A 121,896-nucleotide genomic window follows, 5' to 3' on the forward strand; every position below is an offset into this window, starting at 1 on the left:
TCTGGCAAGAATGGCCTTTCTCACCTCTGTTCTTAAAGTAAAACCTTAGGCTAGAGATAAAGTGGAGTAGAAAAATAATACTTTAAAACTTATACACTGGGCAAGTATGGAACTGTTTGTTGTCGCACTGTAGAATGTGTTTGAATTTTTCTGAATTAAAGGCTGCATCTCAACACCCAGAGATCTCCCATGATACTTTGTTAAGTCTTAAACAATGCTGTATGGACTGTGCTAAATCAAACCCGAATATTTATCATTCCTGGCAAATTGACACGGGCAGTGTTCAGAAGCTGTGACTTTTAACAACTTGCAGTTGTACTTGCAAGATCATTAAGCAAAATCTATCCAGCAAACCCATTTTAATAGGCAATAATTGCTCCCAGATGATGCTCACTCAGTGCCTGCAGTGACATGTTCCTAATCTTAGACTACTCCCTGCTTATTCTGGTATGTTCTTTTGATGCAGTTCCTTCCATCACAAAACAAACCAGTAACAGGATCCTAGATGAAAAGTAATTGTGTGCACTAATTTATAAATCTATTGCCATAAATCTACTAGACAGACAGAACGATTGCCTAGACTTATATATATGACCCAATCAGTCCTGAGAGGTTGTCTTTTGGGTTAGGGGAGGTACACAAATGGGAACGATATTTCTTGTGACCATGTTCCTGAATGAGAAATAACCTGTACAAATGGGAGGCAATCAATTAATTTTGTGTAACCTCCGTCAAGGCAACATTGAGCTCAATTTGTCAATGTGTGTGATTCAACTTGTGTCCCTTATACTGATTTTAAACACAGCACTTTTATTATTGGTGTAACGTCCAGTTGGGTGTGAACAGAATATCAAATAGCTTAACACAGATCAGCGCTTAGATGCCTAACCAGCAAGGAAGCCACAAAAAAGGTTGGATAGACATTGGTTGCAGTACAGAAAAAATCTCTGTGGCAAAAACACATGCTTTCAAAGTTAATCACTACACAAAGCCACAACTTGCACTTTTGAAAGAGCCTACTTTTAAAAAATTAAAGTCAGAACTTCATAAGCAAGCAATAAATATTGGGTCCCAAGCATGGATCACATGGACCCCATACAGAGCCTTGAAATGTGTCTTCAATGTATTCCTTACTCTTCTTTCTCTCTCTCTCTCTTTCTCTCTCTCCACAACCAATCTTTCTGTAAGATTTTTATTTTTGCTGCTTATTTTTTTTCCTAGAATTTTTTTCTGAGAAGAGAAAGGAGTTACAGACCATCCTAGTGCGAGTAAAAAATTCTATTAAAACTTCTGGTCCTATCATGAGGGTTAGATTAAGTAAACTCAATGCCATTTTGGTCTACTTGCCAAACTCATAAACTATATATTGGCTCTTAGTCCCAGAAATTCCTCTTGCCATTAAGTGTAGCATTTTAACTATGCATGCTTGTTATGGGAAAATTCTATTGTATTATAAATGACCGTCTCCAAAAATTGTTACACTTAGGGCAATAGAAATATTAACCTCCCTTAATTCCTTAGTGACTGTTCTAAAACTAGAAGCTAATTTCATTTATGGAGTTCTGTGAATCATGGGAGTGTAATTCTGCCATGGTATAATAATCCTGTACAATAATAATAATACACTTTGCATTTGGTATAGTGCCTTTCACAATGAGATGATGTCTCAAAGTGCTTCACAGGATTTGATGTTAAGTGCGGTGATTGTTTTTTTGTATGTATTTGTCTATCTCATCTTAATATAAATAAAATGTGCTTTTAAAGGTCAAGATGCTCTATCAAACGTAAGGATTATTATTTATTATTGCAATGTGCACTGCCCCAGAAGGCTGTAGATGTAGAAAGCAGCAGGCAATTTGCTCACAGCAATATTGCGAAAGCAGCCATGAAGTGAACGACCAATTTTATTTGGGGAATTGTTGGTCAGGTCCACCTGAACAGGGAGATAGGATGTTAACGATTTAACGTCTCATCCAGAGGTCGCACGTCCGATAATGCAGCAGCTCAGCAACACACTGTCTAGTCTGTGAGTCCCGATGTAAGGCTTTAAACCACAACCTTCTGATTTGCAGGTAAGAGTGCTACCAACTGAGCCAGGCTGATATATTAAACATTCAAAGGAACTCGTGGATCATAAATCTTCTTTGGTGACCCAAGAAAATGCTTTATGGAAACTACTTTTGTGTTTGTTGCGTAGAATTGAACATCCTATGCGTAATTTTTATATTTTCAAAAAAATTTGGAAGCTGGTGCGTATGCGAAACAGTAAATACGTTTCCTTCTTCATTTGAGTTCCATAAGTTTTCTATTGATATTCAACCATTAAAAGAAATGTGACCTTTGATTGAATAATGGATCAATGCCAATTAATTTCCTGTTTCCTTCCATTTCTGTTGGAGAAAATAATGATATGAATACCTGGCAATTAGCCACACGGCATGCATTGATCTCAGGGAACAAGCTTTTTAGCCTTTTGAATGGGCATGGATTTGTTGCCTATGTTGAGAGTAACCAAGCAGCAACAGTGACTTCACTCCATTTTACTAAATCCACTGTATCCTTCAAGATTAATTTTTCCCAAATTAGTTACCAATGTAATTACCGATTGTCACTTACCCTCAAGAATTTCGGGCTTTATCCTAATGTAGTTATTTTGTGTTTCTATTGTTATTGGCACTAAATAAATAATTTCAACGCAAGTTCATAAGAACATAAATGTGATGCTATGAAGACTTTTCTGCCTTAAATCTGTTCCTTCAGGAAAGCCTATTAGAGTCTCCATTCTCAAAATCTTGCTCTTGGTGGAGAAATTCTGTATAAAGGCTTATTATCCTTGAAGATGACATTTCTTCAGAGATCACATTCTTGTGCCTAACTCAGGAAGGGGAGGATGATGGGTCAATGATCAGGCCAGTCAAATTTTTAGTCCCTGAAAATTCTGTTCAGTCTTTCCTTTCTGAATATCATAATTTGTCCTTCAGACACATAGAGTGCTACTGGACTCTTCCATTCCACAATCTTTGGAATCCGGATAATACCCTGCTTTGCCCACAAATATACAATTCACTTTACAGCATATTCTGTGAAGGGCTTTGAGATGTCTAGAAGACGTGAAAAACGCTATATCAAATGCAAGGATTATTATTTTTATTATTATTATGTATATTACTGAATTTTGACTGTGTTATGTTAGGGTTTTGCACATCGGATATCTTAATAAGATATGTCTAATTCTTCCCCTCTACCCTCCTTTTAAGGTAATTGTTTAGGTAACCAAGAATCAGTCCAGGTTCCAATTTTTCTAACTATTGGTAATTAATGTACATGCTGGTAAAGGTATTTATATTATGCTTTCTTGAATTAGTAACTTCAGCCTAGGAGAGAATACCAGCTGTGTGTGCTTTCAGGACAAATTAAAACCATATGAGCTTGTTCAATGCTGATTGATCTTGCCATCATTATATGGATTGTAAAAGGCTGATATATGAGTTTACGGTGCGCTGTCATGTAAAACAAGTCCAATAGTTTATAAATGTCTTTACCTTTCATGAATTTCCTCAACCTTAGGCACAATCACAGTATCTTGCAATCTTGCTTATTTAAGTGTGGCTCAGTTGTCCACTTCCAGATTTGGCTTTTTTATTGAAATGCTAGGCTATCTGTAACCATTCCCTATGAACAAGACTAATTAACAAAGTACGCTGGCACACTCAAGAAGTACTAACTAATTCCTTACCTTGGGGAGCCATTTCAGAAACACACCAAAGACAGCTGTAACAAACAACAGTGTACTTGTGGATGCATTTTGAAATACAGTAGTTTCAATTCTCTAAATATTTCAGCACCAGGCAGCCTTCATTCTCAGGACATGAGACTCATTTAAGAAACAGTCTGTGGCCTGAGATTCCACCTCAGCTTTGTCGGTAAGACCCTTTTGCCTTAAAATTTAATATTGGACACAATTGTTGAAAATTCTTCAATTCACTCTGAATTTAGAAATCAATTCTTTTCAAGATCAGCAGAAACCTGGACACGAAATTGTAAGGGAATTTAGGAATTTTTCATCATTCTGTATATTCTGACTGTTCAGCGCTTTGGTACGTGAAAGGCGCTCTATAAATGCAATTTTGTTGTTGTTGTTGTTGTACTCCTAATTTTTTTACAGAGAAATAATGGTTTTCCTGGATAAGATTATGTGGAATTTCACATTGAAATGTTAACAGCAACTTGCATTTATATTGCGCCCCTCACACAAGGTAGTGACCCAAAGTGTTTGGCAGTGGTGGAACATGAAGCCGAACTGGGTTAAGGGGGGAGATGACCATAGGCACGGTCGAAGAGGAAGGTCTTCAAGTCCGACCTGAAGGTGAGGAAGGAGGGCGCAAGGCGGAGGGATAGAGGAAGAGTGTTCCCGAGTTTCGGGGTATATTGTCTGAAGTACAGCCACTGATGGTGGAGCAGAGCGCACAAGGATCAAGCAGGAGGCAGGAGCCAGTCCAGCGGAGGCAACTGATAGTGGGTTGAGGAGTAAGCAGGTCGGAGAGGTAGGGAGGTGCCAGGGTATGAAGAGATTTGAAGAAAATTGAAAAGACGGTTTTGAAATTGACCCGGGAACAATGCTGTAATGGGAGGAGAGCAGGACTGGTATTCTGGAAGGAAGAGATGACGTGGACTGAAGTGTCATTTCTGTGTCCAAACTGCTTTTGTCATTTTGTGCAATACAATTTTCTGCCATGTCTTTTCACCATTAACAAGGAGAAGGTCTTTAAAGGATTTCAAAAAACCCTACTATTTAAGGCAGATTGTGTCAGCAAATATCTTAGCTGTAATATTGGGAAATCTGTAGATACGCAGTCCAACAAAAAGATAAAAGCAAGCATTTCAGAAGCATTCGGAAGTGCTGAGAGCCATTGTTCCCTCAATGCTCTGGGGCCTAAGTTCAAAAACGATCTACCAAAGAATGAACTCCCTGATTTTTTTGGTGCCAGCAAGGGCATAGTTTCAACTTGGTTCCCAGTAGACATGAGGGCAGAGCACAAAGCTAGCCATAATTCAACACTGTAACTTGCACTAAGTTGTCAGTGTCTGTCACAGGGGTCATGAAAGCATAGCAAATAAAAATGTTCCACTGGCACAGTGTGTGTTCTTTCAATCAGTGTGATTATTTCACTGTATCTGTTTTCTTTGCTTGTGCCCAAACTGCAAACGAAGAGTTTAAAGACAATTGCTTTCATGTGCTGGTTGCTAAATAGTGAATACCATGCTGTAGTTTGCTGCTACAATCGACTTGTAAATCTGCTTCAGACGATTTGCTTTAAAACCATAAAAGGTACAGTACATTTTATTGAAAGATGTGCCACAACATTTAAAGTTAATGTAAAAATATTGTAAAATTGAATGCAAAAAACTTGAAAATGGATTCCCGTGTGTAATCACTATTTGTCTTCGCTGTGTTGCTTCAAGTGAGAACACATTATGATGGAGACTGCGAGCAGCAGAGTGAGTGCCAGGGTTTTTACAGTTTGACATATTGAGGATGGTTTTGCTACCCACGACTTAATTCGGTGGTTTAAGGAAGGGGGAGGGGAGGGGTGGGGGAAACAGCACACCCGGTTTTAAAAACGGCAAGTAAGCACGAGAACATTTTCAGGTGATTAATTTTAGTTTATTTAGTTATTTAAGTTCTTAACAGCTAACTTTACCCTCTTCATCACTTTCTACCGGCTTTCAACTTGAATAGCATTAATGCTCAGAGAAGAACTAAACTCAATGGCGAGTCATCTGATGTTGCAATCTCCTGACTCACTGTGTCCCTACACACGTTTACATTTTTGTTCACATAAGCCAAGAAAGGCATGTTTGCCCCTAAATAGATTTTGATCTTGAATGAAATAAATTGCTACCTTCTTGACGCTCACTTGAAGACTGTCTGGTATGTGAAATCCTACTGAAATAAGAGGGACAATGCCTTTGCTGCTTATGAATTCAGAATGGTATCTGGATTCAATCTTCAAACTGAGATCCATTTAGCTGCAAGCAGGGAATATCTTCTGCTTTTGTCTGGAACATGTCAAAACTATTTGTGAAGTGTGAATAGTCACTTTATGGGTGCTCCTGTAATAATGGAAAATGAATGTGAATCATTGAGAGCAGCTTCTGAGCAGGAATTGCACGTAAATACACCAACAAAACGGCACAGCACAAAAACAAATTGCACATGAAGGACATATATTTGTGCAAATACAAGTAGAGGCTGTGGTCAAATAGCCTGGCAACATTTGCGGTACGATTCTCAATTGAAGAACAGCCATTTGGTTGGATTACTAGTTCTCATGCAACTATACCCAGACAAGAGGTGTTGTGTTCAGGAGCGGGCAGTTAGATGAGGATATCAAAGTCTCTTTTAGAATTAATATACTGGATTCTCCTCTTGATAAATCCTTAGTCAACTGTTATCAGCAAATAAATTACTCACACCCATCAGTTAATTTATATGACATTTGCTAACTTTGCAAGCAGATTCAGAACATCCTAGCTATAAACAAATGTCTCTTTGCTTTTTGACACAAAGCGCTTTTCACTTTTTATTGGAGGACATTATCGGGTGTGACAGCACGAGTTTCTACTTGACTTCAACAGCCTTATTCGATGATGAAAATGTTTTTTTTACTGCTTTAACACATGGATCATTAACTCCACTAGCACCTGCTATTCACCGCAACATTAAAAGTAATTGATGGACCACAATCAAACTGACCTTTATTTTATTCTATTTTATGATTGAATTTATCTTCTTGACTTACTTACAAGTGAAAGAATTAATGGATGTACGATTAACAAGTATGTGTCAGTGGGCAGAGACCTACTATTCTATTGCCCAATACTGCAGTGATAGTGCCTTCTCCCTCAAGCCTTTTAAAACCATGACACCAGGTATGGTCTTTGCCTTGAAAATGACCAATCCTATCTCTTGAATATGTTACCTAATAAATAAAAACAGAAGCTGCTGGGAACATGCAGCAGGTCAGGCAGAATCTATAGAGAGAGAAAAATAAGTTAACGTTTCAGGTCGATGATCTTTCATCAAACCTTTCGTTGTGAGTTCTGAGGAAAGGTCATCTAACTGAAATGTTAATTAATTTTCCTCTCTCCATAGATACTGCCTGACCTGCTGCGTGTTCCCAGAACTTTTGTTTTTATTTCAGATTTCCAGCATCTGCAGTATTTTGCCTCTTGAATATGTTTCTGTGAGAAAAGGTACCTCTGTGCATTGTTGTGTCCCTCTGGGCATTTGCAGCTGTCAAAAGTGTTCTTTTCTGATTAGGAGCAGTGAGGTTTAGTTTTAGAATGTGAGTTAACGTGCGCAATGTGCACTGAAGATCTCTGAATAGATTAAAAATACTTTCAAATGAACAGTACCAACTGTTCTTCCTTGGAAAAGACAGATGGGAAGAGAGCTAGGCTTAGGTTTGTGCTCTGCTCTTAGTTAACATGCAGGTCTTGTTCTGTTCAATGATAAATATGATTGCCTACAAAATACACAGTTACTAAGCTTTACAGTAAATCCCTTGAAGCGCTTTGAGGCATCCTTGTGCCCCGAAAGGAACTATATCATACGCAAGGACTATTATTATTAAAATTCACTTGTCCCACTACCACTATATTTCACTTGAAAAGCAATTGAAGAAAATAATATAATAATCCTTGCATTTGATATACAGACTTATCACATAGGTGAGGCATTTCAAAATGTTTCAGTTGTTGGTCAGTGCACTGTGGAAAAAAAACATGAGTTTAACAGGACTTTGTGAACTTGTAGGTCTCCAAAGTATAAAAATGGGAATGGTGAAACAAGGCGTATAGATGGCAAGACTGGCATGGTAAATGTTACCTGTCATACTTTATTCTGGATGTGAAAATCCTCAGAACAAACATGTGCTGAGTGAAATGACTTACCGGAGAAACTGAGAGTAATGCACATCCACTGTGTATTGTGGCATAGAAAAAGGAAACAGCTGTACTATATGTTCTTACTGAAACACCAGGTGACTTAGCGTCCAGCTTGTTCTACAGGCTAATCCATGGAGAACTAATTCAAGGGATGGAAAAGTATTTGTGGTCTTGAAAATATGCCATGAAAACCAAAGGGTTTGGGGGCATCCGGCCAACTCAAACATGTCTGTAGTTAACCTCCCAACAAGCAGTTTTATTTCAGCTCTTGGGAAGCAAACAACAGTCTGCTAGATTTCTTGTTGCATTGAATCTGCCAAGGATTTTGTCATCTGAGATAATGGCCTGTTTTACGTTCAGTGCTGTTGTTCCATATACAATGGTGACTCATGTTTGAATCACTGATCGTTCCTGCAGAACAGTTTTGACATTTTGAAGAACTATCTAGACCCAGGTGGAATTCTAAAGATTTAATTACCTGTGAATATAACACACCCTCAAGTGGCTGAAAGTAACTGAATAGAAATCTGAAGGAAAATGGATGAGGCTCTGGTTAATCATTTTAGGGGCTCTGTAAAAGGGGCTTCTACCTCACTAGAGGATAACAAATGTATGGGTAAGAAATGGGTTTAGAATTGTAATGGGTCGATCAATGTAGTGTTTTAGAGTGATCAACGTTTGTCAAATTTTTAAATATAGTCTTTAATTTTGAAGCTACTTTTTCCTGTAAGTTATTTTATATAGCAACAGGAAAATGACTTCAAGGTAACAACTGCATACTCTGAAATGCAATTAAGAAGAATGAATCTAGACCCAGGTGGAATTCTACGTCTGTTATTCTATTATTCAAAAAAGGAGACAAGAGGTAGGAAACTTTAGACAAATTAGCTTCACATCTGTAGTGGAGACAATGCTTATGAGTATTATATGGGGTGTTATAAATAAACAACTGAAGAGAACACATACCATAAGGAGTAATCACCACTGAGTCAGAAGAAATGAGATCATGTCTGGAGAATCCACTGGAATTTGTTGAGGAAGTAACTAAGCTAATAGATAAGGGATATCATTAGATATCATTTACTGGGATTTTCAAAAGGCAGTCGATGCAACTTGCATTTATATAGTGCCCTTCATGTGGGCTAGCGTCTCAGAGCACCTAACAGTGGCGGATCCTGTCCCCGATCCGGGGGGAAGGAGGAAGTGACCATAAGCACAGTCAAAGAGGAAGGCCTTCAGTTGTGACCTACAAGAGGGGAAGGAGGTAGCAAGGCAGAGGGATTGAGGGAGTGAGATTGAAATCATGGAATTAAGATCATGGAATTAATGGCACATAACTATAGGGAAGCAATGAAGAGCAATGTTTTTTGGGGTCTATTCTAGGTCTCCTGCTGTTCAAATTATTCATAAATGGCTTGGGGTGAAGTGCAACATAAATATGCTGATGATACCAAGCTATGGAGGCAAGTTAATCCTGTGAGAATAAATCTGTGCCAGCTAAATAGATAGAGAAAGGAGTGACACTTTGATTGTATTGTTAATTCATATAGGAACGTGAAACAACAGGCAAGTACAAAATGAAAGGACATACATCCGCAAAGGTGAAGAAGAAAGATTTTGGAGCTTTAAATTATGAGCGTAATGACCTGAACATATTCAAAAAGACAGGGGGCTTGATCCAGCTATTTAAAATTATAAGATGAGGTTTAGTTGATGTTGATATAATCAGACTCAGCCTTATACATATCAGCATTTTAAAGCCTCAAACAGGACGAAAGGTGAGAAGATTTTTTTGCTCCACTTCCCCGAATAAGCTATTGAAAGAGAGACCCATGAAAAACAAGTTGATGTTGCATTGATTACCTCCTACAAAAATGACTGGATAACTAACTGCTTGAGAATAGCATCGAAGCATGCAGGATGTGTGGTAGACTGGAATGAACAAATATCCCAGAGCACACAATGATTTCTGTCCTGCTCGGCCTGAGCGGGGAGAGAAGTAAGGAGAAGAAGCCAAGGTTGAATGGTGGTTGAATGTGGGAGATGGATCAGGATTTTGTTTGATCATATTTGGGGCTTTTACAGTGTCCACACAATACTTGTAAAGGGGGTGGAACCTATGAAGGTTTAGTTTGGAAGGGCTGGGTTTGATGGGCTGTACACTACAAGGTTACATTCATATAGTGCCTTCCACGTCAGGAGGAAGACTCAAGATGCATAACAATACTGGCTTAAATATTTAAAACTATTATTAACAATAAGAAAAATAAATGACATCTTATTTCATCTTCTTAATCAACTTGAGTTGTGCCCATGTTGTCACTCTGAGCTCCATTTATATAGACAAGCTGGTTGCTGTGAAATGTATTTGGTATAGTTATTAATCTGCACACTAATATATTTTGGAAGCTGAGTTTGTTTCTTTTTGTCACGGTTTTTGATATATTAAAACCAAGTTTTTACTTGTAGGAACCTAAAATAGCCTTAGCCTTTCCAAAGGATATTAAAAACATCTGTGCCTGGGCCCGTACATTCTTGTGAAGCATATTGTCTTTTTCCTCAAAAATGGATTATTCTTTTTCAGAATGTTTGATGTCAGAATAACCATTCATCCTGTTTACGAGGACATTACTTTAAATGTTATTCCCAATGCCATATAATAGTAATGACACCACTCCTATCAAAACCTAGCATTCAGTCATAGGCTTCTTAATTTCTGGCTTTCCCAATATTTTTCCATCCATAATAGCAAAATCCATGTAGACTAAGCCCTGAAAAGTTCAGCTCTTCAAAGATTTCCATTAAAACATTAGTTCCATTTTATTCCAATCCTCCCACTAGTCTGGAAAATTGTTCAGATTCCTGTCCAGGACAGCTCGCTGAAGATTTATATACGATCTTATCAAATGAGGATACCTTGCTTAAATGTTGCATCAATTTAAAGCTCCCAAGACACCCATTTGTAGGATTCTTCATAAACTAGGAAAGGCTCAAATGTGTGTTAGTGTGCGCTTTTTAGCTGAGCAACCATCATTTGCTGCTGTCTTTGTGTTAAAATTGTTAGACTGCAATGGTACACTCAGGGATTTTATCAAACCTTATTCATCAGAGAAATACTTTCTGTGAATGGAAATCCAAGGCCATAACCATAACCAAAACATGCATTTCACAAAGAGTGATAATCTTGTTGAGTGAGTTACCAGACTGTAACACAATACAAATGTGTGCAAGAGGCAACGGGGGATTCATTTCTGCAGAGAGAAGACATTGAGGCGCTTTAATAATCCTTGCGTTTGGAATAGGGCTTCATCAAGCCATTGAGATGTCAGAGTGCTTCAAGGATTTTAATGTGAAGTGTAGTGACTGCGTAGGCAAACATGGGAACCAATTTGAACACCGCAATGTCCCAGAAAGTGAATTATCTTTCTTCAAAATCTGGGGATTGTTGGTCAGGAGTAACTCCCCTCTCTGTTTTGTATAGTGCCTTGGGATTTTTACGTGCACTTCAACAGGCAGATGGAATCTTGGTTTAAGGTCTCACCTGAAGAACGGCACTTCTGCCAATGTTGCACTCCTCCAGCACCGCTACTAAGTCCCAAAGTAGGGCTTGAACTGACAACCTTTTGAAACAGATGCAAGATTGTTACCAAGTGAGGCAGGCTCAGCCTGGTTGATCGCAAATTAGTGAGAAAAAGGTATATTGGCGTTAAGAATCAGAACGGGCTGGGCTTGCTGGGCAGAATAGCCAGTTCCTGCTCCTAAACATTCTACGCTATTATTATAAAGTAACCAAGCTGTTCTTTCCACATGACATGGAGAGTCTGAGATCCACACTCAAAAGCAACAAAAGTAGTATGATACCCAATGTGAATTATTGCCTTTTAATTTGGGATTTCATTTGCAACAGAGTATGCCAACTTAAAGTTACGTGGTGTAACTTTAAGTAAGTCAGACTGCCAAGTGGAATATTTTTTGTCTGCTGCAAATATCTCTGTCCACCAAGCAACAGATGACTCTCTTATAAGCACTAAGCGCTCTGAGACGCTACCTTGCTTGGAGGGTGCTGTATACATGCAAGTTGTTGTTGTTGTTACACTGTTTGATCATTGTCACCATTCAGGTAACAGAGCTTTCCTCCAAGTACCATTCTTTGCCATATAACACAGCAATCAGTTATTGTTATTATCCACAGATTTGACTTGTTTATCTTATTGGAGTTAGAAGAAAGATTGAGTTCACTTAGAACCATGAGCCTGACTGACTAAGTTTACAAGGGAAGAATTTAAGATAGATTTTTAATCATACTACGTAGAATTTGTTTGTCAGCTGTTGGATTGTGGATATGCTGTGTTTAGACTTGTGCAGGATTTGTTCCAGTAAAGAGAAATAATTCATACATTCCTCCAAGTATTCAATGTACCATTTTGTAAATCGGTATGTGGGTCTATTTATCATTTACTCTCTTACTAAGCGAGAAACCCTTTTGTTCAGAAAATATAATGGATTTTTGTACGCAAATTGGCTGCTTTGTTCATCAACAAATCCTGAAAAGTGCTTTGAGACTTTTCAACAATTTGATAAGTCATTATATCAAATGCAAGAAGACTTCAAGGCAGCATTAAATGCAATTAGCTGTAAAAAAAAATCTTTTGAAACATGCCTGCTCTATGGTGTGGTGAAGATCTAAATTTTAAGAAGAAACAAAATAGTTTGACAATCTCCAAATTATATTGCACAGTAAAATATTATCCTTTTACCTAAGAAGGCTTGGTAAGAATCCAGTCCAGACAGATGAGTTGATTCATGTTGAAGGAGTTCAGTGTGAGGGAAAGACATAAAAAGTGAAATGTGAAGCATTGATTCCCTTTACATCCATGGCTCTCTCCGGTGAATCCAGTGAGCAGAGACTGGCAAGACCATATTTCATTTAACAGGAAATGGAAAGATGACGTTACTCAGTGTATTGTGGTTAGTATGTAGGATGTCTGCCCGAAAACAGTGAATTATAATGCTTCTAGGACAATTGGGAGTTGGAAGGTTTCAACTGAAAACATGTGTTTCGCCCACAAAATATACAGTCAATTCACTTTACACTATATTCCGTGAAACGCTTTAAGAAGTATCAACAATGTGATAAGGCGCTATATCAAATGCAAGGATTATTATTATTATATTGTTCTAAAATGAAAAGAACAGCTACGCCTACTAGCAGTGAATTAACACAAGTCAATCTTTTCACGCGAAGAATTTCCCCATGATGTTGGTTCCTTTAAACAAATTCTTTCTACTGTATTTCCTAATAAATTATGGATGTGTTTAGGAGATTGATCGTATGCAAAGTACACAAATCATAGTGGGCAAATATTTTACGTTGTAATTTCTATCACATTGACATTTCTTTTTAAGGTTCATAAATAAAATGCATTCTGTGCAGCCTTAACCTAGTTCTTTGTGAAAGTAAGTGATTAACACAGTACTGCTCATATTTTGACAGTAAATGGAAACTTTCACTCAGATCTGGAATATTACTGAGAGTTTCCTTCAAGTCCTTTAACTATCTATTTGTCATGTATGTAACCAAACTTCTTTTGTCGTGATATTCATACTAACTTATTCCATTATCTCTTTGCATTGTTAAATTTTAAAGGGACTCTCAGTTGAATTTTGCTTTCAATCATTCTCTCTTACACTGATTCCCTTTGTAGTTCCCATCCACTCATTGTTGCTTTCCTTTGCAACTATTTGGCCTTAGATCACTAAATGTTTTCCTTCCTCAAAAATATTCTGTCTCTCAATATTTGTCTCTTTAGTTTCACATTATGTGCTTGGCCCCTTTAGAAATTAATCGTTGTAGTAGAAGGGATTTGCCCTCTAAAGATTTTGGAAATAATTTTGCCTATCCATCTGCAGCTGTTCTCCGCTCAGGTGTACAGAGCAAGGTGCCTTTTGAAAGAGAGCTTCAGTTACTTTCTTCTTGCAGCATGAAACAACAAGCTAGCTGACTCCCGCAGTGCTCCCTGTGGGTTCCTAGTAAGGCCCAGTGATAAACTCGTCAAGGGCAGCACCATTGGAACAGGTAGTGATTATGGAGCATCAATTTGGGTCTTTGTATAACGGAATTCTTCCCAACCTTCTCGGTCAACTTGGGACACTGGGGTTGTCCTTTCTGCCTAGAGATCTGTGTCCTCCTCCCAACTGGCTGCCGCGTTTCACCCATAAAATACACAATCACTACACTTTACAGTATATTCTGTCAAGCGCTTTGAGACGTCTCAACAACGTGAGAATGCGCTATATCAAATGCAAGGATTATTAATATTATTAACTGATCATCTTAGCTGCACTAACTTTGAATAGTTTTGCTGAACCTTCTCAGCTGCAGAATTTTGCACACAATCCCCTGCAATGACCTCTTACAAGAGCATAGCAAGGTGAATTGGCCGTTCTTCACAAAGGAGATTTATTCTGGATCGCAGGCATCATACCTCCTAAGGGGATCGATAGAAACCACACTAAACTTTCTTCTTTTTCTTGTGAGCAGCTGCCAGGCACAAAAATCCACTTACAGAGCTAGCAATGGGCTACATTCATTCTACACAGCTTTTCATTCATCAACCGAGGTCACCAATGACGATTTTAGTTGTTACAAACCATATAATCTGCTGATGATGATATGGTCATTTGTAAGTTTGGTTCATGATGATAGTTATTGGGAAAAAATAAACTTACCGTCATTCAGTAGAGCAAACACGATTTTGTTCCAGATTAAATTCTCTAAAACAGGAAATTAATTTGTAAAGAAATGTGCCTAAGAACATTTTAAAATAAAAACCTGATGTTCTTGTACAAAAGGAGATGACAATGCCTTTTTTTTAACAAACACAATGCATATTGTAAAGAGTGGATAAGGATGCAAAGGATACTATCACGTCTCAATGACATGATAAGGCGGTATATCAAATTGTAGGATTATTATTATTATGGCATTATACAAGCAGGTAGTCACTCTAAACTTGGTCTTGTGCAAATGGTCAGTTGTTTTTGTAATCTCTCATTACTTTGCATTTACTGCTGATGTGTTTACACTAGTCTTCCAAACTTGCTAAAACAATTGATTTAGAAATAGAGAGAAAATAAAGCTACTTAGTCCAGTCTGGTCTTTGTCTAACAGTAGGTCATTATTCTCTTTCATGGGAGTTGGCTTCACATCTTATCCAGACTGGAGATCTTCCACCTTCACACTGAAATAGTACTAGGGGTTGTATTCCCTGGTGGAATTTCACCCCTCTACTGTCCTTGAGGCACTAGGATAGAATACTGCCCACTTGACAGTATTGCTTTTCATCTAACAGCCTGCCTTACAATTGGTTAATATCAGTCTTATTTCAAGTATTTTCATCCTTTGTTATACTTTTATATACCGTTCTGTAAACAATATGAGGCTATTAGCTGCTACCTGCATGAGATTTTTTCTGAGAGCTTAGCTACCTTCTTGTTCAGTGCAGTTGGATTTTGATTCTTCCATGTATTTGGAAAGTTGGGAATCAAGTTACAAATAAACATCTCGGCACATGTTTCGAATTAATCACTGCAGCACAGCAGCATAACGAAAGAATGAAAAGCAGCCTCTATGAAATAAGACTTGGCAGAGCTATTTCTCAAAAGGAAAGATAAGATAACAACAACTGAGATGTATGTTGAAACCAAACTGGTAGTTATACTGCCCTCTGATCCAGGTATCCTTGCCAACATAAAATCCCATCACATTAGATGGCACCTTGTATTTAAATGATATTTGCAGTTTAGGGGTTAGAGCTTATGATTTGGGCTATTATCATTCCCATGAATGAAATTTGTGAGTCTATTGTAGCCCTGGGGATGAATTATCTACAGAGCTCCATCCATTGCCTGCTTAAAGTGATTTATTATAATACTGTTAATTCCCTTTCTACCGATTGACATGAATTCTTCTGTTGTCAGGTAATGTGGATGATGTGGGAATGATAGAGACAGTGTGATATGTTTAGACTGGCACTGCTCCAGATTTCTTTCATTCTGGCTGGCTGTTTAATGGCCTTTCACAGTCACCGGGCATACGGTATTTAACTTATAGGAAGCGGTTATACCAGGGGACCTCGCTCTGTTATGAAACGTGACAAAGACCTGAAAAATATAGATTGGATCTCTAGGGACTTGAAAAGTGACTCATCAGTACTTGAAGCGTAACTTAATTGCATCCTTACCAAACAGTGGCTGGATATCTTGCAACAAGTTGTGATGAAACCACTGGGCTTTGGTTTGCTAGGAGCAATTTAATTCTATTTTTGAATACATGAACACTGCAAATCACTCCAAAGGATTAACTGGTTTAAGAATCTCTGTGTAATGAAATGCTTAATGCTATCGGTCCTAAATCTACTTCGAAGGGATTATTATCTTCGGAAAGCGATTTGCTAATCATCTAATAACTCAGTTCCTATTTACAGATAGGTAAACAGAGATGTGTGGAATAAGGCAAGCTTCACCCACAAATACACACTCAATCCACTTTATTGCATATCCTGTGAAGTGCTTTGAGACATCTCAGTGACTTGATAAGGTGCTTTATCAAATGCAAGGATTATTATTATTTTAATCTAATCTGTGTTTAAACTCTGCCTTCCGAGATGCTCCCTCAATCTGTGCAACATGTACAGCCATTGATGAAAGAGTTAAATTCTTGCATTTTTATACGCACCTTATCACGTTGGAACATCTCAGCATGCTCTATAGGGAATTGCTTTCACTTGCAATGACTGTATTTGACCTCTGTGTTTGCATCAGCCAGGACCCAAGACAGACACCTCCTACTCCCCCAAGACACTCTTCGCAAATGTGTTCAAATGTTCTTAGAAGGGAAGCTTGGGCTTTGGACTTAAAACTGAACAGGCATCCGTTTCTTTGGTAGCAGACCTTGGCGGTGATTCACTGAAGGCTGGCAAATTTATAGCAAGAGTATTTTATCCTCCTCTGGGCAGTAGATTTACAGATCATGACAGTCTGAGTTTATAATGGCAAAATCCCACTGTAAACTCATGCAAAGTCTGTAACTCTGTGGATCAAAGGAGAATACTAGTTGGGAATAAAACGCTCTTGCCCTGGTATGAGCATAAATTTATTGTTCTTTGGAGAAGCACCACTGTTGTGTCTGATTGAACTTTCCTTTAAACAGGCTTTAATTCTTAACTTTCCCTGAATGTGGATTGCCAAGTTTTACATTTTCTTTGAAATGTTTCTTTTTCTCAAATTTTAGACGAAAGCCCTTGTATTTTACAAACAGAAAACAAGGCAACCCAGTTGTAACACCAGTGGCCGAGTCTAATGTCTCAGTGGTTGCCTTATAAACATGACAGAGAAAGAATATCTGACTTCCTGTTAGCCGGTTGAGGCTGATGTCATTTGTCATTTCCTGCAAGTTGGCAATCACGGACAGTGTGCACAGGAACTTCTGCTGATGTAATTTCCTGCACGCTGTGCAGGCACCCAATGTCCAATAAGCAGATCACACTTCCTTCGCAAAGTGATGCCAGTGGCTCTTCGTGCATATAGGATTGTCCAACACACGGAACTGATGTCAACAGATCTTCTCAATGTGCAGGAAGTTAACTGCAAACTGACAATCTGTGATTGGCCTTTCTTTTAAGATGGCTAATCCATACCAGAAGGCAGGTCTACTGTACACAAAAGCCTATTACTGTAAGTGTGTTAGCATTCTATTACAGGCCATAATGGGGCTCCCTGTAATATCGATTGATGTTGGCTAATTTGACTTGCCAAAGAATCACTATTTGCCTGGAGTGTGGGGAAGGGGGTGGGCAGGGAGTTTAACCATTTTACATGGACAGGCCTTTGGACGTCCCAATGAATAACAGTGCCCTTGGCGTAGAAAGTGGCCATACAGAGCAGAAGATTGCAAGTTTGAATCTCGATCTGTGCTTAGTGAGGTAAACTCAACCAAGACAGCAGTTGGGGAATTACAATGGCTTCGATGTCCCTTGATGATCAGGTGAACGTCAGCCAGGGCTTTCACTCCTGATCACTATCCAGAGATCCTGGCTGGAGGATTTGTGTTTGTGTGGGTGAGGACAGATTGACTGATTCCCCCACCAGTTGAATAGGCAGCCAAGTCTGATAAATGAATAGTTCCACTTTGACGAGTTACCAGACAGTGCCCTCCAGCAAAATAACTATGGCTGGTCCACTGTTGTATTTACCTTTACAGAAATCTTGTTTCATGAGAACAACAATGTGTGCGACTAGAAAAGGCAAAATGAGTCAAGTAGTTTGGGGAGGAGAGAGAAAATGAGGGAGGGAGTCAATTTGAATGGGTCAATTTTGTTCCTTAACCACAATATGTGAAAACAACTTTGATTCTTTTTCTCATCTCTTCTCTTCTTGGGAGTTCCAGGCAGCAAGCACACATATGCCTGGGTTTAAACTACAAAAGGAAACTAAAATCAGGAATTTGTGTATGAGAAACCTTTCTGAAAAATAAACAAGAAATCCAATAGCACTGGATTCTCACCCTAGCGCTTTGAAGAGGATTTATCTGATTCCTTTTCTAACAACGTGGGTGTGTTGTTCAGCAAAGTAGCATCAATCAAATCTGAGCCTGAACACTAGAGGGCCAATCTGAGGCTCTGATTTCAGGGAAGAGGCAGGAGAAGGAGAGTTGCCAAGAATTATCCCATTTAAAGCTTTTCCAGTAGAAGGAATTTTGCAGAGTCTAAGCTGGGCCTGGGACTGAAAGAAGGAAGACATTGACTTGATGTTCGTATACTGATACTCAACCACTCATTTGCACAGACTCTCATGTCTGATATTTAGACATGGGGACCCTGGTGCACATTGGGAATTTGCTGCTTTTTGCCATTACACTGGCACAATTAAGACTGGTAAAAAGTCAGGACAGTGGACTACACTATGAAGACTTTGGTAAGTTATTGTCCCTTGCAAGTCTTATCTGTTACACAAAAGCATGTTCTTTGACGTGTTCTACAAATGATCTGAAAGCTCCTTATGTTTTTTTTATTGAGAACTTTAGTAGGCTTGCAGCCAGAGAGTTAACTTTCTTTGTAATTTCAATGGAATTTGAAGTTATTGTACTGCAACATGCACTGTGATCAGAACATGTCTTTTATTCTCTACTCTCTGCGTTGGAACGAGTAGGCGGCAGTTAAACATGCAGCAGTGAAATGAATTGTTTCTGGCTTAATTGGAAGATTCTTGTCAGATTTCAGCTACATTGGGCTAAGTTTCTTCTGGACTATATCAAGTAATCAAGTAAAAGTCCATAAAGGAATAGTTGGTGATAATGAAACCTCAGAGGGTTCTGTAACAAAGCTTTTACATTCACAAGCACCAGTAGCTCTCTACTACCATTAGGCAGTGGTTGAATGGTATTCATTTTGTCTATCTGGGAAGACAGAGAGACAGGCCCTGAGTTGGCGTTGTTGCAATGGGACTAATTAGGAAACAGATAGCTTGTTTGCCACGTTGTATAAATTAACATGTGCAACAACTTTGCTTTGTGTTGCACTGACAGCAGTTGATCCAGTCCAGACTCTTGCCGTAGAACTTGCCAGTTCCTGCATTGTCACCCACTGCTGATCTGGGCTTGAATTTCTTACTGTTAATTGCTATTTATTCTCCTGGAAAGACGAGAATCCATGGCTTGTAACTGATTTGACGTTTATGCATTCAATTGACTCACTTCTCTTTTCATTATTTGATACTGTATTTCATCTTTGCCACTGTACCTGATCTGATTGAACAAACAACACAACTTGAAATGGATTTAATGACATCCCATGGACTTGCTGGAATCTAGCTTGAGCAGGAGGCTTGTTCTCAGACTTTAGGAGTGTATGGGTTTGTATATGATGTGGCCGCAATGTGCGTTCATGCAGCTGAGTAAGGGTTGGGACCTCTTCGTGCAGTTGTTGAATCCAGACAATTCCGCAAATCTTGTGGGAAATTGGGGTTGACTGTGTCTCATAGGCCTTCTGGACAGTGACCCATGACTCCTTGTGTCACCGCATGTATTACTCACTCGGGGAATAACCCACAGATCTTTCATCCTTTTGGGGGGGGAATGGGATGGGGGAGAAGAGGAAAAGGCGATGGGTATTTGGGGTTAGTTTCCTGCAGCTAAAAGGAGAATCACAGATTGTACAGAACCTTCATCCCCAGCAGTCTCATTCACATGTATGAGAATGTGTAAGATACCCATTATGTACATCTGTAAGTACTTTTTGAATTTGAGTCTGCCCCTCAACTCACAAAGGCACAAAGTGGTTCTTGTATCACTGTTTCATTTTTAGAAAAAAAATGTTTCACTGCTATTGCCTCTCTTCACTGTGAGAGAAAGAGAACATTGAACATTGTACTTAACACTGACATTAATGCCGAGGATCTGCGAAGCAAGATATAATGCAGGGAATAAAGAGACAGTTGAAATTTCTGTGAGAGAGTTACAGGGCAGTACATATATTCTCATTTTTAATATTCAAGCGGTCACAAGAAAGTCTTAAATTACTGAAAGAACGTTTGTCTTTTTGTCAGTGCCTGAAGCAAAAAAAGTTAGACAATGATGATATCAATCTGTTTTCCATACTTTCCCACCAACTGGAGCCCCTTAATTCAATTGTGTGATTAATTTATTCCAGCGTGATATATAGCCACAGGGAAACAGATTGCAGATCACGTCATTGTATAAGCACATATGCCAAGTAAATCTACAGCAGACATAACATCCTTATTATACTTTTGTTCAGTTATAGAGGAAATATTAATACGAAACGATAAAATAACTTAGATGACAGATCTGACAGGAAATGGGATCAAGGAGCCATGAAGGCAAAAGCTGGGAGCATTGTTCTGACACACTAACTCAACACAAATGTACACTTTAGGTTGAAAATCAGTCTCTTCTCATTTACATACTTGGAAATCCTTAAGAACGCTCCTGCAGAATTTTCACAAAAATGCCCACATAACACTGATTCGATTTAAAAAGTTGGTATTTTAAAAATGATCTTCAATCCTAATTGTTGGCTTGACAAACGGCATAATAGTTTTAGACATTATTAAAAGACTGGAAAGTTATTGAAGTACGAAAGCTTTCCCCTCCACCATTGAATGGAAATTTATGCCACCTGTGTGCTATTTTGTTGCTTGTCCACCCACTGTTTTTTTTTCCATTTGGGAGAATGTTGGTGAGTTTGATTTGTTGAATGATTGAATGATGAGCAAACCTCACGATACTGAGGAGACGCACAAATTCCGCCTGAACATTCGTATTTCCAACAGAAATTCTTGAAGCCCATGGCTTTTTTTTAAAAAAAATTGTGTTAAAAGCGTGTAAAAAGACTGATGTAGACATTGTAAAAGACATTCTTTTAAAAAAAAGAAAACTGCCAAATTTATTCCGAACAATTATCAGGTTTCATAAGGAACACATTAAAACATCAATATAAACTGTACGAGTTTTCCCTACTGCACAGGTCTTTGAGCAGTGAAAAACTGCTTGTAGACACTGTGAAATAGCTAGAGGCTTGTGTAGCCCCCTAGTGGTCCACTTTAATATACGTGAACAGTCGATAAAACCTTGAACATGTTTCTGGAACCATTTCAAAATAGACTTTATTTTTAATGTTCTAACAGGGGAGGGGCATTTTGTACAGTTTTCGATATTTCATCTGTTTAGGGCTAGCTCTGAATTTCTTCCTAGAAGAAAGCCTGTGTGTATTCGTTCTCTCGTCTACTAGCATTCTAAGGGAGAACTGGTATTGTTTATATTGCAGTTGATGTTTTAAGTTGATCCTTACGAAATTTTATAAATGTCCTGAATAAATTTTCCAGTTCCTTCTTTAAGAAAAAAAGGCATTTTTTTTTCACGACCAAGTAGTTATGTAAGACCCTATGTTGGTGGCTTTTTTTGGTGGCAAAGCACTGGAAAATGCTAGATATTAACCACCACACATGCAGCATAAGAAGTCATTGTCATTGCAGCTACAGGTTATACTTTGGGTGGTACAGAAAGAATACAATGTGGGGCCATCTTCTGTTGCTGTTCTCACTGATTGCTTGTCAGGTCAGCTCATATCACTAGTGCCCTGCTGTACAGTGAGAAAAACTTTCCAGCCAGACTGCCACTTCGTTGGAAATCCGCACCGGGTTTTCATGATTGTGTTCAGATTTTTTTTTAGTATTTGTTGTTTTTTTTCCTTTGGTTAAAGAAATTTCTCAATAACCTCCTTCTGTGTTGCAATTTTTATAAGATGAAATGGATTGGGTAGAGCCCATTGTCAAGTAAATTGTTCATGGTGTGCAAAAGGAACCAGTTTGATTGACCAAATGACTTTCTCTCTTGCATGTTTTGTTGCTTCCCAGTCAGATGTGTGAAGCATTTTGAGACATCCTTCTAACGAATGGGTTTTGTGGTTATTTGGCCATCAAATGAAGTCAGCAATTCCACTGAACATTGGGAATTTAGAGCACTGCATATTTAAATATTTCCCTAAGTTTTCTAATAGCTCATACACTATAACCGTGTTACCATTTCACCCAGAGGCACTTGATTGCCTTTGAAATGGATGGCATTTGCAGATAGTTGAATCCAAAAGTCTTGTCTTATCATTACTGATTGCTTAAATTAGAGTTTTAATGAGTTTTTTATATGGTGAAAGTGCAATGGTGCATTTTTTTAAAGTGTAAAATGAGAAAGGAAGCTACAGAAATAAGAATGAGCAGAAAATGAGATAGGAAAACCATTGCAAACATTATAGAAGACTTAAAATCAAAATCTTCTGAGGCGTGAGGTATCGGTGAGAAATCACAGGAGATTTCAATGAAGAAGGCCCTTTATTTGATCTCATCCTTCCAGTCTACACATTACAGGATCAAGCTGTTTTTCAAATGAATCCAGTGTCCTGGTAGCAACAACTGTTCCTGCTACGTTCAGCTCATAAGAACATAGGAACATATCAACAACAAAAACTTACATTTACATAGTGCCCTTCGCCCTGGAAAGTGTTTTGGAGCACTTAACATGTCCCAAAACATAGGAAAACAAGAACAAGAGGAGGCCATTCCACCAGTTTATTAGATCTTGTCAGAACTTCCAATCTCAATGTTTCATACAAGGATTGGGTGCCAAAAAAATTAACATTATACTCTAAATGAGGTTTAACCAGGTTCTATATAACTGGAGAAGCACCTCCTTCTACAGTCAAACCACTTGTAATGCCAGCATCTCATTTATCTTATTGACTGCTTTGAACACCAATTCATTACATTTTAAGATCTATAAACTTGACCCCTTAGCTCACCTACCCTTCCTAGTGCTTCATATGTACTATTGCACACAAGAGGCAGTTTGGGGGATTTTTTTTAATTGCACAGAAAATGCCGTCACTTCTCCTTGGTACAGTGGATTCTGGGAGGATGACATCATTGTACTCAGCTTGCGCTGTGTAGCTGTGTTTTATAAAACTTTCCAGTGAATTTTTGGCTCAAAAATGCAACCGATATTTATTATTTTTGTAGAAGCCAGAATTCTCTGGAAAGTTTTATAATACAGCTGCAGACCACAATCTGGCTACAACATGTTCCCAGAACGCACTGCCGGTGAAGAGGTAATGGTTATAAAGTAGAACTCATGGGTCAGAAAACTCACCAAGGAGTTTGTTGGTGAGTAAACTATTGTATTCACAAAATCACATGATTGGTTGAAGAAGGCTCTTTGACCCACTTGATCTCATACCTCCGGAATACCTATTCTATCATCCTCCCATCGCAGCATCAAACTGCTTTTTAAATGAGTCCAGTGTCTTGGCCTCGACCCATCCTTCCTGGAAATCTCTTCTACTCTATATATCAACTTGCTTGTGGTTTCTGCTCTTGTATTCTGTGGATAATCACTATAAATGAACGGGTTGATTTGATATGTTCACTGTTGAAGATGCATTGAAACACGTCTCCTGACACATCTATCAAGATAGTGTATTTGTGCTTTCTCAGTATTGTCATCGTGATTAATAAAATAGGTCATTAATTTCCTGGCTGTTTGTAGGACATTGCTGTGCACACATTGGCTGATATGTTTGCCACCAAACACACTGTCAGATATACATTACAGAATATACTGTGAAGTGCTTTGAGACATTCTCCGACTTGAAAGATGCTGTACCAAATGTAAGGAGTTATTTCAATATTCGTACGGAAGAGCACCATTGATTTCCGTGAAGGGAAGAGAAATGATTGAACTTCACGCTCAGAGAAAAATGGTGAGAGGTATAAAAGCTTTTGGAGATTTGTAGGTGATTATAATGTACCTTGTAAGAGTTTAGTACAGAGTTGTCTACTCAGGAAGGTGAGTGGTATACAGTCTGTACTGAGAATTCGTTTTCACTCTTGGCTGAGAATCGCATGGTCTGCTTATCTTCAATTGGATACATTTTGGATGCAGTTCCCTCCTCCAACACTAGTGTAATGCTGATGGTCTCTGAACCCAATAATTACACCATTTGATCTGATGCTAAGAAATGTGTCCCACATTTATTATTTGAAGGTGGTTCTGACAGTCAATTTGAACACAGCAATGCCTCACAAACAGCTCACCAGTGCATGACCATTTATAGGGGATAGTGGCTGGGACGCTGGGGCAAATTCCTTTCTCTTTTCAAACAGTGCCACAGAATCTTTAACGTCCATCTGACCTAGTGGACAGTTAAAACCTTGGTTTAACATCTCATCCAAAGCACAATACAATACAGACCCCCTTGCCAACCATGCATTGCAGTGTTGGTATAGACTATGAGCTCAAATTCCCAGCATGGGGCTTGAACCCACAACCACACACTATTGTGAGATTTCTGTCAGAGAAACTGTGTTTTTGTGCTTACTGATTGTATTATTGACCTGACAATCTCTCACGTCCCACTATTCCTCTGTTTGCATGGAGCAGTGATCACCAAATTCCTGGAATTGTACAATTGTCAGTCAAATCAGGTGGAACTGATGAGCAGGTAAATATTCTATTTCACAAACCATTTCTTTACTCCACAGTGTCTAATTCTGGTCAAACAAAAGCTTCAGCATGTGCTGGAGAAGCTGAGGATTTACTATATACATTACTATATATATACTCATCGGTCTGTTTAAAGTAACTTTGATGAAGCAAAAGTATGCACAAATTTGTGGAGAGTATCTGCAAGTTTATTTTAAACGCTGTTCCAAATATTGTGACCGAAGCACTTAGTATCTAACTTCCAAAATAGATTCTATCTCTAAAAAGACCCTGGCACAATAAAGTGCTTAGTTGAGAACATAAAGTTGCAGCAGACTAAATATGAACTGATGTTTGTGTCTCAGGAAATCTCATTGCCTGCCCTAGAGTATTGCTCTCAGAAGTCGAATTGCTACTTCCACACTCACTTTGGAGTGAGCACCGCATCAAGCTGAAAGATTGGTAACTTAGCTCCAACAGCACAGAAAAATAAACACTGGTGGGGAATTGTCTGTCTAACGTTCAGTCCACTTCCTCCCCAAATGAAGTTCTGGGCTAAAGTTCAGCTGGTGACATCAGTCTGAGTCTGTGTTTTTTGCTGGTGCTTGAGGGAAGGAGAATATTCCCTAAAATTTAATATTTACTGGCACTAAAATGCTTGAACTATAAATTTTATAGGGCGCGGGGGATTTACAATGTTGAAAGCTGTGATGTACAACCTTAGTCGCTGAAGGACTTGGGTGGGTAATAAAATTTGTCCACACCTGAGATTTTACTGCTAATACACAACTGTTTGGAATTCAGCACTTTAGACATAAAATGAAGTGACTGCTAATCATAATGTCTAGCCTTTCAGGCTTGATATCTTCACCTAGTCTCCCTTTCCTTTAGTTATTTTACTTTTGAGTCTGCCAACGTCTTATCCCATAGAATGGCAAAGGCAGACTGGAAGGTTGCCCCAGACCTCAGAAAAGCCAATGATGCTCAGCTACAACAACAACAACCTGCATTTATATATTGTCCTTAATGTAGGATAACAGCTCAGATATCTTCACAATGATGGAGTTAGATGCCAAGCTAGGAGCAAGTGGCGGAGAGGAAGGTTTAAGTGATCATAAAAGTATGTGAGGGTGCAGCCAGGGTTTTTCATTTGTTTTTTTTACTGTTTTCTATTTCCTCTGCCCCTATGGGAATACACACAGTGTTATGCTTGCAAGTGACCCCAAATGACCCAGACGAGACTGAGAATGTGTCACGTTGACACTCACTCACAGCCACAAGCTAGCGTCCTGCACATTGGTACAGCTCATTGTTTTTTATTGGGCTGCAACGTTTCCTGAAGTACAATTAGATGTGCAACACAACGTGTGTAGCTGAAGAGGAAAATGCACTGATTACAATACCAGCAAAGCTTTGTGAATTTATTTTCTTGAAGTCGCAAGAAGAAATAATATTTCACACCTCTGTGTTCTTACGCATATAATTGTTCAAAATTGATCAATAGGCTCCTAACGTTTCAAGCAAATTATGAGGCAGATGCTATCCAGAATCATTGGATTACCTAATCTCAGCAGACTGTCCCTATGTGAAAACAGAGTAAAGTTACAGTAAAATATGCTCTTGGATTGATGGGAATGAATTGGTCCTGTGAATTCTCATTAGGTAGAGTAAGGAGCTTCTTGCTGAAAGCCAATATTGCCATATTGGGTGATTCGTTCCTTTGAACACCATTGTGTGTTACCCTTTCAGCAGTTTGATTTCATCAATTGCATACCAGGGTGAATTAATGGCTTTGAAGCCTTGTTCTCTTGGGTCCTTCTGTTTGTTTACACATTTCCTTTTGAATTTGTCTCTTGCCTCGTCTCTTAGTGTCAAGCACTAAATTGGAATTAGGGGCTAAAACCTTTAACATTGCTCAAAACTGAGGTAGAGTTATGAGCTAAATGGATGTTTTACTATGAAGCTGTTTACCTACTTTATCTTCCTCTTGAGAAATCCTCAGTGACTAGCACACAATGCTGCATTACCTGTAAGGAAAAGTTCTACGGTTTCTCAGCCTGTTCGGTTTAAATCCTTATAGAGTCCATTTGAGTGAATAGCAGCAGCAGAATTGAAGATGATGCGTTCAAAATTGAATCCAAAGTTTGCTTTGGATTTGAACAAAAAAATGTTTTCTTGTAATCCAGAAGTATTCAAGTGATTTTAATGTGATCTCACAGCTAGAGTTTGTATTAGATATGAGGTGGAAAACTCTTGAAACCACTCTGTAAATTTGATCTGTTGTTGTATGCTCTCTGGAGTCCTTACAGAAAACTAGTGAGATGACAGCTTGTCAAATTTGGTTCTATCATATCCTGAAGCACAGAGCAAAGGCTTTTGTACTGAAGTTTGCTTTGAGGTTAATGCTGTCCCTAGCGCACTGCAAACAAGCTTCTGGGATTTCCCATCAGAAACGCCCAATGTCAGAATTGTTCACGGAATCTTATTACAGCCTAAAGGTACTGTTCTCAAGTTTGCTCTTTCAGAAATGAGAATGATGGTTTTAAGTGTATTGTCAGTGAGGGTTTGTGAAAGTATTATTCACAAGCATGGATTAGCTGAACTCATCCATTACTCAAAATAGTTCATGTATTTGCCCACAAAACACATAAATCCAGTGAAACACTTTCTGACGTCCTCCATAAGTGAAAGGCATTATACCCAAATAAGGATTATTATTTTGATTATAAAAAGAAGCAATGCATGTCAAATAGAAGGTTCTAATTTGTGGTATTGTTTAACATGATTCCAATTAAAATTCCTATTATTCTCCAGGGAAATTATTGTCCTGAGTCAGAATGGATTCCCAGTGGGCCCTGTGATGTTCCTCTGGTTACCAGAAGCATTCCCGACAACTTGCATTCCTTAATGAGGAATCGTATTGAGAAATACCACAATCTTTAGACCCCAATGAGTTGGGGGCCAGCAGAGGAAGGTAGACATCTGGAATGGGAACATAAAAATGGCCTGCCAAGGAAACTTAACATTTTAGTCCTTTCTTACTTTTACATTTATACATCTCGAGAGTCTCCATGGGAACAAATCCTGAAGTGAATTAATGCAGCGAATGTGAAAGCCTATAATTTCCAGATGTTAAGATATTGTAGTCTGACCACATTGGGAGAATATTAATATACATTTTGGCAGTGGGAATGCGAAGAAGTAAAATCTTTATATCGCAGATCAAGCAGCAAAAATGAACATGAACAATAGAGGCATATGCGAGATAAAAGAGAACCAATAAACCTAAGCCTGAAATTGCGAACAGATTACAATGAGTTTGATATTAGAACAAACTTATTTCCATAAACCAAATAGAAAGCAGATTCATTTGCTGAAGTCCTTTATGATGAATATTTCTGAGGGTCAACTATTTTTTCAGGGAATCTGAGCAATCAGCAATTGTAGTGTATTATTGGAGTATTCAGAAGCAGTCTCAAATTTTCAGAAATACAACTTTAGGCTAACTTTCACAATATGGTTTCTGGATCACATATTAATTTCCTGAAGAACATGGGAGCAAAAGACATTTTAGCATTATGATCTTTGCTGTTTTATAATGATGCAATACCCCATTTTGTAATAACATAATATAGAAAGTTACAGCAATTACAATTCATAGAAGAAGGCCATCGATACTTAATGAATTGTTTTCACAATTGATTGAATATTTTATTTCTTCATTACCCAACAAAATCCTGTGAAGCGCTTTAAGATGTAATTCTGACATGAAAGGCACTATTATGGGATATAGTACATAGGTAGTTCGGGACATGTGTGCATGCGACTGCGAGGAAGGTGGAAGGTGAACTAGATGGACATTGTCTTTGTTCATCTAGCATTACTTATGTTCTTATGTCAAATGCAAGGATTATTTTTATTATTATTTAATATGATTGTTATAGATGAAAAAGTAACTAACTTAAATAAAATATTGGTGTAACTGACTTGATTCTAAACTTCAAGGACAAAGCCTCAGAATATTAATTGTATTTTCAAGGGTCCTTTGGATACTCCCATTCCATGCTTCCAGGCAGACTGGTGTAGTGGACTCTGGATATAGTGTGGCATCCTACCACAAATAGGGAGGGATAAGTGAGCATGACTCCTGTAGTGTAATGAATTTCTATCAGTGATTGGGACTGAATCAATATGGGTCAAAACACTGTATTGCAGACTTTGTAATATTTGCAGCCTTTATTTGTGCTGTAATTGAAATCATGCCCTAAACAGCAACAAACCTGTGCTGGCACAATAAACTCTACCCAATGTAAGAAGGCTGGTGGAAAATATTACCATCCAGTTCCATAAAAGGCAAAAGAAGTTAGCTACATTTTTTGGCTCTTTCATCTGCATGTATATGTTTGACTTGGTGCTAATTCTCTCCAGTGGTGAATAGTCTTACAATTTCCATGTATGATCTAATAGCCTATTAAATAATCAGACTGCTCATGCATAGCTTACACAAAGGTGGAATAAATCATTTGCTGAAAGTTGATGGTTTGTGTATATCAACTCCAAAATAAATCTAATGGTTCTCTTTAGTGTAACATTTCATTTTATTGTGCATTTTCAAGTAGTGCTGTTCAAATTATGTTTGTATTGTGTANTTTTTTTATGTGTCCCAAATAATGAAAACTTTGTATAAGCATTTCCAATAAGAGAAACAAAATATCTTTCAGAATACTTTTGGTGAATTTTTATGCTCACTGAAGTTAGAAGTGTCTACTGAAGAACATGTTAGTACATTTGAGGCTTCATGGCCAGTCATTGTCAGATTAGCACACACAGTAAGCCTCTACACTGCCTCAACAATATTCCTTAATCCAATTTACTTAATCCAATTCCAATAATCCAATTCCCTTGGGATCACACTTTCAAAGGCCATTCTTTCGGTCAACTTTCCCCTCCCCATCTCCTTTAACTCCCACCCCAGCTGGGCTGCCCAACCAGAATTGTAAGGTACTTTGAGACTTCCTCCAAAAGTGAACTGGATGCTATCCACATGAAAGGAACTATATAAACTATATAAATACACATTGAAAGTTGTATTGTGTCATTTCCCACACTTATATCCTTATGACCTTGCTGAATGGGATTGCTATGATATGATCAGTTTTATTTTTGCTATTGTTACCCAAGAAGAATTGGATTGAGGCCCAAACTCAGTTCTTTCTCATTACTTTCAGAATGTGGATAAAGGAAACCAGGTCTTCAATATAACTTGGATTATAACTCAGGTCCCAGTGATGAAAGTAAAAGGCCACTATTTGATTGTGCAGATTATACTTATGAATTATGAAATGTATTACTTTATTTAGGAAAATGTTGGAGAGGAGAACTTAAAAAGCATGTTAAGAAACCAAATTAGGTTTATACGTTATCTTCCTGAAAGCTTGCAACTAAACCATCCAGATACAATACACTTTACATCGGGAGAATGTCTCAAAGTGCTTCATAGTGTCGAATTAGCATCCGAGCTGGGGGTATTCATGTTGATTAAGATCATACTCCTTTTATATTTCATTTCCAAATACTCCTTTCATCTGCTCTGCTGGGTACAACCGATCAAGTCATTTGCCCGGTTCCAAAGCAGTGAAATTGAACCCTTTTCTTCTGATACGGAGGATGTGCAACCCAATGGTATTATAGTTGTTAGTATATATTTAATAAGCTGTTGTAGTTTATTTTTGCTATTAGATATGTTAATGAGCTTCTTATATTTACCATTACAATTTTAAATTTTATGCAATAAGTATGTATTAATAATATATATAATAATAAAAATAAGCCTCTCTGCCCCCACACTCTGGAACTCCATCCCACGATCCCTTCGCCTCGCTTCACCCCTTGCCTCCTTCAAGGCCGGTCTCAAGACCCTTCTCTTTGATCGTGCCTTTGGTCTCCCTCCCACCTCTCTGCCTTCCCTCACCCCTATACCACCCCTCCCTCATGCTCGGACCCCGACACCTGACTGTTCAGTGCTTTGGGACCTCCTCCCAATGTGAAAGGCGGTCTATACATGTAATTTTGTTGTTGTTGTATACTTTATATGTTCGCTTTTTATTGATGGTATTATTTTAATTGTGTCCTCAATGTGCTGTTGGCGTTAAGTGCATTACTCTGGATGATATGAGCTGTTATAAAGGAAATTAGTGGTGGACTCAGCAGTCTAGTTCAGGAAATGCATCACTTAGCCACCAGCTAATCTACCAGTTCTGACTAGGAGATTTCAGAAACTGTTGGGATTATTGAGACATCCATTCCCCCAAATGGCTAATGGAAAAGGAAAATAGTGTTGCAAACGTCAGAGAATCACTGTGGAACTAGGCTAAGCTTTTCCACATTGGCAGTGTTTGACTCTGTAATTATTGCCATGGAAATGAGAAATAACACCATCAATTATGTTATTATGGCTTGCAGAATTCTTTATCTTAAATTACATTTTACTGAAACAGCAGCAAATTTGGGGCCTGGAGGAAGGTGCCACATGTTCATATTTGGTATAATGTGGAACAGATTAACTTTGAACTTTGACATTGGGGAGAGTGAGAGTGAGCCTCTGCTGATTTTGCGGAACTGACATGGATACATTGAGTGCAGTGATTTGAAACAAGTCTGTCTTAGATTGTGCTGAAACCGTGAGGTGAATTAACCTACTGATTCCAGAATTTACAAATTAACTCAATTACCAATTCCTTCGCCGCGTTCGCCCACAAATATACAGTCAATTCACTTTACAGTGTGTTCTGTGAAGCGCTTTGGGACGTCCTCCCGACGTGAAAAGCGCTATATCAAATGCAAGGATTATTATTATTAATCTACATTAGGACATCTTTTCCAAACAATACAGGATTCTTTATTGCACATGGAATTACACCAACTGGACTTAGCCCTTCAAACATGCACGAAGTAACAAAATGTCAAATCCAAATTAGTGTGCAATGCGCTTTACTATCAGTTAAACTAAAATAAAAATATAAATATTCTGAATCTTTTGAACCTAGGCCAAACTATGGAAATACTGTAATCTTACAATTAGAGCTTTTAGCAGTGTGTACATTATAGTTGTACTTCATTCACTGTGTAACATACCATCTCATTTGTGTTCACACTGAGAAGTATGATTAAAATGAAGTAAAATATGGTTCTAATTAATTACATTTGAAGTTTGTTAGCATAGCTCTTCATAGTACTGTAATTGGATTACATTGTGCTTTGATTGAAAGAGTAGCCATTATAGGTTTTCTTGTTAATTACTATGGTGCGCACTGAAATGGTAGATACTTTATGACTAAATGCTAGAATGAAGCTAAACTTACTACTTTGATAAACTGGCCAGACAGACCTCTTTTGTTTAATGTGTATTGAGTTGCTGAAGTGTCTTCGACCACTTGGATGGGTCCTAGCTTTCTATTCACTGAATTCTGTGCCACATACTGTCACAAGTATAATTTCTCTCATAACCCAACTTTATTTGGGGGCTTATTGGCCAGCGCACCTGTAGAAACTCCATTCTCTTTTCTAGTAGAGCCTTGGGATGTTTAACGGCCACCTGAACAGGCAGACAGTTTCTCCGAAGGACAGCAACTTCAACAATACAACACACACCAGAACTGCATTAGAGTATCAGCTTGGACTATGTGATTCTAAGACCCGGTATGAGGCTTGCACCCACAACCTTCTGACTCAGAGATGAGAGTGTTACCACTAAGCTAGACTGACACATCAATATTTCTGATTTATTGAAAAGCATGAGTTTAAGAGTTTTTATGTATCATTTGAATTTCAGTTCTTTATTTAAAATTATACTTAATATTTTGGGTTATTTTGTTTATTAACATTTATGTTTAATTTACATCTATATAGCACCTTTCACATCAGGAGGATGTCTCAAAGCGCTTGACATTGCTGGATGGGCACCCGAGATGAGAATGGGAGCCGAGAGGGGTGGTGAAGGGAAAATCACAAAATCATGGTCAAAGCATTTTGGGACATGCCTTGAATGAGGAGAGCAAAGAAGAGAGTTGTCTAGACTCTGACATAAAGTTCCTGAGAGCAGGGGCCAAGTGAGTGAAAGCCTGTCCACCAATGGTGGGATAGATAGGGAAGGGGAGCAAAATATAAAAGCAAAATATGATGGGAGGGTCGATAGACACCACATCTCAGTAGGGACAGATTGTAATGCTACAGAATTTAAATTAATCTCAATTGGGGGGACACTTAACATCCATTAGGATGGTTAAGAAAATTCTTCATTTTGATTTATCTGCATTTAAATGGCATGTGCGATCCAGTACGTAACGCCAATGGTGAGGATTGACTAGATGAATTACTGCTCCAGCAAGTTTCAGCTGCACTGGAATAAGCAAGTTCAGGAAGAAATTTATATGTGAACCTGGATATAGGGGAGCTCATTAATGGAGTGCCAATCAAAATCGGATGTTTGCATTTACAGAATAACTCCATAAAATCCTTCACTTTCCTCAAGGCTAATGCCCTAATATAAAACATCCTCTAAAAAAACAAGGTGCAGCAGTCAGTGATCACCACGGCTGTATATAATGAGTTGCTAACTGTACACTGTATAAGACTGAGTAAACAGGAGCACATTTCATATTTTACGCTGTGCTGGGGAGCATTTTAGCTTACCTGTATTTCTTTGTTCTTCAATTGTTCCCAGAGTTTAACTCTACTGCAGCTAACTTGCAGGGTACATTACTATGCAGGGCTCTCTACCACATCCTAAGGACAATTATAAAGGAAACTGAATGAAGATAGCAACAATGTGATTTAAGGCAAGACAAGGTCAAGATAGGTGCTTGACGCTGTGTGCAACACTTACAATACTAATTACACAAGAAATGATTTGTAACGTGAACCAAGAAATATCAGGACACTACTGATGTTATTAATTCTCAAAGATTTTTTTTATTTCGACTTCATTTTCAGCCGTTCGGTTGACTGTCACCACCTTACCCTTGTGCCGTTGTCTTCAGATGAAAAAATGGGAAGGCAGGGCAAGAAACCAATTGCAATGCATTTTAATGCCTCCAATGAGTTTAGTGCTGAAGTAAAACATGAATTCTGCATCTCATCAAGTTCCGAGTGTCATTTTAAGCTATGCTTCTCTATGTAATATGCATAGGCAGCCTCACCTTTTTTAGTGACATGAACACAGGTGTCCTTAACATCCAAACGCTGTTGTTATGAATGTGGTGCTGTGCATAAGAAGCTGAACAAAAAAGTGAATGTGAAGTCTTTGAACAGATACCCGTTTGATTAGATTAGATGCAGGAGACCAAATTTCCTTTTTTTAAATATTTTTTAGATCGTGCAAAATCGGATTTAGTCCAATCTCCATCACTGCATCTCATGATCATTGTTAAGGGAGATTTATGTGCTCCACACTGGCTTAAGCGTATGAGCAAAAAATAAAGCTACATTCTCATTTTGTTGAGTGTATATTTTGCTCTATAACTATATCTATAGCTACAGGAAACTGTATTGTATGAGGAAGCTTCAGAATGGCTTTGTTTGTTTTTAGTGTTTTAAAATATGAGGTGCCAGTGAATACCTAAGTCATTTTACAGAAATCTGGTGCTAAAACCTGGTTGTGTGGAGTTTGCTATAGAATGTTTAGAGTGTTAGTGCAGCTTGAACTGAGAGATGTGGAATCAAGAGAAATCTTAAATGTTGTAACTTACTTTCCACTGTTCAACTGCATTCAAAACGTGAGAATCCAATAATAAGATACGTGCACTGCTGCACTTAATATCCAAATGCTGCTGTACTGAACCAGGTGCTGAGCATTCAAAGCTGTACAAATAAGAATTACATCACACCATCCATGCAGCTGAATACAGCAATTGAATTTTAACCGGGTTGAAATGATCAATGAACCAATGAGAGTAAACACGCCAAACCTGGTAGAGGATTCAAAATTTCTGACACGCACAGACGGATACTCTGGGTACATTATATACAGCAAAACATATTCCAGAGCCTGACAACACTTTAAGGAAGGAGCTGTAGTGTCCTGGTAATATTTTCATTCAATATCCTTCAGTGAAGGATGGGATCCTTAGTTGTAATATTGGGAGTATTGGAATTTATTTTCCTAAACTGCAAAGCAACCTTCGGATGATATAGTCATGTCATACCCACATCCACTTGTCCTATTTATCATTGAATAATAATAATAATCATCCTTGCATTTGATATAACGCCTTATCAAGTCTTTGAGACGTCTCAAAGCGCTTCACAAAATATACTGTAAAGTGAATTGACTGTATATTTTATGGCTGAAACTCGGTAGCCAATTGTGCACAGCAGTGTCCCAAAACAGTCATGGATTGAGTGATCAAATTTAATTTTTTTTATTGTTTTATACCAAGAAGTTCAAATTCGGAAGTTATTTTTATTAATATCTTAGATGTAGGTTTTATCATTCGGCATACAATTACCTTGTTTGTATATTTGTATGTTATGTGTGCATATATATATAATACTGTATGCACATAGCCACACCCATATACTTCAATGGCAGGTTCACGAAATGTATGAGGTTTTGGACGAACCGGTAAATGGTTGGTTCAGACATACCTTATGTTCTTGTTGCAAGTTTACTTAAGGCTACCTATGCTGGTATTCATTTTGGTTCTACAAAGCTATTTTGGATACTTTCACACTTCCAACTGTGTTAAGAGACTGACAACTTTGTACATTGGACCAAAATAGGAATTTTGAAATGAGAAGTTTGAAGTAGGTGTTGAGAGTGTAGGAACTTTTTTGCACGTGGATTTAAGCCAATTTGGAGTACATAATCCTTAACAATCAGTAAAGCTTGAGGTGCAGTGATAGACATATGGACAAAATCCAATTTTGTATTACCCAGAGTGAATCTTGTTTATCAGAAAGCATTGGAGAGTTTGTAACTGAATTAAGTATTGCAGAAATCATATGTATCTTCTTAGATTATTGCTGGAGGATATTCAGTACAAAGCATCATCTTGCCAGCTACAAACAGTCATCAGTTGAGGTATTTGAATGGCCTCAGCTGGGAAGCATATTGAAAAGATTGTTTGAAGTTTTGAAGGTCTGTATGTTTTTGCTCGGTGCCAAAAATCTTCAGACTTAATGTTTAGTTCACTAAACCAGCCTATAGTCCCTAATTGTAGCACATTTGAACAATGTATACAGTGGAAATAGTTCCCCTTTGAACTAATAAGAATAAGATCTATTAATTCTTCCTCTGAATGATTTCTCACAGAATTGCCATATGTGTAAGAGCAGTGAATTCATGCATATGTTTCACAGCATACGCAACAGGCTAAGTAGTACTGTCAGAAAACCTATTCAGACTTAATGTTTCACAGATTTTTGTTACATAAATGCAAAGTTATTCCGAAGTAGATCTACTGCCAGCATAATTACAACAAATATTGTATCCAGTTAGTATTTTCTTCACCCTTCAAAGGAATATTCCTTGGCAAATCCCTTTGTTTCTCCTTCATTTTAAATGATCTTTAAGTAATCTCCTACACAATTTATTTCTGCTTAAGCATTTCAATCACAAATTATTTAAATTAATATTAAAAAAATGGTTCAAGTCAAATTTGGCCTTCAGATCTTCTGTTATGTATGACAATAGTTGCGCTATATATATTTAACATCTGCTGTATATTAAGCACGCAATTGTCTTCAAGTTAAGAGAAATGAACGTATTACATGTAACTGTCTGTAATGTATCTGCTAAGCTGTATTACAATTAGAGGTATTTGTGGTTAGGTTTATGTTTACCTGCCTTTTGTATACTTAGCTGAATGGTGTCTGCAACTGGTACTGTATTCAAATTTCCATCTGAACCACGCGCAGGCACAATCTTAACCCTGTTAATAATTTCATCGATCTATTCATCTATAGACAGTCTGGCTCCATCTCTGCCCGGCGCACACAGAAGTTTCATGTTTCAGACAGATTGCAACTTCCACTTAAATCTTAGGAGAGGCTGATAATCAGAACTTTTGAACTGAGACCGACATGCTACTAATTATCTTGTTCAAGCAACAGTGCTAAACTTTGATCTTTTTCCTACTTCTCAGTGGAGATGATTATTGATTCAGCTTGTTCAAAAACCTGTAACCTTTTAAAACTCTGGGTTATTTGATCTTCGTTATTTGATCCTTGTACTTTGCTAAAACATCCAAAACATTGACAAATCGGTAAAAACTGTCCTCATTTGATGTCTTAGCATGTGTCTTAGCATGCTGGAGGTGTTTGTTTTGAACAGTTGTACAGCTTTGAAGCAGAAATATCTTGGAGATACTTCAGGGCACTTGAACCAACAACTTTAATGAAGAACTCTGAGGAAGAAATTTGCTAACCCTTTCTGTAATAAAGCAAAACACCGATATTTATTTAAGGGCGGAGTGGAGACAGAAACCATATCATGGCCAGCTTTAAGAGCTGTGATGCAGTACCGTTTGACTTTGAGTGGGAGAGAGAGTTTAACATGTAAAACCATTGACATATCTCGGACAACAGAATACATTAAATAACAATTTCCCCAGTTTGGTCTCTCATAGTGATCAAGGTCTCATCTTACCCTTGATTTAAGAGCAAACATTTCTTAAAATATCTTAGGCATGGAAGTAGCCATGGCTTTCAGAGTTAGATATATTGATTTTTATCCCAGTGGAAATGAGTTTGAGTTTTGATTTGTCAGTCAGATGTAAACTGAATTTGTGGAGTATTTGTTTGTAAAAGACAATGTGTGAAACCTCAAACTCTTCCATGGCTCTTTTCAAACGCTGTGTTGAGGTTCCTGCTTTAATGTTGAAGAATTCCTACCGAGGTGTCTCCAGGTCACTGGAACACCTAATCCGCCTTCTTGCTATCGTATTTAATGCATTACTTCTACTCGCTCCCTCATAACTAACATGTCATAAAATATTCCTTATTTGGAGAAAAATGCAGTTAACAAGATCAAGGGAGAACTAGTTCTTTCCTTTCCAAGAACCCTGTATGGAGCCCCATATGATTACAATTAGCTAAATGTGAAGCATGCCACATAAAATCAATGGTATGCTTTACTCTGTAGATCTATGGTAGGAAGAACGTTTAGAACCAACATTTTGCATGCCTGTTCACAAATGCAGACAGCCACTATAGACTGAAAACGCTGTACAACTGATCATTCGCTTTGTTACTCAATACCACAGTAAATTACATAGCCACCATGGCTACGCCATTTTCATATTGCCTCATCTTGTGCCCTTATTCATCACTGAAATGTGAAAACAATATATGCATTCTTACAGAGTTGATTTAACCTTTCCACTTTTCATGAAGATCAAGTGAACATTTTCTTATCTCCAATGTCATTTAATTGGCATTCTGCAATAAAAAAACATTTGATTGATGAGATGATAATGATTACATTGCTTTCCTGCTGCTTTCTCTCCCCACTATTGGGGCAGGGAAGTACTAAAAACTGGCTCCGCCACAGGTCCTGAAGGAACTTGATTAATCTGGGGCTAAACTAGGTTTCCTCTATTTCAAGTTGCAAAAAACAAAACCTGTGTCCCTGCCTGTTCGAATCCTGTATCATAGAGATTTGAAACTCTTTTAAATTCCTGTTCTGTGTTGCTTTGAATTTGTGCTGACCCCCAGTTTGGTAAACGTACAGGGTACTAAGAGTTTCTTTTTAGCATTATTAATGGGTCAGTTGTATGATTGTCTGTTTACACTTAATTTTAGCTGCTCAACAGCTTGAGTTTCCAACAGTTTCAGGGAGAGCGGAACCTGCCTGAATTATACTGTATTGGTGTGAATCACACTGCTCTGGAGACCGTCTCCTCCAGATGGTGGCAAGACTGGAGCTGCAGCTCAATCCTTGCTGCCTCCATCCATGTGCAACTCCTAAAGAAATGTTCTGAACCAATCCTGCGCTCATGTATTCCTTCCCATGATCCAGAGATGAATTTGGCAAAATAAAATGATATGGTATGCAGCAGACTTCTTTGATTGCTTTGATTAAAGCTCTCATAATAATGATATAACAGTAACAGCTACTCACTGACATCTTAGTTGATCTGCGAAGGATGCAGAGAATCAATATCAGGAAGAAAACAACCTACCAGTAGTAATTTACAGAACCTGCTTCAGCTTTGTAATAGTAATAATCGTTGCATTTGATATTGCACATTATCACGTCGTTGATATAAAGCATTTAACAGGACATAATAATATTATGTGAATGAATATATTTTATGGGTGAACGATGGGTGTGAGTATACCAAGGCAAGTGAACAGTTTAAAACAGTGAGTTCTTTCCTTGTGGTTTGGTAGTTTCCTAATGGAGTGTTTGGCATACTTGCCATTTCTTATATTGCCTCATGTTTTAAGCTGGTGCATGAAGGAATTGTTACAGTAATATGAAAGGAGATTATCAAACGTGTCTCAAACTAGAATAGAGCAGAAAAGTATTCAGAGGATGAAACGTGAACTGAACAAGTTGCTTTGCTGGATCATTTTACTTTTATGTTCAGTAACTGGCTTTGTTCTCCTTTTGCTCCTGTTAAATTAGGAATTGGAATTGATCCTGCAATGTTACTTATCTTTTTTTATAGTCTATTGGCTTGAAGAATTTATTCTTCAATCCAAATGGCTCTAGCAGGAATGAATGACTGGTCGTAAGCCAGACAGCATCATTAGCTAAATCCTATGACAAGAAATAAAATACGAATACTTCCTGACAACCTTACCTGGGTTGAAGTTATATGATTTGGGTCAGGTTTAGATTTAATATAAATATATTGTGTAATGTATGCTATTTTACCTTTTTTAAGGGAACACCTTACAATTCATCAGAGAATATTGGAAGATATAAATATTTTAGATATCTTTGGCATGGTGAAATGGTCAACAGTCCTCCACTTGTTTTGTTGATATTCACAGCTGCTTGAGTATTAAATGTAAGAACATAATGTTCTACAATGGGATGGAATTATGAATAATGACATTTGAATCCCTCAAAGATGTCAACTAATCCCACTGGCTGCACATTTCTGCGAATCACAATTTTGGTTGGAATATTCTCTATTACTAATCTGTGAATGCTTTGCTACGTTAATGTTGAGTTCTTTAATTGTACTGTACTGCTAAATAGTGAACTGTTCAAGGTTTGCCTCATCCTTCTGAACATCATCTAAAATTGATTGGAATTGTATCTTGTCAATATAATTGCTGGTCTTTCTTTGCTATTTTCAAGCACCTTTGGTTTGCTGCTTCTCTCTCTCTCTCTCTCTCTCTCTCTCTCTCTCTCTCATATATATATATATATATATATATATATAGTGAGGGGATCATTGGAGCTGCTATTCTTCAGATGAAATGTTAAAGTGTGGCCCCAAATTTTCATTCAGGTGCACATTAAGGATCGTATGATACAATTTGAAAAGAGAAAGGAGTTTCTTCTGGTGTCCTGGCCAATAATCCCCTAGATATCAAAATTGGTCATTCACTGATGGCAAATTCTGTGCATGTAGACTGGTTATGATATAACATGTAATCTGCAACTGTGCAAAAAAAGCTAGCACTGTGGTTAACAGCAATTCCGGTTGACCTGTAAAACAGTCAAAGATGCAGCTTATTGAATCCGATAGCTTTACCCAGTATCCACATTGTGTTTACAAGCTCACCAATTCCATAATGTCATTAAAAAAACTGAGGTTTGAAGTGAGGTGTCTTGTGCAATGTGATGGTTCCTGTGCTTCTGAGACCACCCACATTTCATCTGTGGAAAGCAAGCAGCTAGCATCGAATAAAGCAGGTGTGAGGATAGATATTATGAGGTTTTGCTTTATTTCCCTTGAGGGTCATGGAGAAATGTTGCAGAACTTTCCATGAGGAAATAAGTGGAGTAACATCCATTATTATCCATACAGCAGCAATGATCTACCGAAAGGCTTCCTCTTGACAGAGGTGATTAAAGGATATTTTCCTTTTTTAGCCTACTTGTGTTAGATGGACTGTTGGCCAGCATTGGAATAACAATAGAGCAGGTATGGAGCTACATAAATACCAGTTGGAGGAATCTGCTTTAAATGTTTTGATCAATTGTGCCAGTGCCCGTACTGACAGAGTTATTATAATAACTGTAGTGTTATTACATTGATTTATATAGTACAGAAACACTCCAATTAGTCTGTCTATACACCCTTTCTATTCCCTTCTCCTCTACCCCTTGATTCCCTTATCCCTCATGCATACGTTAAATTTCCTGTTAGATACATTGATGTTTCCTCTTAAATACATTGAGGATTAAGTATACGCTACTATGGAAGTATACGCTACTAATCCTTTTTTTTAAAGTAAAGATATTAATAATGTTGTTGTGTGTATGTACAGTTTTACTTTATGGAATGCCATAGTTTTTCCTTGAAACAAATAGGGAAGTTCTGGAGGCCGGTGTGTTCTGTTTGTCACTGTTCATCTGTATTGCTTCATTGCTGCATTCTGCAAGTTTCCTGTGCAGATCAGCTCATTTTGTTTGTATCTATTACAGAAATATATCAAATCTCAGTCACCAGATAAAACACCTTAGAATTTTAGTTACACTAAACAACAGGGTAATCGTAACTGTCGCAGCAATAGGATACATCGCAATTTTAAACAAATGTTATTATTCTTCAGATGGAGTAAAGGCATTGTGAAAAGAGTTGGGATTCAACAATGTTTGCCTCAACTGCCCCTCACACCAACTTCAGGACACGTCAAAGTTCACATCTTCCCACTGTTGAAATATTATTGCACTTTTTGGCAGGACTTGATTCTTTGGCATGAGACCAGCAAAACACTGCTCACCGCTGCAAAACATAAGAACAGATTGTGATCCTACGGGTAAACAAAGGTTGATAGATGAAATGCACAATGTCTGAAACAGAATTATAAAAACAGTTAGAAATGGGAATTAGAAGATAGGTGAGTGAGGAAAAGCAATGGTTAACATTGTGCACTGTTCGTCTGACGTTAATATCATTAACAACCTGTGGCTCCATTGAGAAATGTTCCAGGTTATGGAAGTTGATCACAAGGGAAGCACCTTCTAAGTTTCCTGACCTTTCTTCATAGTTTATAAACCAACATGCACAAGTTTCCTTGTAAGTATTTGATACGTCAAGGAAGAGGTTTTCAACAGACTTTGCTTGAGGAAAGTAGCAAAACGCATGTGATATGAATTTATAGTTGGAAATAATCCTAGCATGAACAAATGATGTTTTGGCAAGAGGTGTGTTAGAGTAATAGCCTTGGGTTGTTGAATAGACTCCTATGTGGTTGTCAAGGCTTTTTTTGTTGATAATACCGATCTGTAGGATTCCTGTCTTCTGCAGTCATGTATTGTACTTTATAGCAATGGTAAATTAATGTCAGTAACAATTGGCTGAATTAGTCTAACCGGATAGGAATAAAGCACATAACCCCTAGGCATCAGCCTGCTTCACTTAGAAGCACTCTTGCTTCTGAGTTAGAAGATTGTGGATTCAAGCCCCATGTTGGAACTTTGATCTCCTGGCCGAGGCTGATGCTCCAATGCAGTGCTGGGTTTGGGCTGTATTGTTGGACATGGCGTCTTTCCCATTTGGGAAGTTGTTACTGATCCCATGGCACTATTTGAAAAGGAAAGGGAGTTTCTCTTGGTATCCTGGCCAACAATCCCCCAGATAAAATTGTTCACTTTATGGTTGTTTGTGGGTCATTACTGTGCACAAATTAGACGCTGTGTTCGCCTACAAAATACACAGTCTCTGCACAGTAAATTCCATGAAGTATTTTCAGACGTCCTCCCGATGTGAAAGGTGCTATGTCAAATACAAGGGTTACACAATGCAAGGATTATTATTACAGTATTAATAAATGGAAATAAAGTAAAATCTACCCCTTTTATCAGTAAATGCAGTCTGAAATTCCAGCTGGAGGTGTGTGATTATAATGGGGAAATCCTATTAGTGACTGATTTTGCCAAAGGCGTTGAATGTCACACTGGATAGAATTTCAGCCCAATGGAATCGCAAATGTTGATTTTTAGCCTCTCAAGGAAACCGAACAAGAGCAGGTGCCAATTATAGCATTTAATGTTAAATATGAACTTGGTCAATGATTTCTGAATCACCTAGGATCTCTGATCAACTCATTCCCAGGCACAAATGAAGCTTTTTAAATATATATTATTTATGTGTGTGTATGTGTGTATATATATATACATATATATAAAAGAATAAACAGCATAGAATGGAACCAACCTTTAGCCTCATTGTGCTGATACCAGGGAGCTGGAATCTGCTGTATTTTTTCTAAACAAGATGTTGCCTGGTTTCAAAGATATAATCTATTAATTTTGAGCGTTTATTACTAAAATAACTGTAGATGGTTTGGATATACCACATAAGCACAATATATAAATCGCTCACTTTCTGTATTTGAGTAGTTTGGGTGATGATACATAGCCAGTTATGCAAAGAAGCTTTATTTAAACCTTGAAAATATCACAGTCCATGTAATGATGTAATGCAGTGTCCATGTTAACAACTTAATGACTCAACACGGCCAAAATGTGAAGCAGACTGCGGTTGCTACAACTTTCAGACCAAGAAAAACAATTTATTGAAGTTTTGTGAAACTTAAATTCTGTTTTTAGTTCCGTGATCCATGTTCTTCTTGTTACACACATATGGGTTAGTTTTAGCTTAAATCAGCTTTTTTAAATGGGATTTCTATGTATGCCAGTCAGCAAAATTACTTGCTGGAACTGTCTGACATGGACAATGCCAGATTTGTTATTTCTCTTGATTTGGTTTAATGCTTAGAGTGACAGTCAGTTCCACATGAGGCTTGTCGACATATCCCCACTTGTCTCCGGATTTTGATGAACAGATTCAGTTTCCATGCGGTGCTTGACTGTCGTCTGAAAGAGGTGGATATCTGATTTAACTCCATTTCTGTTCTTTGTATTATTTGAATCGAGTGGAATTATTCAGACAGTGCCACCTCATGAGACTTTATACCATCCTTTTTTCTTAGTATTTCTCTGCCTCACTTTACTTTAAGACCTTCACTCCCCGCAGATCAATTCTTGAACTGAAAGTTGGGTGCCAGCGACTGCTGTGTGATTATTATAACCAATGCTCCTTTATATTTAGCTCGACGTGAGGGGAAACCAACAATGTGAATGTTACCTCTCTCTGATGTGCATTGCAATGATTGCAGCACCACACCCTCACAAGTGGTCAAGAGCACTGAGCACTCCTGGAACATAAAGAGAATGGGTATGAATCACTACATAACGAATAACACCAATAGCAGGTTACACTTTAATTACAATTCTCTCAAGGACCCACTTCCTATTGATGTTGACATAGTACATTATTAACAAGTACAGGACTGGCTGTTAAAGCTCCTCTGACTTTGCCACTGGAGAGTGATGAATGTTTTTGATTGAAGACTTTTAATACCTTATTACGTGAAAATTACAGGAAACTTCACTCACTTCTGTCTCTGTTGCAGTACAACTTCTGATGTAAATATTGATTTCTGGCTCCCTCAATAATAAAGGAACTACGTTAATCTCTCTATATAAAGCAGCGACACCAGTGCTTTTCCTATGACTCTTTAAACAGGGCTTGTACAATAGTTCCAACGCACCCACTATGAGCAGTATTATTTCATTTCAATATCAAACTTTCTTGTTTGTTCTGTTCACTACAACCAGTTTTTTTTTTCACCTGCCCACGAAATAAATAAAAGTTTACTTGATGGCCAAAAAAGTGTGCACCATGAGGCAATGTAGGGTGTTATCTTTAATTTAACCATTCCATAAGCGCTCTGAGACGCAGTCTGGTGTGAAGGGCACTAAATCAATGCAAGTTGTTGTTTAAACATTACTGAAAGAAATAAAGGTTTCCCTTTATTTCTTTCAGTAAATGCTCCATTTTAAAAATTGTTGTAAAGTATATTCAACAGTGAACTGTGAAAACAGACTTGAAAATCCTTATTACAGACTGCAGCACTTGTTTATACAGGCCGTGGTATGTAATATAGCACAAATAATGTGCAGGGGTATGGGAAATAGACAAATACATGGGGCTAAATGAGTTACTCTTTCAAAGAGCCAGATCCACACCCCAATTACCTCAGTCCCTGCCAAACTCCACTGGATCCCCGTCACAGAGCAGATCGACTTCAAGATCCTCACTCTAGTGTTTAAATTCCTCCATGCCTTGGCACTCGCCTATCTCTCCAACCTCCTCTCTTCCCACAGCACTATCCACTGCCTCCGCTCTACTGGCTCTGGCCTCCTCCTCCTGTGCCCCAAAGCTATGGAACTCCCTCCCTAAATCCCTTTGCCTTGCACCCTCTTTGCCTATTTTCAGGCCAGTACAGACATGATGGACCATATAGTCTTCTTCTGTGCTATAAATTTCTATGGTTCTAAATACTTGTATTGAAACTGTAGCTTATTACAGAAACCACGGGTGAATGTATTGGTACACAAAACTATTCAACAAAGTGAATTTTTATGAAAGCTTTTGAAGATTGAATTAATGTTAGAATTCTGTCCATTTGAATTTGTTACCATTTACTGTCAAGACACATAGCCAATAAATCTGATCGCTACAAAAGCTTCAGTGCTTTGAATTGTTTGGTGCTTTGACTTGTTTGGAGCTTTGTATGTTGCAATGTATTCTGTTCTAGTTTTCATTGAGTTAAATCACTTCGGGAAGAAATGTAGATTAACTTTGTTTGAACCAGGTACAGCAGATCGAATGACTGCAACATGAAGGAAAAGGATGGAAAAATGCACCCAAAGCCAAAAATCCAGGCTAAATCTGCTTCACAATTTTCTAAAGCATCCCTGAGAGGCTTCAGAGTGCAATATTGCAAAACATTTATGACATGCCTGGTTGGAAAGAACAGTTCAGAGTTGGCGTGTGGTGTGCAAGTGCACTTTATTCTTGTCTATTATTATTTTTGGTTCATTTGTAGATCCCATCATTAGGAAGGAGCTTCACATAACCTTTTAAAGGACTGTGTGAATTCACTAATATGGAACACAAGAGACATTTGTATATTGTTGCTTACGTAAAAGACTGCATCTCTGCTGCAGGATTTTGCTGGACTTTACATATTGGTTAGAAATGAATCTAACGGAGGGATATTGCTGGGCCTAGACAAAGTAGGTTTGATGTCACAAGCAAAATGCCAATTAAAGTGGCAATTTAAAAAGAAACGCAGCAGTCAGGGTTAAAAGCTAAACAGCTTCTCAAGGTAATCGTTTGAGTTGATGAGTGACCATCAACCTTTCACCGCTACTGTCTACTTTGTGTAAATTTTGCTGATTTCAAAGCTTTGATACAAGTTTCAGGCAACAAGGCCCTGCCAATTAGTTTACTGAATTTTATGTTACCTTGTTTCCTGAAACATTCAGTGACCTGGAAGGCTGGCTTAGTAGTTAGCGTGCTCTAAACAATTTCTGCCCTTATTTTATTACCATAACTGTATTGCAAAAGTCCATGGTGGAGCTCCTTAGATAAAGTTTAGAGAGGCATAAATCTGAATGAGGTTTAATTTTTTAATTCTGATTCTTCCTTTTCCATTTAACAGAATGAACAGTAATCGTGACATACACCAACCACAAATATATAATGTGTTGTGTACATATTGCATTTATAGAGCATATTTCATATAAAAAATAAATGTCCCAAAGCATTTTACAAAATCCCCAGGGATTTCAAACTTCCACATTTTCCCTCCAGGCTGAAGCTTCCTTGTTATTTCATGGCTTCACATTTTTTAATATTTCATTGACAATTGGATCAGTATTTTCTTCATCATTGTGAGAGATTTGTTGCTCATTTACTCTTGAGGTCTCATGGTTATTGAGGATTGTTTTGACCCTCACAAATGCTGTATATTGCCATCTCTTTAATAGGTTGGTTAATAGGTGTCAACAGAACTTTGTTTCCTAAAGAAAAATTATGAGGCCATTTATGAAGACAGGGATTCCCTCATGTTGCTGCCTGCCATGATATGCCTTTTCTTTATGTCTAGGCTGTCACTCACTTGGCTTTCAGTCATCTCTGCAACATCACCCCCTTCTCTGCCACGACCTCTCCTACATGGGTTGGGTTCCTGAAATACTCTTACATGTTTTTATCACCTCTAGACTGAATTTACTGCAACTCTCTGCTTGCTGGCCTCCCCAACTACTCAGTACCCAAGTCGCATCCAGGACCCTGCAGCCCTTTCATCTCCTGCACCAGGCTCTGTAAACCCATCACCCCCATCTTCTATCGGTTCCACTGACTCCCCATTTCTAAGCCAATCAAATTCAAGATTCTCATCTTCACTCCATGGCTTTGCCCCACCTTACCTCTGCGACCTTAATGCCAGGCTTTTCCCTCTGCTCAGCAAACACCAGTGTACATCACGCCATCATCCATTCTGCCTCACTGTTGGTGGGTGAACTTTCAACAATCCTGCCCCTTCCCTGGGGAACTCCATGCTTGAGTCCCTCTGTCTTGCCCCTCGCTCTTCACCTTCAAAATTCACCTTAGAACCTCTCTTTGACCGTGCTTTAGCCATCTTTCCCCTTGCTACCCCCACCCCAGTTAAATCAGTTGTTGAAGTGCAGAGAAGTATATTTACCATTCCTGCTCTAGGTCAGTTTAATTGATACATCATAACAATTGTGAGATGTAGCACTCAACTCATGTCAGGTTATTTGCTGGCCAATAACTAGCTAATTTTTTATACCCATACTGATTGTTATTGAACATGCAATTAAAATTACAGACTTAGCATTTTACTGCTAGAGCTAATGGGCAGTTAGATAGGGAAGCAGTCAAATATGGGGAGCAGGAACACAGAGAATGCATTAATATCCCATGATGATAACTGACTGTTCCTCACAACTGTAACTGCAAGTTTCTGCCAAAACCAATCATTTGGATATGAGGCTGATCTGAACTGGGGTGGGGTGTACCAGCTGAGTGTAAGCTGCTTACACAAATTATGCAGGAATGAAATTATTGCTTTTGGTGTCTGAATTTCCACAAAGCTGTCTTAGTAGAGTATTTTAAATACCAGGATATGATAACATTTTTCCTTTTATCTTTAAAGCTGCGCCTAACGATGTTTGATGTTCTACAAACACAAGATCTGTACAATTCAGAAATGCAGCACGCAATACAAGATGTACGGCTCTTTCTGTTTTATTCTTGGCCTTATTTCCACAGTCATTTCATTTGATATCCAGATGTCAGAGAAACATAATTTCCTCTGTTGAATGGAGTTCGTGCTACCCATCCAGCTCATCTGTTCCTCCAGCTGCTCAGAACTATTTCCTCTCAGCTGCCCAAGATGGATTCTTCAGAAGCAATTTCGTTTGAACTTCATGAAACATTGATTTCAAACAGAACAAAACAAAAGATTTTGGTGCTTCAAAAATATCAATGGAACCCTGAGCTGACATGAGCAAGAAAACCTCAACGTGTCAATGTTTCTTTGACGATTGGTTTAATTTGCGATCTTTTCAAACAGATTTGTCATGTTAACTGTGAGTCTTGAATTACACCTATTGCAAATTATACACCAGTATTTGAAGTGCTGAGTTTCCTGAACCTCACGCATTAACTGATTAGTTATAGATTTCCAGGCCTATCGTGCAGTACCAATAATCGTGAAGAATACAAGCTGTTTTCTTGCTGTTTTTGTTTTACAGATTATATAGATAGCATTTCACCCACAAACGACAGTCACTAAAATTTACAGTATATTCTGTGCAGCGCTTTGAGACCTCCTTCTGACATGAAGGCCCTGCATCCTGGGATTCCACTTAGATTACTCAGAAGTTTTGCAGACATTCACATAAATCAGTTCATCGAGCCCTTTAAATGAAATGTTTTTTTTTCCTTTTGGTTTCTGTCAGGGTGGGATATATTGTTATTTAAAATGAGTGTTGATAAAAATTGTGGTTGCACTGGCTTTGTTGCATTTGTTGCACTTCACATTATGAGTGAGCTGAATAAGCATCAGTAGCATCGGTAAAATGGCAGGTGAGCTTTCAGACATTTTGCCCCACTCACTCTCCGGACACTTCTCCCAAATTCTTCTGCCTTACGCATACTCTCTGCTTTCAAAACCCTTCCAAAAATTTCTGTGACTTGCCTTTTAATCACCTTTGTCCTATAATAGGTTAATCAAAAGCATCTGAGAATGTGTATAAGTATGACACAATCAGATCTTCTCAGGAATCAGTAAAGTCAGTCTATTCCAGTATAGAAAGTACTTTGTTATATCCTAAAGCCTTATTTAAGTTGTTGTGTACCTCTGAGAAGTGCCCAAAAGGATTCTGTACCAAATACCTTCCTTAAATCACATCTTCCTGTTTTAAGTATGTGGTTGAAGAAAAATATTATTTTTTACATCCATGTACCGCATTCTCAGCTCTGTTGTAATTGGCACGAACATATAAATAAAAATACTCGATATAAAAGCTTAGCGAGATGGTTTGTTTTGACATTTTCCTCTCTGTGGAGTCATGAGGCAAAACCTGTTTAATGCTTTAGATGTTTTCACCAAAACTTTGAAAAACAGACACATGTTCATTTCAAACCAAACTATTATATAGTAATTTCTTGATGTTGGACTGTTACTGTTAAATGTTAATGTCTTCGTCTAGTACCATTCCTTCAAATAGCAATAGCAGAAATTAAATACAAGTATCAGATGCTGATCCTTTCAGAAAGCATCTCAGTTCACACAGTTAATCTATTTTGTTGCCTCTCACAAGTCTGTACATGTAACTAACCACAAATTTGAAAATTGTGGAGGCAGTGTGTTTAAGATGCCTCAGGATAGTGGAACAAGAGGACACGGGTTTGAGTTGAAAATGGCAATTTCACGACAGATGTAATGAAGTTTTTCTTTACTCGGGGTAATCAATGACTGAAACAAGTTTCCAGGAAGGGTGTTTGAGGCCAGGTTACTGCTGTAAACAAATTGGCTTGTAGAGACAGTGCTTCACAATTCCTCAAGCTGAAAAAATTCTTGTACATTATATTTGCTTTGATCTTTGAGCAGTGAAAATACATTGGTGCTGATAATAAAAAAAATTATTATTTAATATGATGAATTAAAAGAGCCAATCTCCCTCTTACTGGTTGCTATGGAAAAAAAATCTCATGAATTCTTCCAAGCTGCCAACAGCCCCCTTTTGAAATTCTACCCTAAATGCAAGGATTATTTATAATTGTGGACACATGATTCTCAATAAACAATATTTTATAACATTAAAGGATATCTTTTAGATATAGATTTATTGTAATAATAAAAATAGGAGTTGGTGTGGAACCTGCTTTTTATTACTAGATGTTATCACTAATTCTATCACATGAAGATTTTTCCAGCGCTTGATTGAGTTGGAATATTGGGCACTACATTGGTACTATGAGGTTAGCAATAGATTGTTGACTTTTACACGATCCCTTGGACAGCTCTGCAAATATGGAATGCAATCACATTTAAATATGAAAAACATTGCTAGCACTGGGGGTGGTGACATTTTTGTTCATTGCAGTTTGTAGTAGGTTCCAGCCAGGTCTATAGCTACCTCCCACGTTAAGCTGAAAATTCCACTGCATGAGTTTGTTTTGCCAATGCTAACTAGTCCAAGCTGTGGTGCTGCTCTAGGAAATGAAGCTTGTTGAATTCACTCAAACCTTAAATGTGACTGAGTAGCAATGCTACAGAGAATGTTAACGGACAATTTTAAGTTCAAGTTTCCATTTAACATTTGCAGTCAGATTACTATACAGAAATAAATTACAACAAGTTGAGCCCTTCATTAGAAAGAATCCATTATCATCCCATCCTATCAATGCAACCGTAACTTTTTAGTTTTTATTGGAATATCATATTCCAAGGAAATATCATACCAAATTGTTCATTCGCTGTAACAAAAGACTAGATATTTTCATATTAACATTGTGAGTTATTTGGGATTAAATGGTTTAAACAACACATTTCTAGTTTGGGATTGTTGGAGTGTGATGTACATCTAGTTACCAGCAGGATTCAACTGTTACAAATCCTTGAGTTTTCTACCCCAATATCAGCCTCTAACTGAAGCTTATTTGCCAATTACTAGATTTGTAAACCGCTCTGTTTGTATCCTTATGCATTATGGATTCAACTGGTCACATCAGGGAACAATAAACTCCAGGTCTTCTCCACATGTCATTTTATTTGTAAATTGAGAAAAAAATGACATCTTCCCTTTATTGTTACGATAGAAGCTCCAAATACTGGAGTTAGAAGAAAATATTCTTCTGTCAATTTGTCCTCACTACAAGACCTCACATGAATGAATAGGTCTGTGAGGGGAGATTGAGTCATGACTATTTAATAGTCTATTTAATTTCTAAATATGTTTTCGTGAAAATAAAACGAATGTGTTCATAACTCCAGCAGTGAATAGAAAAAAATAGCACTAAGTTGCTGGAAGGCATGGCACCAATGTGATCAAAAATGGCTTGTGTTTAGCCCACTGCAGTAAAAGAACTGCCATCTCCTCAGTGGGGAGCGGGAATATGCTTGTCTTGTACAGAGTTTTGTTTCCAAACCAGCATCTTATCAATCCTATTATATGCTTGCATATATCTTGAGTTCAGTGGAAATCATTGTTTGCAGTCATTTTTAGTTCCATCTTTTCTATCATGCATGTGGAATGCATTATAAAATTGTATTTAAACTCCTCAGGTGATATGACGTGGGAGGTTATTGCTGTTAAGGCATTGTAAGTCATTGTTCCAAACAAAAAGGCTTTGGCTCTGTGTCCAAGTGATGTGCCAGTGATTACCTACCGTCTAAATACAGGTGGGTTTCACTACCTAAAACAAATGTTGCACTTTTGACATAAAACCAGCTGGTTCTGCTTCCCTACCCAACAGCTGGACTGATTGACACAGTGTGGTGCCTACACATCTGGTCCACCTCTGCCTCAGGTGCAGCCTGAGGGAGTCATCGAGCTGAAGAGAATTCTCGATAACACATTCTTCCGAACTAATCCACTTTCAAAATGGTAACCGGGGAAGGTGGGGGTCAAAGAGAGAGAGAAAATGAGAGAGAGAAGAAATCTTCTATCCTACTCCTCCACTTGCCCCATCCACTCAACTATCTAGGCTTTCCTCTCCACACCATGATTGGTGGCTGAACCTTCAGTTCCTATGCGCCTAACCCGTGAAATTCTATCTTTTTACCCTTTCTATCTTTAAATCCCACTTCAAAACCAACCTCTTCGAAAATGCCTACGGCCACTTCCCTCTTTCCCCTTCTCTCTTGCTCAGCGTCCCTGCTCCCGTCCTTATAAAGTGCTCCAAGAAGTTACCATACATGAAGGGTGCTATACAAATGCAAGTGGTTGTTGCTATTGTTGAATGTGTCGGAGGGATGCAGTTGCAGTATTGAGGATTCTCCAATGGAGTATAATGTAAAAAAATTGACACTAAATAAAAATAACACACACAAAAACACTGATTAAAACTTTTCTAATTTACTATTTGGCAAAAATAAAAAGTTTGCTCAATCTTTCAGATGATCACGTGCATTAGAAAACCGAGTGTGCTTTTAAAGAGGATAGTTCTATCTGTCTTATTTTCCTTTTTTGTGTTTTTTTTTAAAAAAAAGCCTTTCAAAATTGCCTCATTAAATTAAGAACATATGAGCTGAAAAGCACTGGTCAGGCAGGCGTGGCTTCTGAAGTTAAGAGCAATCTTCATTCCAACACACGAGGAATTAATTGCGCAGCAAACAATCAAATCCATTCTAACTCTGCCTCATGCTGCAGCATTCTGCCAGGACTCCAATGCAAGCCATACTGATAGACCTTGTTTCAGTTAAGTCTCCTTCAAAGGCAGTCCACAAGAATGACTCAACAGCAACAGCATGTAATCGAACACTACCAGTTTTCATCATTGTTCCTTTCATGTAACCAGACCAAAGTGATGGGAGTTTGAAGGGGGCAGCTGTCCTCTCCACTTCATTGGCTTTCTTGCTTGATTGCTATTAAATGGACAATAGGGGGTAGCTGTCACTTTTTTTTCATTGATGTAATTCTTCCCTCTCCTTGTCAAAGACAAGCATCCCTCTACTTCATTCTGTGTAAACTGGCACTTTGGCTGCCCAGAGAGTAGAAATGTGGCCTGTTGCCAATGCCTGCTTAGGCCAGCGCCTAGGAGGCAAGAGGCACTACCGAGGCAGGACATCTGTGACCGATTTTCTCTCAACTTTCCCCTGCAGGGAGACGCCAAAGCCTCGTCTCAGTGTCTCGGTGCTTAGCAAGGCTCAGAGCTGAGCTAGGGTTTGAGGCTCCCTCCTCCAACACTATGGCATTGCGATTCTTCATGCTCCAATGCACAAGGCATAGCTGTCACCATTGTTAACAGAGCTACTGTTGTTTACTCAACCCTCATTCAAACAATTCAATTCATGGCAACAATGCAGACAATAACAGCTTAAATAATTTTGCAATTACGGGAAAGCATTTTGACCACTGTAAAGATTGGAAACATTCTTACTGATTTAAATGGGCATAGTTTCTTTTTAAGTTTTTAAATCCTTTGTATAACTGGACAGCTACTAACGTGACTAACGGCCTTTGCTTCCTTTTGTGGTGTTCAGATTAGTGGAATCAGATTTTACGTTGGACTTGATCCCAAAATCAGCAAAGGATAAATATTCTAACCCACACACACTCACACTCATGATCCATGGAAGGGCTTGGGCTCTTCAAACAACCTTCCAGAATACCCACACTATAGGTTTCCCATTATGAAAAGGGTATTGACATGGCTTTGTCTCTGAAATGGTTCTGCTAACAGTTAGGTGGAGTCCTGTAGCTCAGTGGTTAGAGCACTCGCCTTGCAAGCGAGACACCTGGGTTCAATTCCAGGCAGAGGGCGAAACCTTGGGCAAGTTTTCTTACTCTTACTCCACACGCCTAATAATAATCCCTCCAAAACAAAACAATAATAAATTGGGCATTTTCAATCCACCGTCACCACCACCTTTATCCGGTCTCTCCAAAGAGCCCGTTCATACATGAGGTGGAATCCATGTGCAGAAGTTGGACATGTCACTTCCAGCATGCTTCGCAATGTGTTGTTGTGGATACAAATGATGTTGAAATGGTGTGTTTATCACTGAAGGATGGCATTTTGCACATTACCCAGTCTTAAGGGAGTGTTGCTGTGCATGGCCTACAAATGAGATGCTAAAATCTCATCTTGCAGTCTGCAAGGATGACCTTGAAGTGATTTACAATTGCCTTTCCATCTGTGCAGTCTGAAAACTATTTATCACAAATATTGACTGTAGCAACCTCCTGTTCAGTCAGAGATTACTTGACCATTTTGTGGGACTTGAGATGGGCCGAATACCAGAATTGGCCACATCCCCCCAAATTGAATAGGTTAAGTATTAATACGACACCTCTCGTGATAATGGGGCTAATGGAAATATTTAGGGAAAATAGTAAATACTAAAATGAGGTAAATGAAAAAATATAATAATCCCAGCATGTGGCCTTGAAGGAGTTGGCCTTTTGCAAAATGTGTGTGCAAAGAAGGGAAAATGTCTCTTGCTTGTCAATACCTTCAGTCTAATTGTAATGGTAACATTACAGGTTAAATACTCAGAAATGCCAATCTGATTTGAACCTTCTAGAACGCCCCTCTCGTCATCCCAGCTCAGGCTCTGGGCAGTGATTGATTATGGGAACTCTTCTTCTTAGCTGACACGCCAATGCATTGCTGGGGATTCGCTGTGTTGTTGGAGCTGCCATTCCTTGGATGAAACATTAAAACAGGGTGCTGCCTGTTTGTTCAATTGGACGTTAAAGAACCCTCGGAGCTGCTCAAAAAGAGAGAGGAGTTTCTCCCAGTGTCCTAGCCAGCAATCACCCAAATAAAATTGGTCATTTTGTCATTTTGTTTTATGACTCTTTGTGGGACATTGCTGTGTGTAAATTGGGTGTTATGTTCAGCTATAAATAATCACCACGCTTTAGAGTAAATCTTGTGCAACACTGTCAAAAAATCTTCCCAATGTGAAAGACTCTGTAGCAAATGCAAGGATTATTATTATAAAGGGAGAAGGAAAAATGTGTTTGTATTTGAAACATTGCAGAGGTGTTTATTTCACACAAAATATTTAGGGAGAAGCTTTAGCTCTGTGCTTTGTGGGTTGGTTTCTTGTAATTTCACAGCTACTCCCATCAGCCGCAGTCCAAATGTTTTCAGTACTTCGCCTGAAAATAAGCATGCCAAGTCGACACACCAGCTGCAGCATGTTTCTCAAAAAATCTCAAAATATTAAGTTGCCAAGACAGCAAGGCTGAACATCAGATCCAAAATGTATTCCACTAAAGCTGATTCCTCCGACCTCACTGATAAATTAAGGATATGAAACAACAACAGCTGGCTTATAAGTACAAATGCGTGGAATAACAATTGCTTATTTTACTAGATTGGGGGGATAGCAGAAGAATTGGCACCAAAAAAGGAGCAGCCTTTTTACCCTGGTGCCAATAAATGGCTGAACATCCCAAGGCTCCAAACAATAGCTTTAACTGAATGCCCCCAATTACATTTTTTTAAACTTTTGCTTTGGATTTTTTTATTCCCTCTCTACAATCTTGTAGTAATAATAATAATAATCATCATCATCTTCCTTATATTTGACGTAGTGCGTCTCCAGCTGGGAGCATGGCTCAAAGAGTTTCACAGCACCAATCCTCGAGGTGGAAGCTGGTCATTCAGTTCATGGCTGTTTGCAGGATATTGCTGTATGCAAATTAGCTGCCAGGTTCGCCTACAATTACACAGTTACGCAGTAACTCCTGTGATGCGCTTTGAGATGTTGCACAGATGTAATAAGGCACTACGACAAATGAAAGAATTATTATATACCATAAAGTGGAGCGACTGCGTATTTTGTGTGTATGGAGCAATGTTTCAAACAGATATCAATCAAATCAATTTCACTTCCTTACATTTCATGTGTTATTTGATTTTTTTAAATGCAGACACGAAGGAGTTATTTTTGAAATTGTGTCAGGATTGAGTCGTATTCTGCCTTACGTATTTAAATCTTTTTTTAAAATTCATATAAATGCATATAAAGAAGACATACTAATAGCAGTTCTCAAGAAGAGACCTATCATTTCCATCCTTTTTATCTCTGATCCTTTCCCCAAAGCTATTTACTTTCGGTCTGTGTACCTCACTGACTGAATACTCAAAGCACCACATTATTATCACTACTGTGCTGTTTTGCATGAGTTTTACATTTTATTTTCACAAGATTAGTTTGAATCAAAATGGCCCTTTGACCCATCTGTTCTCATCCTTTCAGAATACACCTCCATCACAATATAACAACATTAAGCTGGTTTTAAACAAGAATAGTATCCTGGCCTCAACCAACCTTCCTGGCAACCTGTTCCAGTTGTTAATTACCTTCTGAGTAAAGCTAAACTTCCTGGTATCAGTCCTGAAATTGCCCTTTGCATCTCCAAACCTACGGCGAGCTGTTCTTAATTCCTGTTATCAATTTGAATGCTGTTGTGTTCTTCCAAGACTTCTGGTAGAATTGATTTCTTTCTATTGAAGAACTAGACCTTTTCTTTCACATTGAAACTCTTGAGCATTGAATGGTCTAGGATCTGTGCAACTTACTTTCCTCACAGAATAAAAATCACTGAAAATAGCCACAATCCAATGAGTAATGAAACTGGAAACTACAAAATGGTAGACACAAAGGCAACAATATGAACTGAAAATACTGTCTATACAAACCACATCCAACAACAGCAAGTACTTAATGTGGAAACATCTGCATCAGTTTGGTGAAATGTAGCAGAGCATGAATGTTTAATGGTCTGGGAATTTTTCTCAGAGCTGAACGAAAACATAGTTTGTGAACTTTTTCTTGTTTGAGGGAAAAAAATTATGACCCAAGTTCAAAGTCAACCGAGTGAGTGACAGCAGTGGGGTTCCAGGGTTATTCAGAAGCAGCTGTGGTGCTGAGCAGTAGATAGATTGAAATTTTAATTTGACCTTTAGGATATTTGTGTGTGTGTGTGTGTGCGTGTGGGGAACATTTGGGTAAATGTCCTTAATTTGCAGGATTTTTTCCTGGAGGTCAGCTGTGTGTCTGACACATGCAGAAACCCATCACTATGCTTGAGAGTATCCAAACCAAACTGAGAATTCCACTCATTCCCACCTACACATGGAAATCCCAGACATAGATTGTTGGAATGGAATGTGCACACACCCTGGAGAGACACATTCTGTTTACCTCATTCCGGAAAGTATTAGACGCAGGTTGGCAAGAACCAAAGCTTGGGGCATAGGCTTTGACTTTGATCTGAAAGGTAGCAAACTGGTTGGACAAACGGTTAGTGACGCTGAAACAGCCTGGCTCTTTATGGAGCTGTGAAACATCACGGGATAAGGACACCGCTTGGGAGTAGAGTATCCGAACCTTTCACATTGTGGGACATTCTACTCCTGGAAATGTCCTATTGATAACTTCCACGGCTATTGAGCCAGCCTTCCAGCAGCACTTTGGCTCCTGTTGCCATGCAGATTCAGAGCCAGTTTAGGAAAGAATGCCTTAACTCAACTTTTAAAGTTTACAATTGTAACTCAATCTGTTAATTAACAGCAGTGATTGAGCCTTTTTCTCCCTTGAGAGGAATGTTTGGAAATCTCAGTTTGGTTTGGAAACTCTTAAGCATGGTTAAGCATGGTTTCCACATGTGTCAGACACCCGGCTGAGCCCCCAAAAATTAGTTCTGCTAGTGAGCCACTGGTGAAAAATCACAACTTTCTATGCAAATAACATCGCTCAACAAAAAAAAAGGAAAATCAATGTGAATACTTCTTTAGGAGTCTGCTCATTTCCAGGCAGTTTATTTTAAATGTCAGAATGATGATATGTTGAAGGATGCTTTAAATCGCTATTAGAGTTGTGAACAACAACAAAAACAACAACCAAATTACATTTGTATAGCGCCTTTCACGTCGGGAGGACGTCCCAAGGCACTGGACAGAGTACAACATTTCAGACCCGAGCTGGGGTCGGGGTGGGGGGAAGGAAGGGAAGGGGAAGGAGAGTTGCCAATAGCATGGTCAAAGAGGAGGGTCTTGAGACGGGACTTGAAGGAGGCTAAGGAGGGGGCAAGGCGGAGTGATTGGGGGATGGAATTCCAGAGGCTGAGGGCAGAGAGGCTAAAGGCTCTCCCGCCAATGGTAGGTCGGGGGACGTGGAGTAGGCCAGAGAACGACTCAAATCAGATTGAAATAGCCTCTGAGCTTACATCACATGTTTGCTGCTGTTTCCGAGATCATTCTGATCGACTCTGTGAAGGAAATGAAGAAAAGCAGATTCATGGTGAAAACTCACAACAGAGTATTGTTCTTTTTAACCTGATAACCCTTTTCTCAGCATTAATAATTGTAAAAGTGCAATATAAGTGTGAAATAGAAATATATTCATAAAACATTGAACAATTCCTTGATGTGATTAAAAGCCGAATATGAGAAGGCAGGAAGCAATACTGTATCATAGGTATGAAGAGATCTTGCAATGACCAGTGTTCATTGATTTATATGGAAGGAAAGTTTGATAAGATTTCCCGCTGTGATTCAGACAACTTTACTCTGTACTGTTTGACTCCATTGAACCAGTTGGTACTGAGTATGTGAGCACATTGTATTACATAGCAGTCACAATACAGAGCTGGGATTGCAGAAAATTGTATGTATCAAATTATTTTTATGCCATTTCAATGGATATTTGAACAAGTATTCCAGTAGAAGTTAGAATTGTAAATTAAATTTTAGAATTTAGGCAGGCCTAATGGTTCAAGTCCTCTGGGATGCTAACTTGCATGAGGAGTGCTACATAATGCAAATTGTTGTTGTTGTTGTTCATTGTAATAGTCTTTTCTGGTACTGTATGTTCACAATCCAGACTGACCCCACAATCAGTGCTGGAGTAGAGCTATGCTATCAACCTTCAGATGAAATGTTAACCTGAGGTCCTGTTGAAAGACCTTATGATACTTTTTAGAAAAGAAAAGGGAGTTTCTCTCTGTTTCCTGGCCAAGAATCCTCCAGATGAGACCTCAGGGCTGTTTGTGGGACATTACTGCAAGCAGATTGGCTGTCCTGTTTACTTCCAAGTACAGATTCACTGCACAACAGAGTAAAATCTGTGACTTTTCAATGTCCCAAATCAGACATGCCATCAAATGTAAAGATTATATTTGGTCCTGCATTTTCACAGTGGGAATATCCAATTTGATATGGTCTGTTTCAGAAATGCTACACTGGACAGGTCCAAATACTTTAGCTTGCAGTTTCTATATTTATTGGTACACTTACTCCACTTGGGATATTTACTCCACACAATCGAATGCATCTGCTTAAATATATAGTATTACAATTCAGCATTGTATTATTTGAATTTTACTATAGGAAAAATATGTTATTCTTTCAAACCCTTAATCGCTAGGAAAACTGCTAGAAAGAATTGTATTGGCTTCAACTTGTGTTTCATCAAGATCATCCTGACATTGGCACTGTTCCTGAAAAGACAATGTCAAAACAGTGTGAGGCAACAATAAACAAGGCAAACAAAATTAAAACATATTGCCAGATCTGTTGAATTTCAGATCCGCAGAGATATTGTTCAAGATCTGGTCAGACAGCATCTAGAGTACTGTGTACAGTTTTGGGTGCTATAACATAGGAGGATAGGTAGGAATTTTATTCAAGATTCCCATTTTTTCATCAATTTTCTTCAATTTATCTCTACGACTTGTTTGACTCAGGAGTAAATCTGATATATTATGTCAAGGAACTGAATATTTGTAATGAGTCTGTCAGCAATTTTTCAGGTGGGTGGTCAATGCTGACCAACATCTTAATTAAGGCTATATTTCAAGACTCAATCTTTATATACTATGGTGCATATCCACTTAATATTTTATTAGGAACAGGACTGAGTAATATAATTCAGAATAGCTGAGTTGTTTAATTGATTCCTGTCAACCTATTCAAGTTGATACTAAAGTTGCTGTGGCACTATTCAATAAGTGAAGGGAGTTTGGTCATTCACTGCACGACTGTTTGTGGGGCATTGTCGTATGAAAATTGGCTGCCGCGTTTGCTTACAAATAAACAGTCACTATACTTTACAGTAAATCCTACAAAGTGTTTGTGGCTTCCTCCCGATGTGAACGATGGTGCTGTATCAAATCCAAGGATTGTTAGTATTTATTATTATGTGGAACAATATTTCTGGAGTGACTACTAGGGAAAGACAACCAATTGAAGGTGAATGAATCATGTAGGATCATAGGTTACAGTATTTTGGAGACTTGCTTACTTTATCTTGGGGCACGAGGCCAGAATCTTTACTCAGGAGGTGCAGATTCCATGCTCGACTAGATTGTAGTTTGACTGTAAATGCCTTTTCTTGCTCCTCGCTTATTATTTTTATGATAGATTTTTATTTTTTATAGCCTACATCTGGTCTGAATCTGTAAAAATATTCAGGTTTGCACACTTGTGAGATCTTATTATTCAGCTGTGGGCAATACTTTCCTACTGGTTCAACAATCCAGCGAAATGCTGTATTTTCTCTCAAACACCTACTCCCCTCCTTCTCTCCCACCCCCCTCCCCTCTCCCTCACTCCCTGTCTATTGGCATCTGTAATAGTTGGAGATTGCTTGGCTCCAAGTAATGCTTAATACCAATAATGAGCCTCGGAGATAGTATGTATTCTTTGATTGATATAAACTCACACATGCAAAATCTGTTGATTAATTTAATTAGCCAATATATCCTATAAAAAACCTCTGCATCTCAGTTCCATTTCCAACAACTGGTAATAAGTAGAGTTTGAAAATATTGTTGTAAAGTCTTGAATTTCGGTGCAACTGAGCTGATGGCTTGTGTTACAGAATGGAAGTGACCATCAACATGGGTTTTACTTCTTCCCACCTTGTTGATGATGATGATAAGATCTCATAAATGTGCAAGAGCTTGATTTTGATATAGAGCCTTATTAAATTGTCACGATGTCTCAATGATCTTACTGTGAATTGTAGTGATTGTATTTGTAGGTGAATTGGAGATGAAGTTCAACAAGTATTTTTCATAATATGGGTCTTGGGATTAATAGTCTAGACTGACAGTCCAGTAAAATGTCTAGTGAGTGCTTATCAGAGGTGCGTCCATTGAATTTTGGGATAGAGAAAAGATCTCTTGTTTTTGTGCCTATTTTAGAATTCCTTAGAATATTTGTGGAGTCCTGCAGCTCAGTGGTTAGAGCACTTGCCTCTCAAGCGAGAGACCTCGGTTTGATTCCCAGCAAGGTGAAACCTTGGGCAAATTTCCTTACTCCACATGCCTAATAATAATCCCTCAAGAAAAAAAAATTGGTCACTTCAATCCACGACTGTTTGTGGGACAAGGCTGTGCGCAATTGGCTGCCGCATTTCGCCCACACATATACAGTCAATTCACTTAACAATATATTCTGTGAAGCGCTTTGAGACGTCTAGAACACATGAAAAGTGCTATATCAAATGCAAGGATTATTATTATTATTATTATTATTATTATTATTATTATTATTATTATTATTATTATACCTATTTTTGTATGAGTCAAGGATCTATAATTTGACCTAAACCATAAATTTGTTGATAAAATCAAGTTCCACTTTGAAATCTGTCAATTTAATACTTGATGCTTCTTTAACAATTTTTTACTGTGACAATCATTTGTCTTTAAAGAAAAATCAGCAATCTTAAATGGAATAACAACAGGTTTTGCAGCATTATTCAAACTCATAAAAGCTCCTATTAAAAATAAAATAAATATTAAGACAACATGTATTTTAAGTGGAATATTTCAGAGCCGAGTATGACTTATATTTGGAGTCCTGTGGCTCAGTGGTTAGAGCACTCGCTTTGCAAGTGAGAGACCGGAGTTCAATTCCAGGCAGAGGGCGAAACCTTGGGCAAGTTTCCTTACTCCACACGCCTAATAATAATCCCTCCAAAACTAAAAACAATAATAAATTGGTCATTTTCAATCTACGACTGTTTGTGGGACATTGCTGTGCGCAATTGGCTGCCGCGTTTGCCCACAAAAAATACAGTCAATTCACTTTACAGTGTTCTGTGAAGCGCTTTGGGACGTCCTCCCGATGTGAAAAGCGCTATATCAAATGCAAGGATTATTATTATTATGATATATTTTCACTGGAGATGGTTATTATTGTTCAGTCAAAGCTATATTGCTCACAAATCAATTGGCCAATATTAGTGCAGGTTCTAGTCAGTTAGAATTGAACAATCTTATAATTCTATAATTCTTTTGATTAGAAGTTTACATGGTGAGGGCACTTCAGCCTATGGTTTGATCCTTACATAATGCCAATTATTACAATATTCTTATGACAGGATCAAGCTGTTTCTTAAATTAGTTCAGCATCTTGGAACATCCATACGATATGAAAGATGCCAAACAAATGTACTTTTGTATTACATTGTACCATCCTTCCTGGTAAACTGTTTCAGCTGCCTGCAACTCGCACCCCTTTCACCTTTCCCCTTGGCAAATTCTCTAACATACAGGGAGTCAGCATGCCTCCTTCTTTTACTTGTTATGTAGGATTGAAGCTCAGTTTACATTACTGGTCCAGGCATATACCTCAAGCTCTCTCTTTTAGGTTTTGGCTGCCCTTTTTGTTTTTTTTTCTCCATCTGTTTCTCAGCTGTAAAGCTCTGATGGGACTGATCCCAAAACATATAAGAGAGTTAGCAGCGAGGGAGACGAGGATTGTTTTTTCAATGTTTTTCAACGGGTTTCTTGTTTACATTTCTAGTAAAATGTGTGAAGTGAAATGTAACCTGAGAAGATGCAAAATGACCAATGTATTTTGATCCAACACATTAGCCATACTGATATTCAATGTTGAAAGAGCAACATAGAGCAATGTACTAAAATTAGGTGATTTACTTACACAACGGATGATTTCTATTACGAATTGTAGATTCTGGGATTCTTTAAGAATAAAACCATTCTCTCCTCCAGAATATGTTGTAGGTACGAGGAGTTTTTTTAAAAAAAAATGTACACATTTATTTAAAAAAAGGCTTGTTCTCATTGTTTATCCTCCTTGGGGAGAGGTGAGCCGGGTTTCCTTGGAGCTGAACTGGTTCCCTGCAGGGAGAGCGAGTGCATACTCCATTCCAGACAAAGAGAAATTTCCATGTGCAAGTAGCATACATGGGACTCTGAAGCTGCTTGGGTTCCATCTTAAGTATCAGGATGGGTTTCCACACCCATCTGATCAAAAATAAACTGTCTGACCAATTGAGAAAACATTGCAACTGTGTAAAATTGATGCAAATTGTTGTAAATCAGTCAAATTGAACAAAACTCCTCTTCTGATCAATACATTTTATATTTATTAACATTTTTAAAAAACTTATTAAACCAGTAAAGTAGGGATCAGATGAATAAAAGTGAATGAAAACTACTGTATATTTAGAACCCATCGCAACATCAGATATTAGTATGATCCATTTTCAATCAACTTCGGGTTAGTCTTATTATGAACCACCAGAATTTTACCACAAGGTAGGTACATGGGTTGCAAAATGCCAACGTTATGTATGAAGAAAAAACCTTTCTCGTACACTAGGTGGCAAAATAGCAATGTAACTGAATACAGTTGTAGTAAGGGCCATCTATTCACCAATGTGTTCCAGTGAGAGACTTTGTGTGAACACGTGAATGCCAAGTGTCATCAATATTATCAATGTTTGGAATAAACCTTCTAAGCAAAGTGATGGAGGAGTAACATTATGGTTATTTAAAATGAGCGCAGATGGGTTGGGAGGATTGTACTAAGACTAAGTCAAAGTCAAACGGGATTTACATTTTTTCCTTACTTTTCTTTTTTCTCTCTTTAGAAGATGAAATGAGCTGCACTCAAAATGGCCAGTTATACCAAAACAGGGACGTATGGAAGCCACAGCCCTGTCAAATCTGCGTATGCGATGAAGGAAACATACTGTGTGATGAGATCATTTGCGATGACTTAATTGGATGTGAAAACTCTGTCATTCCATTCGGCGAATGCTGTCCTGTGTGCCAGTCTATCTCCCAAAATCCAAACAGTAAGTACAGTACCTATCCCCCTAATATATCAAGTGAAAAGATGCATACCCATTCAATTTGAACTCTTTTGCCTTGATTCACTCTGACTTAGCTTGAGGGATCGAAGGACAGAATTTAGGTTTTGTTCAGCTTTGAATTTTTCTCTTTTGAGTCCAGAGAATGCAGTAGAAACATTCAGTACTGTAACTATTGTTTAAGTCACATGTGCACAGCAAATAGGCGCACTGTGGCTTGATGTGAGGAACTTGTAGCTAAATCAGATCCACTGTTGCTTAATAAGTATCAACTGTTATTCTCTAATTTTGAAAGGCAAATCCATCTACTTTTCTACTATTATACTTGGCCTGGACAAAGACAATTTTAAGGACCTCTGTTAGACCTTAACCTTAGATTTTAGCTGTCTGTTCCAGGACAGATCCTTGAAGCTGTTCTTCAGAAAACCACTAGTCCTTGTCCTGACAAGAATGTGATAAAACAGCACAATATAAAGATTAAGTACTTTGAGATGTCCTCCCGATGAGAAAGGCACTACATAAACGTAAATTGTGTTATAAATTTAACTGTAATGCATTAATTGTTATTATTGCTTTTCAACATTGTATTGCATTACATTGTATCCCATGTTAAAATGCTGTATATAAAATTATATAATATATACTTATCGATATTACTGCCAAATATTTCCAGAATCAAACATTGCTGTTCACCAAAGTGCATTCATATTAACCCAAATAAATATTTTAATGATTTGTTTTTCCTTTTCTAGTGGGCAGAGGTATGAAGGTAAGCACATTCTCCAAACTTAATGCGTCAGAACTCTAAAAACTGTAAAACAATAAATTATATTGAAATTAGTTTATGGATGGAATTAGAACAATGCTATATTACATTCTCATTTGCCGTTCTTACTCTGGGAGGCAGAAATATTAAAGGATATGGTATAAACGGGAAGTAGAATTCGGGGAGATGTTTTTGGGTGTTTGACATATGCTGAAACCCATCACCATGCGTAAAAGATATTGAAATCAGACTGAGAGTTTCAAATGTGTATGTCATCAATACATGGAAATTTCCCTGTGTCGGAATTGAATGTGAACCGTCTCCCTGGAGGAACGCACCCTGTTTACCTAATTCCAGAGAGTATTAGGCACAGGTTAGCAAAAGATGAGGCATGGGGACTCCAGCGTGTACATTGGGGGCATGGCGGGAGTATAATTTGCATAGCTTGCCACTGAAAGCACTGCCTGGCAAGCTTCCTGCTGCTTGGACAGCTAGGACCACCCTACCCGTTCACTCTGATTTAGGGTTTAACAGGAACTGGGGTGGCAAAAGTCCCTGCCTTCAGTAATTAGGGGAGGCAATAAGTATGATGTACCATGATTGGTCAATGGTCGAGCTTTCTGAGTGAAACATTCACTAACACAGATGGTGTTTTCAAAATGTTTGTTCAGTATTAGACCTTATTGTTTCTTGTCGTTCCTGCAGGGAGAGAAAGGTGAACCAGGAGAAGTCCGGAGAGTAAGTTGTTTAAATTGAGTTACTTTTGCTGTGTTCCATTCTACTCCTTTCTCCAGTATGTTTACTTGTTGCGCAAAGTCAATTTGAAGGGAAGATATCAAGAGTTTTGATCTGCTTCTTGCATAGTTTAAATTCCCAGTGGAAGAGAACCACAATTAACATGAGAATAACCACAACTCTTCAAATGAAGTCAAAATAGCCCTTTTTTTCTAGAAGTAAAGTTTATCATCTTTGTAAATGTTCGGGAACTCGGAGATTCAATCCACCTCTGCTGCGATCAGACATTGTGATCAATGCTAACAGACCAGTTGTGTTCATTTAATGTTTTTGAGTGTAGTGTTCCTGCAAAAGATAAACTCCTTGTGCTTTCGGTGTTAGCTTCAATGCATTTCCAAACCTATAATAATAATTTTTACATTCAAGTCAGGAAGACACCTCAAAATGCTTCGCAAGCTGTATTGTAGACAAAACTATTCTATTTCAAAGAAATGAGATTGAAATATTTTTTAAGAGCCAGTGAACAGATAGAGCATTTAAAGGCATCAAAGATTAAACACACTTTATTAATCACTACCTTTTTATATTTACCAGGTTGTTGGAATAAGAGGACGTCAAGGCCCACAAGTAAGTACAGTTACCTGTGATAAATTGCTGTGTTTCAAAAAAAGTGAAAAACATTTTGAGCACACTAAATCAAATCTGCAAACCCTCAATAAATTTATCAGATTAATTTGAATATTTGTGCCATTTTTAAACATAACACCGATTAAGTGTTTTATTTTGTCTAACGGGAATGGTGTTCATATGAAATCTTAAAGTAGGCTTATGTAAAAATAAAAACCCCGGAAGAGAAAGCTGATTATAGATGTGGGCTGAAAGATCAATTGAGGTTGGAACAACAAATTTCCTCAGTGACTCTGTTTGTTCACGGGGCTGAATTGAGATCTGAATTTGGAAGTTAGACGCCAGTTCTTCATAGAATCGCAGAACGTTTACTACAATTGTTGTTTCAATATGTTTATCGCAATGGTTAAAGGCAGTGCAGAGCCACACACCATGGTTGAAAAGTAGGAGAGTAGACAAGGTAAATCAATATATTGTTGTGGGTGCTGTTAACTTGTCACCAAGATACAGTAATGGAAACATATGAGAAAACAGATTATATTTAATGTAGAGTAAGTTTGCTAGTACCTAAATGAATGATATTGTATGAAAAACACGATGATGGTATTGTTTTTCTGTACATCGACAATCAATGTTAAAGGTTAAAAAGCAAAAATCAGTGGCACATTGATCATTGTGGAGTTTCTTTTTGACAAAATAAAACTTGATTTGTTTGTACCTTTTACAGGGACCATCAGGCTTACAGGGACCAAGGGGTTCAGAAGGGCAAAAGGGACCAAGAGTGAGTAAGATCTGTATGATTATTCTTGATAAGCAAAGGATACGTATGCTTTGACCTGTGGCTGAATAAGCATGGGAATGGGATTACTGTTATAAACAGGCGCATAGTAATGCTGGAAAACTTTAATGACTGGGGAGAAAAGTGAAAATATCACTAATGTATTTGTTTAAAGGGACTGTTCGTTTTGGCACAAACCACATCTTAGCAACTCTCCTCAACCTGTGACACATTTCAGATACAAAACCAACAGTACTTAGAAATATAAAAATCTTCAATCATGACGAGTGCATCTCAGGAGATTTCCTGTAAGCACAACACCAGAGATCCTGTACCAGATTAATTCAGTCTGGAAGTTATATTCACCAAACTGCAATGATACAGATTCCCATCCCAGTCTCCTGCCAACTGCTGAAACCTTGCTTCAGATCAGTGCTTTAGGGGACAATTTTTTTTGACTGTCAATTTAATTTCATACATTTATATTTATTCTCTATAAATAAAGCAACAGATCGTTTAAAAGGCTTCTCAGCTATCTGGCTTGGGGCAGACTTTGCAGATATGGGGAGTATTGTGAGATGCAGCATAAATACATCATTTCAATGTTCACTCGGATCAGTTTCTGGGGCCTCCGGTATGATCATGTGCATTTTCAAACCAGCTGTTTTATTTTCTCCCAGATAGGCTCCCTTTCAATGCTTAGTGATATTTCAGTCTGGCCACTTCACAACATTTTAACAGGAAATTAATATGGAATTTGGAAAGGAACAACAAAAAGAAACTTTATTTAAATGTAAGATCTTTTGTCTCATTCCTTCCTGTTTGCAGTGCGTGAAACATTCCCTGACTGCACTTTATTTACTTTATTTTCTCATCCTTCCTTTCGTAGAGTCGATATAAAGGATGCAATGATTATTTTATGGAGTTTTTGACTAAATCCTGCATGATCCTGTATAAGAAAACTTTATATTTTTAGAACGTTTTGCAATATTTTAAGATTTCTAATTTTTCTAATTGGACTCTAGGACTAATTAATGTGCTTTGCTTAGAGGTTTGTTAAATGTGACAGTAGCTTTGCCTGTGTTGAACTGTTGAGTTATGATGAATCAACCACATGCTTAATACCTTTAGCTCCAGCTAGCCTACATCATGCCCTACAATTCATCATGCCATCGTTCAGTAAAGCCAAGCTCTGGGATTGAGCATGCTTAGAGTTCCATTGAGCATCATCTGAATGTCAGTCACATTTTCAATGTTTTTAGTACTTAACTTGAGTGAGTGGGATTGTCAGCTACGTTTTTTTCAGCTTTATTTCTCATCACTTTCGCCTGGACTTATATTACCACTGACAAGTTATCATCACTTCTATAACAGTGGGTTTCCCTCTCGTTTTACTGACCAATTTTATTTAAAAAATGGGTAAAAATGCCACTACCGCTAAGTCACTAAAATTGCTAAACTGTTTACCAAAAAACTTTCATCATTCTTAATAGTTAGTGCACTAGAAGGTTGGTATAGCTTATTCGTTATCTTCTGCTCACAAGATTCAAACAGTTACAATGCCGATACCAGTGTTTATCAGCATTTTGAAAAAAGCTGGTAAACGCCATTATTGTCATTACACTTAGTCGGAAATTCAGGCTTGCCAGACCGGATATCCACTCTCTGTCTGGCTACCTTTTAATGGACGTGTTATTTTCTTACAAAACCTGCACAGATTGTTCATTCTTAACCTAATTCTTAACCGTTCACAGGGTTTATTTGGACCTCCTGGACCTGATGGTGTACCTGGAATTCCTGGCTCTCCTGGTGCTCCTGGTCCTCCCGGACAGCCAACCCATCCGGGCTATCAAGGTGTAAGTACTTCAATGTATAAATTTCCTCCAGATTGAGTTCTTGTGGTCAGAAATCTTTCCATGTAATTCTACAGAAAAGCTGCACCTTTTACACATGATTATTCAGAAACTTGGGTGCATTGACATGGCTATCTGCATCTTTGGTACTCACAAATCAGTGATGGGCTCAATTTTCTATTATCTGAATTCAATGAACCAAATTTGTCCCTAGAATTTACAAGAAACTAGTTATCCTTAAATAGTGCTAGTCATTATTTAGTGTCCTTACATTCTATAAATGGAGGCTTTGGACACGTAGTTGAATATGGAGGATATTTTAACTGGAAGTATTAAAGATGTTGATGAGAGCTGAGTATATTTAATGTGATCTACTTGATTGGAAACACAGCAGAATTTCTGTGGTCATGACTCATGAGTTACTGATTCATCATAATGAAATGCCAATGATCAATGCTTTCTTGCTGTGTATGTATATGATTCACTGTGTAGGACTCACCCCATGGCAGAAAAACTATCAGCACTGTAGCATTTAAAATACTACTTATAGTAATCCTTGCACTTGATATTGTACCTTTCACGTCCGTAGGATGTCTCAAAACACTTCACAGGATATATGTAAAGGGTTATGATTTTGAGTTTTGTTAGTGAATCTCTTATCAACTCACACCTCTTTATAAACTCTTTATAAGCATTGCAGCCTCACTATATAAGCTCACACCACCAGGGTCAGTAAATTTACTGACAATCAGAGAATCACCTTTTTTGTGCTTACTTAAACTATCCTTGACATTCTTCTCCTATGAGAATTTCATATGATCTGCAGTATGCATTTCAGAGGTTTATCAAATATGCCCTCTTAATATCAGCATTATTATTTCATAATTAAAGAAACTAAATGTTTTAGTGCAACTGTCCAAATGGTATTATTTATCTATAATATTTAGAAATAAAGAGGACATAAAAGTATAATATTCCTCCCAACTGAAAAATCAATGAATCATATCACCACTAATGGGTTTTATTGTCTTAAAGTTTTTTCCGTGTATTTTAATGTAGTTTTGTAGCGTATCTGATGCCTATATTTCTTTATCTGTCTTACAGTTCTGAAATATAGTGTAAAGATAAACATAGTTGAAGACAATAGCATATAATGTTTATCACACTTATGAACAAGGCTTTATGAACCAAATGTGGCTTTCTCAATGTTAAATAATAGACATCTTCGTTGTAAGTCTGTGAAACTGTCTTCCATTTATTTCAGATTCAGCAGATTTAGATAATATGATATTAACTGCATCGATCATTCTTTTGCAGCAACTTTCATCTCAGTTGGCTGGTGGTTTAGATGAGAAATCAGGCTTACGTGGTCAATTAGGAATGGTGCCTGGATCTTCAGTAAGATTTTCTCTGTAATATTGCACTTCAGCACTACATCACTGTTAAGGGAATCCCATTCATAATCATCACATTTATCTAAAATTAATTAATTAATTAATTAATGAACAAATAATTTAGGCTCGCCATCCAAGTGTAGAAACAAAACCAGTAGCTTATATTTTAGATGTGCTTAAGTGATTAATGTGTAAAATGGGACGTTATAAAAGAGTTCTTTTTTGGAGATAAACTTGAAAAGTATAATAATGTTTATGGAACTCGTAGACCAACAACAGTGCATTTTCGATTGAAATGAGAAAATGCTGGAAGTGCCTAGCAGGTTGAATATTTTGGAAAGACAACAATGTTATAACATGCTATCCTTCAGTAAAGCCAAGTTTCGTAGTCATACATGCGCAATGCTCTATTAAGTATCATCTGAATGTCAATTATCATTTCTTCCTTAACCCTTGATCAGAAGGCAGGGTTTCACCCCAAAGTGGTGCACCAGTGTCAATATGATGTACGTAAGACAGAGGAATGGCTTTTATATATGATGTTTTCTGGATAATTCAAGAAGCAATCTCTGATCTTTAGACATATTGGATAAGTCCATAGCATAATCACTGCTATCATTCAGGACAGTGGCAGAGAAATGAATCTAAATGAGTATAGACAATGCAATAGCCATATTGGCTGTTCAATGACAAATTAGACAAAATATTCATGATATGTTTACTTCTTTTTGATTTTTAGGGTGAAATAGGACCAAGAGGACCTCCTGGATTAATGGGATCACCTGTAAGCAGTTTATCATTCATTCTAGTTGTCTAATTGATCAGAATCACATCCTATAAACTCTGATAGGATCAACATTAAATGTTTCGGGGGATACTATCCTAAGATATATCTTCAAATGCGGACACTCAATTATCTCCTATTAACCAGAGGTGGATACAAAGGCTTGATGAAGTGTTATGTTGTGTTGGTATATCTACAGCACTTTGTAAATTCAAGTTAATTCCCTTATATATTTCCTAAGACCAGATGCACAGTAAGGAATCCTAAGCTGCATGTTTACTATACTTTTCAATGTTCATTTCATTCTCTCATCCTTACAAATTAGGGCCCCATGGGAATCCCTGGGGTTAATGGAGAACCTGGTGATTTGGGTCCATTGGTAAGTAATTAAAGATTATCTATAAATAATAATAATCCTTGCATTTTATATTGTTGAGACGTCTCAAAGTGTTGCATGGAATATACTGTAAAGTGGATTGACTATGTATTTTGTGCGTGAAATTTTATAAGCATGCATTATACATCATAGAAGCTTTTGGAAACTCGAGACACGAGTAGCTAACACTGCATTATCCTGAGTATTTCACATTCTTGTCCACTTCATCTCCACACACAGTTTCTCCTCTAGCCCCCGCATCATATCGTGTGGCGTTCCTCAGGACTCTGTCCTTGGTCCCCTCCTCTCATCTACATGCTCCCTCTTGGCGACATCATCTGCAGACATGAGGTCAACTTCCACATGTGTGCGGATGATGCCCAAATCTTATCTCTCTGCCTCCTCCCTTGACTCCAGGACCACTGCTGTCCTGACAGAATGTCTGTCAGACATCAAGGACTGGATGAGAGCAAACTTCAGTTGAACGACAAAAAGAGCGAGGCCCTCCTGATTGGCTCCTATCAGCGCCTCCACATCTCAGGCGCTGATAGCATCACCATCGAAAGATGCACACTCCACCTCACTTTGACGTCTTTGTTTGACCCTCAACTATCCTTTCTACCCCACATCCGTGCCATGACCCGCTCTGCCTTCCCCCACCTCCGCAACATTACTCGGCTCCGCCACTGTCTCACGCTGTAGGCTGCTGAAACCCTCATACACCATTCATAACATACAGGCTTGACTGTGCAAACTTCCTGCTTGTTGGCCTCCCCAACTCCTTCCTCTATAGGCTGCAGATCATCCAGAACTCTGCAGCTCATGTCCTATCCCGCACCAGGCTCCGTGACCCTATCGCCCCCATCTTCGTCTGACTCCACTGGCTTTGCATCCACACAGAGAATACAGTTCAATATCCTGGTCCTCACCTTCAAAGCCCTCCATGGCCTTGCTCCCCCCTACCTCTGCGACCTCCTAACCCCCACCAACCTTCCAGCTCCGTCCGCTCAGCGGGTTCCGGCTTGCTTCATGTCCCCTGCCTCGCCTGTCCCACCATTGGCGGGTGGACCTTCAGCCACTCTGCCCCCACCCTCTGGAACTCCTTCCCACAGTCCCTCCGCTTCGCCCCCTCCCTTGTCTCCTTCAAGACCCATCTCAAGATCCTCCTCTTCAACCGTGCCTTCAGTCGCCTTCCTTCCCCCCACTGACCTCCACCCTCCCCAATCCCGAGCACCAACACGGGTCTGAAACACTGATTGTTCAGCGCCTTGGGACGTCCTCCCAATGTGAAAAGTGCTATACACTTGTAATTTTGTTGTTGCATCCAAATGTGTTACAGCACTTTCCCTGATTAACATTACAGGGTGGGGTTGGTTCTCGCGGTCCTTCGGGACCAATTGGAAAGCCTGGAGCAGATGTAAGTAAATATTTTAACAATATCATTAGCATTCCCTCGATTGATATTGATCGACTACTTTACTAATAAGTTATCAATCAATACAGTATGCATTTGTTACATAACCTTCTATCCTGTCACTTTATGCTCTGCTTTGAAATCGTACAATAAGGTCTTCAGCTTTCGGTAGAACAATATTTAGTATTAAGAAGAAAGAAGCACAAAATGATACAGAAAATAGCTAATAAGTAAAAACTAAATGGTTTAAATATACCTAAAAGCCAGAGTCTACTGCCCCAAACCTTAATTTCTGATAATATTTCCTCTTCTTTAGAAGACTGTCCTAAAATCCCTTCATTTTGCTCCTTCTTGCCTGCCTTCAAAACACTCTAGAAACATTGTTATATTGTGCTACCCCTTTACTCGATGCACCCTATCTTCTTTCTGACAGATTCAGAAAATCAAAGTAGTGTTGAACTACTTCAGAGACCATGTGGCCTAAGACTGTGCTGTTGACAGAATTTCATTTAAATTCATTGGCTTGCTTCAGTGTGTGTCCTGCTGCTCTTTATGAAAATTGCATATGGCCTTGGCTTCCATTGCAAAGAGATGTGAATCCACCATTGTTTGAATTGAGTTTAGAGTAATAGTGAGAGTGGAATTCATCCAGGTCCACCATCCGCCTTCAGATAAAAATTCTCAGTTACTTTAGAGGCAAATGCACGGTTTTTACATGCTCTTGATGGTGTTACAACAATAACTATCGATCTTGTTTCAACATACTAGTAAAAACATAGGAACACAGGAACAGAAGGAGCCCATTCAGCCCTTCGAGTCTGTTCCATAAATGTATTAGCCCTTGGCAGATATTTTAATCCCAGTGTCCTCCCTCTTTGTCATATCCCTTAATATTTCTTAAAACATATTTTGCACCTTCAAAATTATTCCATTGCAAATTAGATGCTTTCAACACCCCTGGCATCACTTCCATGTTGAGATACACTGATGCAAAATTTAGTGATTAAAACTATGGACTTGGCTTCATAACAGTAAAGAAGACGCCATAACTACTCGTACAAATGAGGCCAGCAATACAACTTGTACCAATAGTCATTTTACACACGAACCTGTTAATTCTGATCGTATGGAAACAAGAGTGTGGACGAACTCCGAATAAACTGAATTAATCATGAATTGGCTGTTTTTATTGACAGGGTGAAGCTGGAAAGTCAGGGGAACCTGGTGAGCAAGGATTTCTAGGCTCTCCCGTGAGTTGAACATTGCTAATCCAGTTTGATGAAAACAGTAATGGACCTCACTTGAGGAATACAGTTTCATAACTCAGCTAAATAGCAGAAATGAAATGCTTGGTGTTTATTAGAGCGTTGGAGAATGCACAGCTTGGAGACTTTGAGGATGCTAACTTGACAATAAATAATAATAATGATAATAATCCTTGCATTTGATATAGCGCTTTTCACGTCTTCTAGACGTCCCAAAGCGCTTCACAGAATATACTGTAAAGTGAATTGACTGTATATTTGTGGGCGAACGCGGCAGCCAATTGTGCACAGCAATGTCCCACAAACAGTCGTGGATTGAAAATGACCAATTTATTATTGTTTTGTTTTGGAGGGATTATTATTAGATGTGTGGAGTAAGGAAACTTGCCCAAGGTTTCGCCCTGCCCGGAATTGAACTCCGGTCTCTCGCTTGCAAGGCGAGTGCTCTAACCACTGAGCTACAGGACTCTAAATGTAGTTAGTGGTGGTGCTCATTTCTTTTCTTTATAACATGAACATTCCCAAAAGTGCAGCAGTGATTGATTATCAAAGGAGATGGTCTTTTTTCCCCCTCCTTATTTCCAACCTCCTCCCAGCCCCTCCCCAAAAGAAAAGCTCAGGCTCCTAGTCACTGAAGCACAATGAGATGTCCACCTGTTGTCCACCTTGATTTCAAGATCCTCATCCTCACCTTTGATTTCAAGATCCTCATCCTCACCTTTGATTTCAAGATCCTCATCCTCACCTACAAGGCCATTCACGGCCTTGCTCCCTCCTACCTCTCCAACCTACTATCCCCCTACCTACCTGCCCGTACCCTCCGTTCCTCCGGCTCCGGTCTGCTCCACGTCCCCCGCCCCAACCGCCCTACCATCGGTGGTCGGGCCTTCAGCCTCTCAGCCCCGAGGCTCTGGAACTCTATCCCCCAGTGCCTTCGCCTTGCTTCCTCCCTCTCCTCCTTCAAGGCCGGTCTCAAAACCTTTCTCTTTGACCGAGCCTTCAGCTCCCCTCTCGACTCTCTTCCCCCTTCTCGCTCCCTCCCATCCCTCCCCTCACCCTGACCATTTCCCCCCTCCTCGCTCCCTCCCCTCCCCTCACCCTGACCATTTCCCCCCTGCTCGGGTCATGACCCAACTGTGCAGCGCCTTGGGACGTCCTCCTGACGTGAAAGGCGCTTTATAAATGGAATCTTGTTGTTGTTGTTGTTGTTGTTTAAATTTTTATTGTTTTTTAGTTGAGAACTTTTAAGGAGGAATGCAATTGAGTTTTCACAACCGAGTGTATAGAAATCGCATTTCTCCTTTTCAGCCCTGTCGTTTTCCCCTTCATCAATATCCATTGTTTTGATAGATTCATTGGCTGGACTTGAACAGTGACTCTCACCTGAGATAATAATGTCTTTCTACGCTTTCAGGGCTCCCGAGGATTCCCAGGTGCTCCCGGTCAGCCAGGTATCAAGGGTCGGAGAGTAAGTGTACAGGACTATCCTCTTATTGCCATTACTCTAAAAGAACCAGTCACAGGCCGACTGAAATTGTTGTCATATGTTTCAAAGGGTTTCAACAAGTTAACTTTAATCACCTTCATTTACATCTGGAGATCCATTTTATTAACGTGAAATCGGTATTTTGTTGTAAATACATATTTGATTTATTAATTATTAATTATATCTGATAAGCTAGCTGCTTAGAGATGTCTTCTCGTCGCAAAAAGAACTATATAAATGTAAATTGTGTTGTAATATAATTATATTGTTTGTTATAGGGGCACAAAGGCCTTTTTGGCCCTAAAGGTGAAGTTGGAGCTGCAGGCCAGAAGGTAAACATTCAGTGATGAAATGTTACTGCCTCAAACGGGTATTGTGTTTGTTAAATGGGTTTTGGGATATGACCTACAGAATCATAGGTGGAGACATTGCACAGTTCATTTGCAAGCTGCCTGGAAAGTGGGACGGCAGGACATTATTGGTTTTGCTTGAGTGAGGATAAGCAAAAGTTAATTGCAATTGAGAATCAAGGTAATTCATTCATTCTTTGTCTCTGGGACTTATCCGCTTGTTGCTGTGGGGCAGAGGGGTCTGGGAGTCTGGCTGCCATTAGCTGGTGCTGGTTTTAGTTGAGAGCCTTGTCTATGTCTGACTTTAGTCCGGGAGTATTTCCTTCCGGTCATCAGGTACTCAGGAAAGGCAAGGTTGTGTTATCTGCAGGAAAAGGTCCCAGGTTGATTGTAACCTCTCCACTCATAACTAGAATTTGAAATGACACTCAATCTGATTGAATTAGGTCCCACAAATGCTCCGTTCACAATTATATATGTGTGTGTTTGGGGAGATGGTTGCTCTACACTTCAACACATGGAGGGATTGCACATTGCCTCCAGCAGTGAGTGCTGTGTGAGTCTGCAAGGATCTGACTGCAATAATTCTGAGGCCATTCCACTGCCTGTAGTAGTTGGTTGTGGATCCTGTACCTGGATATATGCAGCCATGTGCCTTTGCATTCAAAGCCTCTGCAACAGTTCAGTAGCTTGCGACTGAGATGGAACTTGCCGTTTGGTTGTTGGGAAGACATTTAAAAGGTGACACCTGTTTCGTGTCGGGCTCTATTACTGGGGGCTCTCAGAAACGCATCGGGCTAGATAGCTTGCGCTTAGCATAGTGTCGTTACCATGGTCTTTTCTTTACCTCTGTCTTAGGGTGAACATGGTTATCTTGGTGCCATGGGGCCTCCTGGTTCATCGGTAAGTTTGTTTCTCAAAAGTTTTTTTCTGATTGATGGAGATGCCTGTAGTTATTTACAATTTAATACCAGGTTGCTAGCAAATCCTGAGATATTACAGTCGTTTTCTGGAGCTAGCCATTTTCAGCTCAAACAGTTAACTGTTGAAACAAAGCCTAAAATAGCAGTTTCAAGGCTTTGAAGCCAACAAAATAAGCCATAATAAACATTACCATGTTTGATCATCTAATCCAATATTTCAGCGAGATGGAGACATGATCATATAATTCAAGATGTCAAATGTTATTTTGTTTCTGGTTATTTTTCCTGCTCAACAATACTGAGGTTTAATCCTAAGAAAATGAACAGGTCACAGAGGATGAACAGGCAATACAAGATCACTAAATTGGTCTGATCCTTTGGTCCATCCAAACTCATCTCTCCAGAACACCCACCCAAGCATCCCTCCATCACTGTGTCAAGCAATTTAATATGCTATGTACAAATCCTTTATTCCATTCATTTTGTATTCATCATGAATGAAAGACTCTTACCATTCATTCACTACCTACACAATGAAACTTGAGAGCATCCCGTGAGCAGAACAGATTTGTATTTTAATTTTCAGTTTCAATATTAAAGTTCAATCCTTATTCCAAGTTGACTGATCTGAACTCAGCCAGAATTAGCCTCTTGAAGTCTCCTTGAGCTAATGAGTGGAAAATCTGCTATGCTTTTTCCTTCTGATCTGATCACTATCCAGTGACTCCCACTGGAAATATGTCTGTGTTGGATGTTGGTTGAGGATATGATTCATTTGATTAAGGTTAAAGTTCTAATTCTTGGTTCATTATATAATTATCATTGAAATGATCTCATGCAATGGCATATCCATTTAGTGCAAAGGTGTTAATCCTGAGCAAGACGTTGTTAGAAATTCTGTAAAGGAATCCTTTAAGATAAACTGAGATGTTTTGAGGTCCTCAGTACTTTAATGTCATGATTTGAATTACTTTTATTAAACCTTGATCACAGATCATATCATAATAATTATTATTATTATATCACAGTGTTTTGCTTTTTGTTTTAGGGTCCGAGAGGTATTCCTGGTGAAAGGGGTCGGCTGGGACCTCAAGGTTCCCCTGTAAGTGTTCCATTGAAGTGGTGTTTACCTGCATTACAGCTGTGAACACGATATAGGATGAGTGACAGAGTATGAGCAATAGCTCATGAGGCTGGATATTTATGTTTAATTTCCTAAAACAAGTATATATTTCTGAGAATTTAACCAATGCTCTGTGTAAATATTTATTTTGGACAGCTGGGTATAGGGAATATGTGTGAACCCATCACCATGCTTTATGGTTTCCAATCCAAACTCCTCATTAATATTGTTTCCACTTCTCTGGTATGTCTGGCATGTATTGCATAATTCTCCCGGGGAGAGACACACCCTGTTTACCTAATCTCAAAGAATTTAGGTGCAGGTCAGCAAGGAAAAACACTTAGAGACCAGCTAAAAGAGCATATTCTATCTTTACTGTCCATTAGAGCTTTGGCTTGCAGTTATCTGTACTCTACTTAATGGGATGTTCCGCTGCTCCAGATTCCATCAACAAGCTATGCTGACTGGTCCATCATCAGCAGTGCCCTGGATTACCGTGCCTTGGCCTCACTCATGTAGTGACATACTGAGACCACCACAGAGGATGGACTTGATTCTGATCTTCCATTGCCAAGCATGTCACCTTGGAACCAAATCAGCCCCAAAGTCTGCCCCCCCACCCCCCAATGATAGTCAATGGTTGGTTAGACATTAAACTATATTATAAAAATAAAACCATCTTAGTGGTAGGAAAGGAAATGTCAATCGATGTGTATTTAAAGAAAGAAAGAAAAGCTTCTTCCTGGAACAATTCTTTCATTTGTTTTATGTCACCTATGTCTTCGTATTAGTTCAAGCATGACTCTCAGTAAACTGATGACTGAAACCAAGGCTGCTCAGGTAGTCCAGCAATCGCAGTGCAAGCCTTTTGGAAACTGGATTCTCTGCCTGAGAAGTTAATTTAAACTATTTTCTCCGCCAGCAACTGTCTCTTTGACACCTGTTCGGAACATATTTTCTTGGCCAACATCCCTGTAGACTACCTTGAATTGTCAGCCAGTTCACAAGAGTTGAATTTATATTTGGCTTAGGGCTATTGTTCAATCAGTAGCCAAGAATGTAACACAGCGCTCCAGTTTTGAGTATAAAGTTTCGTAGCAGATGGGTTCACAGCTTTCTTGTCTTGTCCCGGCTTCTCAGAGGGTCACTTGCTGCATTGTCTGCTTCACACCATTCTGAGGCCACAATGCACACCCACCTATTCTAGTTAAATGGTCATTTGCTATCGGATTAATATGGAAGCATCACTTTGTTTTCATTAACGCAAATCATCTTATTTTATTGTGTGTTGAAGCCAATCTATGAAGCTATTGCGTCTCCGATAAACCTTTATTTTTAGTCATTCATTTCCACTCTATTTCATACCAAAGTAAATCCAATATTGTAATAAAAGACTCTTTTCTCCAAAAACCAAACACCAACAAATTACATTTGGATAGCGCCTTTCACCTCTGGAGGACACCTCAAGGCCCTGGGCAATCAGTAATCCGCACCCGAGCTGGTGGTTGTGATCGGGAGAGGTGGGGGGTAAGGGGTAGATGGGTGACCAAACGGTCGAAGAGGAGGGTCTTGAGATGGGTGTTGAAAGGTGGCAAGGGAGGGGGTGAGGCAGAGACATGTAAACCTAGGAAGCTCCCAAATAAAATTGATCCAAATTTCATGAGCTTTTCTTTTCCCTCCGTTCCCCAGGGTACTCGTGGTGCGATTGGCATGCCTGGTCTGCCTGGTGGTTCGGTAAGTTAAGTGTACCTGGGTCGTGGCTTATAAGCCTTGGATGGGCTTGTTTTCATTTCTTTCCTGTCAATTTATTTTCTTGATAATTGCTTGGACTTTTAGCATTAGCTTTGTTTACTTACAAGTTCTTTGCAACATATCCTTTCAACCGATCGAGCTTTCTGTTACTATAAGCTCACACTATTAGAATTATCAATATCTATTTCTAATCACTTGGATATGTACGTCATTCAAGCTGTCAAGAGTATGCTGTTAGATTTCTTATTTTCCACAGGCAAACACTATGAATTTGAAGATTGAAATTTAAATCTATTAATATTTATTTGCATGGTTTATTTTACTTTTGCAAAATCAGTGTTTATCTTCATTGTAGTGAAGTAATCACTTGCTGCTCTTTTTTAGGGTCCAATTGGTTTAAAGGGTCCTTCTGGTTTCCCAGGTCGACCAGGGGTGAAGGTAAATATGAATGACAATTAACTTTATTTCCTCACTTTTCCTCACCTATACTCACTTAAGAAATTTGTGCTGTAGATTTAAATCAAAAGTGAAGGAAATGGGTTCAATATGTATTTGTCACTGTGGTACTGGAGGAACATTTTAGAATTATGCTCCACATCCTTAACTGTATTGATCTCAAGGGTGTTTCTTGCACTTCTAATCTCTTTACCCTTTTTGTTAGCTAATTCAATTACAGAATAATTGTACGGTATGTGGTGCCACCTTGGTTCAGTTGGTAGTACAGAACTCCCACCTCTCAGTCATAAGGTCCTGCATTAAAGACCCATGTTGGGCTAATAGATCAGGCTGACATTCCACTGCAGGGCTGGGGGAGGTTAGCATTGTTGAGTTTGCTGTCCTTCAGATAAAACTTTAAAATCAGGGCAACATTCATGTTCAGATGGATGTTAAACAAGAGAAGGAAGTTTCTCCTGCTGTTCCGGCCAACACGTCTCCAAATAAAATGGACATTCACTTCATGGCTCTTTGTGGAACTTTGCTTATGAATTGGCTGTCATATTAGCTACAAATATAGTCACTACACTTAACAGCAACATCCTGCAGAGGACTTTGAGATGTCTTGACTTTGTAGGCACCATATCAAATTCAAAGATTGTTCACTCCCCATTTCTATAGTCTTTTATTCATGTATTCCCTTTCTAGTTGACCCATTCATGTACTTCAGAGAATGGTTCATTATTTTAGGCCATTTGCTTATCAATCTGTAAACTAAGGGAGCTACTAAGAGTGTAGGAGGAACATCTTTACACAATGGATGGTGAGATTGAGGAACTCATTGATGTGGTTGAAGCAAGAAATGTTCACCGATTTAAGAATAAACTTGATTCATGAATTAGGGAGAAGGTAATAAATTGGGATAGAGAGGAATAGAAAAGGTGGAGACTCGTGTGGAACATAAACATTGGCACAAACTTGTTGTGCTGAATAGTCTATTTACGTGCCCATTTGATTCTATTTGATTCTAAGTTTAAATATTCATTGCAATTTAGAATTTAGGCTAATTTAATAATCAGAGTACCTAATTATCCTTAGTATCAGTTTTGTTTCAGAGAAAAATAAGTTCTTTGTTCTGGTAGAGTCTTCAGGGTGTGATTTCCTGGCAATCTGACGGATAAGAAAGCTACGAAGAGATTAAACTTTCTTCACAGGGGTTTCTCCTTGGGGTAAACAGCTGTCAAAGCTCTGCTGCCTCCAACTTACTCAACACAGAAGGTACAAATATTTAGGCTATGAAATCATTAACACAGAAGGACTGGAAAATGTTGGTAAATTTGGCTCATCCAGTGGGAATATTTAATAAAATACCCTGCAGTTTAAAAATGAACAGTTTCCAGCCACCCACTGAAAAATAATATATATCATAATCCTTACTTTTGACATAGTGTTATTGCATTATTAGAATGTCTCGAAGTGCTTCAGAGGATTTGCTGTAGAGGATAGTGACTGTATTTTGTACACAAACACAGCAGCCAATTTGCACACAAAATATTTTTTGAATAGTGCTATAGGGTCTTTTATTGTTCAGCTGTACAGGCAGATGAGACTTCAATTTAACATCTCATTTGAAGGATGGCACCTCTGACAATACAATACACACTGAATACTGCATTGGAGCAACAGTCTAGACTGTGAACTCAAAGTCTCAATGTCTCATCGTGTTATTCTCTGTGGTAACTTATAGTGAATGCAGTGACTGGACTGGAAGTTTGTAACTTTCAATATCAAATTTTGTTCCAGTGTGTGAAGGGATACTTCAATGTTCAAATGTTATTAAAATTGTAGAAATTATTAATTCAGTTGATCTAAGTTTAAGGCTGGTTCTTTGTTGTGATGCACTTGTTCAATCTTCAGTTAGAAATTGCAAAACTAATCCTGTAATAATAATTGTTAACTCTGAGGAAAAATGAAATAATAATTGCAGTAAACCTGACATCCCCTATTCACTATGAGTGTTTGTTTGTGGCTGTGATACCTAAAACAAAATCTCAAATAATCTAAAAACTTAATGAATAGAAACTAGGTTTGGGGGGTGGGTGCTGATTGCTCAGCACATGAATACACCATGTGGTGTGGCAAGGAGCCACCTGGTCCCGGAAGGACCCCCATTTGATCCTTGGAATTGTGCTGACTTAGCTGTTCTTAGCTAAGCAGCAGTAGAGCATTTACAATTAACCTCCATCACCATGTGTTCGAAAGGCAAAACGTCAGCCAAAGTGTTTGCTTACATTGGCTGCACAGTGACTCCTGCTGGACTTGTAAGTGTATGTATCATCAATGAGGACAGGAACAGGCTTGGCTGTGTATATCCTGTAGTTGAATCATTTGCCAACGCTCATAGTGAGACTCGAGCATGAAGAACAATCAATTGGATACGATACTGCCTGTGGAACTGTGCCCAGTCTTGTGTTGCTCCCTTTAGAAAATTAGGGGTAAGTAGAGAGAACCAAAGGGAAAGCTGTTGGAAAAAAAGATGTTCTGCAGCAAAAAGCGAAATAGAACTCCAAATATGAAAATGTTAAATATTCGGCATTACAATTTTACTTTCTATGTCGGACAAATTCCCCAGTATTTAATTTTATTAGCTCTATTTAGAGAAAGATTCTGAAAGTGCATTTCTGTGAAACAGATGGTGTATTCATGCATTCAATGTCTTTATTTGCTGCTGTAAGTCGCTAACCTTTCCTGCAAGAAGTTTCTTACCAATAAAATATTGACAGTGCCGAAAGTGGCCATCCAAGAAATCTGACCTGCAATGTCTCATCAACATTTCAGCACGACATTGATTTGCAGTATTAGCTTTGGCAGTCAAACAATGGGGTAAATATAACCAAAGGTTTCAGACATGATCACATCAAGGAATGACAATGACCATTTTGAATTAGCCGGTAAACTTGTTTATACTTTGCAACACGAAAGTCAGGAGTGTACGTATTACTGTTAGGCTTGGCTCAGCTTATTATCTTACTCCAATGTTACCTTTTCCTTGACAAGTTGGCTGATCTGAATCGAGATCTGAGCCAAATGATATGAGAGCCAATCACTTATACTTGAAGTAGAAAAATAGCTAATACTTATTGCATCAGATGGTGAAATCCTACAGTACACTTTGGCATATTCAGATGTATTTCTGAAGCAGAATTTTCCTTTCTGAGCTAGACATATCTTTTTTGGCCATGCTGCAACCCTCTCACATTCAGTTTTGTTTCTATACCCATTGAATTCCAGGATTCTAACTCTGAACCTGCACAAATGCAATTGAGTCAGTACATGTCCATCATCAACATCTTCTGAAAATGTCGATGGCTTTTGAGGCATCTGCATAGCCTAGAATTGAAAGATGAGTCCCTCATATATGGAAATATCAATACTAGTTATACTGCACTAACTCCCTTTTTGTTTATCGGATGAACAACCTGAATAAGTATTTCACTACAGAAATGCTTGAGGATTATTCAGTCCAATGTCAAAAAGATATTTGGAATTTTACTTATTGTCCATTCCCAATATGATTTATTATTTTTTATTTATGATTCAAGTACCTTATTCCAAACTTGTAATGAGCTTAAAAAGCTAAGAAAGTCAAAAGCCTGTAGACGTGCATCTATTTGTTGTGTCATTTACAGTATCACAGCAAATTAGAATGGGTTGAGGTCAGATCAAGAGCAACATTATTATTTGCAGAAATGGCCCTATTTTTCAGTATGCAGAGATGGTCATATGAAACGGAGGTAGGAGGAATTAGCTGTTGAGAAGAAAAAAAACTAAAGAACCAGTGTGTAAAGATGCATCAACATAAATGTATGAGTGTGTGTAAGAGAGTGAGATGTGAAGTACAACGAAATCAGAAGGAATACGAACAGAAAAATAGGAACTAGTGGAACAGGAGAGAGAAAACCTATCTGTTTGAAATAAGGAAACCAAGGAGAGACAAGAAAAGGAGGTGCCAAGAATGGTGATGCAAGGCAAAGGCAAACCTAAAGATGAAGTGAGGAAATAGCATAGTTTGGTGGCTAATGAGAAGTAAAGCAAGATAGATTAATGCTGATGAATATTTGACGATGAGAGAGGAAGTTGAGAGAGGAAGTCCAGTTCCCATAGGATGAGTAGAAAAGAGGCTGGCATTTTTCATAACAAGCTTCTACATTAGTTGCATTATGTGATCAAATTGTCAGTTATATATTTGTGTTAGAATTGTTCTATCTTGGAGGGAATGAATTTGGTTGTTAGTAATTTAACTTTGAGTAGAAAGAAAAATGCCGGGTCACACATGTGATATCCATGAATCCCAACAAATCAAATTAAGCCTTGCTTCCGTGAACACGTGTGACCAGCTTTCTAACCCTTTGCTGTTTCCATTCTCCTAAGGTAGTTAGGATACCATCTGCAAGTTTAAGTTTTCCAGCTTTCTGATTAGTTGTGGTCCCCTTGGCTTGGTAAATACAGGATCGAAGGAGCTTTATTTAACTCTCCAAATCCATTGAATATTTAGAATTAAACCTACATTCACACCAATGCGGGTGTTTAATTATTCTTCTGTTTGCTTCTTTCTTATGCCCTTATTCCCTTAGGGTGAAGCCGGGCCAACAGGAGTCCGTGGTCCTGAAGGACCCCAGGGACAAAGAGGTGAACCAGGCCCACAGGGCTCAACTGGATCTACAGGCAACCTTGTATGTGCTGAACAAAATATTCAAACTTTCGATCATTTCATTTATTAATTCATATTCTACAACCATGATGGATGGATGTTTTATATCTGTATTTTCTTTGTGTTAGGGGCCAGTTGGTATGGATGGAGGTTTTGGTGTTAAAGGCCCAACTGTAAGTTTTTAACAAAACCCATCACCTTACATAGTAATGACGTTTCTTCTCTGTAGTGCACCTGCTCATTGTTGAACTCCCACTATATGTTAGGGTTCAAGTCCATAAAATTAACCACAACTGCTCAGAGAACTAATTCTACCCATTGAAGTCACCCGTACACATACACAATAGAGTCTAGAATAATGTGGGTTGTTGAAAGTAACTTTAGTTAATGTTATCCTGGAATTAACCTTTATAATGTTGAAACAAACATTGTTTTTTTTTAATGATCAGCATGTTCACAATTTGTTTCACAACAAACTACATCACAGGAAACAGAAAACTCCCACATTAAAAGGGAAATGAATATAATCTGGGTCTAATTTGAGAGGTTTGCAAAAAAAGGAATCGTAAATGGCAAAATTATGTAGGCTCTCAGAGATGTCCCTGGAACTCCATTCACTTACTGATCTCCTACTTGCACATAAGCCTCCTTGGCTGCAATCTAGCTTCACTGAAATCAAAATTCAGGTTGGTATTGAAGTAGAGTTCCAGAAGTTTGTCTTGGCACACAACTAGAAATCTCTAGGTTTTGCTTCTTACAAATATTTTTGCAAACATCTCAAGTTCAAATGCAATTTTAATGTAGATCCTTATAGTTATACAAAAGAAGAAGTGCTACATCAAGTAATTCCATTACCCACTAGTGCTATGGCAATTTCTAGTACTGAACAATTTAAATTACTAAACTTGCCAAATTGGTTTTTAATTTTAATTTTCACCCCAAAGTGCAAAAAACATCTTAATCCTCACAATAAACTGAACACTGGTAATCTTACAGAGAGAAACTTTTGGAGTTTCGGGATACTTTATTGTAGAAGACAATGTAGTTTAAAATGAGGTAGGTTCATTACATCAATATTTAATGTAATTATTTTAACATATACAGGGCTCGCCAGGGCTGAGTGGTGCTCATGGTCTCCTAGGACCACATGGATCTACTGGTCCACAAGGGAACACTGGACCTCCAGGAATTAAAGGTCAAATGGTAAGGGAACGATTTGCATTAATTATATAGAACTCTATAGCACTGAGTCAGACCATCTAGCTTAACTAGGACTAGTTATAGGGTTTATACTCCACCAGGATTTATACTCCCCCAGAATTGATAGTGCCTTCCACCCTCCCTTTTCCTAACCCCCTTCCCCCACCCCCGGATACAAATCCCTGACTGTCCAGCATCTTGGGATGTCCTCTCGAAGTGAAAGGTGCTATCTAAATGTAATTTTGTATGGTATACTCCACTTGAACCTTCACCCTGTCTCATATTCCAATTCCTTCTCCCTCTTGAATATTACCTAAAGATTTCCTAAAGATGATCAAGTTAAACTGAAATATTCACTGATTCCCCCATGTCTACTATTCATGCCTCTTCCACTGTTTTCTATCGCTTCTTAATCCCCCCCTTTCCCATGCAATAATTAACATCGGCCTATAAATATCCCTGTAATCTCCAATGCCATTCTCAAAAAGATACTCAGCTCTGTTTGAATGGGGGTATTTGTTGAGAACATTTGAAAGGAGTGCATCCAATCAATGTTTTAGAGTGCAAGGTCTTGCTTGCTTGGAGCCTCTGATTCCAAAAGACTGTCACTCTTTATCCAAGTCTCTGCCAATGGAGTCTTAGATAGACTGGAGTGCGATGGCAATATCTGTCTTGCATCCATTTACAAACTGAAGTTGAGTATCACAGCGGGAAATCAAACTTGTATTCTTGTACTCCCTGAGATAGTACTGTAAATTCGTACTCTGACACTGAGTGTCATTGAGCCACCTTACAACTGAGCTTGTGGACAGTTTCAGAGTTATCTGTGATAATTGGGGAGATTATCAGCATTAGATGTCATTGATCAGGAAATGATGGAAGCAGAGGAGTAAGTAGCAATAGTTAACCTTAGCATTGTTTCAGATAATACATCCCTCATACACGCATTCATAACATCCAGGCTCGACTTCCTGCTTGCTGGCCTCTCCAACTCCTCCCTCCATAGGCCACAGATCATCCAGAACTCTACAGCCCATGTCTTTTCCAACACCAGGCTCTGTGACCCTATCAGCCCCATCCTCACCTGACTGCACTGGCTTCCCATCACACATCACACAGAGGATACAGTTCAAGATCCTGATCTTCACCTTCAAAGCTCTCCATGGCCTTGTTCCCCCCTACCTCTGCAGCCTCTTAACCCTCTACCAATCTGCACCATCCCACCGCTCAGTGGACTCCGACCTGCTTTACGTCCCCCACCTCCCCCGCTCCACCATTGGCGAGCGGGCCTTCAGCCACTCTGCCCTCACCATCTGGAATTCCATCCCGCAGTCCCACCACCTCGCACCCTCCCTTGCCTCCTTCAAGATCCATCTCAAGATCCTCCTCTTCGACCGTGCCTTCAGTCACCCTCCTTCCCTCCCCTGCCCTCCACCCTTGCCGATCCCAAGCCCCAACTCGGGTCCAAAACACTGATTGTCCAGCGACTTGGGACATCCTCCTGACATGAAAGGTGCTATACAAATATCATTTTGTTGTTGAATTGTAATATCAGCTTTGTTTTTCAGGGAGAATCAGGACAAACGGGATACAAGGGAGACAGTGGTGCTAAGGGCGAGCCTGTAAGTTTTTCCACTTAAAGAAACAATGACAATGATCTATTAATTATAGTTAATGATCACATAAATGAAGTATTTGTAGATGTATAAGATTGCATTTAGTGCTTTTCACTATGCAACAATCAGCGATGTAATGGAAATACCATCTGCTTCAACTTTGAATTGAAGCGCATTCCCAGTTTTAGCGAGTTAATGGAAGGGCCAGTCTTGTATACTGAATTTCATTCCCTGGATTTTGTGAATGATGACAGGTGGAACAGCAGAACCCTAAAATAAGGCATTTCATTATAAGGTGGGTATGCCTGTACATTGGGGTGTGACCGGCCAACATTTATTTATCCCAAAAATCCAAAATATGGGGGTTGCCTCCGCCAGCGTTTCAAATTGCCAGCTATGGACCCAAACTGCTGGATCATAATGGAGCTCCAAAGAATGTACTTGTTTTGCATGATCAAGTCATAAGGAAATTCAACATCCGATTTTAGTTCCAGAAAAGCATGACAAAAGGAAGCAATTTCACCTCGTTTTCATACCTGTTGCAGTGGATGACATTTGATAGCCTATGGCCAAATGAACATATTATTAAATAACTGAGTATTTAGATTCAAGATTAAATATAGCACATTTGTTTCAAACAACTTGATCTTTACTGAATACAAGAGAGGTGGTACCCTTCACATCATTTCTGTTCAATAATAACTGACGATGCCTAGGGTCAATTCTTGGATGCAATATACAATAAAAAGATTTTCACACTTTGACAAGAAATATTTCAGTAATCTCACACAAAAAAATAAGAGACTTTGAAAGGAAAATCAATAAAAGGATTGATGTCTATAAGGAATAATTTTATTTTAGCTGGGAAGATACATTACAGATCTGAGAAATGACTCTTATTTTGATTGATCCAGGGTCCTCAAGGTCCACAAGGTTTGCTCGGTCCTATTGGTGAAGAAGGCAAGAGAGGATTTCGTGGAGATCCTGGTACTATTGGCGTGCAAGGTTCAGTTGGAGAAAGAGTAAGATAAATGACACAAACAATATTTGCAATAAATATGTTGTCCAGATAGATTCCGGAAGTTCAAATAACTAACTAGGATACAACATCAAAATGTTTTAATATGGTTGAGTCCATTTTTATATTCAAAGAAATAGAACTTATCTCAACCAATAGGTTAACATTAGTTAATAGAAAAATAACAATTCACTTTGTAAATTGGTTTAAGTAGGGTACAAATGTTGTCATCTGAACTCCTGCCCCTCTGGGCCACTTCCTATAATGATCTTTTTTTTTTGGTCAGCCGGGTGTCTGACACAGCCAGATTTGGCTGGACTGGAAAACTACCGCTCTCCCCCAGCCTTAATCAAATTGTCCTCTATTCCAAGATCCTAGGACAACCTCTTCTCCACCACAAATCAGCTCCTCAGCCCACCTTCCATGCCTTGGCCATCTGCTCGTCTAACTCCAAATGCGAGGAGATTTTGGACTTCTTCGAATCTAAAATTGAGGGGATTCGCTCTGCTGCTTCTTGCAGCCACCAACCCCTCCCAACCTCCCTCTGGACCCCAGCTCTCCCTCCCTCCACATTTTGATCCCGTCTCCCCCTCTTTCATCTTCAGGATTTCCCAAATGAAGCCCACCACTGCACTTTGGTGTGAATCAGTTCCTTCTGGTTAGATAGGGGATAAACGTCAGTAATACCAGTTTGTGTAAGAAGATACAAAGTTACATCTTCCCGGACATGTTGAATACGATTTAATTTGTTTTTTTCTTGTAATCAGGGTTCCCCAGGTAATCGCGGTTTTCCAGGTCAAGATGGACTACCAGGTCCAAAGGTAAGTGCATATTTTGACAGAAGCACCTGAAAATCTACTAGAATACCATGATGCATTCGTGATTTTTTTGAAGCATAATTGAACAACGGTTACGAAAACTCTGTTTTATAGGGTGCTCAGGGACAGCGTGGTATAACCGGACCATCGGGTCCTAAAGGAGCTGCAGGTAACCCAGGCCGCCTTGGTGAGCGTGGTCTCCCGGGTGCAAGGGTAAGAAGATTTACCAGAACATGACAATAGCTCAGTTAAATTACCAGTAACCGTAACAAAATACACCAGCTTTTCTCACACATCTAATTGTTCAGGTTAGGCGACCTTTGTGAAATTCGTAACGGTAACAAAACTGGAGCTGGCATAATGAATTCTGTAAAGTATTATAATATGTCAACAGTGTATACAACACCATCAAAACAAATGATTTTTAAGGACGTTGAAGCCACATTTTGGATTTGGGTAATTGTGATAAATTCAGAAGAATGAATGTGGCTCTTGGAAAAAATCATCCTTTCAGTCTCGTGTACCTGGCCTTGTCCTATACGCCTGTAGTTTACTCCTTTATCCATAACTGCTTTAGTACATTGTACAATACAATACAAAATTTACATTTGTGTAGCACTTTTCACGTTGGGAGGACGTCCCAAGGAGTCAGCATTATAATGGCACTTTTTGAAAACAATGATCACAAACTGATTTTCAAACTTCCAGTCCTTGGTATTAGGAACTTGTTAAGGTTTGCAAAATGTTCATTGTAACTTCATTATCAAAGATTATATTCCTCAGTTTACCATATAGAACATACACTTAAAGATCTTTGTAAAACCGTCTGAATTCAAGAATTTTGCAAAATCAGTGAAACTTTACATTCAACAATAATGGTCATCTAAGGTACAGACAATGAGAAGCAGTTTCATCCGTCTTTGGGATTGGTAAACTTTAACTGTTAAATTGATGTTTTTATTTTTCAGGGTCTTACAGGAAACTCAGGAGGTCAGGGTCCTGAGGGCAAACCTGGAGCAACGGTATGTATTCCAATCAAAATGTTGCTGAAAAAGCCATGATAATCAATGGCCTTGTATTTTCGTTCTAATGAAAAGCATCTTAGAATAGTCCCTGGACTTTACCCTGCAAGTACAAAGGCAGTAACACTCAATCTTAGTTATCAAGGGTCTAAACTTCAAAGAACTTAAAACTTGCAGGAAATTTCTGAGACGCTGGAGTTTTTTAGTCAAGTACTGAGCATGCTTTATTATTACAGACATCAGTGTCCTGTGTTGCTGCTTTCAAACCTATGAACGTACCATTTGTGGCTGTAGAGGGGGCTATTTGACCCGTTGAGGATGCATCATCCGGTGTATTACCTGCTAGTACCTGACATTACTCAAAGAAAGCCACAAAAGAACATCTACCCTAATTAGTCAATCTGTTGCTTTTCGGAGTAACTAATGGTGCAATAACTGGAATAATTAATGTGTTGGAAATCGACTCTGCTTGTAAACAACCAGATCAATAATATGCAAAAGTCATTTGCTGTGCTTCATAAATCGGACTCAAATGCTGCTACATTATGTGGAGAGGAAAATATTCTATTCTTCTACATTATCAACTCTAACCCCAGGACAAATAAGGACCAGTTTCATTCAATGTTTGCAGCTTGATAGCTGCGTGTCTTTTATTAGCAAGGCAGTAAGCTTGTAAAATAATATCTGGATAAATTGCTGAAGAATTCCATATTTACGTTAAAAATGTCTTGCTTACATTTTTACCTTGGTTCAAGGTCAATATGATTTATGATTCAGGCATTGGCAGTTTTAGACCATAGTTTGAACCCAAATAAGGTCACAATACTTGAGAAATATTTACTCCAGCGTGAACTGAATCTTTGCAACTGCTTTAGTTGCGCCAAGAGATATTTGACTCCGTGTACAGAAGCGAACTTGAAAGAAATTCAGTTATTTAATGGCACAGCACATCGCATGTTCTGTCATTGAACCCAGAACAGCTTTTCAATAAATTATTAATCTATTATAATTTTCAAATTTAAGTAAAAAAATCTTAAATCGTGTTAACCGTTTCTTGCAGATAATACCAATCTTACAATTACCTAGTGTATTGCTAGTAAAATTTGTAAAATATTATGTAGCGTACTCTTGTTCCCAAGATGAAACCAATTGAAGTTGTATTTGGTGAATCCCAATAGCAATGGATGTCTGCTTGTATTTAGGGAAGATAATAATAATTATTATTATTATTAGTTAATCGTTGAGATATCTCAAAGCGCTTCACAGAATATACTGTAAAGTGGATTGACTGTATAAGATAAAGAAAAGCAGTGAAATACCTCAATTTAAGGAACAAATAGACCAAATCCCTCCTTACTCATCTGCTCATGTTTTTGCTTAAAGGGTCCACCTGGAGAGGAAGGACGCACAGGTTCATTGGGGTCTATAGGACTAAGAGGTCTAGCTGGTGCTATGGGCTTAGTAGGACAAAGGGGTAACAGTGTAAGTATATGAATTATTTTACTTTGCATGGTTTATATAAAATAGTGCTAAGAGCTACTTTATTCCTTTTCACATCTCATTTGTTAACCTGATCAGTTTAAATAAGACAACCTGTGATCTCTTATGGAATCAAACTGTTTTTAAGCCACAGTTTCAACAAACTGAAACTACAATAAAATGCTGTTGCCATTGATTCCTTGAATTAAAGTGGAAACATGTTTTGCTTTTGCGCTTATGGTCCAAAAAAAATTCTACCAATACGTTTTTTTTAAAAAAGCCAAGGAAAAAGGACATTAGAATTTCAAAGGAAAATAATAAGGAAGACTGAATTTATGTGAGAATTGTCCTGATGCAGATTTGTTTCATCTAGATTAATTGTTTGCGCTTGTGTGAAATGTGAGCTGTGTTAAAGCTTTCTTTGTACTTTATTCTGTAGGGTGACTTTGGTAAGACTGGGGAGAGAGGTTCACCTGGTGTCCCAGGACAGAGAGTAAGTACCGCATTTCTAAACGTTCACACAATGCATTTTAACGTGCCTCAACAAGAATAGCAAGGTAATAGCTATGTTTTATTTCCGATCTATTATTAGGGTATACCTGGCAAGGATGGGGAGACTGGTCCTCAAGGCCATATTGGCCCACCGGTGAGTGCAAACTTTTATAATGACTTTCTAAAGATTTGGTTCAGTTGTTTTACATTTCCTGAATTAGAAATATGTTTTTTTTTGAATAATGCAGGTGATACTCCTATACTTGCTGTGCGTCGCTCTTACTGCTGTAACAGAATATCATTCCTTACCAACGTGAAGAAAGATCTGTAAAAATGACAGTATTTGCAAAGAAGCATTAAACATATATGTATTGTTTTGCTTAGGGTCCAGCAAGTGATAGAGGAGAACAAGGTCCACCTGGCCCACCAGGTTTCCAGGTGAGTACAACAAACATCTGTTACAACAATGATTGATCCAATACATCTTCTGAAGCATTGCTGTAACATGCAAACATTTGTGTGGCAATAATTCAAATTTTTAAGTGCAGTCTGGACACTTACCTGAAAATATCAAAACTGGACAAAACACAATTGTGTGTAACGTACTCATCAACATCAATCACTCATGTGATTTATAATGTGGCCCAACCAATTACTTTAGAATTCTTGATTCACCAGAAAGTTTCTATGTCTATGTAGCTTTCTCCATTTGCAGCTTTATTCAAAACGTGTACAGAATCTCTATCAGTAATTGCGGCCATTCCAAATGTTATACGTGAATAAATGGCGCCTAGAAATACAGCAAAATACTATTAATTGAATATTCATTTTGATAGTGAGAATTATTCATTAAACCCAACTTTTCATATGAACCAGATTCAACATTATAGGAGACTCATTCTACTGAGCTCTCAATTCTGTTTAATTAACTGATAACTATTCAATCATCCAATATTCATTTATCTGAATTTCACAGTATTCCATACCCAATGACCTTGCAGAATGATGCCATGTCAAATTTTATAGGTTGTAATAATTTCGGAATGTTTTTGCCAAAATCAAATCTAGAGAGTATTTACAGAGAGGGAAACGGGACTCCAATTGCATATTTCCAAATTAAAGCAAAGTTGAAGTCTGGACTTTTGAGTCTAAAAGCTGGTTCTCACTTAACTGTTAACTTGGCAGAGAGAAAAAAAAACACTTGTTGGTTATAATTTCATCAAATGTAACTCTTCAATAAACCTTAATATTTTAGGGTCTGCCAGGACCTCCTGGGCCTCCTGGTGAATCGGGCAAGCCTGGTGATGAGGTAAGACGAGATTTCATTTAAAATCCTGAAAAATGTGATGAATTCTTAAATTATTACTTGTTCCCATCGTTCTGAAGGTTGCACCATCAGACTCAGAGCCTTCCTTTCCAACTCTTTTCAAAAAAAACATTTTTTTCTTGACAGCTCTGTTTTCAAAAACCCAAACTAAATTCGCTGTGTCTTGCTCCATGTCCACTGGCTCCATTGTTAACTGCTTTGAGATGCTCTGTGAGTTCAATGGTATCATAAACACAACAACAACTTGCATTTATTTAGCGCCCTTCATGCAGGGTAACGTCCCAGAGCACTGCCAAAACACATTGTCTATTCATCAGAGAGCTTCTAAATAAAACAGAGTAGATGTACGTCTTGCTTTTTCCACTGCTTGTGGGCAATCACTATTATTCGCCATTAATGATGGACTCTATGGTAGTACATTCAAAGTTCTTGGTTCATAACTTCATTTAAATGTGAGTCCAGATCTTTTGAAAAAAAACTTTAACACCTTTGTTGTGTATGTAACATAGAAAATACATTTTGCTACTTTAATGCTTCAATACCTAGTTCTTAAAACTAGTTGAAATGCTAAATAAAGTGCTTCAATTAAATTTGACGTGACACTGTAGATTATTTAAAGACCTAACAGATGTAAAATAACCTGCAACAATGAATGATTCAATTGAAATATCCATTTAACTACCATCTTATATGATACATTTAGCAAGATCCTACATCACATTAAAGTAGTCTGTCTTTGAGATTTGATGTTGTCGATCAGAATAGATCAACATTTACACTACAGTTTTGAAAAGGAATTTAAAGGAATTCAATGTCACTGGTCCTTTTATTTAATAGTCAAGAAGAAAACTCAAAGATCAGCTCAACCTGATTTTTTTTCTGTAGATGCTTGGATGCCTGGATGGTAGTTATAAAAGATAAATTGGCTCAAATTCACATCTGTATAGCTGTGATAAAACTCTATTTATCCTGCAGTGCACCTAGGGATATTATATGGCAATGAATAGCAACCTCTTAGTTATGATCACACAATTATTTCATGTCTGTGGATCTGAACACAATTTTATTAACTAAGTTTTAGCAATTTATGAGTGACTATGACAGAGTCATATAAATCATACTCAAGTTTCCTTCATTTCCACTTCCAAATGCCTTGAAGCTTGACTATAAACATCCAGTCGTAGTCTTTTGATTGTTTTTCTAGTCTTGAGATTTTATTCATATTCTTGCAGTGACTTGTATGTTAATCGCAGTTTGATGCTGTGATGAGAGGATGGTAGAGTGGTTGTTCGGGAAGGATGAGATCAGATAGGCCTGAGGGCCTTCTTCACCCTTCTTGTGATCTTGTGAATGTTTCTGAAACCATATCCTTTTGTACGCTATGGAACACAATTGACTGTCCCCTGAGCTTTGAGTTTGCCGGCTTCACACACCAGTTCTTGGTCTGTGGCATAAATTAACCTCGATCTGTTTCTTTTTCATCTTATTTCTGTCTTACATTGATTATGGACACAGTTCACAATAAAACTTTGATCACATCATCAATATAAACTGACCAGCAGAGCTTGTACAACATCTTGTGAGCTCCAACTCTCTTTATCTGTACGTTTAGAGGTTACCAAAATTACCTAATAGTTTTCTTCGGGTGGGGGGGGGCGTCACAAAAGAAATGCAGATGTTAAAGTACAAACGTTCTCACATTATTTCTTTGAACTTATCTCTTGACAGGGTATCCCAGGCGACCTCGGTCCTCTCGGCCCGCTGGGACCAAGGGTAAGTCCAACTGTATTTAACTGTGAAGTGCGTGATTGTAATAGGGCATAACCCAAGGCAGAGCTGATATTGTATGAATTTTCTTTCAGGGTGAACGTGGCATTCCAGGCGAGCGTGGCACACTTGGGACCCGTGGTCTGCAGGGGCCAAGGGGCATAGCTGGTGCAGCTGGCAAAGATGGAGCAAAGGTAATGTTCACCACTCTTTGCCCCCCAGTCGATTTTTTAACTGTACTTTCACTGCTTTCATGGGGATTTTTATTTGGGGGGGTTTCGAGCCATTATTATATTGATCATCAGATATACACCATAATAATAATAATCCTTGCATTTGATATAGCGCTTTTCACGTCGAGAGGATGTCCCAAAGCGCTTCACAGAACACACTGTAAACTGAATTGACTGTATATTGTGGGCGAACGCGGCAGCCATTGCGCACAGCAATGTCCCACAAACAGTCGTAGATTGAAAATGACCAATTTTTATTATTGTTTTGGTTTTGGAGGGATTATTATTAGGCGTGTGGAGTAAGGAAACTTGCCCAAGGTTTCGTCTTGCCCGGAATTGAACTCAGGTCTCTCGCTTGCAAAGCGAGTGCTCTAACCACTGAGCTACAGGTCTCCACAGGACTCCATACAAATGTTTAGCAGATCTTTATAACGAGGTTTGAGTTTTTAATGATTCTCGAATGAAATGTTGCATGACTGCAGTATCCATTAATTATCAATCAAATCTGCTGAAAGTTGGCTTGAATTCTTTTAATATCTTTTTAGTTAAATAAACAAATTGCAGCGAGTGCAATCGAACCCGACTATAACGAACGCCCTCAGGACTGGAAGAAAAGATTGTTATATCGGTTATACTAGGGTTTGGCCGTCAAAGGGGTGCAAAAATCGGGTCTTGCCGTTGGGTTCCTTTAAACCAACACAATACAAAATTACATTTGTAAAGCACCTTTCACGTCGGGAGGTAGTCTCCCAAGGCAGTGAACAGTGAGAGATTAAGGATTAGGACCCGAGTAGCAGGGGTTGCGATTAGGGAAGGTGGAGGGCAGAGAGGGTAGGGGTAGAAGGATTGTTATAAGCAGGGTTTGTTATGGTGAGGTTCGATTGTAAGAGAAATAAAATTTGATGATTTTTTTTATTTGAGTTTAGGGTCTTACTGGGCCAACGGGATCTACCGGAGATCTGGGACCTCCGGGGCTGCAGGGTATGCCAGGGGAGCGAGGGATTGCTGGGCCTTTAGGTTCTAAGGGTGATCGAGTAAGTAGCCATTTACATTAGACCTCTACACCATATTGTGTTTAAGGTACTTCTGTCCAACAAATTTGTCTTTGCCTCAACAGGGTATTCCTGGAGTGAAAGGGGCTGAAGGCAATCCTGGGAATGATGGTGCTCGAGTAAGTAGACCAATTTTAATCTGGATTTTGCCGTTTCTGAATTTAAAGCTGATTTCGAGCACATTGATAATATTAATAATGCTTGCATTTGATATAGCACCTTATCACGCCTTGGAGATGTCTCAAAGCGCTTCACAGAATATACTCTAAAGTGAATTGACTGTATATTTTGTGGGCAAAATTGTCAACAAATTGATCACAATTTGCTACTCACTGTTCACAGTCAAATGGGATTGAAGTGTTAAATTTATAGAAATAAAAGAGAGATCGGGAATACAATTATTAATTTGTTCTCTCTATGTTGGATGTTCGTTGATGATTTTTATTCTCTGTGCATTTGTAATAGGGTCTCCCTGGTGCTCCTGGTCCCTTTGGTATTTCTGGTCCATCTGGGGAAAAGGTAAATTGCCATGGAACGAACCTCATTTTCACATAATTCCTGGTATCAGAAGTCCAGTTCATTGCAAAGCGAGGTGACTGTGCTTTAATATGAATGTCACTGTCAGTATATTTATTCATAACAGATTGCAATTGATTTGTTTTTGTTTTTCAGGGTGAACCTGGTCCTAGCGGACCACCTGGTCCTCTGGGTTCCCGTGGATCTCCTGTAAGTAAAACATTTCTAAATGTACAAGAATAATTGTTTCATTTGTTATGAGGTTTATAAATTGTATAATATGAGGAAAAGATAATATGAGGGAAAATGACTTCAATCTCTTTTTTAGGGGTCTCGTGGCGAGGCTGGTTCCACTGGAGCTGCCGGATTTGCGGGATCGCCTGTACGTCATCTCTTAACGTTCATTTCACGTAGCGAATAATCGTGACTTCCAATAGCTGCTTTGTAAACGGTTGCACTAGCTGCACAGCATTGAGTTTTCAAAGTTGAGCCTGTATGTTTGCTGCGTGGTTTGTAAGGGTATTGTGAAATGTAACAATTACTGTGAATTACAACATGACTCTCAGTCTAGGACATGTAGAAGATGCATGACAAGTAAAGGTTATACAATTGTCGAGGAAGCCTGCCTAATCTATAAAAAAGTGACATAAGGATTGGATTGTGGAGTTCTTGTTCATTGGATTCAGTAAACTTTATGCTTCCAATATAATTCTACAGTTTAAGATGGGAGTTAAGCTGTAGAGAGCTGAGCTGGTATTACATGTCATGAACATATGAAAGGTAACAAAGTCATTGAAGCCATGTGGGAGAAATCTAATAAGGAAACTTTAATAAAGTATCTCCCCTGCTGTTTTGAAAGTAATATCTGTGGCATAAATATACTACATTTGGAGAAATCTCGATAACACTGTTCACTTTCCACCAAACGTTTTTTTTGGATTTTAGCAATATGTCTACTTACTAAATGAGTAAATTTGCTTCAAACAGGGTGCTGATGGTCAGCCTGGAGTTAAAGGTGAGACCGGTGAGCCTGGTCAGAAAGGTGATGCTGGTTCTCCAGGCCCACAAGGTCTAGCAGGATCTCCTGGCCCCCCAGTAAGTAACATAGAATTGGTTACTTGGTGGTGGATTGTAATGTAAATAATCCTTACATTTACTATACCGACTTTCACATCAGAAAGACGTACCCAAAGTGCTTCACAGGATTTATTGTAAAGTGTAGTAACTGTATTTTGTGGGCAACTAAATTGGGCAGAGTAATGTCCCACAAACAGCCATAAAGTGACATGATCGATTTTACCTGGGAGTTTGTTGATCGGGACGGAAAGAAATTCCTTTCTCTTTTTGAGTATTGTTATGGGATCTTTAACATCCACCTGAACAGGCTGATGGGACGTTAGTTTATACCTGAGCTGAAAGACTCCTCTTGTAACATTCCGGTCTCCCCCAGCACTATGTTGGAGAATCAACCTAGTCTGTGAGTTCAATGATGTGGGACTGTAAAAACATATATTTTACATGTTTCTAATTCCTTTTCAAGGGTCCTAGTGGTGTCACAGGTCTAAAAGGTGGTCGTGGTACCAAGGGGCCACTTGTAAGTATACTTTTCAAGATGCATATTTTTTACCCCCTATTAAATAATTTAATCTGCTTTTTCTTTACGTATTATCTATATTAATTGTCAGTAGTTTTAAGTAACATGGATTTATCTTCGGGTTAACACGTACATGAGTTGGGGATTTTATCATACAACAACAAACAACAAAATTACATTTGTAAACGCTTTTCACGTCGGGAGGACATCCCAAGGGGCTGAACAGTCGGGGACCAGGACCTGAGCATGGGGGGAGGGTGTAGGGTTGGGATGAGGGAGGGCAGAGAGATAGGAGGGCGGCTGAAGGCATGGTCGAAAAGGAGGGACTTGAGGCATGCCATGTTGGAGGCAAAGGAGGGAGCCAGGCGAAGGAATTGTGGGATGGAGTTCCAAAGGGTGGGGGCAGAGAGACTGACAGTCTGTCAGGACATCAGTTGTCCTGGAATCGAGGGTGGAGGCAGAGAGATAGAGTTCGGTTTCATCCGCATACATGTGGAAGTTGACCCCATGTCTGCGGATGATGTCACCAAGGGGGAGCACGTAGAAGTTGAAAAGGAGGGGACTGGGGACAGAGCCCTGAGGAACACCGCATGAGTCTGTGTGGGGGCTGGAAGAGAAACTGTTGACGGAGACAAATTGGAGACGATGTGAGAGATAAGATTTGAACCATTCAAGAACAGAACTTTGAAGGTTGAGGTGAGAGGAGAGGTGGTGGACGAGGATGGAGTAGTCCTCTGAAGCAAAATAATTGAGGTATATGCTGTAAATCTAGGTTTGACTATTCAGGGAAAAAAAGATATTCTGTAGAATAGGAATAATCTTGATGGGGGGGAAAGACTCTTGAACTAAAACAAGGTTACCTTAAGCATCGTACAATATAATATGTCACGCCCCCACCACACACACACACACACACAATTTATGATAATTATACCTACTATTTGTTGATTGCAGAAATGTTTAACAATATAGTTGAAAGAGGGATTATTGAAATGCATGTTTGGCTTGGATGCTCACTTACCTATAACAATGCTCTTCTTACATCAACAGGGGCCCACCGGATTTCCTGGACCTGCAGGTAGAGTTGGACCACCTGGATCCCCCGTAAGTAACGATCATTTCAGAACAGCTTCGGGGTGACATCTCTCTCCCTTCTAAGTACAGCAATTTTGATCATATGTGAGATCATAAGAGATCTGGACTTGGGTATAGGGAGTATAATTTCAAAGTTTGCAGATGATACTAAGCGAGGAAAAGTAGTAAACAGTGAGGAGGATAGTAGCAGACTGCAAGAGGACATAGACAGACTGGTAAAATGGGCAGACACGTGGCAGATGAAGTTTAATGCGGATAAGTGTAAAGTGATGCATTTTGGGAGGAAGAATGAGGAGAGGTAATATAAGCTGATGGTGGAATCTTAAAGGGGGTGAAGGAACAGAGAGGAGGTTCATATAAGTAAATCTTTGAAGGTGGCAGAACAGGTAGATAAAGCTGTTAAAAAGGCATACAGGATACTAGGCTTTATAAACAGGGGCATAGAATACAAAAGTCAGGAAGTTATGATGAACCTTTATAAAACACTGGTTAGATCTCAGCTAGAGTACCGTGTTCAGTTCTGGGCACAACACACTTTAGGAAGGATGTCAAGACATTGGAGAGGGTGCAAAGGAGATTTACCAGGATGGTACCAGAAATGAGGAGCTTCAGTTATCAGGAGAAGCTAGAGAAGCTAGGAGACTTACTAGAAGTTTTCAAAAATATGAGGGGTTTGATAGGGTGAACAAGGAGAAACTTTTTCCACTGGTGGGTAACCCGAGAAACACTGATTTAAAATAGTTGTTGAAAGAAACAGAGGGGAGGTGAGGAGAAATGTTTTCACACAGCGAGTTGTTCAGATCTGGAATGCATTGCCTGAAAGGGTGGTGGAAGCCAATTCAATAACAACTTTTAAGAGAGAAGTAGATAATTATTTGTGGAGGACAAGTTTGCAGGACTATGGAAAGAGGGCGGGGGAAGGGATTGATTTGGATAGCTCTTTTCAAAGAGCCAACACAGACACGATGGGCCGAATGGTCTCCTTCTGTGCTGTATAATTCTATGATTCTATGATCTGGATGAAGAGGGCACTTTGGACCATTTTAGCTCATCCTTTCAAAATACCCTCCCAACCTCTTTCCCGGGATGTTTTGTAAATAACTCCAACTTCCAGGCCTCAAACAGCCTTCCTGGTAACATTTTCCAGTTATTAGTTATCCCATGGGTAAAGAAATGATAAAGATAATGTGCACTTCTGAAGGGAAGCCCCATTATAATGAGCCAGAAGCTCCCATTATACACAGATACATTGTCAAAGTTGCTGCATTAAACAGCCAATGAAAGATTGGTAATTGAGCTTTCTTTTCTATTGGTCAGGGTGACCCTGGTCCAGCGGGTCCTTTAGGGGCGCCTGGAAAGGAAGGTTTTCCCGGTCTGCGAGGAGACACTGGTCCTCGTGGAAAGATTGGGGATCATGGACCTCCTGGGTCAGGTGGTAGCCCTGGTGATAAAGGTGATCCTGGAGACGATGGCCCCACAGTAAGTACAAGCAGACGCTCAGAAAACAAAACACGCACAGAGAAACAATGAAACTAGAATTGGTAAAACACATTGTAGTCTTCTTATTCCAATGCATTAAAGCAATGCATGTCCTAATGGCAAGTGGTGCTCTTTTAGTATTGGAGAACATACAATATAGCTGAAATATACATAGGCCATTACCCCTTTGAAACTTACATGATCTCCCAACTGATTTATTTTTCTGAGTTGTCAGTTATCTCTGTCCAGCAGTTGTATTGAACAATAAATGCATGGATGTTGAGTGCTCATTTGAGTTCCATTATAAATCTGTAACAGATATTGTAGAGCAATAAGTAAGTAGTATGGAATAGGACCTTTCCACCTTTATATAAAATCTGTTGCCAATTGCTCCGAACTACTCTGTAATGCTAAAAACATCATCAAAGAGTGGTTATCTACACTGTCTTAATGATTGTTTTTTCCTTGTTTAAAATAATACAGGTATATGTAAACTTAATTTTTATTTGTGGTATGAATGCAATACTGTGGATTGGCTTACACAACGTTTTGTAGCTGCAGCAGCCAAGTCGTTCAGTTTCACAACCATTAAAATAGACTAATAGCAGAAAGAGCTAAGTCAAGTGAATTTGCCCACAGCTGTGAATACCGTGTTTTATGACTCCATGTAAAAAGAGAGTTTTATTTTTGGTCCACATCAGCATAATGAAAAAATGCACATAATAAGACAAGAAACAGATTAAGAGAAAGAAAATATAGATGGGAGTACTTTCAATTTCAAGTGTTCCCCAGTTTCATTAACGAGAACATTTTTGAGGTGAAGTATCTCATGTCGTAGCTTGTAGTTTTGACACAGTTCTTCTTGCCTGCGTTCTTGGCTCTCGCAGCTGCACAGGAGGCATTCAGTTGACATCAGTTATGGGAGTTTTAGTGAGTGGCTCAGTAGGAGATCCGAAAGATCGGCATCTATTCGGGGCCTTTTTGGAGCTGTCTAAGCTGAGAAAATTCTGTGCCAGTAAAGTCCACAGCAGGCACTAGAAACAGTAGGCCTCCACAGCCAAAGAAAACAATGCTAAACCTCCAACTATCCATTTGTTGATTTATTTTTACATTACTTTCATAAAGGTGTACCTTAAACCAAAATACATCTCCTACATGTTATGGGCTTAATATGTGACTATTTTTAAAGTGATTCTGTAACATGGAAACTGGTAGTGCTAATTGTCTATTCCTGGGAATTCCTTTCCGGCACAATTAGGGTTCAGAGCTGAGCTTCAGTTACATAAGGAGTCCCAGATCAGAACTTTTATTTAGGAATCCTGTTTGAAATCAGCACGTATGAGCCTGATTTTTAGTAATTAAGAGTGAGAGAAACGCCTGAGCTTTCATTATCCGCCATGATCAATGACAAAGTGACAATCTAATCTCAATGTTCCAGCTTTGTTCACTGTACTCATTCTGCCAGTCAATATCTGGCAAACAGAAAGTGAGCCATTGTTCAGTAAAACTCTTAAACATTTTTTATACAACACCCGGTGACATTACAATACAGTAGCATTGACCTCCTATCAGCGCAGCCAATGTGACTCAACAGACATTGAGTGACTTCATGCACTAAGAATTTCAAATCCAACTGGAGAAATAACATTGAACGACAATGATCAAAGCATTAGAGATTCTCAGTTTTTACCAACAAGGGTGAGGATCCTATTGCTGTCTTAGCTAACCTACATAAATGGCATATAATCTATTTAGGTTCACCAAATGTATTTCTGCTGATATTCTGCTGAAAAGATATTTCAAATCCAGTTTATAATTAAAAATTCTGCATCCATGCAATAATGTCTTATTTGAAGATGTGAACATCTCTACTAATATTCATTCCATTTATTTTATTGTAAGTAATCCAATGGAATTACAGACAATTTACACATATTAAAATGCTCATAACATATAAATATCAATAAAGTGAAAATGAGCAGTTGGTAACAAGATGAAGTGTTTAAAAAATATATTTCGCAGTAACAACAACAACAAGATTCCATTTATTGAGCGCCTTTCACGTCAGGACGACGTCCCAAGGCACTGTACAGTTGGGTCAGGACCCGAGCAGGGGGGAAATGGTCAGGGTGAGGGGAGGGAAGGGAGGGGGCGAGGAGGGGGTAGAGAGTCGAGAGGGGAGCTGAAGGCACGGTCAAAGAGAAAGGTCTTGAGACCGGCCTTGAAGGAGGAAAGGGAGGAGGCGGCGAAGGCACTGGGGGATAGAGTTCCAGAGCCTGGGGGCTGAGAAACTGAAGGCCTGGCCACCGATGGTAGGGCGGTTGGGGCGGGGGACGTGGAGCAGACCGGAGCCAGAGGAACGGAGGGTACGGGCAGGTAGGTAGGGGGATAGTAGGTCGGAGAGGTAGGAGGGAGCGAGGCCGTGAATGGCCTTGTAGGTGAGGATGAGTATCTTGAATTCGATCCTCTGGGGGATGGGGAGCCAGTGGAGGCGAGCGAGGGCGAGGGTGGGAGTGATGTGTTCCCGAAGCCTGGTGCGGGACAGTACACGAGCTGCAGAGTTCTGAATGACCTGCAGCTTGTGGAGGGAGGTGCCGGGAAGGCCGGCAAGGAGAGAGTTCCCATAGTCCAGCCTTGAGTTGATAAAGGCGTGGACCAGAGTTTCAGCAGCGTGAGGGGTGAGGTAGTGCCGTAGTCTGGCGATATTCCGGAGGTGATGGAAGGCGGTGCCAGTTGTGGCGCGGATATGAGGGAGAAAGGACAGCTCAGGGTCGAACAGAAACCCGAGGTTCCTGACTGGCTTTGGGAGGTTGAGAGTGCAGCCTTGGATGCTGATGCTGTCAGCGCCTGAAAAAGTTTTAATTGTCCTCCCTCTTTCTAAGGTGATGGGTTTGCCCTCTCTATGATTTTAGTTGACTATCTTGATAAAGAAGGTTGGGTGCTTGAAGTGAGTAAGGAACAGTATACAAAGTACTGCAGAGCCAAAAACACCCAATTACTTTCCTGTTTATTGTCCACGCACACGTGTATGTGAGCATAAGTTGTTTGTGTGCGTGATTTGAATTGTCATCAGTGTGTATCACAGCATTTTATTTGAGGCTAACCGCATCCTATTTGTGATTTGAGATTCCACACAGGTTGCTAGATAAACAGTGCACCAGACCAGATTAATTACTGCAGTAATTCATACCTTGTGACTGTGACATACATGTTCGTGATATAAACACACCAGAAGAATGCTGCATGCAGCCCTTATAAAACGCTTGTAGGTACTTGAGGACTGCTTCCTGTTTTCAGGCAAAACCCAACGGAATGCTTTATTGGCCAAACTGGTCACATTGGAAATCTGAAAACCTTAGCTTTGTCAGTTTTAGTGTTCAGACAGCATGATGTAACCAGCCTGCTCACAGCCATTTTAGAAGTTGTTCCAGGAAGCGTAAGATGCAGCTGCACCGGCCATGACAACCCTGTGTTCTTTTTTTGATGTGGCTTGCATAATCGTACAACAATTTGTAACGTTTATGGTGTATTTGTGTTACTATTTGACAGGGTCCAGATGGTCCTCCAGGTCCTCAAGGTACGACTGGACAAAGAGGTAGTGTAGGTCTGCCTGGCCAACGTGGGGAAAGAGGAATGCCTGGCCTCCCAGGCCCAGGAGTGAGTATTACCTCACTGTCTTCTTTACCTTTGAAGGCATTGCAATTTCAGTTCCAAACATAAGGTTTCCGAAGCTGTGGAAATCCCATATCGTCTGAAAACAACAATGAATTCTACTGTTGTTTAACACCAACCCTTGTCTCCTTATACTTCACACTCATTACAATTTGACCTTTTAAAGATCTGCCTGTTGAGCCGCTACAGAAGCTGGGTTTCTTAAACGGTTGCTCAGGATGGGAAACAACAACACAAAATTGTGATTGACGTCTTAAGTAGTCGTGGGGGTATTCCGTGCTATTGTATACCTCACTCAAATGTAACATATGACAGATACCTAGGCAAAAAATCCATGACTTGTGGGTACGTGCTGTGACTTTTATGACGTGCATTTTTAAAGGAAAAATCACATTATAAGTACATGTTATTTAAAGCTGCTACACTTAGTGGGTGAACGATTTTTACCTTCTAATTTTCAAAATCTGGTGCTTTATGTGGAACGCGGAACTTGATTATGCCAAGTCGCTTTTGATCTGACACAGTGCTTCTCCCGTCGTAGCATGTGGAAAATAATAATAATCCTTGCATTCGAGATGTCTCAAAGCGCTTCACAGAATATACTGTTAATAATAATAATCCTTGCATTTGATATAGCGCTTTTCACATCTTCTAGATGTCTCAAAGAGCTTCACAGAATATGCTGTAAAGTGAATTGACTATATTTGTGGGCGAAACGTGGCAGTCAATTGCGCACAGCAGTGTCCCACAAACAGTCGTGGATTGAAAATGACCAATTTATTATTGTTTTGTTTTTTGGAGGGATTATTATTAGGCGTGTGGAGTAAGGAAACTTGCCCAAGGTTTCGCCCTCTGCCTGGAATTGAACCCAGGTGTCTCGCTTGCAAGGCGAGTGCTCTAATCACTGAGCTACAGGACTCCACAGTGAATTGAGTGCATTTTTGTGGGCGAAACGTGGCAGCCAATTGCACACAGCAGTGTCCCACAAACAGTCGTGGATTGAGTGACCAAATAATTTTTTTTTCTTGAGGATTATTATCGGGCATGTGGAGTAAGGAAACTTGCCCAAGGTTTAGTCCTGCAGGCTACAGGTTGTCCGAATATCAAAGATGAAACCATAGTCCATTTCATTTTTCTGACCAAATGCCTTGCAGGCTTTTACTTACTTATATAGTTATCATCTCAGCCTTTTTTTTGCGTGTGCGTGGAGGGGGGAGGATGGGAGTGGGAGGGGGATGAGCTTGATCATTTTATAAAATGGTAATGTTTATGAATAATTTAAAGAGAATCTTTCAATTTGTTTAGCGGTATGAAGGCACATTGTCAAAAATATGCCCCTCTCTGGAGGTTTGGCCTTTCAAGTAAACATTGCTAGAAAATATTCTTGCTTAAGAATTCATCGGCCGAGAATACTCCTGCATCCTGTATTCAGAGTCTGGACTTCAAACCTCATATTTTCTTTAGAGTTTGCTGCAGTGCGTATCTTGAGCATCGTACTCTAAAAGAAATAGCACAACTCATTTTGATAAGGTTTTGTGAATTCTTAGGGACAACCTGGAAAACAAGGGCCAACTGGTTCTCCTGGTGAAAGAGGTCCTTCGGGCCCTGTTGGTCCTGCTGGTGCACACGGACCCGCTGGTGAACCCGGTCAAGATGTAAGTAAACAACAACAACAAATTACATTCTTACAGAGCCTTTCACGTCAAGAGGATGTCCCAAGGCGCTGGACAGTCAGAGCTGGTGGTAGGGAGATGGTGGTTGGGATCAGAAGGGTTGGAGGGCGTGGAGTGTAGAGGGAGGAGGGTGACCAAAGGCGTGGTTGAAGATTAAAGATCCAACTATAGCCAAATCCCATCTTTCAGCAATTTTCTTTTGTGAAATGTCTAGTAAAGATTTTCACTGGACTTGACACCATTCATTCTTGTGCCTTTCCCTCACTAACCAACTGATGGCTTTATTCTCAGGGAAGCCAAGGCGTTGATGGGCCTACGGGTCGCGATGGACGTCCAGGCGAGCTGGTAAATAAACAACTTGTCTTCACAGTTTAGGAACATGAAGAACAAATTACATTTGTATGGCACCTTTCACTTCAGGAGGATGTACCATGAACTCCCAAATGCCTTTTATTTCTGCGCCTTTTTCGGCACGCCTCACACATAATAAAGAACGTTTACCGATTTTTTTTATTGCTCGGATCGAAGGTTCCCAAAGCTTTCCACTGTGTTGGTAAATACAATGCAGAATTACATTTGTATAGTACCTTTCATGTCGGAAGAGCGTCCCAATATAGATAAATCCATACAGAATTAATTTCTATCAACATCTCCATTCTTGACTGGTAGAAGGCAGTCTAGATGGACCTTGGTCGTTTTTCGGCTAGCATTTCCTATGTTCCTATGATTGTAAACTAACGATTGCTATTTTTCGTGCAAAGGGAGATCGTGGTGATTCTGGACCTGGAGGTGTCCCTGGTGTTCAGGGGAATCCCGGCTCCCCGGGTCCCGTTGGTCCAACGGGGGAGGCAGGTGTGAGAGGTCAAACGGTAAGTATTTCTTTTTGAAACAATAACAACAACTTACATTTATGTAGCGCCCTTAGGATCTTGGAGTGCTCTCAGACTGGTTTCGCACTGTGTTATAATCGTGGGCTGAAACTATTATGCCTGATTTATTTCTACCCAAATGTAATGGATAATACAGCAAAGTAGACAGGAACTGGGAAGTTTGGAAATAATTTACAATGCAGTGCAATTCTGTACAAATTTACATTTATTTCACGCCATTCATATTGGGAGGACATCTCAAGGCGCTTCACAGAATATACTGTAAAGTGAATTGACTTTGTGTTTTGTGGGCGAAATGCGGCAGCCAATTGCGCACAGCAGTGTCCCACAAATACTCATAGATTGAGTGACCAATTTATTATTATTTTTTTGAAGGAATCATTACCCCCAGAAAAGCGATCTGCCAATCGACTAACAACTGGGTTCCTACTTACTGCTAGGTAAACAGGCATGTGGAGTAAGGAAACCTGCCCAAAGTTTCATCCTGCCGGGAATCGAACCCAAGTCTCTTGCTTGCGAGGCGAGTGCCCTATCCGCTGAGCTACAGGACTCCACAAAGGCAACTAAACTGAGAGAGCAGCCGAGTTGGTAGGGTTTGAGGAGGTCACAGAAATAGGGTGGGACAAGATCATGGAGGGATTTAAAGGTTAGGATGAAGATCTTGGACACGATCTGCTGGGGGGATTTTGAAATAATTATGGGTCTAAAAGTCTTCATGGAGTGTTTACTCTGTATGTGCACCCAATCCAGAGCCTGAGAAACCTTGGCAAGTGGTCACTGAATCATCAGCAAAATAATAGAGCATTGTGTGGGAAATCCCTGTGGTTTTATTGAGAAACCCACTTTTCTGGCTGCACAATTGAAATCCCAGTATTGACTGGCATTCGCTCAACATTGATAGTTTTTTAATGCGCTAAAGGTTTGGCCCTTTTCATCACGAAAGAAGACAGCTATTATAATTCTTATAATATGCCTATGAGCTTATCAATTTCAATTTCACTTAAGATGCCTCCACATCTAAAGTACTTCAGAAACACACGCATCACATTCATGTTAAAAATCAAGATCTAAAATAATCTTTAATGAGGCCCAGTTATTTACTGAAAGACGTTCCAAGTACGTTGTAGTCAATGCTATGAAATGTTACAAATTGTGGATACATTCATCACACAAATAGAACAAATTGACATTCTTGGCACATAGATAGATGTCAGAGTCTCTTGCGTGGCAGAACTAAATGTTTTTCCCCCTTTTCTTTCCCAAAGGGATCTCGTGGCCCATTGGGCCCTTCGGGTCGAGCTGGGGCTCGTGGCCTGCCAGTAAGTTGTTTGTTTAACAATTTTGAATATACCATGAAACTCGTTCTGTATATCTTCCAGTTTTCCATTTTGCCCTTCAGTCAAAACCTCTTGGTTCACTTTAAAGGCAGAGTGGTAGGGTCGTAGAAGCAAAGTCCATTGAAGCTTTCATTGACGTAGGCAGTCATATGAAAGAAAGGGGCTTGAAAGAGTATGATTAAGGAGGGGCAGTGGGATTGAAGTGATCTCCTTGCTCTGTGAGCTGGTACTGACTCATTGGGCCAAATAGCCTCCTTTTGTGCTGTAGCTTTCTATGTTGCTATTTTTCTAAAGTGGAGGAGGATACTCTGCTTTGGTTGCTATATTAATTTATTGATAGGATAAGCCTACATTAAGATAGAATATGATTTGATCTTCATAAATGTGCATTAATGCAAGCAAATAACTAATATTGTCAGAGTGAAGGTTGGAGGGGGAAAGCAAGATCTTCCCGGGGCTTGAAACAAGGCAGGTCAGCAGAAATCCAAGGCTCTGTCAACCGCCTAACTGGCTCATCAATGTGGGTTGGAGATGTAGTTACCCTCTCAAATTGTGAGCCAATGTCCGTGGGTCAATCTTAGCTGGCCAAATACTTGTATGAGTGGTTAACATTATTTTCCCACAGAACCTTGAAGTATATTAACTTAAAGTAACTATATATTCAATGTGTTATCATTTCAATAGCGAAGAGTAAAAGTGTAGAATAACAGTTTTAAAAAAGAGCAGATTAGGAAGTGTATACATCTTCGTTGCAATTAGAAGTCCCCCCTTTTCAACTTCACAGGCAACTCCATCCAGCCTTCATAGGTATCTGTAGAACTGTTCATGGTGAAAGGAAAGCTGAGTCAATAAAACAAATCCCAGACCGGTTGAATACAAAAAAAACAAGCAGAATAGAATTAAAAGATTACCACAGCAAAGGCGGTTGAAAACTGTTGGATGTCTTTGATATCTATGGTCTATGCAAGCAATAAAAAGAAACTGGCAGCAAAGGTTTAAAGGCAAGAATTTAAATTAAAGAGAAAATATTACTGAACAAGATCCGTCTGAGAAAGAGACTAATGTGGTCTGGACATTTTATAGGAATGAACATAAGCAAATTCAAGTAGAGATCTTTGAACCAGTAGGCTGCAGGGGTTTTGTAAACTGGCAGATTGAAGATATAAATGAGTCAGACATTTCACATATTATCAAAGTAATTAGAGCAGTTAACCCATCCTCAGGTACAGATCAAGAAAATACTGTGCATTCGTATTGCAGTGCCAAAATTGGAATCCTCCTTAGACTAAAGACTATTTTAGAAAAGCATTGGCAGAAATTGTTTAGAAGAGACAAATCTCTTGGAGTGCTAATGGTTCCATGGAAGCTTCTATCTCCAGGCTTGACTGGTTCTGTAGATTTATTTTTTGCACAGTGTGACACTGAAAGAAAATGCTTAACACTCCATCAATAAGGCTGCTCTTAAACAACGTGAGAGCTTCATTTCTGGTTATTTCATTCACCTTGAAAAGGTGAATGGATCAATTGGGATTTGAATCCAGATGCTGCCCAACTTTGATGGTCAACTAATTTAGGTGCACGTGATTTTACAAAACTTATACCAGAACTTCTGCTGAGATATTTATCGTTCAAATGTTATAAAAATGCAAAATTATTTGATATTTCATCAATGAAACTGATTGGTTTTATCTTCGCAGGGTCCTCAAGGTCCCAGGGGTGATAAAGGTGAAGGAGGAGTTTCAGGTGACCGAGGTCAGAAAGGTCATCGTGGATTTACTGGTTTACAAGGCCTTCCTGGTCCCCCTGTAAGTAGCTAAAATGCAACAGACACGTCTAATATATATAATAATAATCCTTGCATTTGATATAGCACCGTATCACGTCTTCGACATGTCTCAAAGCACTTCACAGGATATACTAAACTAAACTGTTTTTAAATTTTGTAATAAAATGTATTAAGTCTAAACTGAATGACTCGCTGGAAATATTTTGCTTTAAGTAGAAACCCTTCTTTTTGTTGCACCAAAAAAGCATTTGCAACAAAGGCCTCAACATCTTTCTTATCCCTTAATTGTGTTCTTGTTCAATCTATCGCATTACATGAGGAGTCCTGAGCTCAGTGGTTAGAGCACTCGCTCTGCAAGTGAGAGACCTGGGTTCGATTCCCGGCAGGGTGAAACCTTGGGCAAGTTTCTTTACTCCACGCACCTGATAATAATCCCTCAAAAAAAAACAATAATATCATTTCAATCCACGACTGTCTGTGGGACACTGCTGTGCGCAAATGGCTGCCTCATTTTGCCCACAAATATACAGTCAATTCACTTTACAGTCTATTCTGTGAAGCGCTTTAAAACATCCAGAAGATGTGAAAAGCACTACATCAAATGCAAGGATTATTATTATTGTTATTATTGTTATTGTTGCTGTTATTATTATTATTATTATTATTATTATCACATATTGTCAGATATGCTAACCAGATCTCAATTTTCTTTGTTAGGGTACCCCAGGTCAGCAGGGTGGTCCTGGTCTTCAAGGGCCATTTGGTCCCAGAGTAAGTTTACGGCAATGTCTCCAACTATAAAATCAGTGAAAATTGCCAGTAATGTTATCTCTTAAAACCTGTATATTAAGTTATTTACTGAGCTGCAATCATGTTTAACATCATTTCCTATCATATTAATCTCATAGTTTTCAAACTTCTGAAAGTCTATGCAATTACACAATGCCACAAACTAGAAATGTATTAATCCTTGTTTTTTTAGGGATCAGTTGGACCAGTTGGTCCTCCTGGTAAAGAAGGATATATTGGTGCCTCTGGGCCTATCGGGCCACCAGGTTCTCGAGGAAATTTTGGAGAATCTGGCCCTGAGGTAAGTACTCAGGATTTCAGTAATGAATCAGCCGATTGGAACTTTTTAATTTCAGTCTTTAAGTTCATCTTGTCATTAGTTATAGACTACAATAGCTTGCTTTCATATAGCACTCTTCACATAAGATAATGTCCGAGAGTGCTGACCCCTGTTATAACACACATTGCTCTACCCAAATCCATGTCAATGGGATTCGAAGCATGAGGAATATTGATGAAGCTGATCATTAGCTTTGTGTCCATGCTCAGTGACTGAATGATCACATGATGGGTATACATGTTACACCTCCAGTTACCAGAGATGCCATTTGGACTTGGTGTCTTCATTAAAGAATCCAGTTAGGAGCACTGTAGCTGTGTTTTCGACTATACTTTTGGTCACTTTTCTACCCCCCCCACCTCCTCACCCTGGGGTCGGGTACCTAAGTTAACTGTATAAAGCACTTTGAGACATCATTCCTAATTCGAAAAGCGCTATTGTATTATTGTTGTTGTTTTTGCAGTAATCTTTAACATTTGATCACATTTATTCTTGTTGCACATGATAGTGCACGAATATACAATATAAGGTTCAGTAGTGTGAGAGGGTGGTTGATTTGACTCAAAAACAAGCAATAAGTTATCTGTTTTGAATTGAAGGTACTACCTAAATGTGATGCAAATAAATTTAGTTTGGAATGATTGGTTCCACCACAATGTAAACTGATTGTACAACTGGAGCCTAATTTGTGATATTGACAAAAGGGATGGGAATTGCTAAATGGGATTTCTGAAGAAAGTGAAGAAAAGCTAGAGTGAAATGCCGTCTCCCCGCAGTGGTCTGATTTGCTTTCTGGTCTTTTTGTAATATTATTATTATTATTATTTGTGCACTTTGAGAACGTACGGAACTCGCCAAACACTTTGAATAACTCGGGAGGGCTCAGGTTCCTTTCTAGAACTTCCTACCCTTGTTGCAAATGTTACACATTAGCTCCCCCTCCGCCCCCATATCGATCTGTGTTGCTGCTTCATAAATGGTGCTTCTCACACATTTCTTTCTCGCAGGGTCCTCCCGGCGAAGAAGGTCCCCCTGGCCCTCCTGGTTCTCCTGGTCCTCCTACTGCTGCTTATGAGGATTACGCTGGATTTTATGAGCGAGATACAAACAAAGACTATATGGTAGATGTACTAAATGCTGATGAGACGTTTGAAACTGCTAAGAAAGATTCGGGGGTCGAGACTACCCTGAAGTCATTGAGTAGTCAATTGGAAACCATGCGTAGCCCAGATGGTTCCAAAAGCAATCCAGCTCGAACATGTCAGGATCTCAAACTATGTCACCCAGAAAAGGGGAGTGGTACGTATCTGGAAACGAGCCATTTTTTCATCCCCCAAAAACTGATAAACACTTAGTTGCATTGAGCAATCACTGAATTGGAATTCTTGAGTATTTAAGAGGGTTTTTCGAGGCAAGTAAATGTGTGGCTTTGTCAACTGGACTACCAAGTAGGACAGTAAGTGAGCATCCCAGGCATTTGTTAGCACTTCTCTCTAGAAACGAGACAATTGATAGAGGGGTTTATGAAAGGTTTTTTATAGAGTGAGCATTGGCAGGTTGGTGCCACTTGTTGGTGAGTCCAAAATAAGGAGACACATATATATATATATGATAGATAGCCAACTACGTATCTAAAGGGAAGTTTAGGAGGATTTTCTTTAGACAGAAGAGAGTGACTATGGAACTCACTGCCAGACGCTGTAGTTCAAGCAAAAAGCATCAGTGTTCTTGAGATAAAACTTGATGCACATCTGAGGGAGAAGGGAATCAAGGAGTATAGGAAAAGGAATTAGGAGTGGTGGAGGATCATATCAGAGTACCAACCGATGAAAAACATCTTTAAAAGTCTAATCTACCATTTGTAAAATAAAATATTTTAGACTTAATGGTCATATTTTCAAGGGATACATTGTCATGTTGTTCACTATCACGTGAGGTCTTAACCAATATTAACATGAGTTCTCCAGTCAATATGAGAGTATTTAACAACTTGATGTGTCAGCTCGTTCAGTTAGCAGCATTGTCACCTTTGGGTCACAAGGTTGTGTCAGACCTTTCAACACATATATATGTCCAAGACCATGAATACTTGAAAGTGAAAAGTTGTCTTTGTTTGGACAGGGCTATATTGGGTGGACCCTAACCAGGGTTGTGTTGAGGACGCTGTTAAAGTATTCTGTAATATGGACAGTGGTGAGACCTGTATTCACGCTGACCCATCTGAAATACCAAGCAAAACATGGTGGAGCAAAAGGAATGGCAAAGATGATAGACATTTATGGTTTGGTATCTTTATGAATGGTGGATCCCAGGTAAGCATGAGTCAAGGATGTTTGTTATTATTGTACAACAACATTTTCCAGCACCATTCATTCTAAGGATTTTCAAACAGAGCATTGCTCTCGACTGAATTAGGCCCCATGGTTTTTGATAGGTTTTAGTGCATTTAAAATGGATTGCTCTCTGAGATGAGATCTCACTGTGTTTCTCAATATTGGCAATACAGAGCTTAATTCTGAAGATTTTTTTCATAACCAATTATGTTTTATACGTGCCTTAGCTTGTGAATTGGCAAAATAATCGGAATTTTCACATTTTCTTTAAAAAGAAGTAGTGGAACTGAATTTGGTGATCACACCCATCTTCCAAAATAAAGCCCTGGACACTGGATGGCAATGTTGTATTGAGTAAACCTTATGAAATTGCTTTATGCAGTGAAATAGCACCATCTACTGATGGAAAGTGAGTACCATAAGAATGAAATACTGTTTTTTGTTCAAGGTCAGACTAGGCAGTAGTTCATGTTACATTCTTTCATTGTTAAAGGCCGAGCACTTTCAGATGCTGGCTCTCTTTGGAAAGGGGATACCTGTCTGGTGATTGCCTGATGCTGTTTTCAACAAAACATGTTGTTGACTTTCAACACAACTAATCACTAGAAGAGAGAGAGACTTAGTCTTCAGCTTATCTGAGCAACATGTAAAAGCTCCCCCTGGTGGACTCTTCACACAGTGACTCAATGGTAGTTGAAGAGGGAGGTGTGTTTGTAAAAGTTGACTGTTTAACAAACAGTCTGAAACACAGCACCACCTCCACTTAAAACTCTTTAATTTCTCATGACTGGAGGATCACATGCATCGATGAATGATTCCCGTGAGCATGAAACAGGAGGAAATAGCAGATTTACAAAGCACTCCTTACGCAGAAATAAATTATTTTTATAACATTTAAGTTTTCCATTATACACTAAACAAACATCAAAACAGATTGAATCATAGTCATTGTGATAATTATCATTTTATGGTGAATTGGCAAGTTGTTCGACAAATATCACCTGGTGATAATTATCACATTGAAATCTGTTATGAAATAACAGATTTGTTACTCCTATATTTCAGCAGAAACGGGTTCTTCTAACAGGGCCCTTCAATCGTATCTGAGTCTCTCATCTATAAATAGCTGTGGCAGATGTCTGCAGTACAACATTATGTTATTTGTTGAAGAAATATATTCCTTTCCCTTTGTACTTTTACAGTTCACATATGGGGACCGAGAACAGTCCTCGAATACTGTCACAATCCAGTTGACATTCCTTCGCCTTCTATCCAAGGAGGCTTCCCAAAATATTACCTATAATTGTAAAAACAGTGTTGGTTACATGGATGATCAAACTGGCAATCTTAAGAAAGCCTTAATCCTTAAGAGTGCCAATGACATTGAAATCAAAGCACAGGGAAATAACCGATATAAATACACTGTCCTGGAAGACAGCTGCACAGTAAGTATTTGACTTGTTTTATTATTCTATTTACCTTTTTTCAATACAGCGAGACTGAGTCCCTGGATCTAATGGAAGAAACTCATGTTCTTCCTCTATTTTTATATCGGGATGTAGGTGCTAGTCATTTTAAATATTTAAGAGATGGTAGATAAATATTTGGTGTACAGGGATGTCAAGGAATATGATGAATGGGCACGGAGTAGTATTAAATAAGACATCAGCCTTAATCCAATAAAATGGTAGAACAGCCTTGATGGGCTAAAGGAATAATTCTTGTTCCTAGATTCGTATGTTCTTATTTGGTCATATATTTCACATTTTGTTTAGCAGAACTTTGGACATACAAGAACTTTGTACCTAAAAACACAATTATATCCAGAATGGATCTGAGGATCCCTCCACTCTTCAATGTACCTTTAAATAATCTTTTGAGCGAAAGCAAATTAGATATTGAACACAATGATACAATACAAAATTACATTTGGATAACGCCTTTCATGTCGGGAGGACATCCCATGGTGCTTGAAAGTACCAATGATGGTCCTTTTCTAGTTACTCTTCCATTTGTGTTGATGTAAATGGAAAGATGACAATTATGTATTACTAGGTAACTGTTCGCTCTTATAACTAATGGGAATCACAGGCCCTGTAGAAATTCTAAGATCCAGAGAGAGCAAATCATTTATTAAGTTCTTGGACTGAAACATCAAATGATTTAAAAATTCTGGCCAAGATCAATCGTATGATTTGGGGACACTGAATCAATTTGGTGTAAAACATTATTGCAAATGCAGCAGCAACATGTAACAGTACAATTTCTTTAACCACATTGTGTCTGAATTCTTACTTGTGTTTATTTTTCACATAGAAACATACAGGAGGTTGGGGCAAAACAGTCTTTGAGTATCGAACACAGAGCACAGCACGCCTGCCTATTGTGGATATTGCGCCCATGGATATTGGTGGTTCAGATCAGGAATTCGGCTTTGAAATTGGCCCTGTCTGCTTCTTGTAAAATAAAAAGACTTGGAGACTTTGAAGACATTCCTGGACTCTTGAACTAATGGCTGATTCAATCAGCACTGTACATACAAGTATTTAGAACTTCCTGGCCTTCAAAACCAATTATTTATTTTTCATATGAACCCCATTGGTAAAATTAAGATGTGATTAAAAACTGATTTTGTGCAGTTTTTAGTACCACGACAATCTACGAATGCCCCTTATTACAACAGGAGTCGAAATAGTAAGGTCTTCACTACAAAATCCAAAGAGAGTTCTAAAATCTCGACTCAGAACTCTTTAAGGTTTCATCTATTATGTCTTGCCTATAAATCAGATTATGCTCATATATAAAACTTGCACACCACTTTTACAAAGATGTAGTTTAAAGAATCCCCTAGTTTAAGCTACCTCATCTCTGCCAGAAGCTAGGATGCATTGATGCTTGTTTTATTCATTTCTTTTCCAAGGTGCTAATATTCCCAGGGCTTCCTTCTGTGTTTGTTTACAGAACCAGGAGACAGAGTAAAGATATGATGGTGCTAGATACAAAAAAAATCAAAATTTCTTGTAATCTTTGATGAAGTAGCTGTAACCCTACAACAAATTGCCATGTTAATAGCCATTTTAATATAGCAGTTGTGTCTACATTCTTTAAGTATGGATGATGTTTCTGATATCAGTTAGTAAAAGAAATGTCCACAAGAACTTTCAAGTAAAGCATGTAGACAGATCCAATTTTGCATTGTTTCTTTTCTCTCTCCCTTCAAAGATGTTCTTTAATTCTCCAATAAAAAGAACCATTTTACAAGGAAACCAGAAATATAATTTGGTTGACTTAATTGAATATTTTTTCAAATAATGATTTATAAACATTCATAAAATAGTTAACTCATGCCTTAATTTGCCTCTCACTCCAACCTGCTTATTGCTGTTGTTTTACAGCATATTGCAATGTGCTTATTAGACAATGTATCATTCGTGGAAGTCATATTGTCTGAACCATTTATTAAATTCAATAAAAGTAGTTTAAAACAAAGCTTTCAGATTTAGTGGATAGAAATGAAAGTATAATTTAGAACAAGTTGTTATTTACATTAGTATCAGGATACAATATTACGTTCGTACAAAGATATTCTTGACCGAGATACAAAGATAAAGATATTCAAGTGGCAAATAGTATCATCTTTATTCTGACATAGTGATTCCGGTTGAATCAGTGAATTATTTCTTCGTAGAATTAATGGTCAGGTGCTAATCTACTCCACTTTGTGGAGTCACTGTAGCTCAGTGGTTAGAGCACTCGCTTTGCAAGTGAGAGACCTGAGTTCAATTCCAGGCAGAGGGCGAAACCTTGGGCAAGTTTCCTTACTCCACACAGAGCCTAATAATAATCCCTCCAAAAAAAAAACAATAATAAATTGGTCATTTTCAATCCATGACTGTTTGTGGGACATTGCTGTGCGCAATTGGCTGCCGCGTTCGCTCATAAATATACAGTCAATTCACTTTACAGTATATTCTGTGAAGCGCTTTGGGACGTCTAGAAGACGTGAAAAGCGCTATATCAAATGCAAGGATTATTATTATTATATTATTACTCTGTCCTTCAACATGCTACCATAAGAGTGACTAACTTGGATGAATTTGCACCACAAAAACACTCATAAAGGGAGAAATTGCACCTGGGTCTGGATTTACTCTTATTCATGTAGTGTTTTAGAGCATCCAGAATTTGGCAAATTGTTGAATTCAGTTTTTAACTTTCAAGCTGGTTTTCTGTTGTTTTTTAAAAGAAATTGCAGAAAAACAGCTTCAAAATTGCGGCTGAGTTTAAGAATCTGTCATATTCTGCACATTCAAAAGCGGTAAATACATAAAATACATCCAGATCCAGGTGGAATTTCTGCCGAGTAGTTGCTCCTTCATCTCAATAGTTATTTGGTGGGATTCTCTCTCATGGACCTTGAAGGAGAGAATTCTGCTTATTTTCTGACAGTTTAAGCTTTTCACGAAACAAAAGCTTTTTATTTTTATTTCACAATACGTTTGTATTTTGTTTGCATTATAGTACCTTTTGGTTTCCTTTATGTAAGCATTTAAAGTATCATTGAGAGAATGTTTGGTATGAAGGCAACTTAATTAATATTCATAACAAAATGCTTCAGCAATGTATTATTCAAACACATTTGGTGCTAATTGGAATAGGAACGTATATCGTCAGGTGGATCAGAGTGTTATTCAGAATTCTTAGGCACAAAACGTCACTCTTGTCAGAGACTTGTATAGCACTTTGCCTGCCATGCTTTTTGGGAGGGAGCCTTATGTGTTTAATTTGCTGTAAGACTCAATTTAACCATTGAGTTTCAATGCAACTGCTTTTATGTAATACTTCAAATGAATAGGAAAATTAAATGTTAAAGCAATTTTGTAGTGTTCTAAGCTTTTCTTATGCATACTAATATAGAAAACACATAACTTGTGAGGAGCTGCTAAGAATATCTTGTTCCAGTGGTCAGTGCTTCTGATGCTTGCTGCTTCTCTAGTTTGGCATGTTTACTTTGTGACCATATTGTTTAATTGGGCAGATAGTCTTGGCAGATGATTTGTGCATCTAACAAGTAAAATTCATTCTCCATTCAAAGATGGTTAATGTTGCACATTAATATCTTCAAAGTCCAGATCCGGTTTTATTTTATGTTTCTACTACAAACTGAGAATGAACCTTTATTCTCTTAAATACAAGTTAGAGGTTCAAATTCTTTCTCCATGTTATTTTCCTTGTTTTTTTCCACACGTTTGCAAATAAATTCCCTCAAATTTTATTACAGGTGCAAAGAACATGTTAATAGTCTGGTGTACAAAAATGGTTTGATTTAGATTTTGTTACTATAATTAAACATCTGTCTCCCTCTACATTATTTGACCATATCATGGGGAAAAATTCTGAGTGACCAAAATGTATTACTTTTTGTTTAGCAGATAATAATAATAATAATCCTTGATTTCATATAGAGCCTTATCACGTCTTTGAGATGTCTCAAAGTGCTTCACAACATTTACTGTAAAGTCAATTGACTGTATATTTTGTGGACAAAACGTGGCAGCGAATTGCCACAAACAGGGTCCCACAAACAGTTGTGGTTGAGTGACCAAATTTTTTAAAAATTAATTATTTCTTTGTTTCTTTGTTTCTTTGTTTGTTTGTTTGTTTGTTTGTTTGTTTGTTTGTTTGTTTGTTTATTTATTTAAAGAAGTACACACATATCCCAACCGCATACTGTTTGTGTCCATAGGGAAGGAAAATTGCCTTTGCTTTAGTTCATTTTTAAAAATGTCTCCAATTATATCCATTCTTCTCTATAATGCATTGATTTGTGCAGACATTGACTCCAGTTACTCCATAATACAGCACAACCCTGTCATGGCAGTCATCTGAACTCAATATATTGGGCTGCACCATGTACTGAAGAGTGGAAGTCTAGCTGAATTACAGGTTGTCAGGCCATATCTGACATTACCTCCTACCTGTTGAGTGCATACACACCAGCTTGCCACCAAAATATTTCTGACTTCCAGGTCCCAGGTCATCAGGTTGTTGTCAATGTTCTGTGCTCTGGAAACTATATGCAGGATGTATTGTTTATACCATCAACAACAACAAATTACTTTTGTATAGTGCCCTTCACATCAGAAATATGTTCCAGGATGCTGGACACTCAAAGTCTTTTGGACCCAAGCTGGGAGTTTGGATCAGGAGGGGTGGAAGGAAGGGGGGTGTGGGAATAGGAGGTAGGCCAAAAGCACGGTTGAAGAGGAAGGTCTTTAGACGGGACTTGAAGGAGAAAAGAGTGGGGATGAGGCGGAGGGATTCCAGGGTAGAGTTTCAGAGTGTGGGAGCAGAGATGCTGAATGCCTGACCACCAACGGTGGGGCAGGTAGTTCAGGGGACCTGAAGCAGGCTGGTGTCCACCGAGTGGAGGGAACCGACAGGCTGAAATGGGGTTAGGAGGTCGGAAAGGTAGGAGCAAGACTATGGAGGGCTTTAAAGGTGAGACCCAGGGTTTTGTACCTGATTCTCTGAGGACTGGGGAGCCAGTGAAGCTGGGCAAGAATAGAGTGATTGGTTCACGGAGCCTGGTGTGAGAGAGGACATGAGCTGCAGAGATTTGAATAATGTGCAGCTTGTGACGAGAAGAGTTGGGAAGTCCAGCGAGCAGGCACATGGGTTCGATTCTCGGCAGGGTGAAACCTTGGGCAAGTTTCCTTACACCTGATAATAATCTCTCAAGAAAAAAAAAGCAATAATAAAATTAGTCACTTCAATCTACAACTGTTTGTGGGACACTGCTGTGCACGATTGGCAGCCAGGTTTTGCCCCAAAATATACAGTCAATTCACTTGACAACATATTCTGTGAAGTGCTTTGAGACATCTAGAAGATGTGAAAAGCGCTGTATCAAATGCAAGGATTATTCTTATTATTTATTATTGTTTGGCGTAGTTAGTACCACTATGCAGGAAGAGTCAGCCATTTTCAAGTCACCCATTTTTTAGTGGGTCAATGATGGAAGCTTACTCTTGGTCCAAAGAAGAAGGATACCTATCTGTCCTTTGCCAGAGGAGCAATTCTTCACATACGAATGGAGACACTGAATGTATGCACCTATGACAAGCTGTACTGCTCAGCTCAACCCTTGTTTATTTGATAACCACACAAACACACTTTTCAGCAGGGGAACAACACTCATTTGAATTT

The 121,896-nt window shown here is 38.8% G+C and overlaps 1 protein-coding gene across 1 annotated transcript; it reads left to right on the forward strand.

Moving 5' to 3' along the window:
* The first annotated feature begins 18,631 nt into the window (after nt 1–18,631).
* col5a2b (collagen, type V, alpha 2b) lies at nt 18,632–119,563 on the forward strand. The gene is made up of 54 exons (XM_007890222.2): nt 18,632–18,924; nt 64,166–64,372; nt 65,140–65,156; nt 65,859–65,891; nt 66,483–66,515; nt 67,243–67,296; nt 69,048–69,149; nt 70,464–70,544; nt 71,280–71,324; nt 71,650–71,703; nt 73,064–73,117; nt 74,311–74,364; nt 75,794–75,847; nt 76,144–76,197; nt 77,074–77,118; nt 78,187–78,240; nt 79,951–79,995; nt 80,398–80,451; nt 85,083–85,181; nt 85,288–85,332; nt 86,264–86,362; nt 87,928–87,981; nt 88,890–88,997; nt 89,761–89,814; nt 89,926–90,024; nt 90,780–90,833; nt 92,217–92,315; nt 92,752–92,805; nt 92,905–92,958; nt 93,189–93,242; nt 94,060–94,113; nt 95,860–95,904; nt 95,994–96,092; nt 97,058–97,165; nt 97,249–97,302; nt 97,649–97,702; nt 97,856–97,909; nt 98,028–98,081; nt 98,687–98,794; nt 99,240–99,293; nt 100,344–100,397; nt 101,706–101,867; nt 105,417–105,524; nt 107,087–107,194; nt 107,504–107,557; nt 107,974–108,081; nt 109,368–109,421; nt 111,137–111,244; nt 111,943–111,996; nt 112,208–112,315; nt 113,362–113,653; nt 114,476–114,666; nt 115,890–116,132; nt 117,004–119,563. The coding sequence occupies exons 1-54, from the start codon at nt 18,819–18,821 to the stop codon at nt 117,148–117,150; spliced, it is 4,494 nt and encodes a 1,497-aa protein (XP_007888413.1). The 5' UTR covers nt 18,632–18,818; the 3' UTR covers nt 117,151–119,563.
* Nucleotides 119,564–121,896: the final 2,333 nt, after the last annotated feature.

Source organism: Callorhinchus milii, unplaced genomic scaffold (assembly GCF_018977255.1).
Source record: "Callorhinchus milii isolate IMCB2004 unplaced genomic scaffold, IMCB_Cmil_1.0 Scaffold6, whole genome shotgun sequence".
Taxonomy (NCBI): Eukaryota; Metazoa; Chordata; class Chondrichthyes; order Chimaeriformes; family Callorhinchidae; genus Callorhinchus; species Callorhinchus milii.

Excerpts from the sequence above, each read along its gene's own strand:
- col5a2b (XM_007890222.2), top strand. The coding sequence starts at position 18,819 with ATGGGGACCCTGGTGCACATTGGGAATTTGCTGCTTTTTGCCATTACA. Across the intron at positions 79,996-80,397 it reads CTGGTCTGCCTGGTGGTTCG|GGTCCAATTGGTTTAAAGGG; the intron begins GTAAGTTAAGTG and ends GCTCTTTTTTAG. Across the intron at positions 92,959-93,188 it reads AAGGCCATATTGGCCCACCG|GGTCCAGCAAGTGATAGAGG; the intron begins GTGAGTGCAAAC and ends TGTTTTGCTTAG.